Genomic DNA, 140,370 nt, shown 5'->3' with positions numbered 1-140,370 from the left:
CCCCGTCATCCATGCAGGTAGGATGCGAGAGGGTTAGAATCAGCCTGAAATCATCTAATCTTTATTCGACCTCACTTTCCTCTATTAAAACCAATGCCTGTGCCTTGCTCTCTAACTGCAAGCTCTAAAAATCAATGAATTACAAACTGAAATCCACTTATGTTTCTGACTGCAAAAGAAACACTGGTAGAAAGGTTTAACTCAAACGACGAACGTCTAATTGGGAACGAGAGCTACTGTTTTTCACAGCTGATCTCTGTGACATAATAAATCAAATCCAGCATGCATCTCATGTAATCTCCCCTCTTACTAGCAGCTAGTTTGGCTTCCTGTCAAAAACTGTGGAGCTGCAATTTATCTCCTTTAGCTGTGCTAAAGGGACATTTTAAACACGTAATCATGACACGGAGTTAAAAAAAACATGCAAACTTATTTTAAAAAATGTAGTAAACGTTTATTAACATATGCAAAATTGAGGTTAATAACAGTCAGGATACTGTGTTTGAATGGAAATGAATGGTTTTTAAGCACACGGTACTTTCAGAGTGGCTTGTGATGAATTAACATGGAAAATGCAGGGAAAGAGTTAAACTACTTTAGTGTCTCTCATGTTTGGATAATATTTAATTTTAAATATAAAACAAACTGGGCAAAAAACAAAAAATGAAATAAAGTACTTTAGCTTAAAAATATTTCAACAGATAATTCAGTAAGTATTTTTGATTTTTCTTTATCTTATACACATGTCAACACAATGCTCAGACTCAAGTAAAGTCAGTTTGCAAGAAATATTTATATTATGAATCCATATGCAATCCCTGTTTTAGTGAGGTAATGGAGGTTGATAGTGCCCAGTAGAGTCGCCAAGTCAGAACCTGCGAGGTAACTGGATAAAGTGGGTTGACAGAGCAATGATTTCAGCCTACAGCTTTGTTGAACCAGTCTGTCATACAGGTGTCAAGTCCTTTCTAACTGGGAAGATGTCCCACGTCAAGCCGTCACCATGTGGCGGATGTCCAGAGGGAAGCAGGATGCGTGTCACCCAGTGACTAAACACAAAAGACAAACATTACAACTCTGCTCAGAGATGCAGATGAAAACCTGGGCAGTAAGTCTGTACAGACAATGAAGACGCACCTTTTTTTCTCCACCCCAAAAAAGACTTTCCAGTTGTTCAGCTTGCCGTAGTTAAAATGGTTTCTGTAAACCTGACAAATCGATTAGAGAAAAATAGAAGCAATTAGAAAACAAAAAGGTAAATATTACTTTGGTCACTAATGCTTTGTATGCTTTGCCATCAGATAAATTCAAGCAGATTTCTAATAAAAAAATGTTTTAATGTGGACTAAGCCCACAATATTTGTGACAGCCTTTTAGTACTAATCCAGATTCAGGTCCAGACCAAGGGTGCAGTTCTGTGAAAAAGTATTTGGTCCTTTACAGATTTCTTCTGTTGTTGCTTTCTTTTATGGCATTTAAACATTTTAGGTCATCAAATACATTTCAATAAAAGACAGAGATAACCAAAGTAAATCAAATAAGCAGTTTTGAATGATTTCATTAATGAAGGGAACAAAGCTATCCAAACCAACCTGGCCCTTTATGCAAAAGCAAACAAATCTAATAACTGGTTGTGAAACATATGGCAGCAATAACTGCCATCAATATGCATAACTAGTAATGAGTCATTTAATTTCTTTAGATTGGGGCATGATATGTTGCTTTTTAAGATATTTTAGCCTACTTCATGTCGTCAAACAGGTCCTATTTAAGACCATGGTGTGGCTAGTGAAACTGAACTCAGGTTTCCCAAAAAGTGTAACCAATTTCCATTCATGATCTAAAGAATTGAAATGGGGGTAGAGGTGTTGTTGGAATATCTTTTTCCCCTTAATAAATGAAATCATCCTTTGAAAAACAGCCTTTTTATGTATTCAGGTTATCTTGTTTAAAATTAAGACGAGTTTGACGATCAGAAACATTTACACGTGACAAAAAAGATAAAACATAAGAAATTAAGAGGCAAAAACCATTTCACAGCAATGTATATCATTTAAAACTCCGTTTACTTCGATACCTTTCCCCATGCTGCTATTCTCTGTCTTTCTTTCTTGTTAATGTGCCTCTCAATGCTCGTCTCCCCTCTGGATATGAGAACTGCATGCCAAACAGTGAGAGCGCCCAGAGCCACGCCCACGGTGCTGTAAAACGGAAACACTTTAATTCATATATTACCAAAACAAACAAGGAACAACATTTAACAACAGTAAAACCACTGTCAGCTGTCAAACTCAAAGTGACGTATTCATAGAAAATGACAGAGGTGTTGTGTTACAAGACTGGAGTCCCTTAGAGCAAAAAAATACATTTTTCTTCCCTACGTCGAGAGTAAAGTATAATAACTAATAAAGTAACCCGTTGTTTTTACCTGGTGAGAACCCACATATAGATGATGCTCTTATGAATCATCCTCTCCTGAAAGGTGTATGGAGGAGCAGGTGTCTGGAAGTTGGTCTTACCAAAACAGAAAAACGTACACATTAATCACCCAACCAAATGAATAAAGAAAACACACCTTAGCTTAATCACATCATTGTATTTTTTTGTTGAGATGATACCTGGCCAGATGGGAGAAGCCCTATAAGAAGTCCTATCCCAGTTACAGGAACCCCCGGCTTTTCCAAATCGGAATGCTTAAACCGCTTAAGGAACAGCCCACAAACACAAACGTGAAAGACAGAAATAAGACAGCGGGAGAAAAAAAGTTAAACCCAGGGACAAAAACAAGTAAAACAAATGCAAGGATCACAAAGAAAAAGCCCCAAGCAGCCTCAGAGCCAAAAGCATGCCAGTTGCCTCACCTCAAGAGCGTGGTATGCGTCCAGGAACAGGTTTCTGCCACTGATGCTACAGTAGACACAGCCCAGGGTCATGAAAAGGCAGAAAGAGAAGAAGTACCGGTGGTTAAAATGACCCACACAGTTATTTAACCAGGCTAACAGGTTGGTATTAAGGAAAACAAATACAAAACACAACATAAATACACAGTCAGCCACTAAATACACATTCAGATAAAGTTTATAAAACCAGTAGAGATGAAGGTGACAAAAGGATACGGCAATGATGGTCCATTTTAAGAATGCACCTGTAAGAACAACAAATAAAGAGCATTTTAGGTACTTTTACTAACTACAATAAGTCCTATATTCTAAACTTGCCACAATTACAAGCCTGTGTCAACATGGCAGCCCTTCCACAAAGAAAATTTCACAAAGGGCTGAAGGACATTTAGGTCAGGGGTCTGCAACCTTCACAATCCAAAGAGCCATTTTCTCCCAGAATCCAGCAAAATAAACTCGTCTAGAGCCGCTAATATTACATGGCCTTTTTGAAAAAAGATAACTTATAATTTTGATAGATATCTACCGTAGGCAACTGTTGACTTCTTCAAAGAACCACCATTTTATTTATTTTTAGGTTTTAAAATAAAGGGGCGCGGCACTAGTGGTGTAGGGGTTAAGCATGTGACCATGTGCAGAGGCTATAGTCCTCGATGCGGTTGTCCAGAGTTCGAGTCCTGGACCCGGTGACCTTTGCCAATTGTCTCCCCCTCTCTTTGCCCTCGTTCCCGTTTACCTACTGTCAGAAAAATGAAAAAGTAAAGACCTCTAGTGCCGCAAAAAATATTAGTATTAAAAAATAAAGAAAAACACAAAACTTTCGCAAAAAGAAGATGGATACATTTTCTTCTGCAAGATGTTGATATTTGTAGAAAATGGTGTAAAAAGCTCATAGACCTCATGAAAAGATAATAGATCTATTAAAATATTACTGCTACTTTTAGTGTCATTGTGTTGAAATTAATTATTCCACGAAAACTGCTAAAACCTGCATTTGTTATTACATCTACATTAAAGACATAAATTGGTTCTTTACCATTTTTAGACAAAATTATGAAGAGTTATTGTTGAAGGTCCAAAGAGCCTCAGGTTGTACATCCCTGGCCTAGGAGCTCAGTTCTGGAAAAACTGTTTTACTTTTTTTTTTTTTTTGCATATAAGTTGGACAACCATTGTTGAACCAAATAAAAAAAACAATAAAATAAAAAATAAATAAAACAAAAAAAAATTATACAACTGAGGAATAAATTAAAAACAAGGAATACAAGGAATAAATTAAAAACAATTAAAAATAAATAAGTGAAATAAAAATAAATGAATATAACAAAATAAAATAAACATTTATGTAAAATATTAAATAAAAATAAAATAGGATTAGTTTTAATTAAACTAAAATAAAATTATCAAATGCACTGCAGCACCAGAGGTCAAATTAGTCTCACCAGAAGTGGAACAGCAGAACAAACATTTAGCAGTAATTATGCTTAACTGGTACAAAATATAAAAATACCAACCATTATACTCATTAAGAAAATAAGAGTGCCTCACCTGTTACAGATACCACAGTGATGTGTTCTTGCTGGTTTAGGCATGATGCACTTTTTACAGACCGACACAAATGGCCTGTCGTTTTTCTCCTACAACAAAGAGAACCAGTTTTGTATCTTTAAAGAGATCAAACTGGCAGCACAGCAAAACTGGTTCTTCAGCAGAGAAGCTGATTTGATATCTTACTGTGGGGGGATATCCAGGGGAAGTCTTGGCAGCTTTGTAGTAGTGAAAAGCGATCATGACGAGGTTCCAGTGTCCGTAACAAATGTGCCAAGCAATCCATGGGGGAGAGTAAGTGTTTAAGATCAGAGGAAGAAGCACTATGTAGGCTATCACCACAATGGAGCTGGTCAGAATCACCACCAGACAAACAAACACCTAAAACAAAGAAAGAGAAAAATGGGACAAACAATGAAATTATAATTATTTGAATCAGTAAAAATGTTATCCTGCTTAAAAAAAATGATTGTTTTTCATAAATAAAAACAATTCACCGCAGTGGCTAATAAATATGTAGTAAATGCATAATATTGCCTAAACATTTGATCATTTAGACCTCTACAAATGGCCTCCCAGGTTCCTGACTCTGAGTAATGTTTACAAAATACATGATAAGGTGGGCCACTGCAGGATATCCATAACAGCTTAATATTAAAATATGTACATTTTACAGCCTCACTCACCAAGCCAAACCAGCGCGTGACATAATCCACAGTCCAAAACACTGGCTCAAAGATGGAGTCAAAGACTACATCAGAGTCTGTGAGAGCACTGAAACAAAGCGACTGCACCACCAGCCTCATGTAAAGACATATTTTCCTGAGCCACAAGGGGAGTCGGTTCCTCCCTCGTCTGCTGCACAATCGCAGGCGCCCGCTGCGCACCAGGTTAAGCACGGAGCCGGGACTGCACCGCATCCTGCATTTGTAATGAGGAGATACCTGCAGAGATAAATTAGACACGTGTCACGTTTTTTTTTTTTGTTTTTACACTGAAATCAAAATGTTTAGCCACATTTTGTTAAGTATAATCAGGGTACAGCAAAAAACAGTTACAAAACCACTTAAATTGTCCATCATATTGGTTCTACGATTTAAAGTCCTTTTAATGTGAGGTCGGAGGAAGTGATGGAGTGACCAGAGTTTTCTACAACTCTGCGGCATATAACAATGCAGTGCTGCCCCTCCCTCACCTGTTGCTGTACACTACAGATCAACCAGCATAAGGAATGCTCCAAGACATTTGCCTAAAGAAAGATAAAATTGGCTGTTTTAAAATGTTCTGGGTCCAGTTATACCACCGGTGTTACTCAATAGTAACACTATAATAACCACAATAATCCCGATGGTTTCTCATTTCTAAAGCAGCAGGGACAAATGTTGCTTTGTTGTTTAAAATAAAAGCAGTTAGACAATATTAGGAATTTCAGTTTTACATTTTTGAGGCAATACTGTGATATTTTTCCTCAAGAGTGTCCCAGCATAAAAATCTGTTACTAGAACATACCTACGAGATCTGAATATCTGAATATATATGCACAGGAAAAAAAAGACAGGAGGCATGAAGCAGACAGCTGTCTGAGAAAAATTATGGATCTTTATATTTAAGTAGAGCTGCAAAACATAGTAAATTGCAGTAGCCATAGCAGAATCAGTGTATGTAATGTCACAAAGGAATGCTTGGATGCAATATTTGGTAGACTATTATATTTTAAGTGACATGCATTGAAACTGTGCTTGCCATTAATATTCTTAACCAGCAAGATTGACTCCCACAGCGCTCCTCGAATTGCACCAGCTGATTGACCACAGGTTGGAAATGGCCAATCTGCTATTCGTGACTCTGATCAAATACTGGGGAAAAAAAATGATTTTCATATTCATGAAACACCTCAAAACAACATGTTCAACCGGTAAAAGCATGATGTGTCTCTGCAGTTTAATAATACAAAAAATAATAATCAGACAGAGATGAGGATAATCTAATCGCTTCATTTTCTCTTGGATTTAACAGTAGTACCTCTATCAAATAACCTGAAGCACGCTTTTCCTGTTTAATTTGGTATACAGTCCTGAGATAAAAAATGAGAATATGGCTGATATATTAGATGGTGACAGATGAGTCGCTTTGGCGACCCCTGAAATGGGAAAGCCGAAAGAAAACGAAGAAAAGAAGAAGAGCATCTCTCTTGCAGGCTAAGTGTGGAGGAATATGTTCATGAAGGACAGGTAAATGATGGCATCTTGAAACAAAAATCATGTTTAGATTTGTTGCTTAAGGACTATGAGAATAGTATGAGAATGAATTTCAATGGGAGACCAAGTGACCCATAATCAGGCACATCCAACTTTTAAAGTTGCAGATGAGAAAGATACGTGATCATCAGGTCAATTAAGAATAAAATAAGTAATTATGAATAGAGAAAAAAAGCCAACATTTGTTTAAGATTTCCAAAAGCTGGAGAGGCAGTCTGGTTTGACTGCATTCTGAACAGGGTGGAGACTGGGTGGAGGTTCTTGTGTCTGGTTAAGGTGAATGGGAGAGTCAGTGGTCTGGAGGGCAGCAGATTTCTGTCACCAACAGATTCACTTTATCAGTCAATGGGAGAACATTCAACAATGACCTGCAAAGCGCTAATATTTGTTACCGTATCAAAACAGTCAGTTGTGTATAATTCACGCTGCCAGTTAACTGTCTTTCTGCAGCATTAAACACTCCTAAATCCCCTTTGTCTGGATGTCACAGACTGCTTTAGGATAGCAGACAGTGTGCTACGGGTCACAGTGACATTTAACGACACGTTAAATGGACATTTTTAACACTCACCTGGTTATGGAGCGGAGGAACTCGCTGAATTAACCTTAATGGTCAACATCGTTAAACTGAAGATAAAACGGGTTTGTTGCTACCTCATAGCAGGAGCGGGATCCGGGGATCTTTAGTTAACACAGCTGAATCCTGACCTGGCGCTACTGCGCGGGCGCCGCAGCGTTATTGCAATGCATCATGGATATCTGAGTCCGGAACATGATCATTACATTTATACATGCTTTTATTCTTTGTTACTAATTTTTATTTCTGTGTATTACGCTTCATTTTTGTATCTCTATAACCCGAATATAACTCAAAGACTGTACAATGAGTCTGTCGAGTCAATAGATCATTTAAAAAAAGGGTCGTTTACTTCTGGAATTGTGGGATTTGAAGTGTTCCTGGGAGGTCAACATGTGGAGTCGTCTAGTCTGAAACTAGCTAGCTGTTTCTCGTGGTTGATTTCAGTCATAATGTCATTTTGCTTTAACTTCGACATTTCAGCGCAAACAAACACCCCCGAAGACGTGGATGGAAATAAACTGCAAAGCGGAAAGAAAGCCAACGACGCTAAATATGTGAGTAATATTAGTTTATTACTCTTATGTTCTGATTTCTTACAGTCTATTTTTGTTGCCCAGAGGGAGTTGTTGTAGCCATGCTTTGAGTCCTTCTTTATCTAGATGAGGGAGGGATAATTTATAAGTAATTTTGTTTACTTCCATTGGTAATTTGGTATTGAACCGCTTAACAGATTAATTGATTTAAAAAAAAATATTTATTATATAAAAGAATAGATTATATTCTTTTCACAGTATTGTTATAGCATAATATTTTGCGGACTAACATCTTTTCCCATCTTAGTTATCTAAAATATGCTATTTAAATCAAAATCATCGATGTTAGTTATAGAAAATATACAACCAAAGCTTACAGTGCAGACATTTCAGAGGAGCTGCCGTTATTCTCCGTGCAATTAAAAACAGGAAGTGAATAAAGAAATGTTAGTTGTTTACCACTAGAGAGCGTTAGTTTGGCGTCTAATAATAAGAGGGTCACATAAAGAAAAGGTTAAAGAGAAAAAAAATCAATGTGTGTGTTTTTACTCACGGTGTGAATCATTATTGGCTTTCCTTTTTTTTTTTTTTTTTTTTTGTTACCAGAACTGTTCTGTGCCTGTGGGTGTGACCCACATGAGATTTGCAGATCATGTTTTTTGGTCACATTGAATCACAAGGTTGATTAGTAACAGTCTCATGTTCAAGTTTAGCAAGCAGTCAGCCAGCTCTGTCATCTTTACATTATTATCAGAAAGAAAGAAAACTGACATGAGAGAAAAAACTCAACCAATGAACACCTTAGCCCAAATTATTAATCCTGTAAAATAAACGAGTTGATGTATTAGATATGCTTTAAGCTTTATCTGTAAAGATTGGTTTTATGAAACACAGCTTACATAAATGTCCTCTTTAGTAATTAGGGTTGCCTGTTGTCAGAAGTGCAACACATTGTTATCATGAGGCTTTTCCTGGGAGAAACTGATTATCGTTTTTGTTTGACCCGTCCATTCTTATTTTGACCAATTCAAATTTTTTGTTCCAACAACTATAACAAAGAAGTAAATAGTGCTGCGGGTTCCTTAGTAGCAAAAGTAGGATTGAATTCAGAAGAATTGAAAATCAAAGTACAAGATTGAACAATTGCTGCATCTCCACTCTGTGCTTGTTTGTGTTGAGTTTTTAATCACCTAAGTGCAATTTTACCGAAAGCCATAAAGCGTTGGCTTTCTTAATTCTCTGTCATTAAGTGGTACCATGTTTTCACAGTAGCCTAGATCAGTGTTTCTTCACCCCGGTCTTCAGGGCCCACAGTCCTTCATGTTTGTGATGTGTCTCTGCTTCAACACACCTGATTAAGAGGTTTGGATTACTTCCTCAGCATGCTCCCAAGTGCCGCAGAAACCTGTTAATCACCCGTTCATTTAAGTCAGGTCTGTGGAAGCAGGGATACACCTACAGCATGCAGGACAGCAGGCCCTGAGGAGCAGGTTTAGGAAACTCTGGCCTAGATGGTACAAACGGGGCATAATCAAGCCTGTGAAAGGGGCTTTGGATAAAATGGAAAACACCCAGACCGTCACTCAAGTGAAAATCTCCAAATAAGTTTTTCTTTCACATTCTCTTTAGATTTTTTTTTATTTGAATTCCAAACCCACTGTCTCTGACTGAAACTCACAGTCACTTCTCCTTCATTTTCCTAATGCATGTTGCTTTCTGTTGCAGGCAGAAGTTGATGATAAAACATCAGCCAGTCCAGTAAAAGAGGCCAAAGAACACCTTCCTCCATCTGACCCCAGGTTCCTCCTTGCTGATGCTGTCTTTGAAACGGTTACCATTGGTACCCTTCCTCCTCTGCACTTCCTCAATGAGACCGTTTTCGAGAGGACGGCCTCGGAAAGAGAGGACAGGGAGAAAATCCTCTCTTGCAGGGAGGAGAACAACTCTGATCTCATCTCTGGTGTATATGAGGGAGGCCTGAAGGTGTGGGAGTGCACTTATGACCTTTTGGAGCAAATGGAGAAAGAGGGAGAAACATTCAGTGGAAAATCAGTGTTGGATTTGGGTTGTGGAGCGGGACTGTTGGGAATACTGGCCCTAAAGCGAGGAGCCAGACAGGTCCTCTTTCAAGATTATAACAGCACAGTCATCGAACAGCTCACAGTGCCAAATGTAATCCTAAACTGCCAAGAGGATGATGAGGTAGAGAGTGATAGTGAAAAAAAGGGGAAGGGGAAAAAACATGAAAAAGATTGTGTAGAGAAAGGGAAAGAGGATTCAAACGCTTGTAGCTCACCTCCTAAGAAAAGAGCAACAGATCTATCCAAGCACCCATTAATGAGCAGATGCCATTTTTACTCTGGGGACTGGAGGACGTTTCTTCCTTTGGTCCTAAAGAAGGAACCACAGCCCAAATTTGACATTATATTCACATCAGAGACTATCTACAACACTTGCTACTACCCTGCCCTGCATGAAGCGCTGCACCAACTGCTGGCACCCAGTGGTCTGGTATACCTGGCTACCAAATCACACTACTTTGGTGTTGGCGGTGGGCTACATCTGTTTGAGACATTTGTGGAGCAGAGGAGTGTCTTCTACCTGGATCACCTGTGGGACGGGGCTGAAGGCCTGCAGAGACATGTAGTGGTGCTGCGTTTTAAAAAGCAAAAGGACAATTGACCAAGAAACGGCAGCTGTTGTTAAAATTGTTAATGGTTGAACCCTTACATGAAAATGTTTGCGTGCTTTTTAGAAATGCACCAGCCGAAACTGATTTCTCTCTGCAAACTAAAAAATGGAAAAAAATATACTTTCCTTTAGATTTTTGAATAAATTGAAATCTTATTTATCTTTAGCAATGACATGTTGTATAATAATATTGCAAAACAATTACAATGTATTTTGTTTGTTTGTTTTTCAAAACCAGCCCAAATTTGAAAAGCTGTGTCTGCATCACAGCAAAACTAGTTATGGTGGAGATATTTTTATGCAAAGAAAACCTAAATAAAAAGAGTTAAAGCAAGTTTATTTTATAGCACAGATTATAACTTTCTAACTCAAACGTAGAAGTGTACCACACCCAAGATATTGAGCTTTCTTTATGTTACAACCTGGTAGAATGCTCTGGTTTCCGGTTAAGTGTGGTAAACCAAGGTAAAAAATGGGTACAGTTTGCAGAAATGTTCTATTAAACCTCTTAAGAGACGAATTATTTTAAAATAGGTTTTTAGTGATGCTTGTGTTTTATAGTACAGCTGTGGGGGGTACCATTTAAAAATAGTTTTTTGGAATGGATATTAGGATATTTTTAAACAAAATCTACACGTCATGCAGGACTCATAAGTTGAAGCAAATTGTGTGGATGGTCAGCATATAATGAGAAGGCTGAGAAAGTGGCAGAGTGACTGGATTTTTCTCTGGTTGTGTAAAGAACAGAGTTTCGCATTATTGCTTTTCCAGATGCTGTGCTCTACCAGTCAGCTGGCTGAAAGAAGGCTTCTGTGCTGTTCTTATACTTAAAGAAAAGACCAATTTGCCTATTTAGAAATGTTTCTGATACTATACACAGTCATGGCATTGATGCCTTACTATTCTGGTAACGCTGTTTTGAAAGTACTGTTGGTAAGATATTAGCTGGTTAGCAGTTCCTTTTAAATAAAACCCATCAGGTCATTGTAAGCATTTTGGTTTTAAAGTTTGTGTTAGATTGTGATACCTTGAAACTTAAAGCTGTCAAACCATGAGAAATTCACAGCAGCTCATGACTTGGTGTGAACAATCAATAATTATAGTTGGACCACAGGATATCACACAGTGTATTTAAGAGAGCAGTCAGTATAACACAGCTCAGTTAAAATGTGAAAACGCACCGGAGGTAATATTTCAAACTATCCTTAGCATCTTATTTTAGCATTCAGTATTGTTAGTGCAGATAGCATTAGTGACTGTAAACATTAGCGTGTATTCCCTGTAGAGTATGTAGACCCTTAACTAAAATATCCAAGTTTGCCAACTATTCCTAATCCAGCAAGTCCCCTGACAAACAGTTGACTTATTTTTAAAAGGGTTAATCATAGCAACTTTGCTGTAACACGTCAGCTTCCTGTTATTTATTGAAGTACCTCCCCATTGTTTCCGAAGAACCGACATACCTGTGTAAAAAATGGTTTCCTTTGCAGGAGCTTGTTAATCCTGTTGTGTTTTAAACACCATACCGATTTTGAAAAAAGCTGAATTTCCTTCCCTCCAACATCCACACTGAAGAGTGTTTTCAAAGCAACCTATTAGAGTTTAATTGTGGTTTGTTAACTGACAGTCACCAGCCGACTTCTCGGTGCACCTATTGTGCTTTATTTAAAACTAGAATTGTATACTGTTGAAATGAGAAAAAAAAAAGTAACAAAAATGCATTCTGGGGTTTCCCTTTTCCTTACTTTTTTACTTCCTACAAAGAAATTTGAATATGCCAGTAACTGAAGTGATCTTAAAAGGGGCTGTTCCAGGCCTTTAGATGCATAGGGAGGACAGAAAGGAAATGGGCTCAGTGACCTTTGCAAGTGTTTTCCCCAGTGTTCAAACACCAGCATGAAAGCTGGGCTTGTTTCGGCCATCCAGCACAAAATGTCAATTGCAACCTATCCTGCAGGCCTAGGGACGGAGTTTGAAAGTGGATGCTGGCGTCACTGCACATCAATAGTGAGGGGGACTTTTTGGGGGGTCTCTGTACCTCTTTTTTTCTGGATATATGATCCTAATGGGTCCGGCTCCAAAACAATGAGTCTTGACACATTTCAAGCACGTATATGTTAAGGAAATATGCATATACACTTAGCCAAGCATGAGGTAGGGAACTATGTGCTTTTTTCCCAATGCTAGGTGGAATCCCATTTTACACATAACAAGGAAATCCAGTGAATAAATCTAACAGGGATTTTTCTGAGGAAGAGCGCATCAAGTCCAGACTCGTTGATATTACTTGAGGTAGGCAGGTGAAGAGGATGAGGAAATCAGAGGGATTTTTTTCCACTGCTCTCTAAACAATACGACTCTATGAAGAAGCTGTCATATCTCCGTCATGTTTGACTTTCTATGAACAGCAAACAAAGTTACATAAGGCTATATTTTAATAGGGTTGGGTAGAAATCCACATGGGTATGTACATTCTTACATTCATCCTTGCATTGTTAATAAAGTATCTTTTGGAAACATTATGTCAGCAGGTCTAACATGACTGAACTGTTGAACACCCACGAGTTTATGAGCAGATTTTCCAGTTCCCTATTGTGTACATTGCAGCATTAAAAACATCGTTCAACTCAGACATTACACAGGGTCCTCCTTACACAGTTTCTGTTTGCAGAAACTGGCCAACAAACTTCCAGTGCGTCCGCTTCGTCATTGTCTCTCATCTCGACAGCTGTTCTGTGGCCTAGGGGGAAATTCCTGGTACCTCGAGTAGACAGCTTTCCCCCTGCTTACTTTATGGGAACAGGGGGCAGGGCAAGTCAGATGGTTTTCCTCAGAAACTATTATGTGTTGATTCATTGTGAGGGGGCGTGCTCTTCACACCCACTGCTTCCTTCTTACTGGGAAGTGACTGTCAGGCTTACCGTACGGAGGAGTGTATGAAAAACAGAAAGGAGGGAGGTTTGATGGGTGAAGTGGAAAGGTGCTATTTAAGCACATTTGCTGCGAATGTCAGGCACTGTGCCTCATTCTTCCCTGGGAGTTGGAGTTCATGGCAGAGACAGGTGAATCTTTGAAGGGATGTATGTGGGGGAAAAAAAGTTTCAAGGTTTCAACAAGGGCTGCTGAACTGTGTTTAAACTTGAAAAATCTTGGCTTTAATGAGGAGGTTCGTGTCTGATACAGCCAGGATCTGGACAAATATTCTTCAGGTATGTGGTAAAACATTTACCATGTTTTACATTTTTGAAGTGGATAGTGGTGTAAAGTTTCTAAAACCGAAACCAACTGCTACAGTTTTTGAACGGCATCAGGAACTATAACTGAGTAATTCCTGTTTAATTCTTAGTGAATTGATGTCTCTTGTTGAATGGCAGGCTCGCAGAACCTGTTGTTTCCCTGTTTACCTGCCAAAAAGGTTTGACTCCCAAAAGTGCTCAGGTGTGGTCTTTCTTAAAAAGCTTTCTGTACTCCACTGTACTCTGACAGAGCACAGGCTTTAATGCATAACCTAACATCAGTGAGGTAACATTGAAATAGTTTATCTCAACCGTCTCTATTAATCGTAACTCCAGGCCTTGGATGAGGTGTTTTACAGCTGAGCTTAGATGGGAATCTGTACCACAGAGCAGCCCAGTTAATATCAAACTTATTTGCTCATACTGTGTGTGTCTCTAAAGCACACTGACAAAATGCAGTTCCTTTCCTGGCAGCATAACTGATGAGTCATTTCATATCTTGACCAGAGCGCTGATGAGGGTCAGTTAGTACTTTCATCAACCCGGTGAACAAACTTTCGTTTTAGTGGAGCTTCCAGGAACACTTGAGTTTAGCAGAAGCTTGGGGCGTCCAAACTCCAGTATGAAATCCTTTCAATCATATTGTCACCTATATTTTTTATTAACACTTCAATTTTTACGCCTCACAGTGGTAAACGATCTCCTAGTCTGATGTTTTAAACTATAGCATGTTTATAATTGCTAAATATACTCCATGAACAGAGATTATCAGCTAGGGGAATCTAAGTGTAATTACCACAGTAATGGCCTCTTGCTCAATCTTACCATGGAAGAAGCTGAGCTGATGTTATCACTTCATTCTCACCCTCCTGTTCTTGAGGAGTGGGGATGGGCACCATGTCATTCTGCTCCCCAAGTAACAAGCAGTTCATTTGGACTCCATTCTTGCTTCACTTACTAGTTGTGTTGTGGTTATATGTACTCTGTAATGCTTTGCCCTCCATGACTTATAAAATGGTGATCTAAATGCACTGATACTGAGATGTGAGTTTCTTCAGACAGGTTTGCCGCTCGAGGACCGAGTTGCTCCTGAGGGCCACATGATGATAAGTGCTCTGCTGTGAGAACTGAATTCCATAGATGGTTGCATGTGAAGGTGTCATCTATGGGCTCAGTTCTTTTGGCTTGGTACTGCTTTGTCGAGCACATCGTACAAAGTCAGACAGCAGCCCTTGTGATCATTTAAATGCAATAAGACTGTATAAGTGTTGAATTCAGGTTATTTTTTATCAATTTGGATGTTTAAATGAAGTTTTTTTAAATGCTGAGTCACTTCCTTAAGGTATGTACAACGAGCAGTTAGTCAGTCAGTCAGCCATTTTCTACCGCTTCTTCCATAGTGGGTCGCGGGGGAGAAGGTGCCTATCTCCAGGAGTCTATGGGTGAGAGGCAGGGTACACCCTGAACAGGTCGCAGGGCATGAGCAGTTAGTATAACTGAATAAATTATTGTAAATCCTTCTTGTTTTTTGTTGAATTTAATAAAAGCGTGTGCCCTTCATGGTTTGTAATGTTTTTTATTTTTATTGGGTCATGCTCTGCAACGTATTGCCTGATGCACGCTGCCCTTGCTTTTTCCCCAGTATTTGGAACTGAATTCTGTAACAACTATGATCGTAATTAGCGACAAAGGGTAAAATCCTGCATGTGAGCAGACATTACAAGTCTGATCTGTGTTTTACAAAGTTAACAAGGTTTGTACAGGACTTTGGAAATGAAATGAGTTATGAAGCCTTCATAAATTGTATCTTTCTTGCCAGCTCTGTTTTTGTGGATGAAACAATATCCCCAAAAACAGCTTGAAAACAAAAGCAATAAGGAAAATTATGTAGTTTCTATGAAGCTGTAAAAATATCTGTTTTTAATTTGTAACCAAATACAATGAAGACTGAAACTGCAAATATCAATGTTATCCTCATAATATCCTCCTGACTCGAATCATCAGGAGTGCCACATCATAAGATCAAAGCTGAAACTTTCAGACTGAAACAATTTAATTGTAGTTTGATCCTATTATTCCCTTTAGCCCACACAGAAACAAGGTCTGCTCTTACGAAATGAGTAGTCTCAACAGTTTCAGCTGTCGCCATATACTACAGAGTACTTCTCTCAGGTCGTTTGAACTAAATAAATCGTGACCTTTTTTATTTAACCATGTGTACATCACTGTAAACCTAGAAAAGCACCTGCCAAAGTGATCAGAGTTCAAACAAAACACAGTTTATTTCACACAGACCGAGCTACACCACAGGAGGACGTCAGCCATGGGGGTTGTACAGAGCAGATGTGGTTTCTCTTGTACCCCTGTATGAATAATCATCGCATAATGGAAACACACCAAGTTCATCACAACCTGTAAAGGATTCATCTAATTAATCAAATATTTAAGTTTAATTTTAGCAATACCATAGCGAATTATACGGCAGCAACTGAACTCATTTTTATTGGTACAGCACTTTTGACACAAAATCCAACCCAAGTTTGATTGAAATTATTGTGAGATGAAAAAGAAATTCTATAAAACATGTACACCATAATTATCTTTCATGTTGATAATCCTATGCCTGTGTAACTTGACATTTTTTTAAATAAAATATTTAGGAAAAAAAACTATTGCCCAATTGTATTTTCTCATTCTGAATAAAATGAGCCCTTGTATGAATGTAAACATAGAAGTTCAATTCAATTCAATCCAATTTTATTTGTGTAGTACCAATTCACAACACATGTCTCAAGTCACTTTACAAAGTCCATTCAGTCAAATCATACAGATTTAATGTCAGGTACATACATTCTAATTAATCCTAACCATCCATCAGTGCAGTTGGATTCAGTTTATTATTCAAATTGGTTAAAAGGTTTTTTATCTAAGGAAACCCAGCAGATTGTTTTGAGTCAGTGACTTGCAGCATTCACTCCTCCTGGATGTGCATGTTGCAACAGTGGACAGTCACTTGCATTGACTTTGCAGCAATTCCTCATACTGAGCATGCATGTAGCGACAGGTAGAAACCTCCAGCAGAACCAGGCTCAGTCTTAGCGGCCATCTGCCATGACCGACTGAGGGTTTTAGAGATCAGTGCAGAGACACAAAAAGAACACAGAAGCACTGATCCAGTAGTACTCTCAATAAGAAAGAAAACTGAAACATTAATGGTTATAGCTCCTTTAGAGGCTTCATCTAGGAGAGAAAAAACAGCTAAGCAGATGAACTCTAAGCCAGTTTTCAAGTCTAGAGAATGAAAGAGAGCACATACAGTTAGTCACAGTAGAAGCTCGGCCAGTAGCTATGTCTAGGAGAGACAGGGTTAAACACTGAAAGAGAGAACCAATTGTATCATCTGTAGAAGGTGAGCATTAAGTTGTTGGCAGCAGCAGCTTGGCCGTTGTCAGGTGCTACAGCTAAACACAGAGCCAGGCCAGATTTAGCTTCTAGAAAGACAAAAAACAGAGAGAACATGGAGTTAGAAGCTGAAATAACAGCAAATAATACAAAGTTCATACATTTTTTATGTAGATGTGCACTCTCACAATAGATAGATCTGTCAGATATTCTAATCATTTTGGTTCTATTAACACTGAGAATATGACCCATATGTTTATTCAAGGTATCTATTTATTGTACATGTGTATGTTTAAGAATAATTACAAACAGCAATTTTATGTGGTGCCTCATATTCTGTGTGGTTTTCTAAAATGTGATTGCAGTTAGCTCTTTACTCATAAAGCATCTGCGGATGGTGAAGCATAAAGTAACATGCCAAACAAAGAGCGGTTTTGAGGTTCTCGATATTTCCTTTTTTATTTGAAAGTTCTGCTTCACAAAGTCACCTAAAAATAAACCATAGCAATTATGCCAGATTCATAATTTAATATTTTTTGATATATAATAATAATAATAAAAAATTATTCTAATAATTACATCACTAGTTACATCACTTAAAAGTTTGGGTATTTATACACACATGCATATTATATATATATATATATATACAAACATATATATATATATATATATATATATATATATAAATATATATAAAAGGTTATTTTCAAAAGGTAAAAATAACCTTTAAACAGGCAATGAACATACACTTCACTAAGCCCACGTTTCTGTACTAAAATGTTGTTTTTTGGTCTGACGTCATTTTCTAATCTTAAATGTATTTTTATTAGCTGTAAGCAGAAAAATTATCATGATTAACGGAAATAAAGTCTTGAAACGAAAAGAGGTCCATGTGTAATTAATCTATTTAATGTGCTTCACTTAGAGAATTGAGTTAATGAAATAATATTCTAACTTAATGAATATGACTGCGGCTAATGTATTTTCGGTCATATAATATCCATTAAAAACACGTTTAATTGGTTGTGACGTTGAAACTCCTGAAGTTTTCATTATTTTCATTATTAAGTTGGTATTTATAGCTATAACTATTTACTGTTATTATTCTGTTTTATGAAAGCTGTTGACATCAGCTCGGCCACCTCGGATAATTACACACAGTTTCCAGAGAAACTACATTTTCATTGCCCAACCGACTATCCCAGCTCTGATACTGGATACGCCCACTGACAGCGGATCAGTCAATCCTAATCACCCACTAATCCTATGCTCCTTGTTTATTGGTCAGCATGACCTGTCAATTGTATGACGTACACCTCATTGTCCAACCAATTGCTGAAGCTTTCTTTTTTTTTTGTAGAAGGAGCAACAAGAGTTTAGCAAAAGTGATCGGACTACAGGCTTGTACATCCTATTGTTTGTGGGATATTTATGGTGTAGTTCAGTCTACTTTTGTTCATCGGGGAGAACCGATACAAACTCCATACACTTTGGTTTTACTTTTATAGAACAACCCGGTTTGTTCGAGGCCGTAGTATGGATGAAATACGGCCTAACAGTGGTACGCAAGCCCACGGGCTGGTGCCGCTGTTTCCTCCGGGGCTACAGGCTATTTACGGGGAATGTCGGCGACTTTATCCCGATCAGGCCAACCCGCTGCAAGTGACTGCTATTGTTAAATATTGGTAGGTAACACGTTGTGCTGTAGCTGGTCTGATTTATATTTATAAATAGATACTCTAGCAAATACTTTGCATTAAAAGTTTGTTTATTTCAGGCTAAGAAATGGCCTTATGGTAGCTTAGCGCACAATGCTAACGTTAACAGTTAAGTTAATCAACAACCAGGGATACAATACAATGCGACACAAACCTGGTTCAAACACTACATATAAAAGCAGTAAGCAATATTTAAACCTAGTTATAGTTTCATATTGTGGCTTTACTGATTTTTGAGAGAAGAAACCCGCTTCTAGAGGAAGCTCAGCCCACTGACAAGAAAAAGAAAATCTTACATGGTCAGTGGTTTTCCTTTTCCAGGCTTGGTGGACCAGACCCACTAGACTACATCAGCATGTACAGGAACATGGGCTGTCCAGCTCAGGACGTGCAGGAACACTGGCACTATGTAAGCTTTGGACTCAGTGACCTGTATGGAGATAACCGGGTTCATGAGTAAGTGAATGTATCTGTGCAGTTTTTACTAAATCCGTCCAGTTGATCTACATTGATTTATAGAATTGATTTCCTAATGTGGGCTGCACGGTGGCGCAGTTGGTAGCACTGTTGCCTTGCAGCAAGAAGGTCCTGGGTTCGATTCCCGGCCAGGGGTCTTTCTGCATGAAGTTTGCATGTTCTCCTCGTGCATGCGTGGGTTCTCACCGGGTACTCCAGCTTCCTCCCACAGTCCGAAGACATGCCTGTTAGGTTAATTGGTCTCTCTAAATTGCCCTTAGGTGTATGAATGAGTGTGTGCCTGGTTGTTTGTGTGTGTTGCCCTGCGATGGACTGGCGACCTGTCCAGGGTGAACCCCGCCTCTCGCCTGTAGACTGCTGGAGATAGGCACCAGCTTCCCCGCGACCCACTATGGAATAAGCGGTAGAAAATGACTGACTGACTGATTTCCTAATGTATTTTATGTGGAGAAAAAGGGAATTTAAACAGAACCTTGTAAATCCTATCCAGAGGTTAATACTAAACTTAATGAACCTCAACAGTTATTGTTGATTTTGACATGCATTGTGACTTTAATCCCTGTGCACCTACGATTAAGCAAACGTACAGTTACTCTTGGTTTTCTTTGCCCATTTTTTTTTTTTTAGATTTACAGGGGTGGATGGACCCAGCGGATTTGGGTTTGAGCTCACCTTCAGGCTCAAGAGAGAGGAGGGAGAGACAGCACCTCCAACCTGGCCAGCAGAACTCATGCAAGGCTTGGCTCGCTATGTCTTTCAGTCAGGTAAGATTATAAAGAAATGAGCTTAAAAAATGGCTCTAATTTAAAAATAATTTATATATATATAATTAAATTAATATATAATTAAAGCAGCTTGTTTTGCAGTTTTAGCATAACTGAAGATGTTTGCAGGACGTTTCTTTGCCTCTTATCAGTAATTAGTCCAATTTAATTTTTAATTTTTATTTTAAAACCGCCACTGAACCATCACCATGCTTTTTTTTCCATCTATTTTTGACATTGATGTATTTTAATTTATTTACAGTATGTTGTTAAACCAGTACATTTCAATATTTCTGAATGGAAGAGTGTGCTGTAGCCTTCAGTTTTCGTTTAGTACAAATTTGGGTGTGATCAAGCATCTCTCATTGCCAGGAAGTTTTGTTTCCTGTGTGTCTCACCATTTGCTTTCTTTAGGAGTCAGTTTGCTTGTGGATGGGCTTTTTAGTTAAATGCATGCGTGTTAGCCTTCTTCTTCCTTGGTTTCCTTTTCACCCTACACAGGGTGTTTATTACCTTCACAGTAAATAGATTCAGCCAGATGGAAATTCATTTTAATGCATCTCATCCCACATCTCAACCCCTTTTTTCACTTTTTTGATACTTTGTCTCATTTTTTTCTGTTATTTTTGCTCTTTTGCTGCACCTTTTATAAAGTTAATCATATTTATGAGCGTAACTTTTATTTTGTGAAACACACGTGCTGTCCCCCCCCCCCCCCCCCGTCCCATTTTTTTCTGCAGAAAACACATTTTGTAGCGGTGACCACGTGTCATGGCACAGTCCACTGGACAACAGTGAGTCTCGCATTCAGCACATGTTGCTTACTGAAGACCCACAGATGCACCCAATCCAGACACCGTTTGGTACTCTGAGCTTTCTCCAGGTGAGTTTAAAACGTCATATGAATAAATTACGTCATTATATGTACAGTGTTAATATTGACAAGGGGCTGGAAAGTAGGAATTAAATACGATTTGGGTAAATTGCTTTCAGTGCTTTTAAACAGCTGCCGTTCCCTTTATCCAACAGAGGAACAACAGAGCTTAGTTTGAGAAGCAAAAGATTCCCAAATCCAGACAAAGTTGAGTTTCAGCAGATTAAACCTCTAACTTTAATAACACAAAAAGTATTTAAAAAAAAAAAAAGCTAAATTGTGTTTTGACATGATATTTGCAGTGTAGACGCAGTATGGCTATAAACAGATCAGTATCAGCACTATAAACACACATTTTTCATGCTCGAGGAGTTCCTGCAACACTTTCTGAAGCTTTGCACTCTCTGTAGATTGTGGGCGTGTGTGCAGAAGAGCTGCAGGCGGCCCAGCAGTGGAACGGACAGGGCATCCTGGAGCTGATGCGTGGAATCAGAATGTGAGTAAAACTCTGTTCCAGAAAAAATAAATCTTCTGCATTTGAGGATTTATGGCACAGTTTTTTTATCTGGTTCAGAGGATCTGATGCAGTTTGCAGTTGTTTACCTTAAATTAGACCAGATTATTGAAAAAATTAATAACTAACAGATTCCAATGTTTGTGATGCATCAACATTTTAAGTTTCTCAACATAAGACTTCTCTGAATTATAATTATTTTTGAAGCCAACGTTTAAAATAATTAACATATTCAGAAGGTTTAACTTTGTGAAATCTTTTCAGTGGTCTTAAAATGAGGGTCTTGGTGAACAGTTTTAAGTTTTTGAGATGTTTCTCAGCTTTTAAAATGCCATAAATGATATCCGCTCAATAAGCCATAACCTGGTCTGTTTGCATGATAATTTGTCTTATCATGGAATTGCAAAAGCACTCTGTCTAGCTGTTGAAAGAAGATTGAAGGTGGACATTTGGCAGCAGATATTTAAGTCTTGTTGGGTGGAGTGTTTCTGGACTCGACCTGCTTCCTGCAGATTACATGCGACCTCAGTAAATTGGAATATCTCGGAGTTCTGCAGACACGCTTAATGGAAATCTGGACTCCTTGTTGAGCTTTTCCTAAGCGGCGTTTTGGACATTGGTTGTTGGGGTGATTGGTCTGCAAAAATGTTTACACTGGAGGCTTTGAAAGTAATATGAAAATATAGGATGCAGATTCTATCCTGCAGAATTTAGGAAATGTTCCCTAAGAGTTCCCAGAAGAGCATAATCCCATGAAAACATAAAATCAACCTGACTGCAGCTGGACTTGATCTTGGTATGCCTAAATAAATCCCTTTTGTTGCTGTTTTAGGTTCCAATCATAATACATTTGACCTTTTTAAATATTTAATCTGATCTTAAACATTTACGCTGAGAGGTCAGAGGTGCTCAGGTGAACCCGATGATGATGGGAGCAACCGTGTGGGCGTTAATTTGTCTCATGGCCGTTCAGAAGAATCTGACACATGATTATGGCAGATAAATTGAGGGTAATAACAGTTTAAAATAACTATGGTGTTGCTAATGAGTTAAACAATGATCTAAAGCTTTGTCCATGTTGTGACTCGTAACTAAAAAGGTTGAAATGAAGAGATGTTCTTTCAGTAAAGTGGGTGTTGGTTAGTCAAAACGAAGCAGAGTCTTGGTGATGAACCTTTTGAAGATAATCTGGTGGGGGTGCAGAGGTAGAGCACGCGACCCAAATACGGAGGCCTCAGTCCTAGACGCAGCCGTCCGGGATTGGACTCCTGACCACGGAGGGTGGTCTTCTCCCTCTACTGTCTCCTGTCTGCCTACTTTGGAAAAATCATAAAAATAAAGGCTACTAGTGCCACTAAAAAATCTTTTAAAAATCATCTGGCTTTGCAGAAATGTAATTGAACAGCTGTACAAATTTACAGTTCTGAGTAAAACATAGTTGTTTTTTTTTAGGTTTTCTTTTATTGAAAATAATGCTTTGCTTGCCTGCTGTTTTGGTAGCAGCGGTTAAACTACTTTAGCTTGGAAAACAATCTATATCATTTACAACTTGAGTCTGTTGTGAGCTTGGAGGGCAAACTTTGGTTATTTGTTGACTTATAAGGTTTTGTGTTTTAACTTAAAACTAATGTTGCTTTGTTTGGTCTGCAGAGCTGGTGGCCCCTGGCTTATCACTGATATGAGGAGAGGGGAGACCATTTTTGAAATTGATCCACACCTACAAGTAAGCTTTCCTTAAATTCTGCACACAGGCAGTTGCTCCTGAATTATAGCTTCTAGTAGATGGTTAAAAGAAGCTGAGCGCAAAATGATTGCGAGTAGATTAAGAAATTAAGGATATGTACAGGCTTGTCTTGATAAATATCAAAAATTGAGCTTATTTCAGTCATTAAATTCCAAAAGTGAAAGTCATACATTCATTACACATAGAGGGATATACGTAAGTCACCAGGAAGTTGCATTTATTTCCGTTAATCTTTAGGATGGAAGCTTATAGCTATTTTGAAAAAACACTTAAAAAACAATAAAAATATTTAATTAAGAAAACTTCCACAATCATGGTACAGACTGCTGACTCGACAGTTGTCCAGCAATCAGTCACTGACACCCACCATAAGGAGGGTAAGTTGCATAATCTCTTTGTTAAGGAAGCTGCCTCTTCAGTGCTGTATGCAAGCATATTATTGGAAAATTAAGTGGAAGGAAAAGTGGTAGTGAAAGGTGCCTAAGCAATAGGGACAACTGCAGCCTTGAGAGGATTGTGAAGCAAAGTCCTCAGAGGAGTTTGGCGGAGATTTACAAGGCATGTACTCGGAGCTTCAAGAGCCACCACACCAGGTTTAAATAGGGCATGAGATAAAGCTAACGCATTTCATGTGTGTAAGCCACTCCTCAAATAGAGACTTCAGAAGCATCTTTCCTTGGTTAAGGAGAAAAAGAACCGAACTGCTCCTCAGTGTCCTAGGTCCCCTTTTCAGATAAAGTTTGTATTTCATTTGGTAATTAAGGACCCAGAGTCTGGAGGCATGGATAATCCAGGTTGCTCTTAGTCCACTGTGAACTTTCCACAGTTAGTGGAAATTTGGGTCGCCATGTCAGTGTACCCCCAACACTTAAAGGAGACATAGTTTTGATGTGTTTCTGCTTCAATCACTTTCTACGTATTCAACAGCTTTCCTATAAAAACATTATCATTATTGTTACTAATGATAATCCCTTATTTATTCTTCATGTATGTTTATCTGTGTATTTATATCTATCTTTCTTTCAGCACCTTTCTACTCTTATCTGCCTGTTTCTGTCCACCTCTCTACCTTAATCAGTTGTATATGTATTTACATTCCTACTTACCAGATCAGTCTTGTACAGCTGGGGGGAATATTTCCCCTCTGACCGCCAAGCCAGTTGGACATGCAGTAGGAGAGTTATGGCTGCTACTCGCAGGAGAGCGAGTGCTGCTGTCCTCACAACTCTGGGGGTGTTTTTAAAAACGAGGATATTTTAGCTTGTTTTGCAGGTGGTTGCAACATCGTTTCTGGCGCGCTCTGTGTCTGCTGGTCGGAGAGTATGTTCATCTGTGCATACGCACGTGTGTGCCTGCACATTGGGGCGGGACTCCACCCGAGTGACACAGCTTGAAATATACCAATCTGTGTGCAATGAACCCACATAATGAGTCCTACTTTCACTGAATTGAATGAATGGAACAATTTGATATTGTTATTGAGATGCGGCTCTAAAAGTTCAGCCCTGTATGGGTTTTGTCCGAGCTAGTGTTGATGATTGCGTATGTCTGTTGCACATCCAAGCAGGAGAGAGTGGATCAGGGTATTGAAACCGAGGGCTCTAACCTAAGCGGAGTCAGCGCCAAGTGTGTGTGGGATGATCTGAGCCGACCCCCAGACGATGAGGAGGACAGCCGATCTATCTGCATCGGATCACAGCCTCGCAGGCTCTCAAACAAGGGTACGGCATCTCCTAAATACTACAGGAGTAAATCTACTGAGCAAATGTAAAATATTTTATTTTATTTTATATTAGTTCATAGCTTCTATTTTCTTGGTACATTGTTATTAAACAGACACAGAACAGATCAGAGAGACCCTGAGGAAAGGGCTGGAGTTTAACAGCAAGACGGCCTTACCACCCATCAGCGGCCAGAAACAGAACCACGACAGAGCTCAGTGAGTTTTCCTCCCACACATGAGCACACTAATACGGGCTCTGTTCAGCTCAACGGTTACAGAGAGAAACCTCCTTCATGTGCGGTGACTCAGAGCCCTGCTGACATCTGAGCTGATACCACCATTGTTTCCAAGATACCAGCATATCACGTTGGTTTGTCACTATTCGTTTCCTCCTCTCTGTAGAATTAGGTTTCTCCTGCAGAGGGTTGCATGACAGGAGTTGGGAAACAATCCGTCTATGTTCCTGTGTGCTGACAAAGCCCTGCCGCCTACTACACTACATTTTTTACACAGTTTCATCAGAAATTTTGGCTCTTAAAGGATCCTCGCTCACATTTCCTCTTCTTTCTTTTTTTTTTTTAGAAGTCGAAAGGACAGTTTGGACAGTGAAAGTTCAGCAGCCATCGTTCCTCATGAGTTGGTTCGAACTCGCCAGCTAGAGAGTGTCCATCTGAAATTCAACCAGGAGTCCGGCACGCTGCTGCCCCTCTGTCTGCGGTACTGCCAGTACACGACGACTCAAACACACAATTCACTGATTTTATAACATATAAATAAATGGATCTAAGATACTGGAATGGGTGTGGCACAACGATATAGCAATACTGTGGTCAAATCAGATATCGTCAGCTTGTTAGAAATTAAGAAGAAACGTTATAAAGTCTGCACCCAACCCCCAGTGTTCCCACCATAACCCAGCCGCAGTAAAGAAGCTGAATACCAGTATAAGCTTTAAAAGAAATAAAGGTGCACATGTGCCTCCAGTTTGTTTTTGGCTAAAGTTTTTAAAAATCTTTTTATTTAATTTTTTTGTTGACTGTTCCCTGTGGATATGTTGGGAAACAAGTGTTCAGAGAGTCTTGTTTTCCCTGTGTTGGACTCTTTCTTAACACTACAGGAGAATTAAATTTACTCCTCAAATACTGTGTTGTTTCATAATTATGAGCAAAAAATGTAGAATTACAAGTTGCAATAATATCCCTGTATTTAATGAGGTATTTCTGTGTATTTGAAATAGTTCTACTTAGAGGTTATGACAAAAGAATATACTGTATATCTTCATATACAGTATAAGAAGAAGTAGATAACTGTCTCTGCATAGTTTTAGAGAAAATAACCAGTCTGAGTGGTGACAAGACAGAAGGAACCCTGTACCTTTTTAAAACGGCTTGTTAGAGGACCATTTTTGGGAAAACCAAGATTCCTTCTTTTTTCATGTCACAAATAAAGTTTCCACAAATCACAAACTTGAATTCTAAAGTATCTGTAATCATTTTCCAACAATCTTGTCCAAATCTGACCCGCCTCAGTGTTTTAGATTTGAAACCAGAGAATCATATGCAGTCTAGATTCCTTAAAAACTAGGAAGTAGCCCTTTAATATCGCTGCTCGAGAGGAAGCTGCAAAGCAGATAGCAACTTTAACATTGTGCAGTGTATTTTCCAGCTTTTGCACATATTTTAAATGCAAACAACCTTTAAAACGTGTTTAAACAGCTGCTCTTTCTGCTAAATATGTTACTAATAATTAATCCAAAGAGCTGGTGACTTCAGGTTTCAAAGTTTTAAGGCATTTTGAGGCGTATAATTAGTATAATGAGCTTTGGAAATGGATGTTAGCACATTCCTTTGGCTCCATACCAGCTGACTTACTGTGCTTTTAATGCACCACATGAAAATAAACTGTAGAAAAGAAATGTTTGAACTTTTGGGCAGCACAAAAAAGATGGCCGGCGTGTTTCATGCAGGACTAGGAACTAGTAGTTTTTAAATGTTTCAGAATTCTCAACTTTTACATAACTCAGTCGCCGTTGCTCATTATTGAACCTAAACTAGCTTCATTTAGACCTGTTAATAATAGGGTTATGGTTAAGAATCCTTAGAAGTTGAAATATATTCCTGAACAAAATCTTAGGAGCTCCTGCTGATCGGAAGTTTGTGACAACAGCTTAAAAAGTCCAAATCGGAGTGTAATTCCTGTCATTTTCTGTCAGGAATTCATGATACCCACCTGACTGCAAAGGTAAAAGGGCTTCCCGTCTTTGAGCCCAGCAGGATTGCTGAGCTGCACAAGCAACTTTCACAGTGTGACATCTTTGCAGAGTTTGGACCCAGTGAGACCAGTTATTTTAAATGTTTTAAAAGATTCTAAGGAACAAAGAAAGTCATGTCTTGGCTGTTCCAATGAGCAGCTGATGAATAGCCGGCCCATCTTTAAAAGTAGCTTTCAATAATTTGCAGACTGTTTTTTTTTTTGTCTCGTTTCTTTTTTTGCATTTTGAGGCACAACTAACAACCCGGTTCTGATTGAGCAGCACAAAATACTTATATATTGTGGAGTTCTGCTTAAAAAAAATTAGGTAAAAAAAAAGGCTACACTCTGGAAAAATGAGAATTTGACTCTTAACAGTGAAATGTTTGCAGTCTTGAGTCATCGCAGCTGCCCCCTCAGCTTTGTGACCGCACGTTTAACACCTGAAATCACACGTCAGCGCTCCTCTTCTGCTGACGTGATGCTGCTCTCCGATCTTCAGCATCTTGCTCTCCACATTCAGTGGTGACTCTACATTCAGGTTCAAACTGAGGACTATCGGAGGTTTTCTAGAACCTAATATCTCTAGTTGTTTCTCCCAGTTGAGTCTAAAAAAGCTCCTAAATTTAATCACCTCAATAAACTCAATTTTTTTGGCTTTAAAGGCCATAAATACATTAATATCTACCAGGCTTTGCATGAAATAACATTTGAGTTATGCCTTTAATTTGTGCTCTGGATGTTTGCTTTTCTAGTTGTTTTGGGAAACAAAAGCAAAACATTTATTTCTTCCATATGTTTTTCTTTAATAGGATTTGGCTTGAAATCAGATTTCAGAAGTAATGACTAAAACCCGTCATCAGTGACAGTTTATATACTGTCAAAAGGGGTTAAAGTTCAGTACTGGAGTCGGGTGTTTGGATCAGGGGAGAGAGGAAAATAATGTTGCTTGGGTAGCTTAAATATATAAAGACAATAATAAATTAACTTGCTTTTGGGATTTGTTGTTATTGTTGAAGATCTGAAATTTAAATAGTAATGATACTAAAAGGGTGAGTCGTCAAACCCTTCTGCTTGTCTGGGTTAGATGAAGACACCGTTCATGAAGCTACTGGATGTATAACTAAAGCATTCATACCTTTTTATTTGCGCGCAGGGGCAGGTTACTCCATGGGAGGCACTTCACTTATAAAAGCATCAACGGAGACACGGCTATCACGTTTGTGTCCATGGGGGTCGAAGGAGCTTTCGCTACTGAAGAGCATCCCTACGCAGCGCATGGCCCCTGGCTTCAGGTATGCACATACGCAGGCTGAGTTGTGTGCGCTGTGTTTATACTCGAAGCATTTATTCCGCGTTATCCTCTACCCACATAGATATTGCTGACTGAGGAATTTGTTGAGCAGATGCTGGGGGATTTACATGAGCTTGGCTCACAAGATGAGGTAAATAAAACCCCCTGCGCTTTAGGATTTACTTTGTTTCCGTACCTGCCTCACCTCCACCATCTTTTCCTTCCATTCAGGCAAAATTACCCAAGGAATACAGCTGGCCAGAGAAGAAGCTGAAGATTTCCATCCTGCCAGACTCTGTGTTTGACAATCCGTTGCAATGAGACAGAGAAAATAACATGCAAAGCATTTTTAAAAGGCGTCACCGTGAACAGCAGAGCTCCCGGAGCGTGCCAAGAATCGAGCAGTAAAAAGGGGGTACAGATATGTTATCCACAGAAGCCTGCTTCACTCCAATGGACAGTCCCCGGGGATTAGCTACACATATCTGACTGTTACTGTGTTCTCAGACCAGATCTGCTATTTACGATCTTTCTCTGAGGCTCCAATACCTTTTTTTAAGATTATCAACCCAGCTTCAAACCAGCTGGTTCAGATGGTTGTTCTGTGAGATCTTTGCTGTGAGGCAAACAGGATGCTTGTAATGCTCCAAATAAAACCCTAAAGCATACATCACCAATGCAGCAGAGCATGCGTTCTCGATCATCAGATACTGGGTCTGAAGCAACAACTGGGTTACACTACTATTTATTCCAGTGGCCTTAGAAAAGGGACTAAAAGTGACAAACCAGTTATCAGTGTTGTTTCCAGTTACTCCTTGTTTTTATAGTATTTACAAATGCTGGACATTTTTCTTTTATGTGTTTGTGTTCACACCAAAGTTTTTGACTGCCTGTACTGTCTGTGTCTCAGATCCTTCGAATCTCCCTGGCAAAGACTACCTTAGCAAAGCCGCAAGCTTTGGTTTCTCATGCTGCTGTTGTATCTGCCTTCACTTCCCTGTGCCAAGAACCTAACCTACACAGGGTGACGTTATAGCATTTATTTTTCTCATGCAACCAGGTGTGTTTTAAAAGTTGAAATGCATTTTTTATTTTTTAAGAAATGTAAAGTTTTCTGTCACATGATATGGGATCTTCTCAGTGCCTTGAGCTATTTTTCGTTTTGCATACAGCTCCTGATTGTTTAAAAGCACGTCTCTCTTAATAAAAACGCCTGGTTCAGCATTCCTCCTCAACACTAAATCATAAAATCCACATATCTTGGTGTCGTCTTACTGATAAGTAATCTTAAGCAACATACGATGGTGTATTTATGTGTGTCTTTTTTTATTCAGAATGAAATAAAAGTTTAGATGTGTAATTTTTTGTATTTTTATGAGTGAACTGGCTGGCTGTAATCCTAAGTGCATTAAAGAGTGTAGCCATTACACCAATAAATCAGGATCACTGATTGCAAAGTGTTGTGGACCTCGTTTCTTGTGAGTGGTTTGATGTGTATGAATAACAATCCTACATATGCAAAGGAAATTAAAAATACTTCAGCAAAAGTTTGTTGGGAGTAATTTAATTATGAGGGAAGATGTTGAGAATATTGAGTACAAATTAGTTTGCACTTTCTATAAAGCTCTGCTGTCTGAACTTGTACATTTAGTTTTAATTAGATTTTAGGTCCAGACTGACTGCAGGGGATTTCCAGACTTTAGGTGAAAAAAGAAACTTGTTTCTGTAAATGTTTGAATATTTTGGAGTTACTTTGATCTCATTTATGTCAATTTTTACTCTGTTTTAAAGAAAACTTAAAGACAGAAAAACTCCTACAACTCCTTGCAAAAGCTGATTTCAGACTTTGTCACAACCACTGATCTCAATGTATTTTATTAGGATTTCTTATGATGAAACAACACAAAGTATTGCATGATTATGGCGTGAAATTAAAATGGTCTTTAAAGTTGCTTTTTTTTACAGGGAACTTGGGAAAAAGAGTTGTCCATTTGTATTCAAGCTCCCTGATAATCCAAAATAAAAAAACTGGTGCAACCAACTGCCTTAAAAACTCATCTAACTAGTAAATAAGACACACCCTGTATGTACAGTATAAATCCAGCTGTTCTGTGAAGGCCTCAGAGGTTTGTTAGAGAACATTAGTGAATAAACAGAATCATGAAGACCAAGAAACACAGCAGGCAGGTCAGGGAGAACGTTGTGGAGAAATTTAAAGCAGGGTTAGATTTTAAAACAATATCCCAACCTCGAACATCTCATTGAACACTGTTGAATCCATTATCTTAAATTGAAAGAGTATGGCACGTCTGCAAGCCTGCCAAGGAAGAGCCGTCCACCTGAACCTACAGGCTGAGCAAGGAGAGCATTAATCGGAGAAGCAGCCAAGATTAGACAAAATTAAACTTTTTTTCCACACTGTGGCCATCACCCTGAACACAGCATCCACACATGGTGCTGTGGAAGGGCTTTTCTTCAACAGGGACAGGGACGCTGGTCAGAGTTGATGGGAAGATGGGTGGAGCTAAAAACAGAAACCTGGAAGAAAACCTGTTGGAGGCTGCAAGAGACTCAAGACTATGGCTGGAGGCTCCCCTTCCAGGAAGATAAAGGCTCTAAACATACACACAGAGCTACAATCGAACAGATTGGATCAATGCATATTTGTGTGAAAGAATGGCCCAGTCAAAGTCCAAACATAAATTCAACAAATAAAAAAAATAACATGCAATGTTTGTGCCCTATTTGTTTTCATATAAAATACAAAAAAGCTACCCATAAAGGGCTGCAGAAAAGTACTTGTGTCCTCACAGATTTCTGATGTTTTTGCTGGCAAACATGCCAAACATTGGACTTAAATGAAAACAAAAGGTTATCAGTCAGTCGCTGAACAAATTTCCTGTCTATCCAAGGCAGGTCACCCCCTGCGTAGTGCACAGAGTTAGCACTGTATAAGGATATTGTTGTACATTGAAGCGGTCTGATGAACCTGAAAGTAGCATTTGATTATCTCTAGTTCAAAGTCAAAAATATGTCGACTAGTCAAACCACAAATTGATTGTTCTCCACTGAACATATTGAAAATGTATTTTGTTTATATAAGTAATAATATCAGTGAATTAATTACAGGCAGGGCTAAATTTATTCACACCTCAGTCAGATTTAGGTTTTAAAATATTTTCATTTAACCAAGAAGTTTGTGTCTGAAAGACAGACCTCTCTAAAAAGATGATGAAACTATCTTAAAGTTGAATCAGTTAAGAAAAAACTTTTTTTTTTTTTACATTTGGATAAAAAGAGGCATATTAGTGAATTAAAATTATTGATACCCTACTCAGTAATCAGTGGAAAAATCTTTATTAGCATATAATTGCAGACCAGCTTTTTGCATGCGTCCGCTGGTATTGTAAAGATACATTTTTTGCGATGAGCTCCAAGCATTTAAACTGGATATCCCATCGCCCTAATCTTGAGCTCCCTCCACAGATAATCTACCACATTCAAGCTGTGACTCCAGCAAAGCAGCTCAAAAACGTCCCAGCGGAAAGAAACTACTTTAAACCGAAATCTAACAGGGGAATGAATCATTTTGGGCCTTATTGACAATCAAGCAAAATACGTTAAAAAACAGAGTTTGCTTTGGTGATTGTAAGTTTGGGGTGGTCAGAAGTAGATGGGGTGGTGCGGACTGCCCACGGCGATTTTCATGCAAGAACCGCTACTGGACCTAGGAACCTAACATTGTTCTAAGCCGTAAATGTATTTATGAACACTATAGTTTATTGTAAAAATGTGACTGGAACACGTTGACTACACAGAAAAGCCGTGTTTTCTCAGTGTTTTCCACATTTCCTCCCTGTTAACTGACCCTCACATGGGCCCCTGAGAGCCCCGGCCGTGCCCTCTCCTGGTTCGGATGTAAAGCATGTTCCCGGGCGGGTCACACCGGTCTTCTGCAGTGTATCCGATAGAGCTTGCTGTGTCCGCTCCTTTGCTTGCCTCCCCTGCTCTTCTCTTCCCTTCCTCCCCTCGGCTCCTCCCCGTCTGTGTGTCAACTCTGTGACGGGTCACGGTGTGTTGGAGCTGGGGGTTGGAGTCGGTGTGAAAGCACCGTGCTCTCTTCCGACCAGTCACCGTCTGCCTCTGCTTACAGTAAAACCTTACGCAGAGTTGACGGGAAATCGAAACAGTCGACAGAAGCAGCTGGGAACGTCCTAAAAGCCCGGCGTCGGGGCGCTGCGTCGGACACACGGCTGTAATCTTTACCGGACGAGCTGGGTTTCATCGCGGGCTGGATGACAAGCTCCTCGGCTTTATTCTAGGAACAGCGGAGTCTGCCGACGACATGAACAATAAATAGTTGGTAACGTCGTGCTTTTCCGTAGAAATACAGTCAGTATATGTTGGCTTTTTTAGCTCGCTTAAGGTCAAAAATAACAGCATGTAATTAAAATGTCAGCGTAGCTTAGTGTAACAACAGAGAGGAAATTCTCAGCAGCAAGTTATCACTCGCTTTTAAACGCCACGGCGTCTGTGGCCCTGCTGCTGAAATGCTCAGACCATTCACTTCAAGATTTATGAAGTTCACTCTAAAATAAGTCACTTCTTACTCTTCCGCCGCTTCAGAGCATGAGATCTGTGTACCTGTGTCCCAATGGTGTTTCCAGGGGCGCCTCCAGAAAGTTTTCAATAGGGGTGGCCAGACCGGGGCCACTAAGAATCTTGGGGTGGTCCACCAAAACCGAAAAAAAGAACATAGTTTCAGGAGTTTTATTATGCTTTTGTCGTATGCAGGTTTGCATCTTAATAAAATTGAATATATTTAACAAGATCATTTATTCTAGTAATTCTGTGAGCAAAGCAAAAAAAAAAAAAAAAGCGAACCTCTGACCTAGCAATACATTTTCTGGAGGTTGTTTCTGCTAACATAGATGATTATGGCTTACAGTGAATGGCAAATTATCAGATTCTTAGAAAGTTAAAAATTTTTATAAGAGCCAATAAAAAATTAATTTTAGTCCAGAAATTTCAGCCTACTGAAAAGAATGTCCACATACTGTACAGAGTCTGCACTCGTTACTTGGTTAGGGTTTCTTTTTGCATGAATTACTGCAGCAATGCAGCATGGCACAGAGGCGACCAGCCCGGGGCTCTGTTAAAGTTTTAAGGAAGTGCGGGTTGCTTTGATAGCGGGTTTTAGGTCAGCTGCATTGTTCAATCTGGTATCTCTCACCTTCCCCCTGACAATACATAGATCCCTATGAATATTTAGTTCAGGCGAGTTTGCTGGCCAGTCAAGAATATTGATACCATGGTTCTTAAAGCAGGTCTTGATAGTTTTGGCTGTATGGGCAGGTGCCAAGTCCAACTGGAAAATGAAACAGGCATTTCCAAAAGGTTTTTTAGCAGATGGAAGCATGATATGCTTTAAAATTTCCTTGAAGATGGCTGTGCAGTCCATACTGTGTAAATATCCCCTAATTTCTTGAATGGGCTCTGCTTACAATCCACTCAAGACTAGGGCTATTAGTGTGGCTTGTGTTAATTAATCTACTATAGTTTTTTCTTCCACTGAACCTTCCACTGTTATGCTTGAAAACAGCGCTCTCTGTGAACTGCAGAGCTGGAAATGGGTTGGAGATAATTCCAAGTGGCACGCTGTAACGGACACTAAAAATCATGTAAGAAAGAAATAGAAACGTTATTGTCTGTCCCAGTTGGTGACAGAACATTTGCTTTGACATGTGTAAAAGCACAGTTCTTATTTTAAAGTGTTTAAGGTGGATATTGCAAACGGAATAAAGGACTTTTTGTAAATGGCTCTCTGGGCCAGAGGGACTTTAAACCTTTTGCCTAACTGGAGCAGGTGGAAGGAGTGATGGAGTGGATGAGAGGGATCTGTGATCAGGCTGGTCTTCCTGATCACAGAGAGCGATTGTGCAGTTCGGAGAGGGAGATTTGATGTGAACCGATCATTTTGCTGGCCTGGTTTGTGATCCGGGGACGTTTGGTTTTTGTGTTTCACAGTGAGGAAGTTGTACCAGGATAATATGCTAAAAGTGATGTAACCAGTGTTAAAGCGTCCTCCTTGATATTAAAAGGCCACAGTTTTCTCAGCAGGTCGTGACGTTGTGCTTTTAAAAAAAAAAAAAGGAGTGTATGTGCTCTTTGAAAGAATGCTCTACCAGTTGGCCCTGGATGCTAATAATCAAACGAAAGTTTCAACACACCGAATCATGCTCTCTTATCTTAGTTGTATAATAATAAAAAATTATAAAAAAACAATGCCTATAAGTCTATCTAGCTGGTGGGGGGAAGGGTGGCCTTACTCCCCCTCGGTGTTATCGCTGTTTATGTCCTGTGTTTAAATAGCTTATTTTATTATTGTAATACGGGTCTAGCAAGATGTTACCTGTTAATAACTTGTTGTTACCGTTCTGTGTGATGTTTTGGAAATTAAATCCCACTTTTGCTCTTTTTTTATTTTTAGCTGTGAACCATCCATTTGAATCTCCACCGAAGTCATGGATGCAAGCTGGAAAAACTGCTTCGAGGAGGAGCTTCTCTGCCCCATTTGTCTGAATGTCTTTGATGAGCCCATCCAGCTGCCGTGCAAGCACAACTTCTGCAAAGGCTGCATCTCCGAGGCCTGGGCCAAGGACGGCGCGGCCGTCCGCTGCCCCGAGTGCAACCACGACTACGACCAGAAGCCCGCGCTGGAGAAGAACTTCAAGCTGGCCAACATAGTTAAGCGGTTCAACGCCCTGAACGCAGAGAAAGCCCCCACTGTGCTGCACTGCGTACTCTGCAGACGAGGCCCCCCGCTGCCTGTGAGGAAAGTGTGCCTGCGCTGCAAGGAGCCTTGCTGCCAGACTCACATCCAGACGCACCTCCAGCAGCCATGCGTGGCGCCAGGACACCTGCTAGTAGACATTGAGGAGCTGAGCGCCTGGACCTGCCCCACTCATGAGGAATACAGGCTGCTTCACTGTGAGGAAGAGCAGGTGGCTCTGTGCCCCTTCTGCTGCATCTCCCACTGCACGAACCAAAGACACACAGTGTGTGATGTGGACACACAACGTGTACAAATGCAGGTAGAAATCACACCACCACACAGCAGTTTACGCTAACAAAGATAAACATTTTAAAGCAGGAAGTACTTTTAGTTCAGGCCGTTAGGCCGAAAATTTATTTTTTCATTATGTCCTCTTTTAATCTGATCTGAAGTAAAAGAAAGCTGTTCCTCTAAGCAGATAAAAGTACTCACACACGCATGCATACACACAGCTTTTAACCTTGATCAAACCGCCCACCGACGAGGTCCACGCCTTTGCATTAGCAGCGCTGTACCCTCGGGTAAGTGAAACGACTTAGTCTGCACTCACCGGAAGTGACGACCCCTGTGCAGCGGGGGCAGATCCAAGTGTTAGTTGATTTAAAGTGGTTTATTGTGATTATTATGTTTCCCATAAATTAGCATTTCATCTGCTCTTATGTAAGCTGAATCTAGGCGAGATGTTTTGGAGGGAGAAACAGAAAAGTGGGAAACAGATGCTGTAGAAAGCGTTCATCTGGCAACCAACTGTCTACAAATGAGTTATTATTTTTCCTGGCAGGGTTGACCTCATGCTATGTGATAAACAAACACAAAAGAGTGCAGAATTATGAAGTGGAAGTAAAAGGATACATGGTTTTCAACACTTTTTTACAAGTAAAATCTGTAAAGTGCTGCATGTTTTCGCATTCAGCCAGCTTTACTCTGAGACCCCAAAATAAAATCCTCCTAAATGCTTTTAAAAGTAAGCTAATTAGTAAATAGAGTCTGCCTGTATGTAATTTAATCTTATTCCACAAATCTTACTTTTATGGAACAGTGGCAAGAAGAAAACCATAAGAGGTCCGATTTACAGGCCATGCACGGGACACTGCACAGATGTAGATTCAATTCTCTGGCCTACATGATGATTATGATTATGTGCTACTTTGTGATGGTCTAGCAAATAAAATCCAGTAAAACACGTGAAAATGTTCAAGAAGTCCTACAGTCTTGCTTGCTCTGCTTTCACAAGTCTGGTGTAAGTTGAAAGGTGTCAAAAACAACCTCCCACGTACGCATTTGGATCCTGATCCTCCCTATCAGTGAAGGAAAGACAGTGAGAGGCAAATTCATTTTTCCATCCGCGGTGTTGCTTTCTCATTGATGCTTTTAGTAACTGAAATATTTCCAAATGGGAAAGATTCAAGGAACATTTTCTCCAAAGTAAATCAAGAAGTCCCAAATTATTCCCTGGTCCCTGGTGCAAACTGTTTCCCTGGTTCCAAGCTATTATTGGGACAAAAGCTGTCTGTTCAGCCCTTTCCACAGCTGCTCTTTCTCTCTGCCTCTCTCTCTGCACACTTGCATGCACATCCCCACCCATCTTTTTTTTGTTCTGTCACAACTGTATATCCCCAGGGAGAAAAAGACATCCTGGCTTCTCTCAGATGAACACCGTCCATGCTTGGACCCTCACACCCAGAGTGCGCTTTGATTTCTTCAGCAGCCAAAACATTCGGCTTCTTCTGCGCTGTGTCATTTGTTAAGTAATTTGAGGCCCAGAGTGGCTTCTCATCAGTATTTACTGAGAGGTCTGTCTTCTTGACAGAGCTGTGGTCTATATTGGTGAAAGCACTTTAAATTCCCCTGGGAGCACTCTTGTTGCTTTTTGGACAAACTGAGGAGGGAAAAACCAAAGTAGTAACAGTATGTTCATATCTTTGGTTATCTTTGTTTTTCCAAGGAGATTTTTCTTTAAACGGTAACTTTCCACACGCTCGCTGGTAATTTGGAGATGAGAAAAGAAGAAGAATATAATAGCAATGTCGTCCCCGGGGGCAAACAGAGAAGGACTCCTCCTATGCGTCTTCACCTAGGTTTCTCTCAGGCACCTAAGCAGGAAACCATCGCTCATGGAGGCTCTGCTGTTCGCATTTTCGTCTATCTTGGCTGTTCCCGAGTCAGTTCGAGTCAGTTCCCCAGAATTCTGATGGTAGTGCATTGACATCAGAAGTGGGAAATATTTGTCTGTTGATTGTGAAAGAGGCTCTCTGTTCATTGAGCCCAAGGCTCCTTATTTAAACATGAGCTTCCTGGCAACCCGCTGATGCCGAGATGCCTAAATAGGACAGCATGGAAAGATTAGCGTTGATAAAGGTAGATAAAGATAAAGGGCTGTGTAGGCCTTGTCTGCATGTTTCATTTCACACATAGGAAACTGAAATGGGAATAGGACGGAAAATGACAAAGCTTGGGAAATATGACTGATGGTCAAAAAAAGAAATAAACAGCTAACGTGATTTGAACCAGTCATTTGTGACAACCTTTTCCTGCTGTTCTGTAAATACAACATATACACTGAGCCACTGATGCATTATTTCTAGAAGGTGTAACTTAAACACTGCACAAGACGGCGTGGCGTAGCGGTAGAGCGCACAGCCTCAGTCATGGACGCAGCTGTCCCGGGTTCGAGTTCCGACCCCGGAGACCGGTGCTGCATGTCTTCCCCCCTCTGTCCACCTCAATATCTGTTTGCCTACTTTAGAAAAATAACAAAAATAAAGGCCATTAGTGCTGGAAAAAAAATAAAAATAAAACTGAATGAGATGAGGTACCATGTGAGCTTACATAGTTAAGTATGGGCCAGTATGAGTCTCTGTCAGGTTACTGTTAAGTTAACTGGTCCCTCTGAATCATCCTTAGGTATGTATGTGTGTGTGTGTGTGTGTGTGCATGGTTGTTCAGAATCAGAATCAGAAAAGCTTTATTGCCAAGTACGTTTTTGGACATACAAGGAATTTGTTTTGGCGTAGTCGGTGCAATACAGTACAAATTAAACAGTATAAACATATCTACAATATAATATAAATATATGTGCACAGTTTTAAGTGAGTGAGAGTATGTTTGATGTGTTTCTGTGTGACTCGACAAGAAGAAGCAGGTATGGATGATAGATGGATGATGTATTTAGTAGTTTTGAGTAAACATACTTATATTAGAAGATTTTGCCATGCGGCTCCTTACACTGGCAGGTTAATTAGTTAGGGCATTTTCTCCGGCTGCTAGCCTGCAGTCAGCTGCTTAACAGACACACCCCTGAAAAAGCTTAACTGCAATAAGAGCGATGAGTGGTGCTTCTTTTTTAACACAATGACTGTCTACGTTCGTTGCTACCAGGGATATTTCCAAACAGGACAAGGCAAGTACAATTTTATAGCAACATTCATACACAAGGCAATCCAAAGAGCTCTACAGGAACTCAAAACAATACATAAAAATGGCAAAAAATATTAAAACGTTGCTTATAAAGGAGAGCTCAATATGGCGAACACTGAAAGCTTTGCATATAAAGATTCAAATGGTATATGGTAATTTAAAAATGATTGCTTGAAGAAGAAGCATATTGAACTTGCATATTTCAGGTTTACAGGGAGTTAGTTCCAGAGCTGAGGAGCATATGAACTAAATGCTGTTTTACCCTTATTTAATTCTGGTCCTGGAACCACTGAGTGAGCTGGTCTCTGACGACCTGAGGGGTCTACATGGTTCATAATTGACAAGTAGCTGAGAAGTATATATCAGCCCAAGATCACTGTTAACCACCAGCATAACTGTACAATTTGTCATTTTACAAATAGTTACATTTGTCTTACTGGTTAAGAAGAAAATCCTGGAAGCACCAATTTAACTATTTGTCTGACTGCAACAAGTGGGGGAGGGGCAATATTGTGTTGCCCTATGTTCTATACAGTTGGAGAAACCTCTCAGCACCAGTACTTTCTCTGGCATCTGATTAAAATAATTTACACTGTAGGGATGTGACAGAATATGTGTTGATTTTGAGACCATAGCTTTTTAAATCGTTGGTATTCCTTGATATCTGGAACTGGGCTGAGAATTGTGCAGAAAAATTCAATATGTTTGGTTACAGGTGGCTAAATAACACTATATCTCATCAGTAGTTAGGAGAAAATTTGGTCCAGTTCTTTACAAGGCATATACAAACCAACTAACTGTGATGTTGAGCTGTAAAGCATAAATGATGCACAGCGATAGCAAAGTAAAAGGCTCATCTAGAGATAGACCCATTAGGTTTCTACTGGCAACAGTGTTGCAAAGAACATATTGTTTATTACAGACCAGAAAGCTGAAAGTTTAATTTGCAATTCTAATTAATTTGATGAACAGATTCAAAACCTTATTTTTCAGTATTTGACCTACAGATTAAGGGAAAATTGTCTGATTTTGATCGCTAATTTTGACTTTTAATCACATATAGCCTTTCATGCAACCCAAAGTAATTCACAGATGTACTGGCCGATTGGTTGGTGCATCACTAATAAGAAATGCTCAGTTATAAACCAAAGTGCTGTTGTCTTTACAATAATTCTTTTATTGTACTTGTGTTGTAAATACTAAGGTTTTCAGGGTATGCTAAGCCAACTAAATCTCTACTGAGGGTCATTTTCCGAACTTAAGAGGCTCATTGCTCCATCACTGTATATCTTATTCGGTTTTTATAGGGCAGCTTCCACTGCTCATCTTCATCACCATCGTTTTAAATAATCTTGTGTTCATCTGTCCCTGCGTGCGAGATCATTTTCTATTCCTGTTGTGGTATCAGTTTCAAAAAGTGGTCACAACTTGATTGGTTGCTACTTGAACAAAGCATTTGAAAACAAACCTATGCCGGTCAATATTTTGCTTTAAAAATAGCTGCAAAGATTGACTGAATGTAATGTAAGAGTGGTCATTAATAAGAGTTTCTATTGAATAAATAAAGATTTTTAGCATCATTTAGTTATGTGACCAGTGAATATGAAATAGTTTAGTTAAACAAAATCTGTTACTGCATATATGTGAGTATTTACATTCAAAGAGAACGATGTGAGGTTTTTTTGTACGTTTTACAGAAGATGGGAACATTTTACAACAGAATATGGTGATCCTAAAGAGCATGAACAGTCTTAACAAGAAATGCAGCCTGAAGGTTTGCTGATTTCTAGCATTTTCCATATCTGACCACCAATGACGATCTGGAGAAGCACATTTTAGATGGTCTGATAATCAAACAAGAAACCTTACAGAGGAAGAAAGAATTGGATGGAATTCGAATCTAATCTGGGCTTAAATTGAAAAGAAATGTGTCTTTGGCAACAGCCAAAAGCATTTAACTGCAAGCAGGCCAAATGTAGCTGATCTGAAAGGAGCAACAAGATTATATCAAACTGGAGAAGAGCGACTCCAGATGAATGCTAGTTTGAGTCTGCCTTTGCTAGATTTTAGTGTTTTTGTTTAGTCTGTCATCAAAACGATATAAAAAGCATTTGTCTTTTGAACAGTTATTTTAGTAAATATGTAAATATTGCTGGATTAATACATATATGTGTTTTTTTTAACACGTTTTTTTTAAATAGCTAGTTTGAAACTAGTGAAGACTGTTGGCTCTGCTCTGGGTAATGTGGTGTGAAGATATCAACTGCTGCTTTCAGTGTGAGCGTTGTCAGCAGCTGAAGAGTCCTGTTGCTCAGATACCTTAATGTAACAACCATGAAACTCCCTCAAGAGGTCAAAGGAATGTCCTCATTCTCCTTTTCTTTCTTTGCTCGCTTTCACTCTGTTATGCACATCTTTCTCAATGTTAAATTTTTCATTCTGCATGTGCTCTTTCGCACCCTATCTTTAGTTGAACCCTGACATACACACACTCACAAACACAGACACACAGATAGGCCAGTGTGAATTATAGACTAATGCATATAAGGCAACGCAAGAAAAAAACTTACAGGCAGTGCTTCCTATGGTCGCTTACGTAAAACGTATCTCTGACATATCAATACATAGGCAAGGCTTTGTTGCCTTGACAGCGAGGGTTTCATGTTGCCTTTCCCGTGCAGGAACAGTTCATTAAAAAGCATACCTGCCCTTCCCTGCTCATACTCGGCTGTCAGTCTGTGACTGCAGATTGATTTCTATCTCCTGCTGTAAATAGAGGAGGATTATGTTTACTAGCTTTCTCACTGGCGTTTGGCTCTTGTTGCCCTCATGATTTTGCCCTGGAGAGAAACCAGGTCGACTGATCCCTACAATGGGTTACATTTGGGTCCTTCACAAACCTTGGAGGAATCAGAAATAGATTTGGGGAGTTGTTTTTGCCTTCGCTGCTTCCCTCCTAATGGGTAATTGAACGTGCTAGCAGCTGTTTCCCCTGACTAATCTGGGTTATGGAGGAAGTCATGGTTATCTGAGGTTTGCTGAGGTCAGAGCAACAGTCTCTTTATATCATTGTCTTTGTGTTTTTAGTGCATCCTGTGGTGCTTCAACTCTCTGATCCATGTCTTCCCTTTCACAGGCCATGCTAATGAGGCAGCAAGACAGACTGGATTGTCGTGTTCAGAACATCGATGAGCAGCTCACCAAGCTGGAGTCAGATAAGACCCTTCTGAAGGTGAAGTAGAGCCCGTACCGTGCAGAACCTAGACCAGGTTATAAACGGATCAGTGTATTTGGGGTAAAACTTTGTGTGCTGTATAAAAATTGCTTTACCTTTTTTATCTGTTACAAAATAAAGGAAAACATGAGGGATCTATCATTTACATTAAATGACATTAATGTCCACAACTCAAACAGCTTCAGATGTTATTAAACATCAGATCAGTCTGATAGTCTATTGTTAAAATTATTTTCATCTGAAGCATGAAATACATCTAACCACTGAGTTAATGATTGAATTTCTTAAAGAAGAGTAGATTTTTATTAATTTTAATGATCATTGAAAGAATAAGCATAGAAAATGTAACAGTCCAGTAAAGATTGAAGAGTTATTTAATACTCGTCAACACCTATTCACTATTAATGAACTAAAATACAGAAATCAAGACATAATTACTTTCTACAAGACACATAATTCTAGTTCTCAAACTATTTATGGAGGAATAGTTGATCGAAAGGCAAAAACTCATTTTTATAAGAACTGAATGTGGTTAAAGGTCTAAAAGTATTTTTGACTCTCAGATAATAGGATGAAGAATATTTACTTAATGCCAAAATAATGAGTGAGAAAATGTTAGAGATTTTTTATACATTTTCTTCAAATTCAAAAGTTTTCATACATCTCCTTAGTATTTAGTAAAATTGAAGATTTAGTCGTTAAGCCGCTTTGTAACTAATCAGGCGGTACGCCAGGGTCATTGTCTATTTGAAAGACTTATATGGGGCTCAACCTTTAACTTCCTTCAGTATTTCCACATAATGTTATTTCTTTATACCATCTTTTTGTGAAGTGCACCAGTTTCTCCCAAAGACTGGCCAGGTCCTTGGGACGGAGTTGGGTCGGGTTTCTTGTAGGGAACAGAGCTTTATTCTGAGTTTTAGTCTCAGACTCACAACCAAACTTTCTCATGTAAAACATACCCAAATATGAGAGGGCAGCCAATCAGGAGTGGATTTGTAGACAACAGAGTGATGTAATGTGATGCAGCTACAAAAACTAAAGGGAGCCTAGAGTTCTTCTTCTATGATTTCAGATAAATTCACAGATGTGTGACTTTTAGCCATAAACATTTCATCTTAACTAAAACTGATTTTTAGACATATAACCATTTCACTGGATAAAAAAGGGTTCTCACGTTATGAACATTCATTATCCGACCTTATGATGACTTTTAGACTGTTTTTAATAATAGGTAAATAAACTTCATGATTGAGTGTCGAGATTTCTTTCAGGGCCAAAAATATTCATTATTTTGAGAAACTAGCATTTTGCTTTTAGAAAGATACTTAATTTTGTCTAAACTAAGAGTTCATTTTAAGTAATAAAATCTAGCTGGTGGGTTGAGGTGGGCAGGAGAGCAAAAAGTGTTTAATGTTAAAAGATAAAAAATAAAATATATGCACATCTATAACAGCTTCTGCATGAAGAAAGTGTATCTACCTAATGTATGAGTTTATCTGGTAAAATGCCCACCCAGTAGGTCTGTACTGTTCTTTGTTAGCGTGCACGCTTGTTTACATGTGCCTTTTCCTACAGGAGGCTGTGTGCGAGCTGAAGGAGCGTGCCAGAGCTCAGTATCAGAGAATGCACGCGCAGCTTGAGGCAAACCAAGCGGAGACCATGCAGATGCTGGAGAGCACTTACACCATGTATGCGAGGAAGAACTCCCAGCAAGTCCTGCAGCTCAACGAGAAGCGGCAGGAGTCAGAGAAGCTCCTGAGCTCAGTGCAATCATTCTTCCAAAGAGCAGAGAGTTTAAACTTCATGAAGGTGCAAATCAAAACGTCTCCTTTCACTTTCTCAGATGGTAGATGTTGTGAGATGTGTGTTGGGTCTTAATAACCGTTGGATCTTTTCTTTTTTTTTTCAGAACACCAAACCTTACCAGCTGCTAATAGAGAAGTAAGTGTGCATTTAGAGAACAAATTTTTATTTGCCTGCTTAAATGTCAAATTAGAGGACTTCCAACGTAAAATTTTAACCATGCTTTTAAATGTCTTGCTAATCTAATTTGAGCAGTTTGGAGGTCAGTGGTGGTCGTGTAGATGGTTGATGGGGTTTTGATCCTGAGTCATGCCACATGTCAAAGTGCTTTTGGACAAGACAATGTTTCCTAATGAAAATATATAGATGGTAAACTCGGACTGTACATTACATCAGATTTAATGTTGTCGAATTATCAATGTATGCAATATTAATATTGCAAAGAACTGCTTGGAATGCAATAAATATCTAATTATATAATTATATCCATGATTGGAATTAGAATTATTGATAGTCTACTCACTATCTGGGGTCCCTGTTTGCAATGAACCTAAAGCAGAAATATATGATTTATCAGAAGTCATATCGTCAATCAACATCATCACATATTACAGTTCTAGGGAAAATAGGAAAAATTTTAAACAACCTTGTGAACCATAGATAGTGCTAAAAAAAAAGTTATTAGTAGTATATTTACCATCTTATTGTTTGAAATATCCTGACCAAGTATGGAGCTTCTTTAGACATTTCCATTGCAGAGCTCACCAAGTTGATCTCATAAGATCCCTGCTTGGAACAAAGAGAACATTTCTTATTGCATATCCTTTAACACATAAGAAAATGTTTGTATCTTGGTAACTGAAATCTATTGTAACTAGGAGTCTTTGGCAGTTACACGTGATTAATTGAGTAATCAAAAGAAGCACTATATTCAGGATGTTACTTCGGCTGAGCCAACTATTGACTTTCTTCTTTGATGAGGGACCTTTGGATATAAAAACCTGGATCAAATTTCAGGGGTCTAAATACAGAGAAAGGTCTGCAACAGTAGAATGGTGTTTATAAAAGTTAACTACCATTCATTGAAAATATAAGTCAAATGTAGTACTGTTTTTAATGATGGTAAACTTGTAATTAAACAGTTATTTTTTTATATGAAAGTGATGAAAACCTGATGCTGTGTTGTTCCTCTTCTTGATAATGCTGCAGCAGTGCTGCAAAGCAGACTTCAGCTCATTCTGGATGCAGAAAGCATTAAAAGTAGTTACAAGGTCCCAGTATGTAAACTCATCCTTAGCATTACTTAAAAAGGCATTTATCATCAATCTTGCAACTTTTGGTGTGCTCAGGCTTATAGCTCACAATGGTTATAGTAATATCCATGTCCAAAATCGAGAAATATAAGAGTGTGAGAGAAACAGAGCCAAAAGCTGAAAGCTGAAAACTGACAATGTTGCATATAAAACACCCATGACCTCCCATGGCTAAATTGGTGAGAGCAAAACCTCCAGCTTTAGGTCATGAAGTGAAACTTCAAATGACGATTTGTACACAGACAAGGAGGAAGTTAGACAATAATGTTTGAAAGTAGTTGCTTGGTCGTGTAAAAAATACCAACACCCCACCCAGATATTTAAAAAATATACCACAGCAAGCCCAGGATACCTCTCAATAGTGGCAAATCACTATATGTGACAAACATTGGTAAATGTTTGTCATTGTTGCGCCAATTCTACCTGCATTGCTACTCTGACACACAGCCGCAGCACTTCCAATTCTTCTGCTGTGACCCCAGATTAGCATAATTATTATTAGTGAACTTTAAAATGTGTGAATGGAAGCCGCTTAAAGTCTCACTTTCTTTTTTTCTTGATATAAGATATTTTTTTTGGCACTAGAGGCCCTTATTTTTCTTTTTTTTTCTTTTTTGGACAGTAGGCAGACAGAAAAGAGAGGCAGACACTGGGCAAAGAACCCATGTCTGGGACTCGAACTTGGGACGGCCACATCGAGGACTATAGCCTCTATATGAGCTTGCGCACTTAACTCCTACACCACCAGCGTTTCACTTTCTTTTTAACACACAATCAGATTGTGTGTTTTTTTTAGGATTTCATTGCACGGCACTGATGTAGGTGTCAAAATGCTATTCCAAGCACACAGTTATTTACACCATTTGAAGTCCATAAATCAGTCTTTGTTACTTTTCAGATTAAATGTCATTTTACCCCAAAAGGACCTTCAAGTCAATGCTACACATGTGGTGGTTGGGAAGTAAAAAAAAACTGGTCTCCAATCTGTCGTTCAATTGACTTGGACAAAAAAAAGAGTTGCTAGTGCAGCTAACTGGTATTGGTGTTATCATTGGTAAAAACCATGTAGGACGAAAAATTGGAGAGGTTATTGATTAAAACTAATAGAACAAGCCGTAGATGTCTGCAGATGTTCTGTACAGGCAGACAACGTATAAAAAATAAAAATAATTTTTTTTTTTCCCAGAGAAACTTTATGCTCACAAACACCTGTTGTCACCTTGATAGTCTAGGACCTGACCCTGTTAGAGTAATCTGTGGCTTGACCTTTGTTATATCCTCGTCCCTCAGCTTCGGATCGTTTCTTTCATTTAAGTCATCTTTGGGCTAAAGATTGTTTCAAATACAGACTATTTGGAGTGTAAGGAGAGGTTCGGCCTTTCTACTTTCACTCCCATTTAATTTGCCAGTGCCGCAGGATGTTTGGACAAAGTTAAGAGTACTCCATCATAAGTACTCCATACTTTTCTGTGTTGCCAATAAGTGGCCACACATCCATTCGACATATTCCAATTAGAAAGGCCGTTTTTGTAAACAAAATGAGCGGTTCTCTGTTTAAAACATTTGTCAGTCACATCCTGCGGTTCCAGACGGAGTTCCATATATAGTGGTGCAGGTGCGTTTGATATTTACTTTTGATTGTGAATCATTTATGTTAGTACTGTCCAGATTTGTAGGTTTTGTCGTGCTAAAATATGATAATGTGTTCTTTATATAGACGTCTATAAATAGATAACATCTGGAGCAGTGTTCTGAGTATGTGAAGGACTCAAACTCTTATCTTGATCTGGATAAACAAGTGTTGTATTGAATTAAAAACTGAGAAATCAGATTATCATGACTGGAATAAAAATGTTTCCTGTATGTATGATGAATTTCTGTCTCATTACGGAAGTGTTTACTTGTTAGCTCATCCTTATTCAGATCAGTTACAAATATGGTTCCTGCATGATCTGAACTTCTTTCAGTATCTTGGGGCCTTGGTAAGAGTTCAAAAATTCAATTCAAAAATACTTTATTAATCCCAAAGGGAAATTAAATGTTGTTGTAGCTCATATTATGAGGGTTTCTTCAAAGAGCCGTTGTAGATACTGATGGCTGTGGGCAGGAAGGATCTCCTGTAGCGCTCCGTCTTACAGCAGATCTGAAGAAGCCTCTGACTGAAGACACTCTGTTGTTGTAGGACAGTCTCATGAAGAGGATGCTCAGGGTTCTCCATAATGTTCTTCATTTTATGAAGAATCCGTCTTACCACAATGATCTCCAGAGGTTCCAGAGGAGTCCCCAGAACAGAGCCAGCCTTCTTTATTAGCTTGTTGAGCTTTTTTGAGTCCCGGGCTCTGATGCTGCTACCTCAGCAGATGATGGCAGAAGAGATCACACTTTCCACAACAGACTTATAGAAGATATGCAGCATCTTGCTGCAAACACCAAAGGACCTAAGCTTCCTCAAGAAGTACAGTCTGCTCTGTCCCTTCTTGTAGATAGTTTCACAGTTGCATCTCCATTCTAGTCTGCTATCCAGGTGAACACCAAGGTATTTATACTCCTCCACCACCTCCACTTCTTCTCCCATGATAGAAATAGTTTTTGACTTATTCCTGTTTCTCTTAAAATCTACAATCATCTTCTTTGTTTTAGTCACGTTCAAAATGAGATGATTGTTTCCACACCATGCCACAAAGCGGTCCACCACCTTCCTGTACTCAGCTTCTTGTCCATCTCTGATCCACCCCACGACTGCAGAATCATCCGAGTATTTCTGCAGATGACAAGAGTCTGTCTTGTACTGGAAGTCTGAGGTGTACAGAGTGAAAAGGAATGGTGAGAGTACAGTCCCCTGTGGTACTCCTGTGCTGCTGACTACCTGGTTAGACTCACAACCCTTCAGTCTCACAAACTGTGGTCTGTTTGCCAGGTAGTCTTTGAGGTTTCAGGTTTCAGACAAAGCAAATCAGGTTGGATTGTATTAAATGCACTGGAGAAATCAAAGAACATGATCCTCACAGTGCTACTGGCTTTGTCCAGATGACAGTGGGTTTGTTGAAGCAGGTGTATGATGGCATCTTCAACTCCAACTCCACAGCGATAAGCAAACTGAAGGGGGTCTTGATGGTCCCACCTGAGTTTGCTTACTCAGGTGGGCCAACAGGAGTCTCTCTAGGACCTTCATGATGTGGGATGTCAGGGCAACAGGTCTATAGTCATTGAGGACTGATGGGTGAGTTTTCTTTGGTACCGGAACAAGACAGGAGGTCTTCCACAACACCAGAACCTTCTTCTGGGCCAGGCTAAGGTTGAAGAGGTGCTGCAGAATCCCACAGAGCTGCTCTGCACAGGCCTTCAGGACTCTAGGGCTGACATAATCTGGACCTGCAGCCTTATTCCGACTCAGTCTCTCCAGTTTCATCTTCACTTGACTTCTTGAGACACACAGGTGGAAGGGGGAAGCAAAGGAAGCATCAGCATCTTCTGAAATGGTTGAAGGCAAACATGTAGAAGCAAAAGGGTCTAGGGCTGAGGTGGAAGATAAAAAATGTGAGGTGTTGCTGGACAACTGTGGTTCCTGTGGGTCAAAGGAGGGTGGGATGTCTGTTAGGCTGTGAGCAGGATGTGAAGCTTGTTTCTGAACTGAACCTATTGAAGAATGTGTTCAGTTCATTGGCTCTGTCCAGACCTCCATCGGTCTGATCATCCTTCTGCTTGAAGCCTGTGATCTTCTTCATCCCTGTCCACACATCTCTGATATTGTTTTGCTGGAGCTTGCTCTCCAGCTTCTTCTTGTACATCTCCTTGCTGTCTCTTATCTTGACTTTAAGTTGCTTTTATAAACTCCTCAATAATTCTCTATCTCCCTCTCTGAAGGCTCTTTTTTTCTTGTTAAGCAGGTCCTTCAGGTCACTGGTGATCCAAGGTTTGTTATTGGGGAAGCATGTCACGGTTCTGGTGGGAATGATGTTATCCACACAGAAGTTTATATAGTCGGTTACACACTCAGTCATGGCATTGATGTCCTCTCCATGTGGCTGGCACAGTGCGTCCCAGTCTATAACCTCAAAGCAACCTTGCAGAGCTTCTTCAGCTTCCTGTGACCATTTTCTCACAGTCCTCTTTATTACAGGTTGCCTCTGAACAAGAGGCTTATATTTCGAGCAGAGAAAAACAAGATTGTGATCTGATTTGCCTAGAGGAGGTCTTGCTGTAGAGATGTATGAGTCCTTGACATTTGCATAAAACAAATCCAATGTTTTGTTTTCTCTGGTAGAGCAGCTGACAAACTGTTGAAACGTTGGAAGTGTAGCAGAGAGTGAAGCATGGTTAAAATCACCAGAAATTGCCACAAAAGCATTGGGGTTTTGTGTCTGTAGCTTGGCAACAACTGAGCTGATGGCATCACATGCAGTGTCGGCAACAGCGGAAGGTGGAACGTAAACTGTTGCCAAAATAACACTGGTGAACTCTCTGGGTAAATAATATGGACGAAAACTTACTGCCAACAGTTCAATATCTGGACTGCAGAGATGACTCTTCACAGTTACATGTCCTGGATTACACCATCTGTTGTTCACAAGTACTGCCAGTCCACCTCCTTTACATTTGTCGCTCCTCTTTAAATCTCTGTCTGCTCGTATGGTTAGAAAGCCCGGCAGAGAGACACTGGAGTCGGGGATATGATCCTGCAGCCATGTCTCAGTAAAACACATAATACTGCATGCCCGGTACTCTGGCTGGGTCCTTTGTTGTAGGGCTTGGAGTTCATCCAACTTGTTTCCCAATGTTCTCACATTGCCCATCATAATCGACGAAAGAGATGGTTTGAACTTCCTTCTCTCTCTTCTCTTTGCTCCTGCTCTGCATCCACGGTGTCTCCTTTTCAACTCATCAGGGATTTGGGGTTGTAGTTGAAGTATTATTTGAGATTTTGAGATATTAATCAGCTGCTCCCGGTTGTAAGAAACAACCCCGTTGCCATGGCAATGCATCATAACAAATGTCCAAAAATAGAAAGTATTAGGAAAAATCCTCCAAGCTGCACAGCATCCGACACCGGAGAAGACAGTTGTCCAAAAAAAAAAAAAAAATCAGCTGTATCCACCAAAAGAGGAAAAGTTCCCAAAAAAGAATAAATCAGAATCAAAATTAACAGAGCTACTCCAACCTGCTGACACCTTGAGCGGCGCAATTCTAGAAAAAATCATTCATTTCAGACCCTAGATGAACATTTTAATATTTACCCGACTGTGTAGACCAGCTGTTTTTTTTCTCTTTTCATTAATTGTGATTAATGTGCATGACTGTGTTTTGTTTATCATGTCCTGTATGGTACTCGGTACTGCTAATGTTAGTCTGAATGGGTAAAGGTACAGAGTGTTAATGAATCACATCACCTTTAATCCTGCAAAGTTAACCATTAATTTATTTAATCCTTAAATATCCCAAATGGAACACTTTTGTAAGTAGGTAATACTTAATGTTAGTCCCAACCAGGAATGCATACAGCTTTAATCACATTGTTGAAGGTTGTGGTTTTTATTTGGGTCTTTCTTTTTTCAGGTTAAACTCACATCTAAGTGGGGCCATCCCTCCACTCAGACTGGGCCAACTCAACTCTCATCATTTTCTGTCCAACCTCTTGACGAGAGAGAAGAACCTGCGAAAAATGCTAGAAGGTAGGAAAGTGAAGCATCAGTGTATGTAACCTGTTAGGGGTTTACTTGTTAATTTGGTGTAATGTGGTTTGTTTCTTACATTTTTCTGCTTCCCCACTTCCCCCATGCAACATCACATTTTCAGAACCGTTCAATGGAGCATCCATTCTTGAGATTGTGCAGTCGCACAGCAGCCATGCTAGTTCTCCACTGGGAATGAGTTCAGGCCTGCAGAAGAGGAAATTCAGTGTGGCTTTCCTGGAGAGTACCACAGAAAGCTCCTCCTCCCAGGATCCTCCGCATTTAATCTACAGCAGCAAGAACACCTTCCTGACTGACCAGAGCCACCGTTCCTCGTCTGTGTATTCCTCCGAGATCCTCCCTCAGACTTCCCATACCTCTGGTCGCCTTCTTGACCCTGCAGCCCATCACATGGTAGGTCTGGGGTCCAGCTCTAGCCAACACTCAGGAAACCTTTTCCCATCCTCCCACTTCCACAGTGGAGGACCCTCGCAGCAACCCATGTACAAGAGCAGGAAGGTGCTGATGTGCACCCTAAATAACTGCTGCTGCTCCAGAGCTCCAGCTGCTCACGCCCAGCCTCCGTACCCGGGGGCGGACACCTTCCCCTCTCAGGAGTTCCCCCCGCACGCCCCGCTTCCTGCGAGTCAGCCCCTGCACCATTTTCCCATCAGGGGCCTGATGGACGCATCGCAAACTGCCAGGCACCCTGATTTCTATGGCCTGTACGGCCAGTCTTCAACCAAGCATTATGGGACCAAATAAACCCCAGTCAGTGTTTGTTCTTTTGTTGTATCAAACTCCTTCAGGATTTGATTTTAATATTTGTTCAACAACACTTCTGGAATCCGTTGTAGCCCTGTTTTATCACAGTAACACTAGTAACTCCTAAACCCATTATAAGGTTGCAGTTAGTTTCTTTTTTAACTTCACTGGAAGTGCTGATGTGAATATTTTAGTCTTAAAATGCATCCAAGCAGCAAATGAGTAAGTGACATATCCTTCATCACGAGTCCTGCCGTTGGACTCCAGTGCCTAAAGAGACTGTTAACACCACTCTTACTGTACTTGCAACTCCTTAGCTCTTGAGTATTTCCTGCTGGCGGCTGAAAATGAGCATACAGTCAGAAGTCAGTGTGACTTGGGAAAAAGAAAAAGAAAACACTGGACTCCAAATGCTTGTCAGTTTTTTCATGTATTTTTTATAGAAAAATATGAATACACCAAAGTATGTGAAAGATGTCAAATAAATAAGCAGATTGAAAACAGTCTTATGGTTTATTTCTTGAATATTTCTATCTTAAACTTTGTGTCCTGTTATAGTTTACCGCTGGGATATATAGTGCTGGAAAAAAATATCTGCCTCCTGTCTTCTACGTCACATCTAAATATTTCAGATCATCAAATAAATGTTATCAGGCAATGATAATTTGTAAACAGTAAAAACAGTTAAAACAGTTTTTAAATTTTGATTTCATTCATTAAGGAAATAATATATTTAAAGCAACTTAGTTCTATGTGAAAAATTAACTTCCCATGAATTATGAATTATCTGTTATTTTTCCAGATTTTTTGGTTCAGTCTTACTAGTCAGCCCTAGGTCAGTTTACTGCCAAACCAGTAGAACCAAAAAATTACCTAAATAGAGCCTTTTTGTCAGCAAGAGGTAGGCTAAAAGATTTAAAAAAGCAACCCTTTATGACCCTGATCTTAAGAGACTCAGTACAGCTGAGAAAGAAATTCATTGACAAATTCATTCAAATTCATCAGAAAGGATTTCAAAGCCATTTCTAAGAGTTTGGGACTCAAGTAAACCACAGTGAGAACTATTTTCCAAAAATTGAGAAATTTGTCAAAAAGGGGTGAACTTTCTAAGGAATGGCCAGCCTACCAAAATTTCCTCCCAAGTGCATCAACAACTCATCCGGGAGGTCTGGAAAGAACCCAGAGCAACATCGTAAATATTGCATGCCTCATTTTCCTAGTTAAGGTTGGTGTTTCTGATTCAACAAAAAGAAAGACTGGAAAAAACTGGAATCCATTGGAGGCAAAATCTGCTTCTGAACAAAAAAGCCCATTTCACATTTGTCAAAAACAGTGTTGATCCCAAGACTTTCTGAAAAATATTCTGTGAACTGACATTATAAAAGTAGACGTTTTGGATAGACGTGCAGCTACTTACATGTGTGAAATTAACGTAGCGTTTCAGAAAAAAGATCATCATACCCCCAGTCATGCATGGTGGTGGTGTGACGGTCTGGGGGCTGCTTTGTTGCTTTTGGACCTTGATGATTTTCTGAAATTGATGGAACCATGAGATCAGAACAATGATACATACCTGCAAGTCCATTTCTGTCTAAAAAAAAACGGTTTTGGAGTAGCAGATTCAAAGTCTTGACCTAAATTTGATTGAGATGCTGTGGGAAGAACTTAAACGTGCTGTTCAAGCTTGAACACCTTGCTGCGTCTGAATGAAAATCTGCAAAGGGTTTTTTCCTAGTTATCACAAACATTTGATAACAGTTTTAGCCACCAAGGTAGTTGAAACTGCTAGTTGATTTAAGGGGGAATCACTTTTTCACATAGAGCAATCTTCAGTTGGACGCTATTTTTGCGAAAAGAAGAATTAGCAGGTACACTTCTTCCATTAAAAAACTGATTGTAGAAATGTACTGGGATGTTCTTGATAAAAATCTGAAGGTGAAACAAGGGTGGATTTTTCAGCAAGAAAATCATTCCAAACACATATGAGAAAACACTTAACTGGTTTCAGAGAAAGGAATATAACCTCCTAGAATAGCTGTCTATGAAAGGAACTGAAGCTCAGAGAGCATAGAAAACTCACCTAGAATCCTCAAGATTTGAAGACATTTTGTATGGAATAATGGGTCAAAATCTGACTAATGCACAGGGCAAGTTTCGACATACAAAAGATTTCCCCAAGCCTAATGTAGGAATGTTTTTCAGATTAAGAGAGTTTCATTTATAAGAAAAAAAGAGCCATGATAGCAGATCATCCAGCTGAAACAGAGCCATGTTACAGACCTACTGTGTGTGGAAAACACGGTGGAGGAGGTTTGTACAATGATTTGTTACAGCGTGGCCCTCAGCAGGCCCATTATCTGCCAATTTAGGACAGTTCACTTCCTCGTCAACATCCTGGTTTCTGGCAAAATCTCTGTCTCATCCCTCTTTGTCTCATTATGGGAGCTGCTTGTCAGGTTAGGTCAGAGAACAGGAATAACTGATGAGCAGCACCTCCTTCTCCACTCCTCTGCCGGGGTATGATTTGCAGAGGTTGGATCATGGATAAAGAAGAGAAGGAGGGTCTGAGCTGCACATGATATAAGTACAGGGTTTTAATGAGAGCCTGGATGGAATATCATCATCTTCTATTTATCTGTCACTCATGCTCGTTTTTTACGGTGCACCTCCCCCACAGTGAGATAATAAGAGAGCTTGGGGGCGAAGTCAGGGTTGAGAGAAAAAGGAAGAGAAAGGGAAGAGGTTGTGAGGGATGAAGGTGAGGGGGGGGGGGGGGGGGGGGGGGGCATCGCGAGTGAAGCTTATCACTTATTTATTGGCTGTAAAATGTTCCCTCTGTTTTGTTTTCTGGTTTTACTGGCCAAGTCTGATTTTCCGCAAAATATTTTTAGATTTTTCCAGGGGAGGGGAGGTTTAATTACAGAACTACAGTTTGATCCATGATTGGAGCCCAAATAGCCTCGTCATTATTCACTGCTCCTCCTTATCAGTGTATGTGTGCTACTGTACAGGTGATATTCTAAAAGAGGTGATATTTAATCCATATAAATTATTATACAGCTAGTTTCATATAAACATTACCATTTTTGAGACAAAAAGGACTACAGACAATATCTGCCGTTAGTGCCAACCTAAACCTGGCAGTTATTACAATTGTGTTTACAGTTAGGTGTATGCTCAGGTGTCGGAGCAAAGTCACAGTGTTTATTCTGTATTTAGGGTAAATAGGTTATGCGCTGGCAGCTGTGCTCCGTTGCAGCAGGTGTGTTTGAGCTGAACTATATATGCAGGAATACAACACAGCCCGTCCAGCAGTGCCTATGTGTGGGGATCTGTGCAGCTGTTCTTTATATGCTTTTTGTCAGTTGGCCAGGATGTGATAGAGTTGGTTACCGGTAATCTTTACTACTCTGTCACATGCTCCTTTAAAAAAAAAAAACGCACGTAAAGCCGTTGAGCAGTGGTATATAGCTTCAAGCAGCTCATGCTCACTGTTGAGCATGGTGGAGGATGTACGATGCTTTGGGCGTACTTCTCTTTTAAAGATCCATGGGACTTTGCTAGAGTGCATGACTTTAAAAACCATTAAAAGAGGGCTTTATTAAAAAATATGGTAGCCTTTACCAGAAAACTAGAAATTTATCATCATTGGTTCTATAAGCAGGATGATAATCAAAGCATATAGCTAAAACAACACACAAATGGTTTGTCAGACAAAAAATCAACCTTCTAGTTTGTCCACCTCAGTCGGTAGACCTAAATCTTATTTTAAATCCTGTCCAGTGAGAGGACCCAGGATCCTAAGATCCTTCTCTAGGTTGATAAGCTTCAAAAAGATTGCAGAGAATATATGCATTTCCCATTTACACATTAACATGCCTGATGTAAAGTTCACAAAGTTCATTTTTATCGCTATCCATCCATTTTCTATACCTGCTTTTTCCATACTGGGTCGCAAGGGAGCTGGCGCATATCTCCAGCAGTCAGCAGTTTTTGGGAGGAAGCTGGAGTACCCATAGCATGCATGGGGAGAACATTGAAACTCCATGCAGAAAAACCCCAGGCCAGGAATTGAACCAGGACCTTCTTGCTACAAGGCAACAGTGCTACAAAATGTGCCACTGTGCAGCCTTATTTATCGCTAATCATTTGAAATAAATCTAATCTGAACAAAATTGTTTTTTTCTACATCAAACACAGATTCACACAGGTGTTTCAGGTCTATTTAAAAGCTTCCTCTCTTCGAAAGAGGGAACTGTAAATTCTGGTGTCTCAGAATTTAGAGGTGCCCTGGAAACACAAGTCTGATTTTCTTTTTCCAGGATTGTCTATTCATTTTCCTTTTGCTTTGGATTTTAACTATACATGTACTGACATAAATGCACACCAATTAATGTTGGGATTTTTCTAACTTTTCAGTGTAAGATTAGGGCACGGCAAAAATCTAATTGTATTCTAAGGCATTTTACACATCTTTAAGGGGTGCCAGGAGATGTGTCCATATCTCAATAGCAAAGCAAGTTTCAGTTCATATAAAAACTTTTAAAAATAGCAAATATAAATAAATGCTTACACGAGCCAGGTAGAAAAGAAAAATTAAGGGCATAGCAGGCTCCAAGTAGGCAATTTCTTCAAATTGTCTTTTAATGACTAATAGACTATAGCATGGACCATACCAGTGGGAGGTTACTCATCTGAGGCATGATGAAGTATGGAGGGAGGGGGGGCTCTAGATAAATGTGAAGGCCCTCTGATTTTGCTCATACGGGAGACCTTATGATTAACACAGGAAAAACAATGAGTTAATGAGGAGGAAAGGATGGATTGACAGATATGACAAAGAATGAGTGGGATTAGTGTGAGTTAAGTGGGAAAGGCGATAGTTGAGGGAGAGGGAGGATGACTGAGGGGGAGGTTGGGAGGTGGTTCAGGGAATGAGACAAACAGTGTTGGGTGGATGAACACTTCTTTGAAGAGTCCTATAGTTCCAGTATTTGTCACCTTTCACCTGGGATCACTCAAAGCTTTTTTTTACCTTGCTCTGCTCTTCATACTGTAAGACACTGTGGACTGTGGGGCCCTATGTACATGGTGTTGCCTTTGTATTTTCTCAGTTTGCCACAGGTAAACTCTACTCTAAACTGCCAGTAGATCTCACAGAGAATGAAAGAAAACATGATGCACATAACCATTGAACCCTGATGTCATGCTACAACCACAATGTTCACTGTATTTCACTGGGTTTTAAAAACATAGCTGTAAATTGGAAGGAAAAGGATGCATAGTTCTGAAAATGTTTTACAAATAAAAATCTGAAAAATGTGGTGTGCATTTATATTCAGCCCTCCTGACTCAATACTTTGCACAACCACCTTGTCAAGTTCAGACAGACTGGATATAGAGTGTCTGTGAACATAAATGTTCAAGTCTTGCCACATATTCTTGATTGGATTTAAGTCTGGACTTTGACTATGCCATTCTAACACATGAATCTGCATTGATCTAAACTGGTGTTTCTCAACTCTGGTTCTCAGGCCCACAGTCCTTCATGTTTTAGACGTGTCTCTGCTCTGGGACACAATCCATTCAAATGATTGCAATACCTTTTCAGCATGGCATCATTTCCAGAAGAACTCTATTGATTATCCATTCATTGAAATTAGATGTGTAGCAACAGGGAAACACCTAAAACATGCAGGACAGTGGGCCCTGAGGAGTAGGCTTGAGAACCACTGATCTAAACTATTCTATTGTAGCTCTGACTGTATATTTAAGGTCCTTGTCGTGCTGGATGATGAACCTCTGCTCCAGTCTCCAGTCTTTCACAGCGTCTAACAGGTTTTCTTCCAGTTTTGCTTCAGTGATTTTCTTCTCACATCACGTCTTGCATGCCGGCCAAAACGTTTCATTTTGGTAAAAAATGGTATAAATGCTTTTACAAGACAAAAGTGAATTTTATGTCACATGTTAAGTTTTTCTCTTGTGATGTTGAAGATTTCAGGCTAACGTACTTAATGCATCCCTCTACAGTACTGCAGTAGACAACAGAGGAAGCTGGGGTGGACTGTATGAGGGCCACATGTAAGGCAAATGAATCTAAATTCTGCTAATATGGAGGGGGGTTTTACAATGAAGCGGGTGTTAGTGGTATTGGTCTGGACACAGTAACACTGACAGGAACTTGGACTCAAACAGCATCATGCATACAGAGCGACCATTCATCAACCATTTAGGATTCTAACCCTCATCTGCTTTGAAATCTGTGCCAAAACTCCAAGAGATGACCACAGAGCGAGCCCACATCAAACACAAAGATCCATAGCTAGAATGTATTGATCCTAAGGTCTATCTTTGCTGATGGAAATCATTGGTAACATGAACCAGCCCTATGTCCTGTATTTTAAATTTCAGCTTGGGAGAAACGGGCAACCGTTGCTTAAAATGAGCCAGTGGAAATGTGTTCATATCGTGTGAATTATGAGTATAGAAGACACTTTGGAGATATCTTGTGCTCAATGGCTGTATATCTTTTTGATACAGAGCACGAAGCGGTGTTAGTTGTTGCCATAGTAACTTCGGGATGCACGAAAGTGAACCACTAGGGCGTCGGAAGTAGAAGCTAAAAAGTATTTCTTTAAACTTTTTGTGAGACTTCTGCAGTTTGTTAACAGCATCTGCTAGGAATGTGTGTGTAGCTTGTTGAAACATGTAATTTTTAGTATCAAAAGAACCACGTTTTGTACAGTACGCATAGTGTTTATGGAAAAAACATATTTCTATTTCTAAGTATGCAAAAAGGCACAAACAGTGAAGTGAAAAAGTATTTGACCCCTTACGGATTTCTTCTGTTTTTGCTGATCAGACAAGACGTTGGCAGGTGAATGGTGGAGGCAAGATTTAATTCAGGGTAAATTAAGGAACTGACATAGTGTTAACACTAAAAACCAGGACACAGAAGCAGGTTGAGAGCAACACAAGAACCCAACCATGAACAAGAACAAGCAGAGAGTTCAAATACTGTGGTGGTGGAAACCAGGTGAGTACAATCAGTAGAATGAATCAAATTGAATATTTGTAGAATGACAACCACACTTCTTAATCACTTGTTTCTCTTTCCGTGGCAACAGTCCTTTCTTTCGCTTTTCCAAATGGTTTAAAACCAAACGAATGAAATGATGAGCCATATGCAGTGAATCATATTTATGCAGAATTTATATTTTAGGAATTAAAAAAGCAACTTCTGGCAGAAAGGAAGTTTTAATTCCTGTGTTATTCCCAATAGGCTTTGTGGGACTTTCCAGTCTTTGGTTAAAAAAAAACACTTGGAAGAAAAATAAATGACTCAGGGTGCCGTGTGACTCCCCTAAATATCTCTGTCAGTGGTTTTACCAACAATGTCGTAACACAGGTGATGGATGGATAGTATCTTCTTAGTTTGACGCTTTTATAATAGATGCGACACTACAATTTGCCAAAATAATCAATAGAGAGTGACAGTTTTTTAGGTTCTCTGTATCACAGATACCAAAAGTACTGCTCTGGACATAAATATAACCTCCACATGAAGGTGAGGGCACGTCGCTGGACTGCAAAACCCTCATACCCAAAAAAAATGGTTCAAATGTTCCCAAAACACTCCCTCAGCCTGCTGTGTGCCAGCCAGATGTGGTTTATGAGTCAGAAAATAAGACGCAGTAGGACCTGCTCTCTGTGAAGGTGACATTAACTGGAAGATTGTAATACACTGATTCCCTACTTGTCACATGACATTGGTGCACTGTGATTGGCTGACAGGAAGGATGGCAGCGTTGTTTGCAGACAGTTGTCATTAAGGGCATCACCCACCATGACAGCACCACAGGACTGAGTGAGGACAAATTTCCCCACTGCTGCATTCTGATTCTCAATATGCACAAATAAACTCTGGATAGTCAGGTGCATTAAAATACCTTTAAAAAGTAAAAGTTCAGTATTTCAAGTCAGAAAATGAAACTTATGTTCAAGTGTTTATTTCAGTTAATTTCGATGATTGGCTTACAGCTGATGAATACCCAAAATTCAGTTTCTCAGAAATCGAAAAAATTAAACAAGACCAATAAAATAGTGATTTTTAATATAGATATAAAAGATTGCCCAGCAAAAAGCATGTGCACTTACACTCTCTACAGTTGTTCAGGGCTCCTTTAGCATCACTGCATCGATGCAGTGTAGCATGAGGTGATCAGCCTATGAAGCTGCTGAGGTATTCAGGAAGCCCACATTGCTTTACTAGGGGCCTTCAGGTCCCCTTCTGTGGGATCTGGTGTCTCTTATCTTCCTATTGAGCATATCTCATAGATTATCTGGAAGGTTTAGGTCAGGTGAGTTTGCTTGCCATTCCAGCAGTGATACTGTGGTCATTCAAGCAGATACTGGTAATTTTGTGTGGGCAGCTACCAAGTCCTGCTGGAAAATGAAATACAAAATCTCCGAAAGGCTAGTCAGCAGATGGAAGCAGGAAGCACAGGGCTTGCTCTCCTGCAAGGTTGTTTGTACCGCTGAGACTATGAATGTAGATGATTCACTGTAATTGGATAAAACACAATCTGCCTTCATAAAGATTTAACGCATGCGTCTTCTGATTTATTCATTGTTGTCGGTGGAACTATCATCAGGATTTAGCAATCGCAGTGACCCAAATGAGGCTCATCTGAGAATACATTAATCTGAATGAACTGATGAGATTAATGTAAAACAGTGAAAGCACCTGATGGCAAAGGCTATTTAAACTCAAATACTTTGGTCCCAATGATTCAATTTAGTTCTTTTGTAAGGAGGGCATCAAGTAAACTTTTCCAGTAAACAAATAGAAACAAAAGTAATGAAATGAAAACTCAACCTGATGCACACTGCTTATTATTCTCTAGAAATTTCTAAACCAATATGAGAAATATTAGAAACCCAGTCCCAGCTGCCTTGTTTGGATTTCCTGGCATTTGTTTATGTGCCTCTTTTAAAGAAAGCAAAGTTAGAGGACGATTACAGAGAATCAAAGGGATCTCATTGTACAAACTAATCATCTAAAACTGGTTAAACTCTATCCTGCTAGAAAACACCCAAAAAACATGAAGGCTCCACCTCTGCACTTCACAGTTGAGATGGTGTCATTTAGCTTGCAAACATCTTTTTTCCTCTAAATTTAACAAATGTCATTATGGCCAATTTTAGTTTTTTAGTTTTAGTTTTATCAGAGCAAACATTATGGTCTTTGTCCTTAAGGGCATTTTCAAGCTATATTGTGGCTTTTTATGTTGCATTTGAATAAATGGCTTTTTTATTTCTGAATGACTTTTCCAGCCCATGTTGGTACTGGGCTCATTTCACTGTAAATAATGACTCCGTTAGCAGCTTCAGCCAGCATCTTCATAAGGTCTTTTGCTTTTCTTCTGGGGTTGAAGCACACATTTTGCACCAAAACACTTTGCTCTCTGGCACACAAAACCCTGACTTCCTCCTGAAAAGTTTGATGGCTGGACATGTCCATGCTGTTTATACCCACATATACATTTCTTTGACCGGATGAACGTGAAGCCTTCAGGTATCTGGATATTGCATCCAAGGATGAACCAGAACTCTGTAGGTTAAAAATTCTCTTTCTGATATTTTTGCTGATTCTTTAGTCCCTAAAATAGGAAACATTTAGTCTAATTTAGTTAGATCGTGAGGGAAAAACTGTGTACTCATATTCGATAAATCAGAATGTGTTCCAATGAGGCACGTTTGTCAGATTAAAAGCGCCGTTTGAAAATATCTACTGTTAAGCGGGTATTACACATAATTGTCATTAAACCCACATATGTCTTAAACATGTTTTTATTGGTCTAACAATCTAATTTTAAATGTCATGTTTTAATTAGCTGTAAGTGGAAACGCAGAAAAGTAATAAAGGCTTCAAAACAGTCTAAGTAATCTATACCACACTCAGTGAATTGTTAATGAAATATAGTTTTTAATAATATGCTAATTTGAGACATACGCGTATATTGTTTCAACCAAGTAGGAAATAAAAACAATCTACAGCTAAATTTTACATGGTGAAATTCATTGAAGCTGAAGGTTTTGACATCCATTCCTATGATGAGTAAATCAGAACGTATTTATAATAATCAACCTTATTTTCAACATCATCCAACTACAAACTGAAGATTTCGTCAAACAAACATTTATTGAACTGCATATAAATCTGAATGTTTTATTCAGTTTGAATCAGAATGTGTGTCCTTTCCTGAACAGGTGTTATTAACCCAAAACGACTATTAGCGTCGAGTGGTAGTAATAGACGTTTTTTTTAACCTGCGACGGTGCTGTAAAATTATAACAGTGGGAATGTTAATATATACAGTAAAAAAAAAAGTGGATACATTTTGATATCAAAATCACTTCTTATACAAATGTCTTATCCACAAAGACGGTGATGAGGTCAAAATATGGGGGTTTCGTTGTGGCTCCTTTAATGGCGAGTTTAGCTGCTGCCGCACTGTGCTTTGTCGTAGCTGTGAGGAAGAGGGTGTAAAATCTGTCCGTCTGGTACAAAAAATACCCGATCATTTCTCACAGCTCTATCAGAGTGTCCTCTCTGTCTACTGATTCTTCTTCTTCTTTGCTGGTTTGACAGAAGGCAGCTCTTCTTCCTCTGCTTCATCGTCATCTTCCTCCTCTTCTTCTTCAGATAGATCGGAGTCTTCAGCCTGTGAGGCTGAGCAAGGAAAGCAATGAAAGGATCAGTTTATTAACGTATAAACCAGTATTATTGCATTCCAGGTCACTACTTTAGATGTATTCATATCTGTTGAACTTGACTGTGTCACTTTACTGACAATTACTTATTTGTATTTTACTGGGAGCTTTACGTGACAGACCAACACAAAGTAGTGCATCATTGTGAAGGGGAAGTGAATGTGTGTGTTTTTTTTTATCTTTTAGAAACAAAAATCTGGAAAGTGTGACCATACCAATAAGGTGCAGGCCACTGACAGAAACTGGTCCCGTTCCAGCTTTGAGTCGTATAGTCACTGGGGCTTTAAGCTCAAACTCTCCCAGGCTCACCTAATAAAAATAATTTTAAAAAATCACAAGGAGTTAAACTTTAGGACAACTTCATCTTTATCTGTGTAGACAATCGTTCGCTGTTTGATTAACTTACCATAGGCAGACACTTGACGTGAAGGTTGGCTATGGGCACTGAGGTGGTCTTTCCCAGGTGGTTCATGGCTGTAACCTCCACCACGTTACTCTCCTCCTTGGCTCCCTCACCGAGGCAAACCTGAGCAAAGAACAATTATTATCTGCACTGATGGAACACAAATCCGAGTAAAAACCTGCTGATAGGGTTGTAAAATCGCAACATCGCGACAGTACAAGATCCCAATTAAAACTGAACATACTGTTCTAAGTTCAAGGAAGTGCTCCAGGTCCTCTTCTTCATCTCCTTGGAATATGTAGAAAGGGACTTTAGAGGACAACTCGCAGGCTGAAAATAGAACAAAACCATCAAATTTATGTAGAGCAACACTACAAGAAAAGAAAAAAGAAAAAAAAAAGAAATGTCACATCTCCCAGAAACCCACGTGTGCGCCGCTAGGAGAGCATTTGAAACGGAGTGAACTGGCCTTACTGAACAAGAAGCTCTCCAACTTTGTGTTTCCGGTCGGGGGAAACTCCGAGGATTCATCGTGACTAAAAGACATTTTGTAGAAGCGTCAAAAGTTATTTTAGATGTCAATGTTTTCAGATAAACCGTCGCTCTGCAACACGGAGAGCTGCGCAGAATAAGGGCGAAAGAGACACGTCATTTTTACGCGACAGCAGTTCTGATTTGTTTTGGTCATCTCGACGAATCACAATCGAGGAAATAAATTACTCGCTCCTGCTTTTTATTGTTAATTTATATTTATCCTACCTGTCTTTCCGATATGTAAAAAGATATGTTTTTCTTTTTGAAAGTGAATTATCTTTGTTGCATATCACTGGATTTAAAAACACCCAACCCTATTTGGAAAACAAAAAAATGAAACTTTCGTGGGTATAAATATTGTAAACTATGATTTAATTGTTAAGAAAAGTACTGAGTCTTATAAAACCATAGAAATAATTTTTGTTGCGTCTTTTATGAAATTCCAAAACATATGTTAAGCAAGTTGGTGCCAAACGCTATTTTATTACAATTCAGAAGATAAACAATACATTCAAACAGCAGTTCCTTCAGTCTTTGAAAATAACATAAAAACTAAACTAACTTTTGAGGGTATAATGAAATGTACACTCGAAATAGACACTACAATCAATAATAATAACCTCGAATTACCTATTAAAATTAAATCACTGTAATCCTTAAGGACGGAAAACTAAGCTTCTGGTCGTTGAGGAAACGAAGGAATTTAAACCCATAAAACAAAATTTGGTTGTCACGTTTCAGAAATTAGAACTTTATCAGATTATTCATCAGAATTCAAATAAAAACCATAAAACATTGATAACCTTTGAAAAATAGAAATGGTATATAGTATTATAAAGAACCTCCTACAAATAATCTTTATTGAAGAAAACTTTTTTTTTGCCAGTGGTGGCCTTTACTGACAGGTACCAGACAGGAAATGGGCAGAAAGAAAAGAGGGGGAGATCTCAACAGAATCCAGGACAGCTGAGTTCAGGACTATAGCCTTGGTATCTGAAGAAACCCTTTTACCCATAAAATTTAATTTCGTTGCTTTTAAACCACAGAGTGACAACAAAAAACATGACAAAATGTTGCTCTAAATATATTTAAAACCAAATATCTGTGATCATCCATTCAGTTTGGTTGCGATAAAGACAGATTAATAAAAAGATATAATAGTAAAACAAAGAAGACACAAACCAGTAAGTTTATATGATTAGTTTAATGTTACTTATCTTACACAGAAATTTTACAGAAATAAACTGTCACTTTAATGACCCCCATCCCAAACTTAAACTGTACAGTCTGAGGGATTTCTCCCAGTTATTTAGTCAAATGCAGAAAACAAAAATCACAAGCAGCAAAATTATGAAATATCTTTTTGGAAGAAGTTAGAAACTAAACACCAACTTCATTTGCTGAAGAGCAGATCTGCTGGCGAGTTTCATTCCTTGTTAACAAGTGGGATGGCTCTGGCTAGCAAGGGGTTAACATTCTGCTTTCGTTCCACTAAAACAGAACGGAAGCGATTTTCTAAAATAATATACAAAACCTTTTAATACTTCATGAATGACAATATTTACAAACCATCTAAGCACAACACTTTTATGCATGTAGTAAATAAAAGTAGTTTAAGTGGCATGCTTCTTCCTTTACGTAACATCGGAGGTGAGACTTGAACCGATGTCAGCCACAGATGATCCAACACACCTCATGCACAATATAAATGTACAGTTTGGAAACATCACATTGACCGGCAGCTACTGGAGAGCAACTGCTGATCTTCATCTAACTAACAGAACACTCCTGTAATTAAACAGAGTGTCACTAAAAAGAAACAAAACAACTACTGTTTTGCAGAAACAAATGGAAATGAGTCAGAGTAGGAAACATTCAACATACAGATAGAAAAAGGCCAATAATAGCTCCAGAGTTTTAAAGCTGCAGCTGAACAACATGGAACTATCATCAGGATTTAGCAATCGCAGTGACCCAAATGAGGCTCATCTGAGAATACATTAATCTGAATGAACTGATGAGATTAATGTAAAACAGTGAAAGCACCTGATGGCAAAGGCTATTTAAACTCAAATATTTTGGTCCCAATGATTCAATTTAGTTCTTTTGTAAGGAGGGCATCAAGTAAACTTTTCCAGTAAACAAATAGAAACAAAAGTAATGAAATGAAAACTCAACCTGATGCACACTGCTTATTATTCTCTAGAAATTTCTAAACCAATATGAGAAATATTAGAAACCCAGTCCCAAAAGATGCTGGGGTCTTCAAAAATGTAAAATGAACAATCAACTGCAAACATCCAAAAGGCAGCAGCTGGAGGGGAATGAAGCAAAGACTAAAACAATGAGTAGCAAACTGTAAAGGTGTAGGAGCTTTTCCATTGCTTAGCAAATGTTTGCAGCTACTTCAATTAAAATTCAGGACCATTTGGCTAACTTTCATCAACACTTTCTGCCATATTCAGGCCTTTCATCTGTGGAGCAAAGAAAGAAAGAAAACACAAAACCTTCTTTTAGCACCTCTTTTCGGGTTTGACATCCAGTTCATGTCAACATCTTTGTTGTGTTATTACAACAGGGGCTGAAAGCAGAAGAGGAAGGTTGTACGACGAAGTTAGGAGCCACCTGCTTCTCATAGCTGCTGCCGTTTCAGATCCACTCTCTTTTTCTGTAGGAGGATAAATGGATCCATGTAGTGGCAAGTCATGGGGTCCTAAAAACTAAATCTATGCTAGGGGGGCACTTGATGTTACTGCCTGGAGTGGCTAGAGACTTGATCTACAAAATCAACTGAACTACGCCTTTTAAGGGTGGAACATGGTTTCTGAGTGACTCTTGTGCTTGTTTACACAAATGCAACGCCCCACCAAAAAACAACACCAGGACATCCTGGCCCAGATTTAACGGCAGTATAAAAATGACGAAAAGGTTTTCCACACGAAGGTACCAAAAAGACTTGTTGACTCGAGTTTGCTCTGTCTGTTGCTGTGTTAACACGCGTCTTCAAAGGCTGCGTCCCATAATGATGACGTCTTTGGGAAAGCCATCCATTTTGGCCACTTCAAAACATCCCAGCTTACCGTAGAACTCCAACATTCGTTTATCAGTCTGACGGACTTTACAGAAAGCCCCATGAGAACCTGAGAGCGAGAAAAACAACTGGTTATCATGTGGCTATCACTCATTTTAAAGCAATTTGTTGAAATTTTATTTAATAGACCAACACTATGTATAACTGAAGTTGAAAGAAATAATGGTTTTCAATAATATTTCACGAATAAAAATCTGAAAAGTGTGGCATGCATTTGTATTCAGCCCCTCTTAGTATTTTGCAGAACCGCCTTTGGCTGCAAGTGTTTTAGAGTTCGTCTCTACCTGCTTTGCACATCTGGAGAATACATTTTTGTCCAAAGAATCTACCAAATCTTTCAAGCTGAGACGGATTGGGTGAGTTCTGACTAAGCTTGAGCTATTTGGGCCAAAATGGACGTTCTATAATGAATGAGACAACTCAACACACACATGTTGCTTGTTTTGATCCTGTGAATTTTTACATTGCATCTAAATGAGGTAGGATATCTGCAGACTGCTCATACGTACCATTGGCCTTAAGAGAAGATAACAGACATCCCATCATGCTTTTGGCCACACTGGGGTCAGTGACTTTGGCGTGAATGTCCACCTTAATGAGAGAAGGAAAATTGGACAGGAAAGAATCTGGTAGACCTTCCTCCTCCTCATGAAAGCTCAGTATCATCTTCTGCAGAAATGAAAAGTCAATCATGGATTAAGGTCAATCACAGGAGAAACAACCATGCATGATGCCTACACAGATGTACTGAGATCCTACTTCAGCCTCATTGAGATCCTTTTCACAGTCCGGTTTGTTGTATTTCTCCTGCATGAAGGGAATCCAGCTCAACTTGCACGTCTTGATAAAAGGTTGTACATCTGCAGTGCCAAGAGCGTAACCGCAGATCCCCTTGTCATCCTCCAGCACGAAGCCATAGTCTGAACTCACCGTCAGGAGTCCTCCAACCAACCTGTAACCGGGTTTTAGGTCAGTCATAAACATCAACGGGCTTTAATCAAAGCTAGCTGACAACAAATTCATTCAGGTTGTACCTGTCCCCTATCAGGTCAGGTTCCCCATCAGCAAATGGCTCGTCTTCCATTCCTTCACAGTACATTTCTTTACAGATTTTATAAACTGCAGCCTGAAACAGAAGCAGCTGTTACTGAACAGTGCGATATTAAGTGGAGTAATTGTTACATATTTAATATGCCATAAAAACTCAACCAGCGTAAAGTCAGAGGACGATAATTATCCATTAACATTAAACAGGGCAGAGAAATCCTACACATTAAAAGTAAAACATTTCTGATTTTCTAGACTCATATTCCCTGCATTCTCAGTTCTTTACGGTCATTTTAAAATGTAAGATATATCATGCAATGTAAATTTATGGCAGATATTTCCATTGAGGCCAGGCAGCTGGAAAAACTGGATGGGTGGGGAACAAGGAAATAAGGATAGAAGATGGTAGGTACAACAAGGAAGGAAGGGAGCACAATGAAGGTAAGAATGAAGTCAGAAAGAAGGAATAACAGAAGTAGTACACAAGGAGAAAAGCAAAGATAGGTGGAGAGTTAGGGCACAAGCAAGAGGAAGAAAAAAACAAAAAAAAAAAAACAAAGACGGGTGAGGAAATGGCAAAGGAAGGACTAGGAAGAAAAGTAGGACATCAGGGAGGGAAAAAGAACAAAAGGAAAAAAGTAATGAAGGATAACAAAAGATTTAGACAATAAGATAAGGATTAAAATAGGAAAATACAAAACATTTTTCAAATGAATTTCCCTTTTGTAATTCCAAATATGGAACAGACATCAAATTATATAATTTTCCAGATTGTTTAGGAGCCATGAAAATGATCAATTCATTAGGGCTGACAAATCTTTTATATTTCACGAGTATGTGTGAATAAACAAAGAAGAATAAAGAACAACAACAACACCATCAATAAGAGTACAGTAGCTTAGAGATTGCTGAACAAGCTGCTTAAATTCCTACAGAAACGTTTTGCACAAACGTAAGCGACATTACCTCATCTTTTGGATAGTATGGCCTTATGGTATAGATTTTGGAGGTTGGCAAAGAAGGTGGAGGCTGGTAGAAAAGATCGTTTGCCCCTTCTATTGGCAACAATCTCTGTGGGTATCAAAACAAAGAGGATCAGTCTCACAGAGAACAAGCAGTTTGGTGCTTTGGCTGACTTCTTCTAAGTTGTGCCACTGTCAACCCAAAACAAACCGGAGAAGTAAAGACAATAAAGTGGTTTGAACGTTAACTTTTAACAATTAACTGGAGTTCCTTGTTGGTCTGACAGTGGACAACACGAGCAACCTTCACATCTTTCTAACTGTTGCCATGGAGCAGAGAACAACACAAGTCTTTGAAACAAAATGAAGTGAGGGGTTCATTTTGGTCTGACTAAGGCGTTACTGGCTGAAGGAGATGCTCCTTTCCCTTTGGTAAGGCATCGCAATATTACGCTTGCGCAGGACCCTCCTGTTGAGAAAAATAATGATGCTGGCGCAGAAATATGGAGAACTCCAGAAAAAAAAAACCAGAGGGGGAAATCAAATACGAGGCCATTTGCTCAGTTGTACACCGACCAGGTGGAAACGGTGTTTTAGGGGGAGACTGGTGTGTTTAATCTTGGAGTTCTCTCTTTGCACAAAACGCTTGCGTTCTCGCTTGCGCTGCGATGCTTGCGCTGCGATGCTTTCGCATGCAATGCTTGCGCGTACGCTCGCAGAGTTTGCCTGGGGTCTGTTTTATTTCTATTTTTTTGCGCTGTGCTTTCCTGCAAAGAAACGAGATGTCATGAAAATAAAACCCTAGCCATGCTCGCTTGCGCCGCTTGCGCCAGGGAAAAACAGCATCTCCTTTGGCAGCTGCTGAAAGAAACTAGAACACGTCAATCAGAAAACGCCACGCCAAAAACCGGCTTTAGGCTCTTTTATTATACAGGTGGGGGGCAGGGTTGCCATTCCATCCGCTGAGTCCGACAAAACTCCAAAATTAACATTCATGTTATAAGATTAGATTATTGCAATCAGCTCGCCTTTGACAGACCAAACCTCATCATACCTGCGCACATTTACCATCGTCTTCCACAGCAGTTTTTTTTTTCCATTTTATTGCCATTATTTCGGTGCATTAGATACCTGGAACTCTCCCGCTAGACCTCCCCTAAAGGCCCAGGCCTCTTGCTCTCCTTTAGGAAATTGTGCTGAGGACTGACTACGACACCCTGTTAGGAGCAGAGCCAAGCGGACATTGTTACCACAGGATGGGGCTCTGATACAGATGAAGGGAGTGGGGAATGAAGGGGGCAATATGTAATATAAAGTATTTTTAATCAATAAAACATAAAATGGAATATATCAGTTTTACTTGAAAATATTTCAACGATGTGATGGGGTTCAGGCATCTAAATCTCATGTTTGTGGAACAACTCAAATGCAAGATTTTCTTTTAGCTACATTAGCCATGCACCTCAGTAAAGAATCTTTGCTAAAAACAACAAAATTAAGCAGCTTTAAAGCATAACCTGCAGGTTATCTACTTATTTTCTGCAGTTCTTCCATCCTTTGTATGTAAAGAAGGTAAAATCTCCTGTTAGTACAGACTAACAGGGGGATAATCCAACCTGTCTGTGGATCACAACAGAAAGCTTTAGCTGCCATCCCCCCACTGACCTTAGCACCCCGTGTGAAGTCACATTCTCATTTTATCTGTCTTGTCACATGACGGGGGGGAGCACAAGTCACTAAAAACCAGGAAGAGCAAACGACAAGATGCCAGCACACTCTCTGAGTTAAATGGTCTCCCAGTTTAAAATGAAAAATCAACAGTCAAAACTAATCAAAAGGTGAAAAACTATGAGGTCAAAACACAGGAGAGAAAAAAATAAATAAATCTGAAGCACGCACCGCTCTGTAGCACTTTGAACACAACCGGATGGCTGCTAACAAAGTCTGAACCTGGCTGTCAACAAGCCCTGTCATGTGACCAGCCAAATGCAGCACGCATGCAGGACGCCTAACCCTGCTTTACACATGAACCTCACACTGATCAAAACAATATCCTGTGAAGAGCTGACAGCACAGCATGCAGATGCACCCACATGGAGGAACCCTGAACCGAACACAGATAAATGACTTAAAAATCTGAACTGACAAAAGTAGGATCTCTGTGGATTTACCCCCACAACAAACCTCTGGATAATCTTAATAAAATCACTAACAAAGGAAGCAGGAGTGATTTTTTTTTTTTTATCCAGCTACTGGGAACATGAAATTCTCTTCTCCAGCTAGAAACTAAAAATTACAAATCCAAAAAGTTCCTCTGGGCAGGTGCATCAGGCTGGTCTGAACGTTTTTTAAGGCCTAATGACAGAAACAAAAAAAAACAGTTAGGAAGATGTCGCTAAAGAGAGAAATCTTTGGAGTTAACAACTGGAATTCAAATTTAAATCGCTGCGCAAGATGTGACTTCATCCGGAGGGTTGTTTCCTTTCCTCCAATTCAATCTTTTTACGTGAACAAATTTGGTTTGAAATTTTTTTTTTTTTTTAACATAGATCAAATTCAGACATGAACAAAAGGAAAGAGACAACGCCTGCATTGTGCATACATCGGCCACTGTCGATCCAACAGCAGTAGAAACTTGTACTGTTTATTCTTCCATCTGTACATAGTGAAGGGAGAAAACAATAGAAAATGGTTATTAGTAGGTGTTCTTAGTACAACAATTACAGAGATTGTGACTAAGTGCCGGCTGCAAAGCTTCTATCAAGGGAGATCCATGTGAACTGATGAGACAACTCATGTCTGGCAAGAAACAAAGCCAGCATTCAGAAACTGTGCAACACTGCAGTGGATAAAAATGACAACTATGTATGGGCACTGATTTTCTCAGTGACTGGCTTGTAGAAGAATATCTCCTTTCACTTTAAGCCAGACGTGTAAAAATGTGCAGGTTTTGCTGCCCTGCTGTGTCCTACTGTCAGCTTTATAATATAGCAGAACAGGACAGAAACCTGTGAATGAAACTGGGTTACAGGAAGTAACCTACAGGCCATGCTGGTGCTTCAGGGTAATCAATGCAACTCACCGAAAAAATGAGACATGCCATTCAAACTGTATCCAGTGTTTAACCTCACACAAGCATGAAGGGGAGAAACCTGCTGGCAACCTCCTTTCTTAGAGGGTGGATGAAAAAGATCAGCAATGAGCCGGTTATCAGCATTAAGACAAATCAACGTTGTGATTGTGGTGGCCCACCTGTTGGTGAGCGCTAACTACCAGCTGGCTGTAAGAAGACTACAACACATCTCCGTCACAAGAAAAACAAAATGGGCTATTTGGATTTATTTCTAATTGTGAAAAATGTGGACAGTAGCTGTGTTTTACTAAAGGAGCACAGTTGGCAAGATACAAGCAGCATTTCTTCTCTATCCAAGCAGATGGCCTAACTAACTATACAGCTCATTTGTTTTGTTGTACCTGTGTTGCTCTATACATAACAGAAAGTCAAAGAATAATAATATCCATCAAATAGGTTTAACAAATAACATTATTAAACCTGTTTTACCAATAAGCTATTTTTGTAGTAGGAAAAATTACTGCTCTTCTGTTTTAAATAAAAGCAATATGAACTTGTAGCAATATATTAAGTACTTTCAGCTGAAACACTGCAAATATGTTTACTTTTTTTTTTTTTGTTGTCTATGCACCAGAATGGCCTTCAACAATAAGTCAGTCAATTTGCTCTCCAAGCTCGCGTGCGCGCTAGGGCATGGATGAGGCGGGATAGGGATTTCCCTACGCCCGTCCCCACAGACAGAAATGGAGGCAAGTGTGTCTGAGTGGGAATGTAGCAGCGATGTCACCGGACACACAGCAAGCAGCAGTAACCCCGTAGTGGCACTATCTATACTGGACATCATAAATATGGACACGGAGGGCGTTAGCAGTGCAAGCGGCATTCAGTCTGATGCAAAAAACAAACTTCTGAATGAGTATCTTACAGATATCAGTCCACATGTGGTACTTAAGAGTAATTAATTTGCTGCATTCTGTTTGATGTGTGCAAAACTGATCTATACTGGCATACAACTAAATAACCGCAGATCTTTGTCATGCACTCAAATGATGTCCATAACTTACAGGAGAAATACTATATTAAATCATAAATATTCTAAAATATTTTGTAAAGATATAAAAATTTGAAAAGCAGCATAATCCTCACTTATTACTAAACCTGTGCACATAATCAATAACTAATTGTCTGTCCACTAAATCTAATTGTATGAAAACTTATTTTAGTAATTTTAACAAATGTGTGTTTGAGTATAAATACTGCTATATGCAATAAGCAACGGTTTGTTTGCCAAGACAAAGAGGCCCTAAAGTTCCTCAATACGTACCAAGCCACAGGACAAAAGACTTGACCATAGCCAAGATGCTCTTGATGTCCCAGATGTAGGGGTAGAGGTCAAACAGGATGGTGCGGTTGGCCGTGTTGGACAGCCGTGTGAACATGTGGATAACTGAGCAGCACATGTCTTGGAACTTGTCTGCCCGCATCTGCCATTCTGCCACCTGAATGTAAAGGTGCATGGAAAAAAATACTAGTTGGCTTGCTAAGAATAAGGAACAGCTGTAGGGTGAATGATTCAATGCCAATGGAATTGCAGCTAAATGACTGAAATCAACTGTACTGAATTCAATTCAAATACAAATTACAGCATAAACCAATAAGATCTGTTGTTTAATGTAAAAAAGTCAAATTTTGTTAACCTCAAATGCAGCTTAAATCAATAAAGGGTTTATATAAAATCTTTCAATTGTTTACATCAGTGTTTTTCCACTGTCACATGCTAAAAATCACATTACACATGAGAAACGAAATAACAAAATGACTTATTATAGGGGAAGCTGCATGGCTTTTCACTGTGCAAACATCCAGTTTGTGATCATACCGACGCCTCCCGATGGACATTGAGGGTAATACACATCCACCATTTTGTTTTCAACTCCATTACCAGCTAGTTTAGTTAATAATGAATTTTATCTCTCTCATACAGCTCAGAGAATAACCTCACCTTTTCACTTTCCTTCCTTTTACAGTTGACACTCACGACGCTGCTGTTGGCTCTTAACCAGTTGAACTCCTTTAACATTTGTGTGGCCTTGGGTCCATGTTCGTAAGGCAGATAGAAGAGTTCAGCGAGCAGACACAGGTCCTCGAGTGTGGGAGGCTCAGGTGTGAACAGAGGCTTCTCGTCGGGGCCGGGAACATATGTATCCTGATGGCACAAAAACACAATATCTGGACTTAGAGGTTTAGTCTACAATGATTTTGCCCTAAAGCACAAATATAAAGAATTATGTTACCTGTTTGAGCTGATCGTCCGTCTGCATAGGAGCTATATCACTCCCAGAGTCCTCCTGGATTGACTCCTCGGGGGATTTGGACTCCGCCAGACTCTCTTTGTCCGTATCCATAGGCTTTAGGTCCTCGGCCAAGATAGGAGCAACATCTTTCTCGTCTGGATCATCTTCTGCCTCGGTGTCATCCACCTTCTCCACCACCATCTCCATTGGCTCTTCATCTGAATCCTTCTTTTCCACATCTACCTGTATAAACACATTGAGTTAAAGTTTTTCCTGAAGAGAAACTGAGAACAGCAGCTTAACTCTAAGACAGATAGCGTTGGCGTGAACTGATACGGTATAATTTCATGATATCAACACAAATGATTTCCACAAAACATGAATTGTTACATTTATCTACCACTTTGTGATGGTAAAGCTCACCTCTTCTACCTCTTCAGACGTTTTTGCCATGGGGAGTGGGAGGGGGTCCAGAAGGAGAGGGGGCATTGCAGGAGACATTATGGGCTGCTGGAACACAGTTGTGACTGCTGTGGAGGAGCAAAGGGACGGAGCTGTCATGGAAGACACATCAATGGCCGTGCTTTTGGTACCACTCTGAGGCACCTGTCGGCCTAAAGGAGCAGAGGGTCAATCTATGGGGTTTTCGGTTAAAATATATGCCTTAAACATTTATTTAGATTGCTCTTACTGTTATATTGGTGAGGCACACTGAATTCTGTAAGCCATTCTGTCAGAGCCAGCTTTAAAGCAAGCTGTGGACTGTAGAGCATGTCTGACTCCAGCTCCTCATCGCTGCCTTCATTCTCAAGCTTGATCTGGATGGACACAGTGCTGTCCTCACCATCAGCTGGTTGAGGGAAAGACAAAATAATGCTAATTATTAAATTACATGCATAAAAGCAAAATGTCACTCCGTATCTTAAAGAATGAACCTTTTCAAGACTAAGAAAAAACAATGTCTGAAGCTAATAAATGTGGATGGTTGGGAGACATATTTGATTGGGTAAAACTAAACCAAATTCAGATTCTTTAAATCAAAATATTTTCTTTGTAAAAATACTTATAACCCAAGTAGAAATGCTTTTTATTATTTAAGCATGTTTAATCACAAATGGTACCACCTCAATGTGCCAAGATGTGGAAATAAACATCATCACAGCATTTTAATCCTTTGGATTGAGTATACATTTCAGACGATCATCTAAAACTATTTTGCTAAGTTTAAGTTTTGTGTTTTTAGATAATGTAACAAGGAATGAGACATAGGAACCTGCTGCAGTGAAATGTTTCTCTTGCAGGGATTGCTGCCTAGGCGCATACTTACTCATGACCACATCCTTGCGAACCCCGTTCATGTTAGACTTGTACCAGGTGGCCAAAGTGTGGATTGCAACAAAGTTTGTTTCAAACTCGCAGTTGGGATTGGTGAGGACTCCCTTCAGCCTGGGAATGAGCTCAGTGGAGCGACCCTTGTAGGGACCTAAGAAAAGCCTCTTCTGGTCATAATCATTGGCATGAAAGTTGTCCCAAATTACAGGGGCTCTTCTCAGGATCTTTGACACCTCCTCAATGGACTCCACTGGGATTTCTTTAGAAACCACTTTGGGACCTGCGGACAGAACAGCGTCAATTTTATTTGATGATTACAACCGCCATGAGATTCAGCCGAACAAGTAAAATGGTGCTCATTTGAAAAGACACTTTTAAACCCACCTGTCCACAGCACATCAATGCTAGGCAGGAGTTTTTCTCCAACTGTGCGGAGGTAGGGGGATTGCGAGACACTTGGGTAGCAGAAAGTTCCACAGTACTCTATATTTCAATGAAAAAAAAAAAGGAAATTATAGGCATTGAGAACTATGTAAGACTGGTAAAAAAAAATGGTTTTGGCAAAGGGTTAAAGTACCCGTGGGGCAAAAAACGAAGGTTTCAGGCTCTCCCAGGTACTGGTAGATTTCATTGGTTATAGAAACCTGAGCATGAGCAAAAGAGCTGAATACTTCTTTGTCAGCAGGGCACATGTTGTGGTCAATATCATCAAAAAGTAAGGCAAAGGACTTGCAGCCAAAATGAGTAACCTGAGGGTGGAAAAGGGAAGACAGGCATTAAAAACAAGTAAGTCAATTTAAAACACCTAAGAGATGTGTACCCCAGGCTTAAGATAATCTTTATTCTGCTGTTAAAATATTTCAATACCTGATCAAGTTTTCTTTTAAGTGCAGAAACCTCTTTCTGATTAGAGAAGGTTATGTCCAATCCAGGGGAAATGGCATATATAAACTCTATTCCATGCTCCTTGGCAGCACTAACCAAAGTCATGAGTTGTTCTACAAAACAAATGAGAAAAAAACAAGTTAACAATGTGAGTCGGGTTTGTTTAACCACAACATCTCATGGTAAAATTTATCCAAAATATACACCTGCTTCTTCCACTGAATACAGCTCTCTCCAGAACATTCTGTGCTTGTAGTCGTCTTTGGGTGCATAAAGATATGCGTTCAGTCCCCACTTCTGTTGCCTGTGTAATTCAGATATGTGCAAAATCAGCAACATAATCCAAAAAGACCTGCTCATTATCTTGCTGACACCATTATTTACAAGAATGCACATTACCTTCTGAACAGCTCTTTCCTCTGCTCCATAGTCCAGGGGCGCCCATAAAAGCCTACATAAAAAAGCAAAGAACTTACAATGAGTTTGTATGTTTGTAGCTTTATTGGCAGCATATCTTGCCCACCACAACCTACCTTGCCGTATGAATTATAGCAGGAATAGCCATTAAAGTTGCATGCATACACACTGATGTTGGCTTTCCATTCAATAGTGTGGCACCAGAGTATTTTACAGTCCATTCTAAATTTACAATACCTAGAAATTATCAATCTGAAAATGATTGTCTACATTATGTTTATAGAAGGAAAAGGGTCCAGTGCAAAATCATGATTTAAAGTGGTCTAGAGGGCAAAAAAACTGGATACAATTAGTGTGGTCTATGAGCTTTCTGGGGCCAAATCAAAGACAAAGGACTAAACCTGACTTACAACACTATGCATGTGTCATTATTTTTATCTTTAAGATGATAAAAGGCTAAAGTATGCATTTTCTTTTTAAATAAACGATTAATTAAAATTCCACACTTGTCCAGACTGCGCCGGAGCCCTGTATGGTGAGCATGCAGCAAAATCACGCAACACGGTTATGTTGATGAATGCATACGTATACCCATAATAGTTCAGATACATTCTACAAACAGTGTCATTAAAATGTACCGTAATCCACCTGCCATACAGGCACACATTGTTCTAATGAACCACGAATAAGGTGGCATCACTGCAGCATTTCTATTTTTAATCTCTCACTATACATAGATAAAAACAGTTAAATGTAGAGTAAATATGACTATTTAGCCAACATTACCTTCAACTACCCCACTAATGAATTTTCTGTGGCCCGTCGTTTCCACTCCGATGCTGGATTCCACCAGTGGGCCCGGGGCCTCCGCACAAGCCTCTCCAGAGACTGGGCTGGGGCTCGGTTCAACATCTAACGGAGGAGTGTCTAAAGTCTTGTCTTTTTGCACCATCGTACAAGAGTTTCCTCGACACAAGCAGAAAATTCAGCCGAAAATAGGAAACAAACCAATTGTAGTTTTTTTTTTTTTTTTTTAGCACCAGCAGGGACACCAAAGGAAATAAACCGCGTCACTCTCTTGTGTAACGTCGGTAAATCTCGCAGTGTTATGGAATAAAATTCACAACAGGCTTTTGCGAAATATTTGTAGAATTACCAGACAGCAAATAACACTGCACGTGTGGACAAATTTATACCGCATGAAAACCGCTCGCCCGTCAGTATCCAAACATCCTCTTCGCTTTATGGCAAATTTAACCTACTTCTTCTTGTTTACACCAAGTGCGCATGCTCACCAGACTAGCTCAAACCAGTCAAAACCGGATCTGGCCGACAAAACAGAGCAAAGCCTTTAGGTAGGCAAGAGACAGATAACGCCTCCACGTCACACACGCTGTTGTCAATGAAGACTTTAACAATGCTTTTAACAAATTAGTACTTATTTTAGTTGTATTTTTAAAGGGACATTGTAGTTACTAGAATAACAGTTAGTTTTGAAGGTTACGTTTTTGTTTGACAGTAAATAACTTACATGTTAATGGAAAAAATAACACTATAAAAAACTAAAACCAAGTTGAATGAAAAAGAAGTTATGGTCATCCGGAAGTTATGCTGATACCAAAATTGTGCCAAAAACGTAAGTGAATGAGAGAGACATCAGCATTTGGGACCTCTGCAAGCATTATTACTTCCATTGCGGCTTTTGTATTTCGTTGAACCGTCTGGGCCATCATACGTGCTAGTGTATAAGATAAGCATTTAACAGCAATTCATCACCCCTTCAAATGAATTTTTCTAAGGACTTAATTGGGTTGCTAGTACTTTTTGTACAGTGGCATTCAGACACTGAGCTAAAATAGCATTACAGAATCAGAAAAAAAACTTTATTGCCAAGTAGTGCTTTGGTGGTGAGGTGCTACACATAGACAAACATACAGCTCACATAAATACACTTGGAAATATGTAGTTAAAAACAAGTTGTGTAGGAATGTTATGAGAAAAAAAGAGCAACGTGGCAAATATAAAAAATATACAATAACAACAATATTAATAATGAATAACAAAATTAAATTGTATTTACATGTGCTGAGATATTTGTAATATTTACAGGGCCTTGTTAATTCGTCTAGTTGCAGATGGGAAGAGGCTGTTTTTGTGGCGAGAGGTTTTGGTCCAGATGGACCGCAGCGTCCTGTCAGAGAGGATCTTAAACAGTTTGTGTCCAGGATGGAAGGGGTCAGCTGTAATCGTTCCTAACCCTACGAGTCCTGCAGTATCTGAAGGGAAGGAAGGTTGCAGCCAATTGCCTTCTCTGCAGAGTGAATGATACGCTGCAGCCTGCCCATGTCCCTGATGATGGCAGCAGCGTACTAGATGGTGATGGAGGCGGTGAGGATGGACTCAATGATGGAGTAGAAGTGCACCATCATTGTCTTTGGCAGGCTGAACTTCTTCAGCTGCTGCAGGAAGTACATTCTTTGCTGAGCCTTTGTGGTGAGGGAGGTGATGTTCAGCTCCCCCCTGAGATCCTGAGCCATGATGGTGCCCAGGAAACGAAAGCCACACAGGATGATGGGGGTGGGTGGGGCAGTGCTCTTTCTTAAGTCCATGATCATCTCCACCTTTTTCAGAGCGTTGAGCTCCAGAATGTTCTGGCTGCGCCAATCTCCCTCTTGTAGACAGACTCATACCCCCCCAGAGATGAGCCCAATGAGGGTGGTGTCATCTACAAACTTCAGGAGCTTGATGGACTGGTGACTGGAGGTGCAGCTGTTGGTGTACAGAGAGAAGAGCAGAGGGGAAAGAAGCCTTGAGGGGAACAGGTGCTGTTGGTCCTGGGATCAAAGACAGGCTTTTTCCTCTCTGTCAGGAAGTTCGTGATCCACCTGCAGGTGAAGTCAGGCACGCTCAGCTGGGAGAGCTTGTCCTGCAGCAGGGCCTGGATGATGGTGTTGAAAGCAGAGCCGAAGTACTGAAACAGGATCCTGGCGTAGGTTCCTAGGGAGTCCAGGTGCTGCAAGATGTAGTGAAGGATGTACCTGATCAAATGTTACTTGAGGAGACCATTGGATTACACTGAACTGTCATGTTCAAGAAACCAGGGTTTAGAGTAGTTGAGCTTTTTCTTGCTGGAGATGGCCATCAGAAGATTGAAACACTGGTCAAGAAGGGATGGACATGCTCTGCAGAAATACCCAAGAAGGCTTCGGTATTTTAAATATGCTCACTTGAAGCCAGGGGCCAAAAGAAAATGTCCCCCACACCATTACAGTACCATCACCAGCCTTTCCATTGTTTCACGAAGATACCTTAGCTTAAATGGAGACCCAGTGACCGAGGAGTTTCCAAATGTGTTGAACCCATATGAATTATAGCCTCAATTTCTTTGTTCTTAGTTGACAGGTCTGGCTTCAAGATACAGTGCATTTTGTGTTTAAAAATTATATTCTGCATACACCGCATTGCCAAAAGTATTGGGTATCACCACCAAATCACTTAATTCCATTGTTACAATCACTACTAGGGCTGCCAATGTATACAGGTCCTTCTCAAAATATTAGCATATTGTGATAAAGTTAATTATTTTCCATAATGCCATGATGAAAATTTAACATTCATATATTTTAGATTCATTGCACACTAACTGAAATATTTCAGGTCTTTTATTGTCTTAATACAGATGATTTTGGCATACAGCTCATGAAAACCCAAAATTCCTATCTCACAAAATTAGCATATCATTAAAAGGGTCTCTAAACGAGCTATGAACCTAATCATCTGAATCAACGAGTTAACTCTAAACACCTGCAAAAGATTCCTGAGGCCTTTAAAACTCCCAGCCTGGTTCATCACTCAAAACCCCAATCATGGGTAAGACTGCCGACCTGACTGCTGTCCAGAAGGCCACTATTGACACCCTCAAGCGAGAGGGTAAGACACAGAAAGAAGTTTCTGAACGAATAGGCTGTTCCCAGAGTGCTGTATCAAGGCACCTCAGTGGGAAGTCTGTGGGAAGGAAAAAGTGTGGCAGAAAACGCTGCACAACGAGAAGAGGTGACCGGACCCTGAGGAAGATTGTGGAGAAGGGCCGATTCCAGACCTTTGGGGACCTGCGGAAGCAGTGGACTGAGTCTGGAGTAGAAACATCCAGAGCCACCGTGCACAGGCGTGTGCAGGAAATGGGCTACAGGTGCTGCATTCCCCAGGTCAAGCCACTTTTGAACCAGAAACAGCGGCAGAAGCGCCGGACCTGGGCTACAGAGAAGCGGCACTGGACTGTTGCTCAGTGGTCCAAAGTACTTTTTTCAGATGAAAGCAAATTCTGCATGTCATTCGGAAATCAAGGTGCCAGAGTCTGGAGGAAGACTGGGGAGAAGGAAATGCCAGAAGTCCAGTGTCAAGTACCCACAGTCAGTGATGGTCTGGGGTGCCGTGTCAGCTGCTGGTGTTGGTCCACTGTGTTTTATCAAGGGCAGGGTCAATGCAGGTAGCTATCAGGACATTTTGGAGCACTTCATGCTTCCATCTGCTTAAAAGCTTTATGGAGATGAAGATTTCATTTTTCAGCACGACCTGGCACCTGCTCACAGTGCCAAAACCACTGGTAAATGGTTTACTGACCATGGTATCACTGTGCTCAATTGGCCTGCCAACTCTCCTGACCTGAACCCCATAGAGAATCTGTGGGATATTGTGAAGAGAACGTTGAGAGACTCAAGACCCAACACTCTGGATGAGCTAAAGGCCGCTATCGAAGCATCCTGGGCCTCCATAAGACCTCAGCAGTGCCACAGGCTGATTGCCTCCATGCCACGCCGCATTGAAGCAGTCATTTCTGCAAAAGGATTCCCGACCAAGTATTGAGTGCATAACTGTACATGATTATTTGAAGGTTGACGTTTTTTGTATTAAAAACACTTTTCTTTTATTGATCGGATGAAATATGCTAATTTTGTGAGATAGGAATTTTGGGTTTTCATGAGCTGTATGCCAAAATCATCCATATTAAGACAATAAAAGACCTGAAATATTTCAGTTAGTGTGCAATGAATCTAAAAATAATTTTCATCATGACATTATGGAAAATAATGAGCTTTATCACAATATGCTAATATTTTGAGAAGGACCTGTAAAGTTTGGTTTGGAGAAACTTGACTGGCCTGCACAGTCCTGACCTCAACCTTCACAAACACCTTTGGGATGAATTAGAGCAGAAGCTGAATTCTGGTTTTCAAACTATGCACACACCCTTAAACCTTGTGGCAGATGTTTTCAGAATGGTTAAAGTTGCTATGGCTGGCAACAGTGTCTATCAACAAATTGGACCTTATAGAATAAGATGTTATAAGTTCATGTACATGTAAGAGCAGGCAAATCTTTTGGCAATATAGTGTACTTTTAATAGAACATGTGGACATTAAAGCTACTATTGCCTTGATCACCTTGAACCAGTCTGCCCATTCTTCTCGGACACCAACGGGGCATTTTCTTCCCACACAACTCCCACTTACCGGATATTTCCTTCGTTTTCCATTCGTGTCGCATGTGGTATTGACGTCAACATCAAAATTAGACAAGTCCTCTTTGTTCCCTATTCAGATGCTTGGTTTGGACTTTTGGAAGTCGTCTTCGCCACATCTAGATGGCGACACCGATTGAGCTGCTACCATGTGATTGGCCGATTCACCGTTTGTGTTAAGTGTACTTAATAAGGTCACTAGTGAGCGTAGTAAAACAAGATGATCTTACAGCCTAAAACTACACCAGCTAATGTAAAATCAAAATAAATTGAGACCAAAACACTTGTTTTAATTTTTTATTTTAAGCTTGTAGTACATTTAAATACATTACATGCTCTCCCAAAAATAAGGATGTTCAACTCCTATTTTACTTTTAAAATTATTCCCTGCATACAATTAAAATGTAATAATACATTTAAATAAACTTAAGAAATCAATTTATTTATTTTTTTTACTTCTTTTAAAGTTTCATTATAAATTCTCACTTCAATAGGTGTTAGCTTGGTGAAACAAAGCAAAAATACTCATGATGCAGCAACCAAACTGTAAAAACATTGTTGCAGGTGCAGAGACACCAGTCGACTGAGGTATATGTCAGCGGCTTCCTGGTGCAGACCTTCTGTTACCTCTTCAGATTCTGCTGAGCCTGCTTCAGTAAAGTGTCGAAGTCTAGTGCATGATAATTGCCTTTTGTAGACAATGGGTCATACTCTCTACTTGAATCTAGAGAGGAACAAGGGAAATCTATTAGAAGACGGCAACACCAACATTTCAAAAGATGGGTATCATTCTCAAAATACCAATAGAAGCTGGGAATTCAAACAAATTGAGCCCAAATGTTTTAGGTCCAAATCATTGTCAAAATTTGTTATTTTTAAAGGTGCCATTTTAAGTTGCCCAGCGATCTCAAGGAGCATCCTAATAAATTAAGATATCTAGATATTTCAAAACCTGAAACTCCTTCCGATTCATTACACAGACTGATGACACTGAAGTGCTCATTTATGGTAATTTAGATGATTATAGCTTACAACCATTGTAAAATCAAAATGAAGCTACTAAGAAAATCTAAATATTGTGTACGACCAGAGCAAGTTACGAAAGGTCCTTGTGGAAGAAGTTGTCTGTTCAGAGGGCTGTATTCAAGCATATTAATGGAAAGTTGAGTGGAAACAAAAAGTGTGGCAGAAAGTAAAACTTATTCAAGAGATTAAGTGCGATTCGCAAGGTTTTGATTGTGGCTACAGACACTGCTTCAAGAGCCACCAGAAAGAGGACCTTTTTACATGACAACGATCCACTGAAAATCTCCAGACATCTACATGACGTTTTAATTACAACTTCTGTTCACGCTGCAACAGTAGAGAAAACGTTGCAGTCGTGTAAAAGAACAGTAGAAATGCAATAAAATTTTTCCATTTTCACTAGAAAACGTGTCATCTTCTGGTGTCCTAAGTCAGCAATCATCTACCAGGATACTACAGAACACTTTGTGCTTCCCTCTGCTGATAATCTTTATGGAGATGCTGATTTCATGTTCCAGTAGGACTTGGTACCCATCTACGTGACAAAATTGCCAATACCTGCTTTAATGACCATGGTATCTCTGTGACCGACTCCAGGGAGATTATATACTGTACATAAACATACTTTTCAGTGCATTGACATTTCTGTACTAAAAATCCAGTTTTATTTAACTTATGTAATGTTCGGATTGCATAAAAAACTTTTTCGAGTTTCACTTCATGAATTCAATTACTGAAATAAACCATCTTTTCCATAATATTCTAATTTACTGTGAAGCTCCAACTGCAATTACACTAAACCATACAGATCATGCTCAACATTATGCAAAGCATGACGGAAACACCCATGTAAACGTGTGGGAACAGCAGGACCCTCGTAGCATGCTTACCCAAGTCAGCATAGCTGGACTGACAGAACTGTCTCCTTCCACCAAAACAGAGATCAAAAGGAAGCTCATCAGGTTTGCGCAGCTTACTGCCATTTTCAATGGCTGTAAACGCATCATTGGTGTTGTAGTAAGTCACAAACCCATAATTATCCCTGTGAGAGACAACAACATTTCAGCAATTGATTTTCAGTTTTAACAAAGTGTCTACAACAAGTAGTAGAAGGCCTTTGTCACTGAATGTAGCTTGCATTTAAAAAGGCGACCTGGGGATATTGCCAGGAGGCCCCAGTTATAAACAAGCTTACATTTGCTGTAGCACTGTAGCTTGGCCAAGGAGGTCACAAACAAGACCCACCAGGTTCAAAGACAGTGCGATATAATCGTATTATCACGTCATTACGGAAGCAAATAATATTTACCAGCCTGGGATGTACTCACCCATGTTCTCTAAAGTGCAGGGTACATTCCTCAATTTCACCAAATAACGAGAAGCGATCCCTGAGCTCTCTTTGGGTCATGCTTCCTCGAATCTTGCCAACATAAACAACCCGCCTCTCCTCCTAAGAAAAGAACAAAACTGACCCAATCAGACTAGTATCAAGTAAAACATTTTAATTTGGATGAGAATTCATTTTACTCTAAACTTACAATGGCTTTCTCCTTGTGCCTCTTTGTCTCTTCCACATCTATTTTTGTGCCATGACAATATCTAGGCCTGTATGAGGGACTGAAAGAGAAGGTAGTGATTCTAACGTTACCACAATGCTCCATTAAAAAGGGTTAAGGTCCACATAATGGCTAGCATCCAGAAAAGCAAGACTCAAGTACCTGTGCAACGCCCTGCTTCTACTCCACTGAGCTTGTCTTTCAGGGGAGAGAGACCGCGACCTAGAACGGCTCCAGGACCCAGAGCGAGAAGAGGAATAGGAGTACCTCCTCCTCCTTGGAGGCGAGAGGGACAAAGAAGGAGACGAGCGAGAAGAGGATCGGGATGAAGAGCTTAGACTACTGTCTGAGTTGCGGTGTCGATACCTAGAGAACAAAAAGCAAGACTGGGTGTGAGAAAAATTAAAAACCTGTTGAAAACAATGATGCGCCACCAAACCAAAGAACAAACCTTTTCTTTGCTGGAGAGTTGGACCTAGACCGAGATCTAGAGGAATAGCTGTCTGAGCAGCTTGAAGTTGGGCTGGGAGAGCAGTAAAATCTTTTTCTTGATCGCCCACGAGTTCTTTCTTTGGGACTACATAGGGGACTAGGTGTCCGAGAAGCAGTGTATCGACGGTAGGACCTCCCTGATGGGCCTCTTCTGGGGCTTGTGACACATTCCTGCTGGGATGGAGAAGCATCAGGCATCTCCTTAACGGACCATCCTTCTGACTCATCTTCTGTCTTCTTCTCGGCCTGCACGGTTCGTGGACAATCTTGGGTTTTGGATGAAATCACAGAATTTGTAGCAGACTGGGGAGATGGAGCTGGGCTTGAAGGGTGTTGCTTGAGGGGCTTAATGGTGAAGACAGATTGCGTTTTAACATTCCAGCGCTTGCCTGGCTCATCAGGGGACAAGCTTTTATTGGAGAAGCAATAGTCATGATCCATGCATGCCAGATCCGGGGAAACGGAGGCAGCAGCAGGAGTGGCTTTACTACGGAACCTGATGGAGGGCAGAGGCTGGGGTTCTATCTGGATCACCTTGGAGGCACTGGGTTTGGAAGCTTCAGAAGTATTCGCCTTTCCCAGTAGAATCAAAGGGACCAGAGGTTTCCACATCTGGTTGGGAGGAGCTGTCTTAGAAGCCAAAGCTAAAGAAAAAAAAAGGGGAAAGGAAGCGTACCTAACATTTACTTTACATTTACTTTAGATGGGCTACTAAATCTGAAAGAAACCATTTGGCACAAATAACTGAAGAAAACAAATAACATACTTTTATTTAAGGGTCTAATTACACCTGCCATGTTTTGTCCACTTTAAACGGACCAGGCTTTGTTTCCCCCCCTTGGACCAAACAACTAGATTGAAATCCTACAGACTTAGACTCTGGTGCGGTTCGCTTCTGGTGTGAATACCAACAGGCCTTGATCAAACTCAACTACAGGAAACATACCTTTTTGGACTTAAGCTACCGTAGCAAATGCACCGAGGTCATACCTGATCTGCTGTTTTTTGCTCATCAACGCTACCAGAATGCTGTGAGTCAGGGCACGCAAAGCCCCTACCCATCTCCTTCAGCCTACAGCAGGCATTTGGTGAAACCTGCGCTGAATGATCTGCTCTAGACAATACATTTGCAGTTGCAATAACTGCACAAATATGCAGAACAGAAATGCAGCAAGCATTACTTCCATGATAGTTTTCCTCCATTTCCAGGTCTGTGGTCTGTCCTGCCCTAGTCATTTCTGTTCAATGGGAGCAACGATCAGCACACGTGTGGCTTTGTTTACAAGTTATCGTTTACTTCCAAAAAGTACGACGTCCTGGTGTGAGTACACCTATAAACAAACCCTGAACCAAGAGTTCATTGCATTTTAACTAAAGTACCTGCAGCAGGTGAGCGCTCATTAGGTCTCATCGAGTCCAACACAGCTCTCGCTGGAACCAATGCAGCTCTGCAAAGCAAACAGAGTGCATTAGCACTTCGGTTAATGGCGCTCAGATGAGGACTGACAACATGGGAGTTTTTGCGGTAGGTCTTGGCAAAAGGTGAATTCGGGTCACCTCCACACACTAGAACTCAGTCAGTAATCTAGAGCAGCATAAAGGGCTGTAGGGTAACTCACCTCGAGTTTCCTACAGCTGCTGCTCTACCAGAGACCTCCGGCACACATTTCTCCTCTTTTGCTAAAGGAAGAGGGAACAGGGATATGAATGTGTCAGCACAGGGACCAACAGCACAGACACAAACAATACTGGAAAAAACCCAGAAAGACAAAGCAACATCATGCAGTTAAAACAGCACAAAGTGGCATGGATTTAGATCATTTAGTTTCTTTGATGCATTTTAGTGGTATTTAATAAAAAGTTATAAAACTCTATATTATTGTTCAATTTTCACAGGTACTGACTAGGTATGTCCTAGGTAACAATCATCCAGGTATACTAAAAATTTTAAGTTATGGTTTAAAAACCACTGAAATGTTGCATCATCTGTGTTAAATACAAGAAGCTACGTTGGTTGAGGAGGCCGGCTGCATCAGTCTGCCTCATCGTTTGATTTAGAGTCCGCTGGGATGATTTCCAAACACTTAGACCTGGAAAGCAGAGGAGCTTAAAATCTTTGATGCCGTTCCACAGCTAATATTCTGACCCAAAACTTTACTTGGGTCGCAGCTGATGCAGCCAGCAACTTCAACCTATGTAACCCTACATATACCACTATGACAATAACCTCAACATGAACTACGTCCATTGATAGGAACATTTGAGTTTTTTTTTTTAAGTTATTTTTATTCCTAAAAAACAGCTCAATATCTAATTTACTTTAATTAGATAACTTCATAAAACCTTATTTAAAAACACAGGAACTATACACTAGAAAAAACTCATTGTTGTAGATATTACAACAACTGTACTAATCAATTTGAAAAAAAAAAAAAAAAAAGTTAGTAACATGAATAATAATTTTTCTGGTTTAAAAACTGATTCTATCATGTTATACACTGGACATCTGGTATTATTACAGTGATTTTTATTTCAGATTTCCATATGATGAGAATCTCATCTCATCCCAGCCCTGCCTTGCTCTGACTGGACTGCCTGCACCTACCGTGTAACCTAACCGGTTGTTTCTAATTTGCTGCCCCTTGTGCATCTGCCCAAACAAAGACAGGAGGGTGAGAGTTAAATGGATCTGCAGACAAGGCAGAATTCCTGCAGCAGAGAATACAGGAGCCCCCCTGCAGAAACCAGGATATAGCTTTACTTCAGTAAAGCTATATCCTGTCACAACCACCAAGAATCTCAATCATTTACACTACAAAATCGTCAGAACAATCAGATATAATATCGGCTCTTTTTAATTACATTTGTTTGACTTATCCAATTGCCTTCTGTTGGTCAAAATACAAGTAAACATCTGTTTTTGCTGTTCAACTACTGCCAACCAAAGACTGTGCTGCAATGTTGTGATCTTACTCGTCACAATTACAAAACTGAAAAATGATCCTCTGGCTGCTTTTAGCTTGGTACTGACGTAAAACTATGCCACCCACTGTGGTACTGCCCATTACAACCACCTAACAGCAGATTTAATGTATGGGAAGAAGTACTTTGAAAAGGTGAAATAAAGGAAAGAAAAGAGTGGATGAAAAAAACGGTAAATCAGGAGAGATTACCTTGAGTCTCCTCAAATTGCTCTAGTAAGCTGGTCAGATCAGCAGCTTCAATACCTTTAGAGACACAAAAGTTATACTCATAACTAGTGTACCCAAGGAAGCGTGACTGAGCTCTTCAACATGCCTGCATGGTTTGTGGTAACATAGTGAACAATGAAGTCTAGAGATGCACCAAGAAACTGGCTGCAGAGTGGAATAGGCCGATTTTCAGCAGACCGACTAACCCTGTGGAAGCGCTACCAGGTCACCTCAGCCTGTTAGGGAACATGCTGGAAGTGTTGGCAGCTTTTAGACATTCTCATACAAGGATCTTCCCAGGTTCTGCGCCAATTGGTTTTAAAAAGATAACAGTTTTAAATGTCAATTCTAATCACTTTTTGCATCTGTTCTTAGTATAGATAAAATCATTACGAAAGGCAGGAAGGATAGAAAAAAAAAACTGTTCAAAAGCTGTTCTTAGATTATTGATTTTCTGTGTTAAAGATAAATCCCAATCAGCCAGTATCACTGTGGGCAAGTCAAATCTTGGCTACAAAATGCTGATCGGTGCATCTCTAGTAGAATATTCTGAAATGTACACTATGAGGCATCCAAACTCACCTATTTCACTAGTGAATGATTCAATCAGCTCCTGTGTGTCACTCTTTGTTCTTTGGGGATTCATGGCTGTAGTAGATCTCTCTTTAGATTCAATCACAGCAGGATGGTTTGTACGATTACGGGAATCTAAAGAGATGGCGGCACAGGGTTGGCTACTTTGTTCTGTGGTTGTGGGTTTGGGAGACTTTCTATTGGATGTGAGCGGGTTACCTAATGAGGTAGAAACAGTGACCCCAGACATCTTCTGTGAAACAACATTGACACTGGGCACTGATCCAGAAGCAGCAGTGGGTTTGTGTATATTTGTAGTGGTTTTTGGGCAGACTTTAGTGTCCTGTACAGACTTTGGCTTTATGAACTCAGCTTCACCTTTTCTTCCTGAATCTGGAAGGGTACATTCTCTATTTGCTGAAGACACGACTTGGACTGAAGGCATTAAAGACGTTGGAGGCACACATGGTTCTGCAGGCTTGGCAGTGGTATGTGTGTGTGTGGCTGAAGTATTTGCTGAATCAGGTGGAGTAGTTGGGGGCTTTTGGAGCAACCTGGAAGCATCTTGTGTTTGCTGGGGCCTAGAAACAGGAATAGCAGCTGAAGCTTTACTGGATGAAGAAATCATATAGGCTGGTGGCTGCAACAGAGCATCAGGGGTGGGGGGTGCACACGGTCCCCTCGGCTGCCAGGCAGGTTTGACCTCCTCCACTTCTTTCTTTGCTGCCTGGGGGTTGGCACGTCTGGGTTCCTTGGGGTTGGGGTCAGGCAGGTGGGGTATAGGGGGAAGCTCTTTGGGGAGCTCTTGAATGCTGGGCCACTTGGTGACGCTCTTGTCTTGTTTTTCCACCGGAGCCGGCTTTTTCTGCTGCCGGAGTCGTCTGTACTCTTCAAGACTGAGCAACTTGGGTTTGGGCTCTGGGGCTGCAGGGGTAATGCTGCCTGCTGGGGTAATCTGGGGAATTGCTAGAGCTACAGGGCTCTCTGAAGATAATGGGAGGGAAACAGAGTGAGCAGTTGATGAGCTTTCAGTCTTTTCCTCTGGGGCTGAGGCTGGCTGATATGGTGTTTTACTAGGCTGCTGGGAGCTTACAGCTGTGGCTGAACATATGAGCGGACTCTCACCGGCAACAGGGGTTGAGCTCTGTTTGGGCAACTGCAGTGTGACAACTTTATCATTTCTTTCAGGAACCCAAGCTGCAGTGGTGTTTTCCTTCTTAGTTTTGAATTGTTTTACTTCTTCAGGTTTTAGAAGCGACCGAGGTGGAGCTGAGGTAGAAGGAGGCTTTTGGCTCTTATTCACCTTTTCTTTAACAGACCCTTTCATATGCTTTTTGTGGGAATCCGTTGCCACTCTTCTTACAGTACCACCCCTGAGGACCCTTCCTTCTACAGGCTCAGGCTGCTGCTTCTCATTGGATTTCTTTTTTCTTCTTGAAGGTCTTGTTGTTTTTCTATTCTTTTTACTCAGAACAACAACTTTTTCTTTTGCATCTAAATGTGCAACTGGTTTAACAGCAGCAGGAATTTCACTATTTTTTGTGATGGGACAATCATCTTCATCGTCGACTACTATATGTTCTGAACTGTCAGCTAGCTCGTCTTCTGCTCCTTCTTTTTCCTCATTTTTTGAGGGCGGCTGATGAAGAGGATAAGAGAGATCCATATTCGGGATGGCAAGGATAGGTTCTCCGTTTTCCCCCTGGTCCACAATCTCGAGCACTATGCCCCCTTCAGGCAACATCTGCTCCCCCTCTTCGTTCTCCACAGATATGGCCATACAGTATGGGTGCATGTGCCTGACCAAATCTCCAAGGCAAACTGAAAGGCCATCTTCACCTTTGTGCTCCAACATGATAGGGAGGGGCAATTGCAGACCTTCCCAGCCAGGAGACGACTCAAGCCTGTCTGGGCTCTGAGTGATTGAGCTGTCCTCCTCTTCCTCGCCATCACTTCGCTGGACAGAGTCCCCTTGCATCCTGGACAGGTTCTGGGTACCAAGAAGTAAAACATCCAATCAAATATTTCATCCATCAGGTGTAGTAGCTTGTAAAGGGTTTGTATGAATGAACAGTTTACCTTTCCAGTTGATAACGGTCTGGTACTATATAGTGAGTCTTTCTGAGGTGAACGAGACAGGCAGAGCATTCTCCTGAGCTGGAGACAGAGCATAACGATAAACATTTGGACTCATAAGGTGTGTTCCCATTACAAGAACATTTTCCATGAACCAGGGTAGTTGTCTGGGTTCATTCTTTCATTCATCATGTCTACAGCAGCAACTAGGATCAAATTAGACCACTACAGTGGGACTCTACCATAGAAAGAAGCCCTGGACCTTTGGTGTCTACCCTGAAACATGAAATGAGATTTGTAGTAGGAGGCTGTTCAAAACAAAACAGCCACAACATTTTTTTGTTTCCATTCTTGTTTATGATCTCCCAGTTTAAATTTCAGATAACTTTAAATCATACGACAAGAGTTTTTTTGTCTTTTTATTTGAGAACATTTAAACCGCATCACTTATGTTTAATATCAGTGTTTTACTATGCTTATGATCAAGTAGTTTTAAAAATCAGCCAACAATGGAAGTAGAAGAGAAATGAATTAAACAACATAGACCTCAGGTTTTAACAGTCTGTGGATGAAAGGAAAGGCCCTCACCGAACCCATTAATGCAAATCTATTTAACGATATAAAACAATGTTTAAATGTTGTAGGCTTCTGTTCCAAGATACACATTTTAATATGTCTCACACCCTTTCATTTGAACAAATCTGCAAATATTGCAAACTTCCTCCAACTTTGGAGTGATTTCAATTCTGTTTCAGCATGTAACCGCCATGAAATATTGAAAAGATGTTTATGGAAGACCAGGCTTCTTACTTTAAAGCATGTTCACACAGAGGACAGCGCTAGCAATGTACCCTAGCTTCTTACAGTTATACCTTTTCATGGCGTTTTGAGTTAATGTACATAGGTTATAATGTGAAATCTGTGTAACAAAATCAGTGGGTTTAGCTTTATAGCTGAAAATTATTCATTTTTATTTTCATGACTGGGGTTACTATCAATTACAGTAACACATTTCCACAATGTCTAAAGTGGCTTTGCTTAGGTGTTCGAACTACAACTACCATAAAGCAATTAATCTCCAATTTGGTCAGATTTTTATTTCAGACTGGACTTATTGCTCTGGGCAGTGATTCCTCTCTGCATAATAAGTACTGACTAAGTTTGAATGTTGTTTACATGCAACACCGAGCATTCCTGCTGTACAAATGTAATTAATTATCAAGCCATAGAAGACTTTTTCCATCTCCTAGTTTTGTTATATTTACAAACAGCAAAACTACAGCAGTACGTAGCAGATATAATTTACATGAACGTTTTAGACCGAACAGTGAAAACACACCCAACTGTTAACCAGGATAAAAGAGAGGTCTTACGGACAACTATACTCTAAAGAAGAAAAACTAATGTTTCAGGCTGCATGGCTGTATCCTGCCTTTAAGGATAGTGAGGTACGTTTACAATCTTAATAGGCTTTTTTTATTCTGTGTTTCATGTTAAAAGAAAAGAGTGAAGTATGTGAGCACTCACCGGAGAGTGTTCCCTGCCCTTAGACAGCAGGTCTGAGTCAGGCAGCATGTCAAACGGCGACAGGTTATCATCACCTACATTGTCAAGTATCTCTGTCAAAGCTGTCAGCAGTGTGGCATCGCTCTCTTCATTCTGAACAGACACATCAAAAGCAGCATGTTTAAGCTCCAGCTTAAACAACAAATGCCTTCAAAGTTTCTAGGATATGAAAGGTGAAATCGGTCTTGCCTCTAATGTTGGCATGTCCTCGAATATGGATAGGATGGAGGGGTCTAGGCCTTGGAGAACTTCCCCAGAGTTGAGCACAGCACCCTGTTCGGAGACAGAGAAGAAATGCTCCAGTCTTTACAGCGGCAAACAAAAAACTACAAATAGGAGCAAGTAAATTCAATTCAAAAATACTTTATTAATCCCAAAGGGAAATTAAATGTTGTTATGGCTCATATGTAGGTTTCTTCAAAGAGCCGTTGTAGATGCTGATGGCAGGAAGGATCTTCTGTAGCGCTCCGTCTTACAGCAGATCTGATGAAGCCTCTGACTTAAGACACTCTGTTGCTGTAGGACAGTCTCATGAAGAGGATGCTCAGGGTTTTCCATAATGTTCCTCATTTTATAAAAATTCCTTCTTTCCACAATGATCTCCAGAGGAGTCCCCAGAACAGAGGCTGCCGTTTTTATCAGCTTGTTGAGCTTTTTTAAGTCCCTGGCTCTGATGCTGCTTCCCCAGCAGATGATGGTAGAAGAGATCACACTCTCCACAACAGACTTATAGAAGATATACAGCATCTTGCTGCAAACACCAAATGACCTAAGCTTCCTCAAGAAGTACAGTCTGCTCTGTCCCTTCTTGTAGATCATCTCCTTTGTTACGCTTCAGGTTATCGATAACAAGATTTTAAGGATTATGGTTTCAAAACCAATACTCTCAACTATATGAAGGATTCTAATTGAGATACCAGAAAAAGTCCTGAAGTGACCAGAATTTCTACCAGCTCTTTGGAGCACATAATGCCTGTCGAGTTTTCTCTCCCCCACCTGTTGCTGCATAATGCTAGTGAAAAAAAACATTGCTGTTTTTTCCCAGAAAATATTAATTCAACTGCGATGGAAACATGAACAGTCATGGCTAGGAAATTAAAGGAGCCCCACCCATGACTCTCCTTATATCCTTAAGATAAATCTGTTGGGATTTATCCAAGTTAGGATGTCATCTGCAGGCTCCAAAACAACTAGTAAACCAGTTAAGATCGCTTCTTGTACCCAACACTCTCCACATAACAAAATGGCAAGATGGTACAGGTCTTTGTAACTTATTAGGGCCGAAATCTGAATATTTTTTGCTTTTCTGTTTTAGATAAAAGGCAATTACATCATGTGGCACAGCAAACAGATACTTGCTGCAACAAAAGAATCTTACACCAAAATGCAAAAATGCTTCTCATTGCTTCAAAAAATATATATATTATCAGCAAACAGGTAAACAATTTTTAATTTGCCATAGCAGCAAGTTCATCATGACCATACTAACAAATGTAAAAAAAAAAAATCACAACAAGACCATTGATCATTTTATATTATAAATCCAAAAGACAACCTATTTTCATTTTAATCTATTCGCCTCCTACACTGACCCACGTGTCTCCGTCTATGGCGCAGACATGTTTGAGCCTTCCCACGTCCCGTCCGCCGGGAGGCTACACAACCCCACGTGTTGCACTACAACAAACCATAGCTGGGCCCTCCATCTCTCCGTTATTATCCTTTTAAATCTTCAAAATGAAGCGTGTCATTTTAATACCTTATTTTTAGAAGTACCACAACACAACATGTTATTACACTTAATCTGTAATAGCGTAGAGAATGCGAAGAGCAGACTCCCTCCTGCACATGCGTGAATTAAGACATGTGGCTTACATGCACTCAGAGGTATGTTTGAATGAAAACTGCTTTGGCGGAAGCAGTCCCAGTGGTGGCCATCGTGTGACAGTACCGGGTACAGTAAACGTGTAAAAAATTGCGATGCTGTCAAAGTAACTGAAGATAGCACTGGGCTCCACCACACAGATAAAATTTATGTTCACTTTCACGCTTCCATTATGATAAAAGACAAACTGAGCTGGGTTGTCTAATTTATGTCACCACACGTGCATCGGTTTGAACACAGACAAAAGTCATTCAATGAGCTTCATGATAAACATCTGACAGTAACTAATCCGCGTATAGTCATCCCAAACGAGCATTTAACAGGAACACACGACTGTCACTATATATGATTTCGATGCTGTTTCAAGTTATGAAGTAGACGCCTGCTATCACTAGCAGAGTAGCCGAGTAACGCTTTCTCGTTCAGAACGCAATCAGAACAGCAAAAAACACATTGTAGTCAAGTTTTGCATATAAAATACAACATTTTGGTGTCGCGCTGTCATTAAATCAGAACTATAAATATTGTTCGATGTAGTAATACTACACCTAGATCCACGTGTCACGTTTTCACGCCAGCTTGTACAGCCAACGCAACAAGCTTCTACAAATACACACAAAACTCCTATCTGATATCAGACGCTGGGAAACAACGTGTGCAAGTTGTTCTTCACCTCGCCTAGTGTTTCCAGGGGGAAAAAATCCAAATTGCACGCTGTTAAAGTCTCCTCGCCTGCTCCCCACCGCGCCGCCATCTTGCATGCCCACTCCCTGCCGGAGCCTCGCTTCGCTTCAGAATGAAAAACTAGTGAATCAGAGGAGGAACACGCTGCAAGCCGGTAGGAGACACGTGGTCCAGCATTCCCGGCAAAATGACGCAGAATGACGCGGAGGGTCAAGTGTCGCGTGATGACGTTTCTTTGTACTTTTTTCTTCCCTGGTTCAGAATCAGAATCAGAATCAGCTTTATTGCCAAGTTCGTACATGCAAACAAGGAGTTGCCTCCGGTACACTTTGCTCTTTTGTTCTGTTTTTGCATTACAGAATATACATATTTACAATGTACAATATACACATATCTAATAAAAAAGGTGCATTTGCAACATCTGTATGCTGTTGTTTTGTACTCTATTGAATGTTCATCAGAGAAACAACCTGGGGGAAGAAACTGTCTTTGTGGCGGCTGGTTTTAGTGAACAGTGCTCTGTAGCGGCGGCCTGAAGCTAAAACTCTATAAACAGTTTATGTGCAGGTTGTGTGGGGTCTGCAGAGATTTTAGCAGCTCTTTTCCTGACCCTAGACCTGTATAAGTCCTGGATGGAGTGAAGGTCAGCCCTGATTATTCTCTCTGCAGTCCTGATTATTCGTTGCAGTCTGGACCTGTCAGATAACACTGAGATGGATGAAGACAGGACAGACTGAATGATGGCAGTGTAGAAGATGACCAACAGCTCCTGTGGAAGGTTGAACGTCTTGAGTTGCCTCAGGAAGTACAGTCTCTGCTGGGCCTTCTTTCAAACAGTGTCTATGTGTGAAGACCATCTCAGGTCCTCAGAGATGGTGGTTCCTAAGAACCTGAAGTGGTCTACGGTCGATACAGTGTTGTTGAGGATGGTGAGGGGGGTGTATGGGGGTGGTGTTCTCCGAAAGTCCACCACCATTTCCACAGTCTTGAGTGGGTTCAGTTCAAGGTAGTTCTGACCGCACCAGTGTACCAGCCGATCCACCTGCTGTCTGTACGCAGACTCATCACAGTCCTGGATCAGTCCAATGACAGTGGTGTCGTCTGCAAACTTAAGGAGTTTCACGGACGAGTTCGATGAGGTGCGGTCATTTGTGTACAGAGAGAAGAGGAGTGGGGATAGAACCCAGTCCTGGGTTCTATCTGCAACCAGGACTGGGTTGCAGTGAGACTGCAACCAACAGCAGTCTCACCTGCTGTTGGTTGCTTTATGGGAGAAATTTGTTCCTGAATGGGATGTGGAGGAGATGATTTGAGGTGTGAATGGTTTCTTGTCATGTCTGCAGTAGAAACCATTCAGACAGTTGGCCAGGAGATGACTCTGTTCAGGATGGGTGGAGGGGCTCTTGTTGGCAGTCAGGTTTCTCAGACCAGTCCATACAGCTGACGTGTCACCAGTAGAAAGGCTGTTCTTAAGCTTCTCACTGTAGCTTCTCTTAGCTGCTTTGATCTCTTTTGTTAGTTTGTTCCTGGCCTGCCTGTACCACGCCCATTCTCCACTGCTGTGGTTCGCATACAAATTTTGATTTGTCTACTTCTTAAGCGTAGAGTTCCAAATACAGCCATGAAAACCTTTTTCAAACCGCTAAAATAAGTAATTGGCTATAATTTGCTCTGCCGCTGGGCACTGGGGAGTCATAGGATATGAAATTGCTAATGGGCTTACCAATAATCAAGCCCGAATGAAAAAAAAAAAAACATTATAATACAATTTAGAGTAAGAATGACAGAGCAATGGGAAACAACAAAAGATACAGTAAAAACAGAAATTATGTTGTAGTCATAAGATAAAGATTTTTCTCAATGTGGTTTAAATGTTTACTTCAAAATAGCAAGAAAACAAACTACAAGACTTTGGGATTGTGGTTTTTCATAGACCGTCCTGGACATTTAAATTAAATACCAATTATATCATAGAGAAACAATTTACTTTTTCACAAGATTGTCGATTTTAGCAATATTTGTTTTTTCTGTCGATTTTGTACATGGTTTTCATGAAAATTGCAAAAACAGTGATTCAGTTTATGTCCCATTAAACCTGTGTTCAAAAATATGAAGTTAAGACAAAATCCTGTGGAGGGCAGTAATCACCTACAGTTAGGCCCCAAATTCATCTGGGAGACTTAGATTGAAAATTATTTTCATTCAACCACAAAGTTTGATTCTGATAGAATGTGTTTGAAGTATCACTCAGATGATAAAGCAATGTACAGGTGTATCAGTTTTGGGTAGAACATATGTTTTCTATCATTTTAACAAACAATGGCATGTTAAAAATTAATTATACCTTTATCAATAATCAATTGAAAATTATTTTTGGCACCACATCAATCAAAGCACTTTTATGATGGGTAACCAGTTTTTTGCATGTCAGTCAGTCAGTCAGTCATTGATTTTCTACCGCTTCTTCCATAGTGGGTCGCGGGGAAGCTGGTGCCTATCTCCAGCAGTCTATGGGCGGGAGGCGGGGTACACCCTGGACAGGTCCCCAGTCCATCGCAGGGCAACACACAAACAACCATGCACACACTCATTCATACACCTAAGGACAATTTAGCGAAACCAATTTACCTAATAGGCATGTCTTTGGACTGTGGGAGGAACCTGGAGTACCCGGTAAGAACCCACGCATGCACGCGAGTCGAAACCAAGATCCTTCTTGCTGCAAGGCAACAGTGCTACCAACTATTATTTGAAAGATTTATCATTGGTGATGACCTCGTGTCTTTGAGGCTGAAAGACCTCCTTGCCATCACCCTAATCTTTAGTTCCCTTCACAAATCCTTTACCAGATTTTAGTCCAAAGAAATATGTTAGTTAAACCTAAAACATTACTTTAACCCTTCCAGGGTTATGAATAATTTTGCTCTTAACTATATTTGTCCCCACACTACCAGACATCAAGAACAATTATCTACAACCTGATATAAAAATACTGTATATTAAAAAAAAACACTCAGAATGAACCATTTCTTGGACTGACATTTTTATCTATAGAGATTCTCTGCTCTGCTACCCAAGTCAAATGACCTGCTAAGTTTTAGTTTTTAGTCTGAAAAAAACAAAAACAAAATAAAACACCTTTCAAAGTATTAATCTATCAAAGTAGTGAAAAGGTTTTCTGAAATTTCGTGTTGATGTTGTATATATTTTTTCATATATATAAACCCACCTGCAGCTGTTTTGGATTTTGAGTTTGAACCTTTTGGGCATGATTCTGAAAAGTATGCCTTGGCCTAAAAACAACACTGTGCATAAACACACCATACCTACAGTAAAACATGTTGGTGGCTGCATTATCCTGTGGAATTAGTTTTCTTCAAAAGGAACTGTATTTTTTGGGGGGTTTGTTTGTTTATCATGGTGGAGGAAACTATGAACAGATCCAAATACCAGTCAGCTTCGACCCAAAACATAAGTATGTATTAGAGAATGGTTTCACCAGAAATTAAGTCCTGGAATGATTTAACGGCAGTCTAGACTTAAATCTTGGAGAAAATTAGAAAGTTAGAAATGACAAGCATTTTTACGTCATAATATGGGATGCCAGTAGAGTCAAATTAAAGAAGGCTGACTGCTGTAACAGGATGAAGGATTAGTTTAAGGCCACTCAAACCTATGTACCCAGTTTATTGGATCTTTATTGTTTTATGTTTTTTTTACACTTTTCCTCAAACAGTTTTTTTCTCTTTTCTTCAAGATTTAAGGTGGATTTTCTTTTATTATTTATCATGATCTCAGTTTTCTACATCACAAAGAAGTGCCATTGGGTGTTTAACCTATATGAGACCCGAATAATTATAACAAAAACCCAATATCAGGTAAAATGTGTAATAGTCCTTTGTCAGTTGAATTTAATTGAACTGAATTCAATTCCCCTCAAAATAGCGAGAATTTACAACAAATGTCGTCTAAGGCACTGAAAAAAAGCATCCAATTTATACAGATACATCCATCAATTATTAATATTCCATATTCATGAAGAGACTCTGCATCTTTGCAGGAAACATCAAAATCAGATTATGAATTCTTTCTTTTAAATTTTCCTTTTTAAGATATCTGTGCTCTATTAATACACCATACAATAAGCCTCATATTAAATGAAATTGGCACAAAGGATTACCACAATGAGAGCACCCCTCACTGATGATTCAGTAAACATCAAACTGATAAAACAAATCTGTTCCTCTCAGAGCAGCTTAGGGTGATCAAATAAAGATCACTGGTGGTATTTTTCCATTATGCCACAAAAAATAAAAAGTGCCATGAGAAAACTGTCAATATTGAGAAGAAGAGATTAAACAGCGTAAAATACAAAAGTGGGGGAGATGGATTTCTCATTATGACTCGTACTGCATGTCTTAGAAAAGCTACTGGCAAATCCCTGAGTCCCACAGATAAAAATGGATTACATGCAAACCAAACCATACAGCATCCTCAAGCACACATGCACAAGCTTTGTGGTCTCAGTGCGGTTTACCGCTTCGTCTATCAGTGGGTTCTTCAAACCTCAGAATCTCTGCTGAGAGGAACAGCTAGCACAACGCCTCTTGCAGTGTTCAAGAACTCTTTCCAATTTCTCCAACAGCATTCACATCATTTGGTCCAAGGTACACATGAAGTTTCAAGGTGTCCTCAAACAGAGCTATGGAAAAACAGGAGATGCATTGTCATTTTGGCAGCTAGTTAGGCTTAACCCCACTTCAAACATTTCAAAAAAATAGGGTGTCCCAGTTGTTTTTGTGGAATAGCGCAAAGGTAAAGCTTTTGTTGCTCAAAAAATAGATTCTAGCAGCACTTTTGGGCCAAAGGGCTAATAAATGTTACATAGATATTTTCTCAGTTAACATGGCTTTAATGGCACAATAAACACGGTAATGTCTAGTTAGAAGTGTTTCAGTATATCATATTCACTGTTAATTATTTAATCCCAAGTGTTATAATCTGTGGTTTGATGGATGTCAGTGTGTTTTGTTCGATTTTATTTTCAGTTATTCTGCAAAAGCCCAAAAGAAAAACCAGTCTATTATTCCTGTTGTAAAATATGTTGTCATAGGACGATAAATACAAAAACACTATAACTTTATCTGAATAGATTCAGTGTTGACATTCTTAAACAGGCTTGCATTCAGACTGGTCACCGTCATTCTTCAGATATGTGTGAAGATTAGTGTACTTATTTTGAAACAACTACATAAAACATCAAGGGGTTTTAAATGTATATTAAATACATGATTGTGTTGTCTCTGAGAACCATTTCTTACTTGTGATACATGCAATAATCATTTTCTAACACTAATTAATGGCACTTTTCTTTTTTTTTTAACAAATGTTTATTATCAGGTAAATAAAGATTATAGAGCATTATTATCAAGGGCCAAATGCTTACAGCTGGAAAATACACACATTCGATAAATAAAGAAAGAAGTATTTCAGCAATTTATAATATGCATAATTAAACAATAAAAGGAAGAAATTATTATGAAAGGATACATTTATTATGTTCTGAAAGCATATACTGCATCATTATCTCACTATTTATTCAATTATTTCATAATTCCTTGTTGCAGAGTGTTGTGAATTTATTTTATCTGTGAGGATAACCCGCCATCACTCAACAAGCCTAATGCTGTTATGCGCAAGGTGGTGTACAATTAAACTGCCGTGCAGCTTAACCAGTTTGAATTGTTTCATGATGGACTGTATCGCAGAAATTATGACATAATTTAATAATCTTATTATTTTAAAATACATTTATACAAATATAGATATTTTTAATGAAGTTTTTGATGCAGGGCTGCAAGGTGGCACAGTTGGTAGCCTTGCAGCAAGAAGGTCCTGGGTTCGTCCTGGCTGGGGGTCTTTCTGCGTGGAGTTTGCATGTTCTCCCCGTGCATGCGTGGGTTCTCTCCGGGTACTCCAGCTTCCTTCCACAGTCCAAAAACATGACTGTTAGGTTAGTTGGTCTCTCTACATTGCCCTTGAATGAGTGTGTGTGTGTGTGTGGTTGTTTGTCCTGTGTGTGTCTGTGTTGCCCTGCATTGGATTGGCGACTTGTCCCAGGTGTACCCTGCCTCCCGCCCATTGACTGCTGGAGACAGGACCAAGCTTCCCTGCGACACACTATGGAAGAAGCGGTAGAAAATCAATGACTGACTCTTTTGATGCATCAGATGACAGAGACTATCTTCACAGTCTGGCATTACATCAGACTAATCAATTCATTTGTATTTAGGGTCAATTATCTTTTTTTACTTTCTTTAAACAAAGAGATTTACATATATTTTAGTATTAATTGGAATTTTCATTTAAAATGTCTCTTTAATATTTGTGTAGTCTTCCACATTCTTCTTGTATGCTTAAGGTTATTGTCCACGTGGTTAATCCATCAGGAACAAAACTCAATCATCTTGCTGGTTTCTTGAGATGTTGATCCAGCATTTCCACATAATATTTTGATGCCCATCAGTCATTTGGGCAGCAAAACACCCACAAAACATGAAGCCTGTTTGCAAGGTTCCCTTTTTTATCTGCAAATGCAATCAGACCACCGGACAGGTCTCCAAATTTAGGGGCTTTGTCCCTGAGTGCATTTGCAAGCTGCAAATCTGGCTTTTTACCTTAGTATGCCCTTAAAGGACTAATTTCACTGTCGATGGTAATACTCTTTTACCAGCTTCAATTAGTAGCTTCACAAGGTATTTGCTTTTGCTCTAGAACTGATGTGCACATTTCACATTAAAACAAATTCATCTTACTAACCAAATATGTCTCCTCCCTAAAAACTATGATGGTTAGACATTCTCATGCTGTTTATATTTGCACATAATTGTTTGAACTAATTAACGTGGCACTTTCGGGCATCTGGAAATTGTACCCAATGTTTAACCGCACGTGTGGAGTTCCATTATTCTCTCTCTGATTTCTGATTGGTATCTGCCTGATTCTTTTGATTTTCCCATGGTGTCACACGAAGAAATTGTTTTAGAGCTGTTACTTTAAAATATATTCATGGGTACCCTAGTGTTGTGAATGAACCTTGAAGCTATGGCATCATCATCCGTGTTTTCTCAAATTGTTTACAGGAATACTAAGCTCTTTGTATGTGTATGAACTTCCAAATTTTAAGTAAGTACTAAAAAATCTCTGAACAGATTCTTTCTTTTTCTCGCATTTAGCATTTAGGAAAAGTTTAGTTTGATTTTTAATGTCAGGCCGAAAGAGAAAAAAAAACGTTTGGTGTCTTTTTGTACATTGTATTTAAATATAAAGTTTCAACTGTATAATATATATATTTGACTAATTCTTTATTTTTTGGATTGTGGTACTTTTGGCCCTCAATATACTGTAGCAATAATAATCAATATGTTCTATTATTTTAGCGACAGTGGTAGGAATGATTGTTGGTTGTCCTGTTTTTAATAAATGCTTTTAAAATAGATTAAACATTTACATTTAAATGTTTGTGTAAATCTGTTGATATTTCATCATGCTCTGATAATAACTTACTGGCTCATGCTTTCACCAAAGCTTCTTCTTCTCCATTATATTTTCTGCCAGCTGTTGCTTCTGTTGCTGTTTTTGGATTTACAGTATAACACATGCGTGCTCGCTTCCAGCATTCGCTCCAACTTTCCGCCGTCGTAACAAGCCCAGATATCCTGCCTCGGATATCAGCCATGTCCTGATGAATCCATGTTGCTCATGCTTGTTTATCTGAGTGCTGTGAGACCTGTGAGCTTGTCTGTCTGTCTGTCTGTAAGCGAGACAAAGAAAGAAAGAAAGAAAGAAAGAAAGAAAGAAAGAAAGAAAGAGGAGCGCTGATGTTCCCCAGCATTCTCCCAAGCTGCTACCTACCTACCGGTGCTCTGTGTTGTCATGGCTACAAGCCTCCCCTCCCACCTCACGGTCGTCTTTCTCGCTGGGTACGGAGAGATGAGAGGAGAGGAGAAGTGGATCTGGCTGCTGCCTCTGCGTCATATTCATACCAGTGCAGCTGAAAGCCCCCCCCCATACACACATATATTTACCTCCTCTTTCTTCCTTGCCTTCTTCCTTTCCTTCTCATCATCCAGTTTGCACACTGCCAGATCCCCCTCCATCACCAACACCACCATCTCTCCATTTGTGTTTCCTATCTGCAACTGCTTATCACAGTACTCTTTCTCTCTCGATCGGACCTGCTGGATCTTCTCTGCGTTGCTGACCTGAGAGGACCTTTATCCAGCAAGTGAGGGAGAGGAGAGGAAAGAGGAAGACAAAGGTAAGCACCGACAGGAAAAATATTTAAGTATGTTTGTGTCTGAAAGAGAGAGCGTGGGAGGTAGGAAGAAAGAGAGCACAGAGGTGTAGGAATTGTAAAACAAAAGCTTGAGGAGAACCCATCTGTGGCGGAGATATCAACAACCACAAGGAGTGTTTAGGGGATTTTGGAGAGATTTATTAAGAAAATTAGACTGTCTGTGCACAAAAACAAGTGTTTGCTTTAAAACAACATGCTGGGAACACATGTGCGCTTCAGTCAGTGAGCCTGTGTGCAAGCACTTTGCTTTGCTGTGTGTCACATATTGTTATTGAGCTGCTGCTATTATGTGTTCCCACAGTAGAGAGAGGGAGCCAAATGCAAGTGGGGGGGGGGGCTTATTATTTTTTGTGAGAGCTTTCTGAGCAATGTGTGGACGTGTTAAAAGAGTGGCAATCTCTGCACTTTCAAGAGAGGTTTGAAGGAGTGTGTCTAATTGTGAAGTTTAGCCCTCACCTCAAAGCCTAAACCTCTTGAAACAGTAATACCCCTTTACCATCTTTTCCCACACACTTCATCTTTTATTTCTTTACCAGGTGACAATAGAAATGTTCCCCCCTCTCTCCTTACCTTTTATTTATTTTGTGGTTCAGAGTTTATAGTAGTGAGATCTGATCATGTTAAACTACAAACGTAACACCTTTACAGGCAGCACAGGAAAACAAAGCATCTAAGAGAGATGAGCGTACGCACAGAGCGAGAAGAACCAAAGGGACAACAAGATCTCTGTCTGTGAAGGGGAAATAAACACAGAGGAGAAAAAGAAGGGCCCGCAGGGTTGTTCATTGTATGTTGGTCCTGACAGCAGTTTCTGACATGGTGTATGACATTTAACTGTGATGCCTCCGTCAGTGCAACGCTGTGTGGGGAATGTGCCTGTCAGCTTTAATTTTGACAGAGACCCATTTATTTGTCTTCTGTAAGTGAATTAGATGTGAGTGGCAGAAAACAAGCATCTGAAGTTTGTTAAACTGAGCTTCATCTGTGGGCAGGGGGGATGCTGTTCCTGTTGTTCAGTATATCAGTCGTTGCGATCCTTTTATTCTGAATACAGATAAAAACAGTTATCTGAAAAATGTAGCATGCAATCTGATACCCATAAATAAAGTCAGAGGTCACAAAATAAGTAACTAGAGTCCATCTGTGTGTAATTTATACCCAGTTTAAATATAGATGGAGCTTTTCTTTAAAGCCTCAGAGATTAGTTAGAGAACATTAGTGATTAGCATCGTTAAGATTATAGAAAGCACCAAATAAGACCATCCAAATAAAGATATGGCACACTTACCTACCTTAAAAAGGCTGCCACCAAGCTAAAAGGTCATGCACTGAAAATAATAACCCAGAAAAGCACATGACAGAGGCCCATGATTACTTTGGATGAGCTGCAGAGATCCACAGCTCAGGTGGGAGAATCTGTGGACAGGACAATTGTTAATTGTGCACTCCACACATCTGGCCTTTATGGAAGAGTAAATGGTAAATAGACAGAACCAAAACTTCTCTAGTCATACTAACCATCCACAGCACTTTACACTGGAGCCACATTTACCCAGTCACACTCACTAACACGCACATGATCTTACACTAATGCACAGACTGGTAGGCAACTTGTGGTTGAGGGCATTTCCTTGGGCCACATCAACATGTGGGAGGTGAGGAAGCTGGTATCTAACCCACAACTTTGCAAACTACTGCCATCACTGTTGAGCTGAAGTCACGCCTGAGGAGTGTCAAGAAGAAAGCAATAAGATTCTAAAGTTTGCATGTAGGGAACATGGCAAATCTTTGGAAAAAGGTGTTCTGGTCAGATGAGATTAAAATAAAATGTTTTGTCCGATCTGCAAAATTGTGGTCGAAAATCAACACTGCCCATCTCCACAGTGAAACATGGTGGTGGAAGCATGATGTTGTGGGAATGCTTTCCTTAAGCAGAGACAGGGATGCTGGTGACAACTGAATGGAAGAAGGATTGAGCTAAACCCAGAACAGTCCTGGAGAAAACTGGAAGAAATCCTATTGGCTGCAAAAGACCCAAAACTGTGGCAGAGGTTCTACTTCCAGCAGGACAACTACCCTAACTATACAACCTGGACTACAATGGAAGGGTTTAAATCACAGCATATTCAGTTGTTAGTATGGCCTGGCTATAGCCCAAACCCAGTCCAATTGAGAACTGATGGCAAGACTTTGTTTTTGCCTATTTCTTAAAATCCCCAAGAATTACTCAGAGATTTGTGGTTATAAAGTGGCAAAAAGTGAAAAATTTCAACAGGTATGAATAGTTCTTGAAGACACTGTAGTCTTACACAATAATGTGTTTAATTTATTTAATTTGGTTATAAAATAGATTATGTGGATCACATAAAGAGGTGTTACTTAGAATGCATAAACTTTATGTGATTATACCTAAAAATCCTTAAGATTTTTCTTTGTACAAACTCTATTCGTGTATTGTTACAAGAATATTTTTTTCAACTAATAGCACAATTAAATCTATTGCAGCAGAGGTTATTATGTCATCCATTGTCCACCAGAGCAGCTCTGACTCCATTGTTTATGTTTACTGATGGTATAGTGTATTGCACAACTACACACAGCAATGTGTGCATCAGAATTGGTGAAGAGACATTTAGCTATCGAGTGTTCTTCATTATTTCTGAGCTTAAAAGCTCTGTTGTATCTGTTTAGAGCTGTCATTTCTTGCATCCGTTTTTATTTGCTCTCATTTGTCATACGGAAAAAGTAAAGAGCAACTGACTTTAAGCATTGCCTCAACCCAGTTTTTTTATGTTTCTGTTTTTATTTATGTGGCACTTGTGATTTTTATTTCGTACGTTCACCGACAGGAAATGGGGTGGAGAGAGAAAGAGAGAGAGAGAGGAAGAAAGGTCAACGGGCCGGGACTTGAACCTGTGATGGCTTCGTCGAGGAGTGCTTTACCTCTGTGCCATCGTCGCGTCTTTAACAACCCAGTGTTTTGCTAAAACATTAAGACTGAGTGTGTCGTTTGAGTGGGTAAATAAAAAACTGCTCAAAAATCGCTGGAGGATAAAACAAAAATAATCAAACTGGTTGACTCTCCAATTTGAGTCTCATCCAGTGGAAAAATTTGGACATTTGAAGATCTTTAATCTAAGTCTTTAAGGTTTCTTACCCTACAACCAACCTACAGGATCAAGAAGGTCCTTTTATTGTCCAAGCAGAGGTGTTTAGCTACTTGTCAGTGCTTAACATTAAGTTGGAGGTTTTTTTAAACTTGATTCTGTTAAAACATATATTTAATATTTATTCATTTATTACCTTTTTGCTTTCCCATTGCCTTTCTGTGCCAATGTAATTGAAGAAGGAAACCCCTAAAATAGGCCTTTAGTGCCTTGCAAAAGTATTGAAATCTCTTAAACCTTTTCACATTTCGTCCTGACTACAATAACAAACGTCAGTCTATTTTTTGGGGGAATCTCATGTAGCAGACAAGTATAATTTATTACATGACTTGACAAGTAAAAGGAAAATGATACAGTTTTACAAAACATCTGAAAAATGTGGCATTCAGGTTATGTGTCTTGGAAAACTAACATTGCACATCACTTTGAGCAAACCATTCCCATGATGACACATGGTGGTGGCATGCTGTGGTGATGCTTTTCTTCAGAAGGAGCAGGGAATTTGTTGAAAGTTATTTTGATTATAGAGATAAATGGAGAACAATGCAGGAAAAAAAGATGTTCCAGGCAGCAAAAAATCAAGGTGGAGATCCACTTCCATTACAATTCTAAACACAGCCACATCTATGATGAAATGTTTTAGAGCACATTCATGTGTTATAAGTCAAAGTCCAGATCTACATGCAACTGAAAATTCAGGGCATGACTTGGATATTTTCTTTCACTCCACCCAATCTAAATGAGCTTTAGCTGTTTTGCAAAGAGTGGTCCATAATCTTAATCTGTAGTGTGCCAAGCTGGCCCGGACATATTCCAAAAGACTTAGAGCTGTAATTGCTACAAGAGGTGGATTTACCAAATATTGACTTAGGAGGGTTGAATGCAAATCTATGTCACACTTGTCAGACTTTTGCAAGTCACAGTTAGGTTCTACTTTGTGTTGGTCAAAGACATAAATACACTGAAGTGTGTGATTGTATTGTGAGAAAATGGAAAAGAATTCCAGGTGTTTTTAAGGTTATATTGTGACAGGTTAGAGTTTGAAATTGTCTGTGTTCATCTGACAAGATCACAAAAACGACAAATACATTAAACTTCTGGGAGTCAGTTGGGTGCTTGTGTTTGTGTAGTAACATGTGAGATAACGAAAATATTTGCTTTGTGAACAGAATTTATGGAGCGAACAGGAGTGAAACCTGAGGGGTGGACAAGGCCACAGAAATAAAGTCTGCAGAGGTTAAACAGCAAAGTAGAGAGATTTAACTAACAAAGAGCAGTAAAAGTACAAGAACAGTAATTGAAAGAAGAAACAGAAATAACTGTGCTCACATTTAAAGCCAAGCCAGACTGGGTACCTGCAGCTTTATTGGGCCTGCACATGTGCATGCTGCATGTACACGTCCTCCACGCCTACCATGGGTCTCCAGTGTCCCTGCGCTCCAGGAGGCCTTTGCATTTTTAATCAATGCTGTCTGTAGTGATTAACACCAGTGTTCTCTCTGCAGCAAAAAAACAAAAAGATAGAGCAGGAGTCAGAAAGAGAGATGAGAATCTGTCATACATGAGGGATAGTGTGTGTGTGTGTTCATGTGTGTGTGTGTGTGTGTTTGGCAGTAATGACCCTCTGCCTCTGGGCTCCTACTGAGTATGTTTATCTCCCACAGCAGCACAGGGTAAAAATAGACGATGCATCACTGCCGCACATGCACCCCCGTCTTTTGCATTTTCCCCTTTTTTTTTCTCTTTTGCCCTAATTGCCTCCCTCCTGCATTCTCTATTTTAAATATGCATTCACCCTCACTCTTATCCACATTCCCTGCTCTAGTCTGACAAACCACTGAGGATCTTTCTTCCTATTTCACTGCTCTCTCGTTTTCCCTCCCACTCGTGTTGCAATATGTCTATTAATGATGCAGCTACAGCACCGCTGCCAACTTCCTGCCTCTGACAGAGAGAGGAGTGTAGTTGTGTTGTACATGGCCTGCTTTTTTACCACTCCCTCTTATCTCTCCTCCCCTCTCTGTCTGTGCTGTTTTCCTCAGAGTTAGCCCTTGCAAGCGGCGTGTGGACTGAGTGCAGCTGTTTCTTTCAGAGAGGAGCACAACATGTGAGAAGATGTCTGTTGGAGGCTGTGCTTGTCCCGGTGAGTTCTCACTCTTTCCTCCTCCGTGTCTCTGCGCTCAGTGATGCTCTCAGAAAGAAATGACTTATGAAAAAAGTGCTGCAAAGCCCCCTCGAGCCAACATCAAGCTTTGTGACTTCTGGTTGTTTGTGTGTGTCGGTGAAACCAATGCCACACTTTTTAACACAAGGTTGAAGACTGAAGCTGCCACAGTGTGGGATTGAGTTGTTCAGCAGAGCCTCTCAGTCACGCTGGCTTGCTGTGCAGCAGATCGATGGCTCAGAGTTTTACCACAGACAGAGAAACTGAAATATCGATAGGTACTTCATTTGCTTGCAGTTTTTACTGCTTTTTGCAGCTCTATCTTTCCAGTGCAGGTCTGTTTCTTGATTATTTGTAAGTCTTAGCTGCTGAACAGCCAATGTAAGCAACTGTTTGTCATTATTATCAATGTTATAATTATTGCTCTCTATAACATTTGTTTATTGTTATTTTGATTTGATTGAATAAGCACTTAGCTCTTCGTGCTTTGCGCTCTTTATAGAATAACACTGGGAATCTTACAGTGGATTTAGCAGGTAAATCAGTCATACTATCTGCTCAGGCAGCTAGCCTGCAGTCTGCTGCTTTACAGACAAGCCACTCGCGTTTTCATAAGAGCGAGAGGAGAAATACATTATCAGCTAATGGCAAATTAGAATTAAGAAATCCCACTGGTGTTTTGACTTGCAATTAGTTTATGCTGAACTCGAGTGTCCTTTCAAGATCCAATCTCTAATTTGCAAGACGCATTGAATGCAGCACAATTACATAGTTTTATAAAAGTAACTCTTGCATTCTGTCCAAACAATGTGAAAAATATCTCTTAAAATGAAATGTGAAAATCCATCAACATAAGGATGTCTATCTACGTCTAATTCTGGTTAAATGCTGATTAGGGTGTATGAAATTAACCAACCAAGGCTAACATTTAATGTCTTTATTTTGGCTAAAATTGGATGTGACCTAAGGAGCCTAAGAAGTCCAGTTTTAAATGTATTTTTCATGGCTAAATAAAGACAAGAACTGGTCAACTTTCAATAGTTATAATAAAGATGTCCATGATGCACCTTCTCCAGCATCTCATTAAAAAGGACTTTAATCCATATGGACAGTATGACATAAAGTCTTTGCAAGTTTGAAATTGTATCCTTTAAAAAGCTTGATACCGGTAACCGGCGCCATGCTTGGTTACATCTGAATGAGACTCAAATAATTCACAGGCTGTAAAATACCTTAAAGCTGCTCTCCCTTGGAGAGTTTTAACAATTAATGAGGGTCCTTAAGATTAAAAAAGAGCTGAATTTGCTTGAAGCTAAGCTACTTATTTTTAAGTGTGCATTTGCACTTTACTTTCCGGTATGTTTAATGTTTTTCTGCAGTAATTAAAGTTGGCTTCTGAAATTAAAAATTGATCATTGCAAAAACATTGGTTTAAATCTTGCTTAGATGGAGTGCCGACACTAGGCTTTGCATCATATAATGAAGGAAACTTTATAATATGTATCCATCTGCACATGTTTCTATTTGGCAAGCAAATAGTTTTGGCATATTTTACTAAGCAAATGGCATAGTGTGCTTGAATACGAAGTTTTCTATCATTTCTTTTCTTTTTTTCTGTATCAATTTGTCTACTGAGAGAGATCACTGCTTTGTTTGTGGAAAAATTGGAAGCAGGGGACAGACTCTGTGTGGCATGAGAGAGTAAGTATTAGACAGAAATTAAATTGTAGCATCTGCTCTGGGGGATATCAGAGAATGAAGATTGAATTAGAGCTTCAGAATAATTTGAATGAGGCTGCTTTGATTCATTAACAATTGCCCATCAGACAGAATATTAGGTCTTTGCTTGATCTGCTTGTCTTGTTCCGTTTCCTCCCTCCAATCCAGTTTCCTCACTGCCTCCTGTAGTTTTCCTAGTATCTCTGCCTTCTTCAGCTGCCTGACTTAACTGTGGGGCAGCAACTTTTAATCACATCCATGTGTTTTTGAGGGACGTATATAAAGAATAAAGTCCAGCAGAAAGATCTGCCATCATTCAAAGACTTGCAAGCTTACAAATGTTTCCATGCAAATAAGCATGTGCCTGCACAGCACACACACACACACATGTACTTTTGTGAGCAGCCTGCTAGGACAAGTTTAGGCTGGTAGAGCTCATAGATAAGCTCAGATGCTTCAGTTTCCTTCTTCCTTCTTGTGCATGAGCTGCAAATCATCATGTTTGCATACTTTACATTTTCATGGGATAACAGATAGAAAAGAATTTTTATGTTACAAAAAAAAATTCTAATTTAAAACTTAACTTCCTATTACATGTAGTCGTCCTTCTTTATTTATTGGGTGAGAACATCATGTGATGCAACAGAGGGGGTTTTGCATGTGTCTTGATAAATAACAGGCTGTTCCTGTCTGTCTTGTTCTTCTGCAGCCCTGTGACATTCTGCTGTTCTGTTGTTGTTGGGATTTAGCTGTGAATCAGCCCCTTTCAGGCTTTTCTCCATGCATGAAGGAGATATGTCCTACCACAGAGGAGCCAATCACATCCTTTGTTCTGGCTAAACGGTAAAAATAGATTGCCTATGAGCAGCAGATACCCCCCACCTCACAACAGCCTAACTCAAACATTCGCTCCCCTTTGCTCACCACTCTCTCTTTCCCTCTCTGACCCCCCCTCCCTCATCTCTTCGTCTGTGACTCTTGCTTCCCATGTTGCCTTTCTGCAGGGACAGCAGCATTACCTCATGCAGAAAGTCACAGCGTCCTCAATTGGAGAAAAGTGACTTAAAGCAAGATGGCAGTAAAAAAGCAAGGGGTTTTATTACTGCTGTTACACAACAACAACACCACAGCCTCAGTTTGATCTTTGCTGAACAAAAATGCTTGTCTCTTTGTCGTTTCCTCTACTATTCTCACTTTTGCCCGTTCCTTCCGCGGCCTTCTTCCCTAACCCACAGATTTTGTTTGCTAGATCAAAATGGCTGTGTGTGCAGAGGCAGAGAGAAAGAAGGAATGCGTGGGAGAAAGAGATGCTGGGGAAAAAGAGAGGGGGGGTTGCAGAGTGGCGCCGAGCTGTGGTGATGTCACATCTGCTTTGGGCTGACAGGATGGCAAAAGAAAGCTGCCATGGGCCTCACAGCTGAGAGGAAGGGGAGAAAAATAAATGCTTGGAAAGGACAAATTTGGATCAAAGTGTATTCTGTTTAGAGAGCTGCAGAGTGGTGAAAACATGACTGCAGGTTTAGGACCAGACTATTCAATTCAATTCAATTCAATTCAAAAATACTTTATTAATCCCAAAGGGAAATTAAATGTTGTTATAGCTCATATTATGAAGGTTTCCTCAAAGAGCCGTTGTAGATGCTGATGGCTGTGAGAATGCCATCATATAGAGCATGATGCTGTGCCGAGACTAATAACAAAAAGAGACACTTGTGTCTCAGTGGTTGCAAGAGTGTGGGCTCCAAAAAAAAGTACACAATGCATTAACCAGCCACAAATATCTAAAATAAACCATGCTCATAGCAAGTGAAATTCTGTACACTTGATAAAATGTTACTTTGAAATAGTTAATAATAGGTTTACATGAAACTTGTTGCTCATGAAGTAAAATCAGAGGATGATCTTCTAAAAAGAAATGGATTAAATCTAAATTATGTATACATTAAATTATCCAGTATTATTATTTATACATTGGGGACCATCTCCATATGGATCCACATGATATAGTCATTATAATCAGCTCAGTTTAAAAGTAGCAATTAAGATGCAAGAAAATGCAAGTTTTCAACATTTCTGCACAGATAGGTACACTAGAATACATTAGAATATCATTGAAAAGTTCAATTATTACAATAATTCAGTTCTATATGACTCTATATGTGGTCATTACACACAGAGCAATGTAATTCAAGCATTTATGTCTTTTAATTTTTGATGATTAATACTTAAAGTTAATGAAAATCCCATATTATTTTTTTTTAGAAAATTAAAAGATTATTTTAGACCAATAAATAATATATTCTTAATGCAAAATGTTTTTTTTTACTGCATCAAAGCAGTGCAGTATGGAGGCAATCAGCCCATGGATCTGCTGAGGTGTTAAGGAAGCCCAGGTTGCTTTAGTTGCAGCCTTCAGCTTTTGAGCTTTATTGGCTCTGGCGTCCCCATCTCCTTCTTGACTATAACCATATCTTCTCTATGGGGTTTTGATCCGGCCATTTTGCAGGTCAATTCAGTAGTGACACAATGGCCGATAAAGCAGGTATTGGTGCTGTTGGCAGTGTGGGAAGGTGCCAGCTTCTACTAAACAATAAAATCTGCATCTCCATAAAGCTCGTCAGCTGAGGAAAATGGCCTAAAATTTCCTGGCGCACTGCTGATAGACTTGATGAACACAGTGGACCAGCACCACCAGATGACATGGCTCCTCACAAATCACTGACTGAATACTTCACACCAGACCTCGAGCACCTTGGGATTATGTATTACTCCGCTATTCCTCCAGACTCAGACTGACCTTGGTTTACAAATTAAATGTAAAATCGTCTTCCATCTGTAAAGAGGACTTAGGACCACTAAGCAACAGCCTACGCTTTGTGAATATCCTCCAAATTATTAAATGGACGTTGCTTCACAATCCTCTCTAGGCTGCAGCTATCTATGTTGTTTGTGCACCATTTTTACCATTATTTTTCCTTTCTGTTCATCTTTCTATTAATGGAAACTAATGGACCGTGTGCTGGACAACTGTGAAATCAGCAGCAATCTCCATCAGTGAACCCACTGTGGACAGTGATTGTGTAGGCCATCACATAACATTTCTGTATTGATCAATGTAATTTTTCATTGGTCAAATGTAATGTTCTATTTTTCTAAGAACCTAAATTGTTTCATTAGCTGTAAACAAGAATGATCAAACAGACATACATGAGTTTCACCTTTTAAAAAATGGCCAATTAAAATTTATTGACCTACCCTTTTGTAACACCTGATATCCAGTATTTACACAAACATCCACATTTCAAATTCATTTATATTTTCATTTATCATGCTTTGATATTTGCCAGTTACAGCTTCTTTTTGCCAACCCACAGTTGCATCCTCAGAGCACAGTACTGCATTAGTACTACCTTGTTGCTATCACTACCAGCCAGTTGTCACAACAGTTTCCCTGACAGGTTAGTGCCTACGCTGTGGCGTCTCCACCAGCAGCAAGAGGAAAATGAACATTCTGCTCAGCACAAAACCTCTCAGTATTGCTTTGGTCTCCCTGTCATAAATTTGCAAAGGGAAGGATTTGTGCTTTGAGGATTTTGGTTTTTAAAGCATGTTTACAAAAGGGTAGTGTATAAGATAGGTGTGTTAATCCAGATCAGTATCTTCTAGTGCAACAGTTCTCAAACTGGGTTAGAATTTCACTGATAAACATAATTTATAAATGATATCTGTTATATATTATTATCATTTAAGGCAGTGTTATTGTTCTGTATGAGAGACACATTGCAGTAATACAACTTAGCTCTACATAAAATTATCTGCCCATGTTTTTTTTGGGGGGGGTGTCCATATTCTATAAATACAAGAGGGTACATAAGACCTTGTGTGGTACCAGACTAGTTTTGCAAAGACTGAAATAGGCAGTCATCTGTTTTTCCCAGACCTAGTCTTACCAGGGGCTCTATGTATATACTAAATGTGACTCTGACTGTTTTCAGATTAATTTAGAGTTTATTTCAAACATCCTGTTGGGACCTAAAATTCCTTATTCTGTGTTACTACTTATTTAACTTCTTCAGTTGGTCTACCTTTGGTACTTTTAAAAATGTTCGCTTCCTATATATTTCAGGAGGTGAGGACTTATTTCACATGTAACTATCTAAACCCGCAGCTAAAGTGTGAGACCAAAGATAAGGAAATGTAATATAAGAAAACACAAGGAACTGCTGACTGCAAACTGCAGTTTCTGCTCTGAAGCCACAGTGAAACATGCTCAGCACTTGCCAGCAGAGGGAGCTGCTGCACTTTCACAGCTTCACACAAAAACCAAATAGTTAAACATTAGAAAATTTATTATCCATCCACCCATTTATCCATTTTCTATACCTGCTTAATCCATGCAGGATCGCAGGGGGCGAGCGCCAATCTCCAGCAGTCATTGGGTGAGAGGCCACTGACCCTGGACATATCACCCATCCTAAAAAATGTGTTATATTCAAAAATCTTTCCAGTTGGAGCCTAGCTAAATGCACTTTATATTCACGAGTGATTAATATGTGACTGTTACACATTCAACTTTAGCCAAATAAAAAAACCAAAACAGTTGCATTTTATGTTGAGGGCAGTGCAGATTAATGCCTGATTTAATACATGTAGTGTAGGTAGCTGTTATGAAGCCAGTGGTTCACATCAGATGATTCATGTCATTTTTCATTAACTTGAACAATAATGCAGCAAATATAGTGTGTTTGTAGACAATTTATTGCTCCTCTTAAAAATTATATATATTGTTTTTGTTTATTTAATTATTATTATTGTCCTTTTGAAGTCCACTGTACCCAATGGGTCTAAAATGCCAAATAATGATAATAATGGTGTATGAACACAGATTGTTGCCTTTTTTTTATCATGTTGTGTTTCAGGACCAACATTAACTTTTACACTGACATCATGGTGTGACTGGTTCTTTGGGATTTTTACAGTTTTTTGCTTTAGTAAGCACATGATGTGGATGCAAGGAAATGCTTAGGAGTATTATATCAGTGGTACTAGTAGAGTTCTTCAGCAGGCCAGGGAATCAAACACTCATCATTGAGTATCATTTTAGTATACTATTACTGAAACATTTTAAATTATAAGTTGGTTCGTACACTTTTACATTGCAAGTATGCACAGCTTTACCCTTTTTTTAAATGTCTTTTACTGAAAATCTTTGTAACAGGCAAAGTTGGCGACCTTTCACGGCATGGGGTGTGTCTCTAATGGTTTTGTGAATCTAGAAACTAATATTTCTGTCCATTGTTTATATCTTTTCTTTATTTAACCTTAATTTTTCCAGGAAGGAAATGCATTGAGATTAGTAATCGCTTTTATAAGGAATGTCCGGGCCAGGATAAAAAGCAGCACAATACAAAGTGTAAACAAGCCATAATATTTACAAAGTAACACTACCAGTATTAATAAATTATTTACAATAACAACACTGTACAGGATGTGACTACAACCTCTGACATATCATTCCAACACTATGGGCCAGAATAGGACAGACCAGTCTTTCCTGACTGTGCTCACCAAGGGCACCTTAAACCCCAACCAACTACTGTCTCTGAGACTGTGTGTGTTCTGGAGTAGTTATATGATGGCAGTTTACCTAAAGGATTTTGTATATAAAAATCTACCAATGCTTCATTCTGTGAGTGCTGAATGAGGTAAATCCAGCAAGGTTAGATAAAATGCAATGGTGAGTCCTAAACGATGAGCCTGTTATGTACCTTAGAGCAGCATGGTAAATGGGGTCCAGTTTAGCTAAAGTAGTGGGACAGACAAATCTGTAAATGCTGTCACCATAGTTCAGCTGTGACAAAACAAGCTGGTTACAAGCTGCTTACGGGAAGAACTGGATAAGCATGGCTTTAATCTATACAAAATGTACAGTTAATTTAAGCTTTTTTGTAATGTAAGTATCTAATGCGATGTTTAAAATTAAGATCTTTATCAAGCCAAATACCAAGACATTTATTTGTGTCTGCAACAATATTACCATACAAAGTTTTAATATGAGGAATGGTTGAAGCAGACTTCTGGGAAAATCACTTTAGTTTTGCTTATATTTAGGACTTTTTAGTCAAGGAGAGCATTTTGTAAGTTCATGAAATCGGTCTGAAGATTTAACTATTATAAAATGCTCAAACTCACCTGGACAGGATAGACAGTTACAGTGAACAACAGTTTGGAAGTCTTGCAACAAGTTGTAAATAGGATTTAGGTCGTGACTCAGACTATGGCGTTGAACTACAGCTTGAACATGCTTTCATTTAAACCACTCCATCGCAGCTCTGACTGTTTAGAGTCGTCCTTCTGGAAGGTGAACCATGATTCCAGTCTCAAGTCTTTTTTAGCCTGTAACTGGTTTTCTTCCAGGATTTTCATCATGTTACTTCCATCTATCTTCCCATCAACCAAGCAACCTACCTGTCCCTGCAGGAGAAAAATGACCCCACAGCATGTGTTCAGGGCAAGGTCCCGAGTTAGTTTCCTTCACATACAGCATTTTCGATGTAGGCCAAAAAGGTTTAGTAAAAATAAAAATCACACTTTTCATAGTTTTGCTACAATTTCTGTCATACATAATTTTGCTTCCAAAATAAATTGCACAATACTTTGTGTTGTTATTTTTCCCAAAATCCCAATAAAAAAAACTGAGGCTTGCAGTTGTAACAGGACATGATGTGAAATATTTCAAAGGGTGAGAATACTTTGGTAAGGCACAAAATAAATATTTTTTAAGATGTTTTTTTGTGGCACTAGTGGCTTCTATTTTTATTATTTTCTATAGTAGGCACACAGGAAATGGGGTAGAGAGAGAGGGGGAAGACGTGCAGCACAGTCTCTGGGGTCTGGACTTGAACCTGGTACAGCTGTGTTGAGGAATGAAGCCTCCATATATGGGTCGCGTGCTCTACCGAAACGCCACGCGCCGCACCCCTAAGGCACAAAACATGTGGTTTTCTGTTGAACAGAACATTTAATATGCATGGATGCTGCAATTTTATTTGTCTTCTATGCCCCATGTGAGATTTATACAGTGAGAATAGATGTAGGTCAAATTCACTGCATTCCAGGCTGATTGAGTTCCACAAACTGAGTGGCAGCTAAAGTGAAAACCTCAACAAATGAGCTTTAAATGCACCCTGATACCACATAAGGTCCTCTATCCAACAGAAATATTGCTTGTAAACCTTAGGGTGGATATTGACTGAAAGTGAGGCTGCAGATCACATAACTTTAAGGCGATGACGGACTTGAGCTGCACTCCAAAGAATGAGGCATTTGGAAGGTTATCTGGAATTAAGATTTCCTGAACTGAAAATTTTAATCAACCTCAGGAACTTTGAGAGAGATTTTGAAACTATGAAAGATCTTTTTCACTCAGTAAGAAGTTTTGATAAGAGATGGACTTTTTCATTAGCAAAATATTCCAGCAAAATCCTCAATTATTTATCCATGGCTGAATTAAAAAACATGGCAATTTGAAAAAAAAAAAAAAAGCATATGTATATATATATATATAGATAATGTATATGGAATATGTGCATCTTTGAGATCCTTTTATTCTGAGTTCACACAGGTTAAGGTTAAATTAAAAAGATTAAAATTTTATAGAAAATATTTAAGGCATTTGCTCATGTGGTTTTTTTTTGCCTGCAAATATTTTTATTTTAAATTAGGTAAAGCTGTAGATATACTTAAAAGGGTAAAAAAAAGTGTTATTTTCCTTTGAGTTAAAATATGACTTAAATAATTGTCCTGTCAGTTCATTTCTCTAAAACAGGTTTTTTTTATTATCTTTAAAACCTTTTTGTTTTCTCTTGTATAAGATTACCACAGGGGTCAATCTTGGGGCCTGTCCCATTTTCTCATTAGATGCTCACATTTTAAAACTTCATTTTAAATACTATTTAATAATAATAATAATATTTCTTTTCATTTATTACTTTTGGGTCACATTATATTGGTCGCACCCTTGTCAACACTTTATTTATTCTAGATTAAAATCTCAATTTAGCCAAACATACCAGCACAGTTAGTGAAACAGTAAAACTTCAATCTTTCTTAACATTCCACCATATTTTCATTACATCACCGTTCGACTACTACAACTCTGTGTACTAAGTCTTCTTCAGTCTGAACTATTACACCTGCATCGTGTTCAAACTGCTGCTCTAAGCCTGCTGACTTGACATTAGAAAACAAATTCACATTACCCCAGCCAGTCCTATCTATTTTAGAATTTATTTTAATCTGTTGATTGCATTTTAGGTCCTGAATAGGCGAGCTCCTTCATACGTTACGTTACCTGAACTAGTTAATTTTCATCTAACCCTGACAACTTTCAGATGAACAAGTAAAATTTCCTAAATGTCCCTCGATCGTATTTCAACCAAAAAGGAGGTACAGCCCTTTCAGTTCTTGCTCCTCATCTATAAACCAGCTGATCTTTGATATCCAATATGCTACTCCTAACCCTGTCGGGACTGTTAACCAAAGCTAAAACCTTACTTCTGGCATTTTCACCCAGCTAATTACCATTTATTTGCTTTTTTGTGCAGATTTTAATGCTATTTTTAATTTTTCATATTGTTTTATTTATTTGTAAAATTAATTTGATGCAATGTACAGCAATTTGAGCAGGAAGAAGTACATATAAGTTTGCTAAATAAATAAAATCTACTTACCTGCTTACTATATAATATCTCAAACTTACAGTGGTTTTTAAATGTGTACACAACCCTGTTAAAATGCAAGATTCTGTGATGTAAAACAAATGAAATATAAACTTTTTACACCTTTAATGGGACATAGATCATACACAATTATCTGAAAAACAAACAAATTCATTACAGGAGAAAATCTTTAAAATTAAAACAAGCCAAACTCATTGCATACATGCTCACAACCTCAAATTAATACTTTGCTGAAGCATCTTTTGGTATAGTTTCGGCACTCTGTCCACTTGAATTCCCGACTTCCGTGAATTATAGCAAATCTGAATAACCATGAATAAAGCGTATCTGTCTAAGGAGGATTAGGCTGACATTAACTCGTTTTTATCCTTTAGGTAAAGCCACAGTTTGCAGAAATGTTCCAATGGGTCAAAAGGATCTCATTGTTTAAAGGTATCGATAATTATAAGGATACAAAAGATTCGACAGAATAACATACAGGTCCTTCTCAAAAAATTAGCATATTGTGATAAAGTTCATTATTTTCCATAATGTAATGATGAAAATTTAACATTCATATATTTTAGATTCATTGCACACTAACTGAAATATTTCAGGTCTTTTATTGTCTTAATACGGATGATTTTGGCATACAGCTCATGAAAACCCAAAATTCCTATCTCACAAAATTAGCATATCATTAAAAGGGTCTCTAAACGAGCTATGAACCTAATCATCTGAATCAACAAGTTAACTCTAAACACCTGCAAAAGATTCCTGAGCCCTTTAAAACTCCCAGCCTGGTTCATCACTCAAAACCCCAATCATGGGTAAGACTGCCGACCTGACTGCTGTCCAGAAGGCCACTATTGACACCCTCAAGCAAGAGGGTAAGACACAGAAAGAAATTTCTGAACGAATAGGCTGTTCCCAGAGTGCTGTATCAAGGCACCTCAGTGGGAAGTCTGTGGGAAGGAAAAAGTGTGGCAGAAAACGCTGCACAACGAGAAGAGGTGACCGGACCCTGAGGAAGATTGTGGAGAAGGGCTGATTCCAGACCCTGCTGGTCAGCAACACTGAATGAGCTGCAGCACTTTTCAAGAAGTGCTCTTTGTGTTCTACATCTGACAACAATCTCTTGTATTGTCAAACTTTTGGAACTAAAGAATATTGTTTAAAACTCCACAATTCCAAATGGTATTTTTGGAACTAAAAACAACACAAAAAGAACACAACGCCAATAGTGAAACATGGTGGCGGCAGCATGATGATCTGGGGTTCCTTTCCTGTAGATGGGAACTTGATTTTTTGTTGAAGTGGATTAAAGTCTGAACAGTTAAAAATACCATTTTGTTTTGATTCAAATCCATTTGGTGTCTGCTAGAGAGCTGGAGATCAGTCTGAAACAGATTTTATTATCAAGGTAACTGTTACAAGGACAATGACTTGTTTTGTAATTGTGTGGAAAACAACAAAGACATTTAAAGAAGAGGAATTAAATTTTTCTGGTATCACAGTGAGTCAAATAATACATCCAAATCAAAAAATAATAACTTCAGGATTGCAAAATGAAAGTTTCGAAGAGTCCAAAACTAAATTTGACAGAAAATCTGACAGATAAAGATGTCTGAAGATAAGAGATGTCCACACAATAGATTCGGAGAACTTTTGCGAGGTAGACTGCACAAATATTGACATGTGTGTGTAGTCTTTCTGTAGCATACAGAAAGACTCATACCCAAGAAGAGTGAATGCTAAAACTGAATGAAAAAAGTTCTTGAACAAACTATCAATGTGAAGATCTGTACACGTATGATCCCAGCTTATTGCAGCTTTTTAAAAATTTCTGTTGACTTGTACTAGATGAATGTCACATTACATATGGAAGAAAATGTAGATGACTCATCGTGGTATCGGCTGTATGTGCTGCATCAGAGTGAATTCTCTTGACATTTTCCTTCCTCTTTAAAAAGAGATAAATTGTGTTTTGGGAGAAAGGTTGCTTCTCTCAATGGGAACCCACCTTGCTCCATGCTGGGGGCCATTGGTGCTCTGATGAGTTCCAGACAAAACAAATTGGGGGGCCCCAGCGGAGAGGGAGGGAGGCTTGTTTTTGTCCGGCTCTGCGAGTCGGGATGGGCGGAGGAGCCTTGAGGGGGCGGGGCCTTTGTTCGAGTCTCGGCTGCAGGAACAAAGGGGTCCTGTAGTAATACAGGCATAGGTAATACGGTCCTCCTAGCAAATGTCTGTTAAAACGTAGACATTGTATTGTTGCAGGTCGGTTGAACCCGGTGGAAATTGCGGGGGGCTTTTTTCCCCCGTCATATGGCCGCCGTCTTTTGGACATTGAGAGTGAATTAGCAACGGTAAACGCTGGAGCTTTCCCCATCCAGCCGCTCCGGCTAGCAGCGAGGCTAGCTGGCAAGAAAACACCGAGCCGAGGTGTTGAGCGACCCCGACGTTTACTGAACCTTTCTCTGCAGGTAACAAAAAAAAAAAAAAAAAAAAAAACTTTTCCCCTTATCTATTCAGCCGCAAAGATGTGTGACAATAAAACACCGAACCAGGTCTCTGGTTGGCAGCAAGAACTTAACTGCACAAGGCGGTTATGGTGGTCATTTAGCTAGTAGGTAGCTTAGCAATGGCATCCGTGTTCTGTAAACGATTACCGTTAATGAGGACGGCCCAGCAGTTAGTTGACACCTGGTCCGGACAGGTAACCTGGATGCTCCCACGCTGTTAAATGCACACAGTGTATTATTGCTCACAGGGATGAAACATGACTCCGCTGACCTGCTGTGGAAGTATGCTGAGGAGTGTTTGCACATTGATGTTTTATTGGCAGAGGGCCACCCTCTGGATGCAGCTCTATTGTTTGCAGTGAAGGAGTTTGGGCGGACTAAATTACACCAAGGTCTTTTTATGTGGAGTTCACCTCTCAGAGAGCTGGAGCGCCTCAGTAGCTCTAATAGGATGTTTGAAGGCTGGAGTTCTGTGTTTATTTATAAAAGTACTTTATCACAAACACGTACTGTATTGTCTTTATGGTTTTTTTTTTTATTATTGGTGACTGTGTAAGAGATACGGTTTGTGGTTCTTTTTTTTTTTTTTATATTGTGTTGATTTTCTGAAAGGTTTTGTCTTTTACGATTATAAATAGTAGGTAGCTCTGTTTCTACACTGAACACAGACGTTAAATATAGGAATGGAGGCACTCTGATATTAATGACTGTAATTGATGTGTAGGTCAGATGTAAAGACATTATTTACAGTAAAGATGGTATGGCTTTACAGCTCCCACAGGATGGGGGAGCTGTAAAAGGCTGGAGTTATTTGCCTTTATTTTTTTTATTACTACAACATTAGCTGGTTATGTGAACATGCCTTTTTATTAGGGAATATTTGTGGTTTTGGCTATTATTTTAATGTTACTGTTACTACTTTTAAGTTTAGTAAAGTGATTTTTTTTTTTGTAGACAGCAAAATCCCAAGTTTAAAAGAGATCCAGCAATCCGGCCTTTCTTGGCTAATGCCGAGCGCTGACCTGCCGGTTCCTGTTCAGATAAGTTTCATGTTTTTGTAACAGAATGGAAAACTAATGTGCTGCAGGTTATTTGATTGAGGAAGTTTGAATCCAACGGCTGAGGGGTACAAGGTCATTGTGATTTATGTATCAAAGCATATGCTCATAACCATCTATGCATGTCATGTTTACTTTCAAAATTGAACAAATGTCACTTCTTTTTACTAACTGCTGTGTTGTTTTGATGTACGTAAATTTATTATACGTCAAATGTGATTATTTTCAGCATGTTTTTGTGTTTTATGATGTGTTAGGTATAGTTGTGATAAGTGTTGCAACAGACTGAGCGAAGAGTTTAAATGTAGGACTGAATGCAGTCTGGGACTGATGGGGGGATGGGGTGGGTGAAAAGGTTGGATGTAAAGCATATAATGCCATTGTTGAGGTTCAGGTTATCATAGTTGGGAGTGGAAAATGACCTGCCCTGACTCTCTCTGGTTTGCTGAAGAAAGGTAGAAACGGTTAAAAGTAAATGGAGAATTGCTATTTGTTCAAGGGACTGGCTTCACCTTTTTTCCCAAGTTAATGTGCCTACTGCAATCACCATTTAGCAGAGTAGTCTCCCCACAGTGTCCTTCATCAGTTCACCAAAAACCAAAACTGATGAGAAAATATCAAAATGAAATCCCTGTAAGATTAGGTTCCTTCTTTGGAGTTGTTCATGGCTAGTGTTTCTCCCCCTGCTGGTTTTAATTAGGTATGATCCCTTTCCTCTGCCAAGCTGACAGTGACAGACTGTTGTGTGCAGATAATGAATTACATGAACATTGTGCTGCCCTCGGGTGTCTCGTTTGAGAAAATGTGATCCGAAAAGCGTAGCATGTGTAAACATTTTACCAGAGAAAATGCATGATAACCAATCTTTTGACAGTGTTACATTCATGAATCTGCAAAGAACCAGCAGCGCATACACGAAATTCAACATGCATTAGAAATATATTTTTTGTTTTTGTATTTGAAAGAAAAACAGCAGAAAAATGGCAGCGTCCACAGCAATCTGGGTCAGATTTCCAGGGTTTATACTGCTTTGCTTTTTCAGTTTAGCTCTGCCTGATTATGTACAAAATATTCTTGTTTGTACACGGTTACACAAAGTTTTGGATCATGCTGGTTGTGCATATTTACGTAAAGCGGAGCTACATAATAGGATTTTTTAACATTGTTTGAACATGGCTGCGCTGTCTGGGAAAAAAGGGGTTAACAACAGCCAGTGTATGAAGTAGGGGGATGGGTAAAAGAAGTAACTTGAGGGGGGAGTCACAAACACACACATACACAAAGAGTAAAGGATTGTTTTTTGGAATCACACATCCAATGCAGAGGGCTGCATGTATTGGTACAAGAGGTACGGAAATGACAACAAACCAGACCATCTTGACTTGCATCTGCCTGCTCAACTGATTGTTTGTTTTCCTCAGATGTGTGATGGCTATTAAATACGCTCATGATGATTTTTCTTGTCCATTTAGTAGATTGAAGACGCATTAGATAATGAATGCGGCAGGAAATTGGTTTTGCAGCATACTTTCATCTGAGCAAATCGCAACCAAATCATCCAACATTAGATTACTTAGTTGATGCTGTGATTTGAATGCAGTAAATCCAAAGTAATCTAAATCTCCTTTTTAATGCTCTGCTCTTTTTTTCTCCCCCTTCTCTTCTGTTTTTCTCTTTCTGGACAGGCTGTTCGTCAAAATCATTCAAACTGTACTCTCCTAAGGAACCCCCGAACGGTGGCAGCTTTCCCCCCTTCCACCCAGGCGCTATGCTGGACAGAGATGTGGGGTAGGTCTCGGTTACAGCGTTAGAAGAAATGGGAGAGATGTCTAAAACTCGAGCACCCCTCAACAATACACAACTTTTTTTGAACGCTTATTTAAAATTGTGATTTACTAATTGGCTATTTTGACCTAGATAAGTTTTGTCCTGCTTATCCACTAATTCAATATAATAAAAATATATAACATACAAATAGATATATAATAATTTTTGTTATTGCATCTCAAAGATTCAAATATGATTAACTGCATTTACAATAAAGTGTTAAAGACTCTTGTGTTTGTGATGACCTATATTTGTAAGAAAATGTGTTATTATTTTTTACATTTCTAGGCCTACACCCATGTACCCACCGTCATACATGGAGCCTGGAATGGGGTGAGTATGCCCAGCTTGGAACATGTAGTTGTAGGCGGCTGTTGGTCTTAAGTTGCATTTTAATTATGCGACCGGGAATGTTTTTCTGTCAAAACCTGATACTCCTGAACCTTTAATTTCCTGGGGTTCCCTTGAAGTCTTAAATTATGCCAGGACATGTGTGGTTTTTAATAATGGGTCTGTTTTAGGCATCAAACACGGCACTGAAACAATCAAACAATTCAGACTGTTCTGTATTAAAGTCTGCATTTAGTAAAGGAAAATTCAGTAGAGGTTTGACAAATCTGGGTATTTGGTGCCCTTTACAACACGACCGTATTGGAGGCAGGCTGAGCATCGTGTTTTTTCCTGATCTTTAGAAAAACACGGATGACTTAAAAACCCAACTTGTGAATTCCTTTTGTACTCAAATGTCCAACAGATCTTTGCAATTTGTGTCTGAAGAAGTGTGTAGGTAACCTGGTTTCCACTGTGAGGTCCAAAACTGGGTTGTTTACATAAATTAAGTATGCTGACGCCAGAGCTGCACAAGATATTAAATTGTAAACTTTATCCCTATATTTTCTGTGCAGTATGGCAGTCGTAAGGGTACATTTATCATAGTTTGTCATAGTTATTGCAATAATGATGATAAGCTTTTCAAATCAACTTTGATACTTCAGTACACCAAACAAATTAAATTGCATGTAATAATATTTTGTAATGTGTTAGTATTTTTTTACCGTCATGGAACCAAGCGTCAAAAAATGAGCAAAAGTAACAATTTTAACCATGCCATTTATTATTAACCCCCGCTGCGTTTCCAATGCATTTAGCCACTGGAAGTTCAAATGGCACCAATTTATACCTGTAGTTCCTCAGTAAGGCATGGAAAGTTGGATTATTTCTTCCCAACCTTAAAATCCAGTCATATCAGTTTAAAATAATCTAAAGCTCCTAATTTGAGGTAGCTTTAACCGTAATGGATTTAAAATCATCGACATCCGTTTACAGTCGCCTGTGGTGAAAGAAGGAGCAACTTCGTCATTTAAAGTCATGTTTTATGGTTTTAAACAGTTTCTGTTCTGAGGAACAAATTATTGATGATAATAAACGACTTTATTTCATTTAATTTAGACTTTGTATTTTGTTTCAGGAGACCCACACCGTATGGGAACCAGACGGATTACCGGATATATGAGCTCAACAAAAGATTACAGAATTGGACAGAGGTGAGTGCAGTTTCTAGCAATAAAGAAAGAAGATTCTGACTGAAATTGACTTTTTAAACCATAGTTTAATATTTTTGCCAAACCTAAACTGCTTTAAACTGAATAAAGTCCCACACAACCAGATAATGCAACTAGTGGTAAAATATAGCTGGATGTCCACATTTTCTGCAACTATATGGTGGTTACAGATTTTTTTGAGGTTGCAGTGCCTTTAAACCTTCAGTCTGCATGACACAACAAGCACATCTAAGCTGACCACTGGATTGTTGGGATTTTAACCACAGTTTTATGCCCATTAGTGTCTACTGTATTTCTGCGTGCCTTATTTCTGCTTTTGGTGGGTATTGCACATCAAACGCACATTGTAAGAAGCAAGCTAAGAAGAAGAGTTGACTGGTTATTGAAGTAAATTTGAGTAAACAACTATTTCAAGTTCTCTCTAAGGGTTTGGTGTATTTAATGAGTTTTAAGCACGTTTTTTTACGATATATTTTTTCCCTTCTTCAACAACATCTGACAGTTTGGTTAATATTTCTTCCTCTGCCTTCAGGACTGTGACAATCTCTGGTGGGATGCCTTCACCACAGAGTTTTTTGAGGATGACGCGATGCTCACAGTCACTTTCTGTCTGGAAGATGGTCCCAAGCGATACAGTGAGAAATACTTTACTGCTGCTTATGTGGACTTTTAGTTTCTTTGACAACCTGTTGCCTTTTTTGCTTCTCCACTCTGTTTCCTTTGGCAAATTATTCAAAAAAAACATTTTCTGAATTTGTTTGCAGCTATCGGCAGGACGCTGATTCCTAGATACTTCAGAAGTATTTTTGAAGGAGGAGCAACAGAGCTGTTCTACGTTTTGAAGCATCCAAAAGAGTCTTTCCACAGTAACTTTGTGTCACTTGACTGCGACCAATGTACTATGGTGACCCAAAATGGCAAACCCATGTTCACACAGGTAAGCTTTCTTCTATGAATGTCCTACTGAATTAAAAAATGCTCCTTCTCTCCTGTTCTTTTGACCATCTCTCCTGTGGATTAGGTGTGTGTTGAGGGCCGTCTGTATCTAGAATTTATGTTCGATGACATGATGAGGATCAAGACGTGGCATTTCAGCATCAGGCAACACAGAGAGGTCTTACCACGAAGCATTTTGGCTATGCATGTAAGTGATACAGTGAAACCACACTGAGGCAAATTAGCACTCATTAACTACTCCTGTTCACCAACTTTTTAAATCTTAATCCTCAAGGATCCCCAGATGCTCGATCAGCTGGCTAAGAACATCACCAGGTGTGGGCTGTCCAACTCAACGCTCAACTACCTCCGTGTAAGAGTCTTTCTTTATAGCTTTTATTCTTTTTATTTTTCACTCAACTAATTATTGCTATATTGGTATAGTTTTGACATATTTTGCCTTTTTGTTTGTCTGAAGTTATGTGTGATATTGGAGCCGATGCAGGAGTTGATGTCCAGGCACAAGACGTACAGCTTGAGTCCAAGAGACTGTCTGAAAACCTGCCTTTTCCAAAAGTGGCAAAGGATGGTGGCACCTCCAGGTAAAAAAACCAACACAATGAGTTGTTCTTGTTTTGCAGTCTGGGGGGCTGCTAATGACCCGCACTTTGAACACCCCTGTTTAGACCAAACCATATTTCTGGGTTAGAATGGCCCAGTCAAAGTCCAGACCTAAATTTAATTTAGAATCTGTAGAAACACTTGAAAGTTGCAGGTTGAGATGTCCTCCATCCAGTAAAACGGTTCCTTTCAGTTCAGTCATGTACTGCTTCATTTTTATCTGTCACATGAAATCCCAATAAACCTAACTGAGGTTTGTGGTTGTAGCATAAAGATGTGATAAAAGATCAAAGGCTACGAATACTTTAGCAGAGTACTAATGTACAGATTAACTGGAAACTACCAGTAGAAACTGTTCCTTACTAACTATACCCTCTCTAATCTCTGCATGTAGCTGAGCCAGCAAGACAAGCTCCAAACAAGCGGCGAAAAAGGAAAGTGTCTGGCGGAAGCAACGTGAGCTCCGGCGGAGGCGGCAATAACAACAGCAACAGCAAAAAGAAGAGTCCGGCCAACAGCTTCTCACTCTCTAGCCAGGTACCAGTAAGCATTGTTTCCTCTTGACTGATCTGCAGCTGATTATGATTAAGGAAAATCAAGCTGTGAGGTTTATAAAGTCATTTGAGGTGAAGTAGGTGGGGTTGGGGGCTGTATTAAGGAGTAAACCAAACTAAATTTGGTTTAGACTCAGATGGGCATAAGTTTACATTTCCTAAATCTAAACATAAGTGACATAGTGGACTTCTCATTTGTACCAGTAATGGGCAGTCCCTGGTCCTCTGGTGCCACAGAGTTTATGCAGAGGATGTGCACGGGAACTCTCTTTTTCATCAGAGCAGAATGTACTTCTGGGTTATGTGGTAAAATGACCTTGCTGCGATTTTTCATTGGGACAGTTGGGTTTGGTGTTACCAATCAGAGCACCTAATTCAATACCAAACCGCTGTCTTTGCTCACATGGTTGCTTGATCGAGGTAATGAGACCCGAGGTGGAATGAACCCCCCGCCCCGTGATGCAGCACTCAAGGATCAGGGATGCCCAGCTGTGGCCAGAAGGGAGGGCCCTCAACCCTGGTTCTTGGAATAGTTGGGGCTGTCAGGGTATATGCCCTACCAAAACCTTGTCCTGCTAAGTTTAATGGTTTATAATGGGTGAATCCCTCAATATGTTGTTGATTTATTCCCTAATACTTGGCTTGTGTAGCGTATATTGCATTTCATTCAGTATGAACTCAGTTGGTTTGCACCTAGACCATAAGGGAGAAAAATACTACACAGGTCGTCATGCAGCCATACATTGCGCGCGCAGCCCCCTGTATTATGGGGATAATGTGTACCGGCCCTTGCTGTCCCCTTTAGGATGTGATGATGGTGGGAGAGCCCACACTGATGGGAGGGGAGTTTGGTGACGAAGACGAGCGTCTGATTACACGGCTGGAGAACACGCAGTACGATGGGGCGAATGGCCTGGAGGATGAGGACAGTTTCAACAGCTCGCCTGCACTGGGGGCTCACTCACCCTGGAACAACAAAGCCCCCTCCAGTCAGGAGGGCAAGAATGGCAACTCCCAGTCGTCCCAGTAGAGTGCTACGGTCTAAGCCAGATGTAAAATTTAAGGTTAAAAACTACTGGGATCTTGCCTCAGCCATGGCACTAGCAGGATGTATCAGGGAGGGCTGCATCGAGCACTTCTGTTGATTTAACGTACAAACACCGTACCATCTCTGTTTAAAGCTGAGTCAGTGAGAGACATTAAAGCTGATGGACCGACAGGGCTCATCGCTGTCACTTGAAGCAAAGCTCAGCAGACTCTCCTGCACATTGTTGCACATAATTAGTGGTGCTCAGCCTCACCCCTTCGTTGCTTTGGCTCTTGCCGGTCCTCTTAAAGGAGTGGTAACGGTGGTGCTCGCCTGCCATAGATCACCAATTTGAGCCAATGTTGAAGTATCCCATCAGTGTGCTCACCATTGCGGCCATGTCAGTGGGTTTTTGTTCCAACCTCGGGTCTCAACTGTGCGTTTTTGTTTTTTTTTCCTTGACGACGCACCTCATTGTTTCTGTTGGTCTCACTGTCACTGAAAGAGAAATGCTTAACTTTACCTTTTTGCAGGCTGTAAACACCAAACTTTGTGCACTTAAAAAGTGTCAAAATTCAACGTTCAGTTTTTAAAAACTCAATTATTTGTTTTTGTAGGACCTGGTTGGAACAAAAACCTGTACAGTGCCGGAGCTTGAGGACCGGAGTTGAGAACCACTACGCAAAATCTCTTACCGCACACTCACCAGCCACAACGCACGCACACACACACACACACACACACACACACACACACACACACACACAGACCAGTCCACGCACCAATACTGTCGCCTACATCTGTGGCCCCAAACAGTGAGGTACTGGAGAGAGGTGGTACGCAGCATGTCTGGACCAGAGCACCAGACGCCACAAAGTTGTGTTTTTATGTCCTATATTTTAGACTTAATTTTTTTTAATGTAAAGTATTTGGAAAAAAGGCAAGCAAACAATAACACCCCAGGATTTTCTTTGCACTGTTTTCCACTATTAACGGCAGTCTATTTTTCTTACGTGTATTTTTTTTTTTCTATTACTGCTTATGTAAGAAATGTGAAACATTTGAGACCTTCAGTATATTAATGTATAAGTATTGCTGTTAGATCATTCTTAATGTGACGGTAATAATTCTGTAAGCTTTTGTCGTCATCTGGCAGAGGTGTGGACTTCAGTCAAACATTTAACTATTTTAGACACAAAATGGTAGAAACTCAACTTGGACTTCCAACACCAGTCACTCTTGACTTCACTTGGATTTTAGCCTTTTAACTTGAAAATGCTTGATATTTTACCCCAAAACAAAAAGTATGGTTCTAAAAAACAGTTTTCCCCTGTTACTAATATAAATATTTGATCAGCTTTGGTAATTTAAGAATGGAAATTCTAAGTTTAGGATTTTAGATCTGACCTAAAATTTGAATGTCTTCGGTGTAGACAAAGACTTGGTCCCACCTCTGCTATGTGGCCTCAGTAATAAACAGGTTATTGTTTTTTAGTACTGTGCTACATCTAATCTGATGCCAGTCCAAAGCAGAACTCCAGGTATCTGTTTCCCCACTAAATCTGTTGTCCCATCCTTGCAGAAGTGTCTATTTTGTTCTTAAATCTCTTATTCTCCGGGGGGTTCTTCAGAAAAATATAGTAACAGAAAACTTCTTGAATTTGCTACGCAGAATATTTTAAAAATCAAGTTTTAACTGGATTGTAAAATAGGAAAACTTTTGTATTAACTTAAGCTTCCCAGCAATGTTTTTAAATTACAATAAAGAAAGCTGCAGACCAAGGAGCTCCATGTAAAGACTCTTACACACTGCGGTTGTTTTTTTAAATTTTTTGTTGGCTTTTCTCATGTTTGTGTCTGTGCTTGTATATTTTTAGGTAGTACTTTCTGTAAAAGTTTTATGTATTCGTTTGGAACTATGAGAAACTCAATCTAATGTAAAGAAATAAGAAAAAAAAAAACCGGTAAGTTGTTTTAAAAACATGACTTTTAATGGTACAATCACTGATAAAATAACTTTACCTTCATTTTAGCAAACTATTTATTTTTCTATGTACTGATGTTCTGTTTAGGTTTAACCCACCTGTACAATACTCATGATTATATCTGGAGGAATTTGTGCTGTTGCTGCTGAGTCCTGATGTTAATCCCAGTGATTCTATGTTGGTTTGAAATGAATCTTTTTAAACACTTTTTATCCACGTTGATAATCTTCATCGGATAAATTCACCTATGTAGTAGTTAAATTGCTGCATTTTTTTTAAACTGCTGTCGGTGTGCAGGTACACACACGGTGAAAATGAAGAGTCAGGGCCTCAGCAGCGATGGCCAGTGCTTAGTAGTTTGCTGGTTCTTCCACCAGGTGTCCCTCAAAGCACCAGACTGAGCAGCTGGACAGAAATTCCTCCAAAACCGTGTACAAATCCACAACGAGCTGTCGTGTTTTACACCCTTTTTCATTGTCTCCCGGTGCCTCCTAGGCTACTTTTATTTGTGGTGTACCAGTTCAGCAGGCGGACATGGACTCAAATCCAGGGTCAACTTACCAGCACCCTGTGCTTTTTATAGGTTGACATAATATGGGAAATATAAGCGTGTGTGAGGCAGAGAAATGGCAATGCACCTGTAGCTGGCTCTGTAGCACCTCATCGCAGGGGTGGTTTTATATATTTCTTTGCCAGGTTTCTGTCAGTAATAATTATTGTATGTTATCAATAAAGATGGATTTTCACTGAATATATGTTGTCCTCATGGGGAAACGGCCGAAAAAATATTTTGTGTATGGATGTTTTTCAGTTGTATTGTTTATAGCTATATAATAGCAGAATATAACAGTTCTTGCTTCTAGTTAAAACCTTAGTCTGGGTATAGCACACATGTAGAAGATGAAAGAAGGGTAGCGTTTTAAATTAGTTATTTATGTGACTGCAGCATGTACAGTTTTGTGAGTAGAACAATCTTCTCACATACTCTACTCCTAAGCCATATCAGCGCTCAGAGGAGGCATAGGAGGAAGTGCAGGGGTCAGACAAGGACCAAAATGAAATGCTCTGTTGCATCAACTCAACCCACCATGTTTGGAATTGAGCGAGTTGCTGAGTACAGCTCATTTCACATTTTGTCACTACAAATACAAAGTTCAGTGTATTTTATTGGACTATTACATGATGGAGCAACACAAAGTTGTGCATTGGAAGGAATTTATGCATGCATACACTACCAGTCAAAAGTTTGTACACACCTTTATCATCTAATGGCTTTTTCTTATTACTTTCCACATTGTAGATGCATATTGACATCATAACTCTGAAGTATACAGAATCATGTAGCAAAAAAGAAGTAAAATAACTTAAAACATCTTTTATATTTTAGATTCAATGTAGTCCCCTTTGCACACTATGTGCTCTCTCGAGCTTCATGAGGTAGTCATCTGAGATGGTTTTCCAACAGCACTGAAGGAGGCAGTAGTAAAATGCAGAAAAACCATTGAGTCAGAAGGGGTGGGCACACCTTTCACTGGTAGTGTGTGTATTTAGCCCCCTTGTCTAGCTTACGTGCTGTAGAAGGCATCCTCAGAGCATGATGCTGCCACCACCATGTTTGACAGTGGGGATGTTTGGCTGTAGGGCAATGGTTTGCAGCTTTCTACTCTGCATACAGTTCTGCATGTCAGTCAGTTATGCACTACCTTGTGCACTTCTGTCTCATAAAATACATTGAAGTTTGTGGTTGTAATGTTGCGAAAGTAGGAACTTAAACAGGTATGACATTTTTTCCAGAGCACTGTAAATGGAGTGGACGTTGTCGAAGCCGTCTCTGCTTCCCCGGGTCCGTTGATTTGGGCACAGGTTTCAAAAGAGTGAAATAAACCCAAAGTACAATCTGCGCAGAGTGAGAGATAGACCCCAGCCAAACACCTGCGAGCCCAACTCTGCTCTCTCTCTGCTTCCAGCTCGTTTTATTAAGTCTCAAGGGTGTGTTCAACATATACATATATCATGTCACTTATGTATAACATAACAGTTCCTTAGGTCCAAATAAGGAGTGCTTCTGGTTATTTTCTTCTAGCAAGCTTGTCCTCCCCTATCTCCGGCCTTCCCTGTCCTCCACCCAACTCTCTCTATCCTCTACTCCCTTGTCATTCACCAATTTATGACCTTGCACTCTCTATGTTTCACTCCCTATGCTTTTAATCCCCTCTCCTCTATCTGCACATTCCAGTTACACACATAGTTTATATTCTACAACGTGGTGCATTTTTTGATCGCCTGCTAATTCTGCATCTTTGCTCACCAACAAATGCACATCTTCTAACTTCTCTGAAAGTTTTGTTTTAATGTAAAGAGACAGAATATATGCCAAAAATCCAGACAAAATGCATTTAATAAAAGTTAAGAAATCAATGAGTGAAATAAGTGATTGATCTACCAGCAAAACATGACTCAAAACTTGGTGGAGAAAAGCAAGCGATGCCAAACACAGGAAGCAATGTGTAAGGCATAGTAAGGCTTTTCCTGTTGGTAAACAGGTTTTCACATGTCTCAGGAGGGATTTTGGCCCAGTCTCCCTTAATGAACCTCTAAATTTTCCTCTCTATGGCCTTCTGATTCCTTTGTTACCTTGATGGTATATTTAGAGTCACTGTTATGCTTAAAGACCCATCTATGTGTTCTGGCTGAGGGACGAAGGACAAGGTTTTATGGTACACAGTCCTGTCGTCTGGCCCCCTAGAGAGATCAAGTTACGCTGTGTCCTGAGCGTACCACCAAAGTCTAATGCTTTGACCTCTGTGCTTAACTGTGGGAATGTGTTCCTTGGCTGACAAAGTACCTTGCAGAAGCATTCGCACACCTTAACCTTTTTCTCATTTTGTCACATTGGAACCACAAACTTCAACATGTTTTATTGGGATTGTATGTGCTAGATTAACATGCATAGTAAGAGAAAAAGGATACACTGATGTTTTTGGATTTTATTTTTTTTATTTTACAAATAAAAGTCTGAAAACTGTGGGATCCGCAACTCAGGTGGCAGAATTTGTCTGTTAATTGTGTACAACTCAAAGCTGGTCTTGCATGCATGCAAAAAATCTGCTTTATTCGACAGGTTTGTGCACAAAACCAAGGCATTTGACTTCGGTTCCACTTTGCTCTAAATGAAGACGTTTTTATGGCCATGTGAGTTGGAAAACTAACACTGCACATCACCCTGAACACACCATCATCATGGTCAAAATTAGCAGGGGGCATACTAAATATATTTTTTGAATGGAAAATTACTCTGTTTTTCCGTTCCAGGTCTGATAAATTTGTCATAAAAGCAAAAAGGGAAAGTTTGTCCTGATTAATCTTCATCTCAGCCCCCCCCCTTGACTGTGAGCAGAGAATTTAGCTTCTTTCAGATAATTGGTTAAGAAGTGAAAGCAAAAAACATTGCTGCAACTGCTACCTTTCGGTTGCAAAAGCAGCTGTAGTTCCTCTTTATAGTTTGCAAAGTTAAAACTGAAATGTTGTAACCAAAACTTCAGATTGACCCAGATCAATATGAAATGATGGTTACAGCATTTACTGAACATTTTTCTTACATTAAACTGAGCTCTGTGGGAGAAGTTGAAAGAAAGACACAGTTGGAGAAGATATTCCACCACAAAAGCACAGCTGATGTTTGTCAAAGTTTCTCTGTAATATCTTGTCAGATAAAAGCAAATAAAACTTGAAGAGACAATTTAGCACCTATGATGACAAGATGACGCTCCGGGGCTACAGTTAAACAAAAGAAAGGTTAAGGCTGTTTTGTTTTGCCTGGATCGAGAGCAACTGATTCTATGAAAGGTGCAATGAAAGCTGGGGATTTCAAAGGAATTATCTGAAAAAACAGTTATCTCTTCTTAGGCAACGCTGCTGCAGGGAAGCAAACATTAAATAGAAGAAGGATGGTTGTAAATTGGCCAGCAGTGAGTCCTGAGTTAAATCCAACTGAAATCTGTCATTGCAAGAAAACGGATCTGCCAGCCTTTGACGAGTGGAAGTTACCAGAACACAAGTCCCAGAAGACACTTTTATTAATTAGGCTGTCAGTGTTGGTGAAGGATTTTACATCAAATGTACGATAAAGAATGACCTCAGTTTTTATACAGACATGGACAACTGCAGTAGCACCATCTCACAGTGAATATTTTAGAAAAAACAGCCCTTAATTTGAGCAAATATATTAGCAGTGGTGAAAAAATCCCATTAAAAAAATCATCACCATCATAACAATTTTGATAATTTCATGATAATAAATATAATAATACAATGTAATATTTATAGTCTAAATTTAAACAGACTCTCCATTTTCCAATTAGTAATCCAGTACATCATGTTTCACAAATCAAAAACTTAACACAAAATATAACCAAAGGCCTAAACAAAAATTATTAATGGGTCAGAAGAGTTTTAAGGAATTACCTCATCCCCAGGGAGAAACGTTTGATTTTATTGTGAAAAATATATGGATCAAGAAACACCAAGTGCATCAATGAATGGGTAAAAGATTTTAATTGTTCTGCAATGGGTTTGTTTACTATTTTACAAAACGTTAAGTAATTTCAGTCTGTAGTCCAACTTTCCTTTCATGCCACTGCCATGTATCTTTTAATGTTTTTTGTCATCATGTGAACTATATTTTATAAAAATATGTCATTACTGCAGAACAATTTTGTCCAGGTTTTGACCTACGTGGTGTATTTATTTAAAAGGATCCCGTCCTAAGATACTTTCAAACCAAAAAAGGCCCTAAAGTCACACAAAATGTTGGTTCTCTCATCTGAAACCGTTATATTTGCTTTGTATATTCTGTCATCAGTGTAAAACAAGTCTGCCTAGGTGGTGTAGTTTTAAATGTTTTAACCCTGTCGTGGTCTCAGCCCCAAGACAATATAAAATCGCAATTTTTTAAGTTTTTACAGATTGAATAAACTATTTTGTATGATCTATCATGTATTTCATGTTCAAATTTTCTAGGTGGCGTAGTTTTTAAGAAGGACCCCATATAATGTGGCGAATAACCAAGAAAGGTTAAAAATAATGTTTCTTTTCGCGTAAAATGAAATAATCGCAAATCTCACAGTTATTAACGAATGTTTACAGAGTACAAAACAGCAAGATCCGACTCAGAAGCTGAGAAGCGGATGTTAACTTGAAGGTCCTTAGTGAGGATGAGAAGCAGGAAGAATAGAAAAATAAATCCTAAAAGCCACCGGGTTTCCAAGACAACCGTTAGACTGTATTTACAAACCAAATGTTTGTTTAGGACGCCAAGAAAAGGCATTTTCTGTCCTACCATCACAATGGTAAACAGCTAAACACAACTCAACTTTATTGGGGCTTTAAGTGGAACCGTGTTATTCGGTCAGATATGACTAAGACTGAGCTTTTCCACAACCAACATTAAAGGTAGGTTTGCTGTGAAATAAACGTATGTGGAAAAAAAAAACAACTCATGACCACTGAGCAGTTTTACAAGTTCAGAAAACAACGTTCTAGTTTAAATTAGCTAGTTTTTGGACGACTACAATCTAGGTGTAGACGGTTGGTAGGTCCATAAAACTTAGATGTTTATTGGAAATCCAAACGTTGACTTATGTTAGCCGTGACTCACTAGCATAAAAAACAATCGAAGACGCTGGGCTCGAACCCAGGACCTCTGGCTTCCTGACAGCTACATCATGAGCTATGTGTTAGCATAGCCTCCCACACAACGTGGTAAAGTATAGTAGTCTAGTAATGTCCGTGTGTATCAGTTATGTTTTTATTTTGGTGTTGCTATTATAAACTCCATTCCTCATGTGCCTAATTTAGCGCTGCGTCGTCTCTGCATTATTAGCAACACGGCCAGAGAGACTCGGGTTTTCTGAGAACTTTCTAACCAACAAAAATCAAAATGCAAAAATATCCAGCTGAATTTATGGCAGATATTTCTGTGATTGATAGGCTTTCATTATAGGTCCTTCAAAAATAACAAGGCTGACAGACATAAAGGGAGGACTCAAGAAAAGATGGAACAAAGAATACAAGGAGAAAAGGAAGGAAGGAAGGAAAGCAACAAGAAAGGAAGGAGAACATAAAGACCGAAAGGAGTCAGGGGGAAAGAGAAGGAAAGAAAGAAGGACACAAGATAAAAGGAATAGGGAAGGATACAAGGAATGGTGGAAGGAAGGATGCAACAGGATAGGAAGTGAGGAAGGAAAGATGTAACTAGACAGAAAATGAGAGAGGAAGGAACCAAGGAAGGAAGGACATAATGAAGTGATGAAAAAAGGAGGGAAAGAAAATTAGATAACGTGAGGAAAGGAGGGTAAATCAAGTAATTAACTCTGTTTTCCCCACTTAATGTACTTACATTAAATGTAAGATTTTTCCCAATTTTTCAGTGAGATAACAGTAAGATGAATTTTCAAACATATTCTGATGGTGTGCGAACAAGGTTTGTTGTGACTGTAAGAGTGAAATGTGCATGACATTGAGGTGCTGTTTCAGAAAACAGATTCATTTAATGCCCTGTAAGGTTGTGGTGGTGATCACGTGCCAAAGCTTTAGATTAACAGATTAAAGGATCAACTTGTAATTGATGACACTGGGCGGAGGTTAAGCATTTATGGATGATTAGTCAGTGTGCACCCGATCAAAGGAAACAGAAGAACAAACATAGTCACTCCACTGTTTTCCTAGCAGCCCATGTTAGAAGATGTCTTCACATTTATACAGGTATTTAACTCAAGCTTTGGTTGCCCCTGTAACAAAAGAGTTTTCCATTTTCCTGTAAATTGCAGGCTCAAAACCGCCCCTACAGCAGCGATTATTAAAAGAAGGGTTAATCATTGGGAAGGTATGTCTCTACAGGTTTTATCACATCGCAGTTCCTCTCCTGAAGCTGTTGGAGTCTGAAGAGATGTTCAGACAGAGAGGCATCTTTTTTCTTGTTTTTACATGTTCCTCTGCAGAGTGGTGCTGAAAAGCTTTCTTTCTTTTGGTACTTCATCACATTTCTCAGCTGTTTCCAATAATCCACAAGTATGTGGTGAACAATTCTGGCAGGACTCCTTGACATGCTTTAGATATTTTGTATCCACCCCAGCTATCCTCCTCCTCTGCACAGATAAAGCTGGATGCAGTATTATTCGGCCATTTGTAGATTTGACTCACTTTGCATGATCATGTGATTATAGCAGGGTAATTTTTGCCAGGATACAAATAGGTGCCCTTGCTTTAAATCAGGTGTGGTCAGTGTTTGTGTCCGCTTTTCTTTTTTTTCTGTCAGGGTTAGTAAATCATTTAAAGAGACCTTTTACAAACTTGGTTAATCCAGGATCCAGGAAACCATTTAGGGAAGTTTATTAGTAATGTTCTTTGTCTCCCACATGTTCCTTCTTCCTTCGTCCCTGCCTCTATCTGTTTAGTTTTTAGGACCCTCCCTTTTTCTCTCTCTCTTCTCCAATCTCTTTTCTCTTCCCCTCCCTCCATCCCTCCTCATTGCCAGTGCTTTGGACTCCAGCGCACAGACTACTTCCCTAAAGAGGCAGACCATATCAGATTGCCTCTAAGGCACTGAAATACTCTGACACCCCCCACCGAATGACTCCGGATCAGGTGGACATTAGTAGAACTTTGCTGTTCGGCTTAGAAAGGTGAGTTGGCTGAAAGGAAATGAGAAACTTTAACTTTAACTACTACTGCTTCTCACAGTGTGTATTTATTTTCTTTTCAAATCTTCCCTTTGATCTTATTTTTTCACGTTTTTTTCTCCTAGTGCCCATACCTTATGGACATGCTCAGACAGCTTGTATCCAGAGGCCAGGTGAGAAAATTCAGTTCTGCTGTTTTCACTGTGTTTGTTAATTCATTTTTTCCACAGTCGGATTATTCAGTTAACCCTAAATGTATCATTTTTGATACGTGTTTTTCAGTGACCACTAACTCATTAACAAAGTTAGTACTGTCTTAAAATCATTTTTGTTTTTTGTTTTTTAGGTGTGTTCAAATAAAAAAAAAAGACATTTCTGAGTATTATTTCCTGTGTCAGGGAGTTAAATGAGCACATATAAAGACATAACATTCCAGTCTATGGAGCTGTGGAGAACAAACATGGTTTGGGATAAACATGGTGATACAGGTAACTGCAGTTTATGCGCCTGTTTACACTCTGAACACAGGTCTGTCAGGTTACAGTCATTTTCTTGACTTTTCTTGTAACCTCCGAAAGCCGGAAGTTACTTCATGGAAAAGCACATCTGTTTTAGACATTCAATAGACCATTGTTAAACATCTATGACTTCCCTTTTATCTAAAATGTCATTGTCATAGTTTGAGGGACAAAACATTTATTCCCACTGTCTCACTGTAGGGAACACTTTTATTATCTCTTTGTGTTTGTGTGAGTCACTCTGTGGGTTTCTTTGAGAGTCCTCTCTAATCATTGGGGTTTCTTTCTTCTCTGAGTGCAGCATTGTATTCAGTCTGCTTTTTGTTTCCAGGTGTATTCAGACAGAGCGAACACTATGAGTTAATCATCTGAAACCGTGCCTTCTTCTTCTGATAAACATTTTCAACCCACTTTAACCTGTGAACATGCGCCTACGTGGGTATATGTGGAGATGGCCCTACCGTCCTGCGGAAGGAGTGATGCTGCTGCTGGGGCTCAGCTTGGCCCGGTCCGTTTCTGCGCAGCTCACCTGTCAAGCAGCCGAAGCCGCTCAGAACCTCACCCAGCCTCAGTACAACAACACTCCCAACAAGAACACCAATGCGGATTTTCTGATGCCATTCGTCCAGTCCTTTCTTTACACGGTCCAGCCTCACCCATTTCCTGAAGGTAAGTGAACCTGCTGCTGTGTTCTGGTTCTGCCGTTTAAGATTTTGCTTAAGGACATGTATGGATGTCCTGCTGTCAGTTCACGGACCAACCACAGTAAAATAATGTGGTTTCCACATTACCTTTGGGGTGAAGAACTGGTGCAACATACAAGTCTTCACCGCAGCACATAAACATCACAGAAGTGGTCAACCAGTCAGGAAATGAAATTTCTCAGTAATTTGCATAGGTCATCATTAACATTTATGTTCTTTCCTGCCTTTAGGTCAATTGTTTTCAGGGTTGAACCACACCCGCGGACCTTTTTATGCTCATGTGATTTGTTGAAGTTGGTTTATAAAGCAGTCTTTGTT

The 140,370-nt window shown here is 39.6% G+C and overlaps 9 protein-coding genes, 1 long non-coding RNA gene and 1 other non-coding gene across 24 annotated transcripts in view; 5 read left to right on the top strand and 6 right to left on the bottom strand.

Annotated features, from left to right (window-relative positions):
- Nucleotides 1-429: 429 nt before the first annotated feature.
- Nucleotides 430-8,221, bottom strand: zdhhc16a (zinc finger DHHC-type palmitoyltransferase 16a). Of its 3 annotated transcripts, none has more exons than XM_047352207.1 (11): nucleotides 8,197-8,221; nucleotides 5,135-5,392; nucleotides 4,635-4,829; nucleotides 4,449-4,537; nucleotides 3,117-3,145; nucleotides 2,862-2,995; nucleotides 2,619-2,702; nucleotides 2,429-2,514; nucleotides 2,078-2,201; nucleotides 1,138-1,208; nucleotides 430-1,049 (listed from the first exon to the last, which is right to left on the bottom strand). In XM_047352207.1, exons 2-11 carry the CDS (start codon nucleotides 5,366-5,368, stop codon nucleotides 947-949), a joined length of 1,149 nt encoding a protein of 382 aa, XP_047208163.1. In that variant the 5' UTR covers nucleotides 5,369-5,392; nucleotides 8,197-8,221; the 3' UTR covers nucleotides 430-946. The 3 variants fall into 3 exon arrangements, with proteins under 3 accessions (XP_047208163.1, XP_047208162.1, XP_047208164.1); XM_047352206.1 differs by lacking the exon at nucleotides 8,197-8,221 and adding an exon at nucleotides 7,278-7,426; XM_047352208.1 differs by lacking the exons at nucleotides 3,117-3,145; nucleotides 8,197-8,221 and adding an exon at nucleotides 7,278-7,427 and having other exon boundaries at nucleotides 2,862-2,907.
- mettl18 (methyltransferase like 18) lies at nucleotides 7,578-11,503 on the top strand. Its single transcript, XM_047352205.1, has 2 exons — nucleotides 7,578-7,840; nucleotides 9,545-11,503. The coding sequence occupies exons 1-2, from the start codon at nucleotides 7,736-7,738 to the stop codon at nucleotides 10,499-10,501; spliced, it is 1,062 nt and encodes a 353-aa protein (XP_047208161.1). The 5' UTR covers nucleotides 7,578-7,735; the 3' UTR covers nucleotides 10,502-11,503.
- A 2,078-nt stretch (nucleotides 11,504-13,581) lies between these two features.
- sufu (suppressor of fused homolog (Drosophila)) lies at nucleotides 13,582-29,966 on the top strand. 4 transcript variants are annotated; one of them, XM_047352074.1, is made up of 12 exons: nucleotides 13,582-13,719; nucleotides 19,191-19,325; nucleotides 19,974-20,110; nucleotides 20,851-20,993; nucleotides 21,395-21,480; nucleotides 23,149-23,221; nucleotides 24,807-24,963; nucleotides 25,079-25,181; nucleotides 25,548-25,682; nucleotides 28,372-28,510; nucleotides 28,592-28,660; nucleotides 28,741-29,966. In XM_047352074.1, exons 2-12 carry the CDS (start codon nucleotides 19,225-19,227, stop codon nucleotides 28,828-28,830), a joined length of 1,233 nt encoding a protein of 410 aa, XP_047208030.1. In that variant the 5' UTR covers nucleotides 13,582-13,719; nucleotides 19,191-19,224; the 3' UTR covers nucleotides 28,831-29,966. The 4 variants fall into 4 exon arrangements, with proteins under 4 accessions (XP_047208030.1, XP_047208029.1, XP_047208027.1 ...); XM_047352073.1 differs by lacking the exon at nucleotides 13,582-13,719 and adding an exon at nucleotides 18,494-18,836 and having other exon boundaries at nucleotides 24,810-24,963; XM_047352071.1 differs by lacking the exon at nucleotides 13,582-13,719 and adding an exon at nucleotides 18,494-18,836.
- A 2,563-nt stretch (nucleotides 29,967-32,529) lies between these two features.
- LOC124859684 (E3 ubiquitin-protein ligase TRIM8-like) lies at nucleotides 32,530-52,053 on the top strand. 3 transcript variants are annotated; one of them, XM_047352593.1, is made up of 7 exons: nucleotides 32,530-32,901; nucleotides 35,000-35,603; nucleotides 41,898-41,993; nucleotides 43,575-43,808; nucleotides 43,909-43,940; nucleotides 50,669-50,784; nucleotides 50,909-52,053. In XM_047352593.1, the coding sequence occupies exons 2-7, from the start codon at nucleotides 35,034-35,036 to the stop codon at nucleotides 51,547-51,549; spliced, it is 1,689 nt and encodes a 562-aa protein (XP_047208549.1). In that variant the 5' UTR covers nucleotides 32,530-32,901; nucleotides 35,000-35,033; the 3' UTR covers nucleotides 51,550-52,053. The 3 variants fall into 3 exon arrangements, with proteins under 3 accessions (XP_047208549.1, XP_047208548.1, XP_047208547.1); XM_047352592.1 differs by having other exon boundaries at nucleotides 32,532-32,868; XM_047352591.1 differs by having other exon boundaries at nucleotides 32,532-32,872.
- A 9,464-nt stretch (nucleotides 52,054-61,517) lies between these two features.
- npm3 (nucleophosmin/nucleoplasmin, 3) lies at nucleotides 61,518-63,378 on the bottom strand. Its single transcript, XM_047352577.1, has 5 exons — nucleotides 63,203-63,378; nucleotides 62,973-63,058; nucleotides 62,732-62,851; nucleotides 62,541-62,634; nucleotides 61,518-62,284 (listed from the first exon to the last, which is right to left on the bottom strand). The coding sequence occupies exons 1-5, from the start codon at nucleotides 63,273-63,275 to the stop codon at nucleotides 62,169-62,171; spliced, it is 489 nt and encodes a 162-aa protein (XP_047208533.1). The 5' UTR covers nucleotides 63,276-63,378; the 3' UTR covers nucleotides 61,518-62,168.
- A 1,069-nt stretch (nucleotides 63,379-64,447) lies between these two features.
- On the bottom strand, nucleotides 64,448-77,644 carry oga (O-GlcNAcase). 2 transcript variants are annotated; one of them, XM_047352575.1, is made up of 18 exons: nucleotides 77,150-77,644; nucleotides 76,346-76,397; nucleotides 76,153-76,250; nucleotides 75,929-76,059; nucleotides 75,639-75,810; nucleotides 75,446-75,544; nucleotides 75,057-75,341; nucleotides 74,421-74,579; nucleotides 74,153-74,343; nucleotides 73,730-73,972; nucleotides 73,438-73,641; nucleotides 72,760-72,934; nucleotides 69,494-69,579; nucleotides 68,367-68,471; nucleotides 67,388-67,479; nucleotides 67,113-67,305; nucleotides 66,863-67,022; nucleotides 64,448-66,402 (listed from the first exon to the last, which is right to left on the bottom strand). In XM_047352575.1, the coding sequence occupies exons 1-18, from the start codon at nucleotides 77,313-77,315 to the stop codon at nucleotides 66,266-66,268; spliced, it is 2,748 nt and encodes a 915-aa protein (XP_047208531.1). In that variant the 5' UTR covers nucleotides 77,316-77,644; the 3' UTR covers nucleotides 64,448-66,265. The 2 variants fall into 2 exon arrangements, with proteins under 2 accessions (XP_047208531.1, XP_047208532.1); XM_047352576.1 differs by having other exon boundaries at nucleotides 74,153-74,259.
- Nucleotides 77,645-82,164: 4,520 nt separating this feature from the next.
- Nucleotides 82,165-95,117, bottom strand: pprc1 (PPARG related coactivator 1). Of its 2 annotated transcripts, XM_047350621.1 has the most exons (15): nucleotides 94,920-95,117; nucleotides 92,551-92,634; nucleotides 92,323-92,454; nucleotides 90,799-90,876; nucleotides 88,939-90,709; nucleotides 88,729-88,854; nucleotides 88,129-88,182; nucleotides 86,575-86,635; nucleotides 86,336-86,403; nucleotides 84,915-85,599; nucleotides 84,626-84,829; nucleotides 84,446-84,524; nucleotides 84,236-84,357; nucleotides 83,798-83,949; nucleotides 82,165-82,605 (listed from the first exon to the last, which is right to left on the bottom strand). In XM_047350621.1, the coding sequence occupies exons 1-15, from the start codon at nucleotides 94,998-95,000 to the stop codon at nucleotides 82,505-82,507; spliced, it is 3,798 nt and encodes a 1,265-aa protein (XP_047206577.1). In that variant the 5' UTR covers nucleotides 95,001-95,117; the 3' UTR covers nucleotides 82,165-82,504. The 2 variants fall into 2 exon arrangements, with proteins under 2 accessions (XP_047206577.1, XP_047206576.1); XM_047350620.1 differs by having other exon boundaries at nucleotides 88,729-90,709.
- Nucleotides 84,033-84,172, bottom strand: LOC124859687. The gene has a single exon (XR_007036174.1). It is a non-coding gene; the product is annotated as a small nucleolar RNA SNORA50 (small nucleolar RNA).
- A 3,493-nt stretch (nucleotides 95,118-98,610) lies between the features above and the next one.
- Nucleotides 98,611-108,407, bottom strand: LOC124858573. 2 transcript variants are annotated; one of them, XR_007035874.1, is made up of 5 exons: nucleotides 108,078-108,407; nucleotides 107,786-107,955; nucleotides 103,018-103,204; nucleotides 102,497-102,908; nucleotides 98,611-101,110 (listed from the first exon to the last, which is right to left on the bottom strand). It is a non-coding gene; the product is annotated as an uncharacterized LOC124858573 (long non-coding RNA). The 2 variants fall into 2 exon arrangements; XR_007035873.1 differs by having other exon boundaries at nucleotides 107,812-107,955.
- On the top strand, nucleotides 103,114-131,902 carry ldb1a (LIM domain binding 1a). Of its 3 annotated transcripts, none has more exons than XM_047350624.1 (12): nucleotides 103,114-103,250; nucleotides 108,499-108,599; nucleotides 124,325-124,427; nucleotides 124,755-124,799; nucleotides 125,935-126,010; nucleotides 126,561-126,663; nucleotides 126,793-126,965; nucleotides 127,050-127,172; nucleotides 127,260-127,337; nucleotides 127,443-127,566; nucleotides 127,980-128,122; nucleotides 129,784-131,902. In XM_047350624.1, exons 2-12 carry the CDS (start codon nucleotides 108,572-108,574, stop codon nucleotides 129,835-129,837), a joined length of 1,050 nt encoding a protein of 349 aa, XP_047206580.1. In that variant the 5' UTR covers nucleotides 103,114-103,250; nucleotides 108,499-108,571; the 3' UTR covers nucleotides 129,838-131,902. The 3 variants fall into 3 exon arrangements, with proteins under 3 accessions (XP_047206580.1, XP_047206578.1, XP_047206579.1); XM_047350622.1 differs by lacking the exon at nucleotides 129,784-131,902 and adding an exon at nucleotides 128,945-129,770; XM_047350623.1 differs by lacking the exons at nucleotides 103,114-103,250; nucleotides 108,499-108,599; nucleotides 129,784-131,902 and adding exons at nucleotides 120,741-121,542; nucleotides 128,945-129,770.
- Nucleotides 131,903-136,407: 4,505 nt separating this feature from the next.
- prom2 (prominin 2) overlaps nucleotides 136,408-140,370 on the top strand; it is a 19,438-nt gene continuing 15,475 nt past the window's right edge. Inside the window, exons 1-5 of one of the 2 annotated variants that reach the window (XM_047352145.1) lie at nucleotides 136,408-136,602; nucleotides 138,606-138,833; nucleotides 138,956-139,003; nucleotides 139,177-139,318; nucleotides 139,680-140,017. In XM_047352145.1, the coding sequence (XP_047208101.1) occupies nucleotides 139,774-140,017 (244 nt within the window). In that variant the 5' untranslated portion in view covers nucleotides 136,408-136,602; nucleotides 138,606-138,833; nucleotides 138,956-139,003; nucleotides 139,177-139,318; nucleotides 139,680-139,773. The remainder of the gene's footprint in view (nucleotides 136,603-138,605; nucleotides 138,834-138,955; nucleotides 139,004-139,176; nucleotides 139,319-139,679; nucleotides 140,018-140,370) is intronic. The other variant, XM_047352146.1, reaches the window with a different exon arrangement.

This window comes from Girardinichthys multiradiatus, chromosome 22, assembly GCF_021462225.1.
Source record: "Girardinichthys multiradiatus isolate DD_20200921_A chromosome 22, DD_fGirMul_XY1, whole genome shotgun sequence".
In the NCBI taxonomy this organism is placed as follows: domain Eukaryota; kingdom Metazoa; phylum Chordata; class Actinopteri; order Cyprinodontiformes; family Goodeidae; genus Girardinichthys; species Girardinichthys multiradiatus.
This window is presented reverse-complemented; position numbering and strand designations above follow the sequence as displayed.

Bases quoted from the DNA above. Each gene is read 5' to 3' on its own strand.
- zdhhc16a (XM_047352207.1), bottom strand. From the start codon at position 5,368: ATGCGGTGCAGTCCCGGCTCCGTGCTTAACCTGGTGCGCAGCGGGCGC. The intron at 3,146-4,448 runs GTGAGGCACTCT...TTGTTCTTACAG, and splicing joins CACTGTGGTATCTGTAACAG to GTGCATTCTTAAAATGGACC. The intron at 2,202-2,428 runs GTAAAAACAACG...TCCGTTTTACAG, and splicing joins TATATGTGGGTTCTCACCAG to CACCGTGGGCGTGGCTCTGG.
- mettl18 (XM_047352205.1), top strand. From the start codon at position 7,736: ATGTCATTTTGCTTTAACTTCGACATTTCAGCGCAAACAAACACCCCC. The intron at 7,841-9,544 runs GTGAGTAATATT...TTTCTGTTGCAG, and splicing joins AAGCCAACGACGCTAAATAT to GCAGAAGTTGATGATAAAAC.
- pprc1 (XM_047350620.1), bottom strand. From the start codon at position 95,000: ATGGCGGCGCGGTGGGGAGCAGGCGAGGAGACTTTAACAGCGTGCAAT. The intron at 92,635-94,919 runs GTGAAGAACAAC...GTCTCCGAACAG, and splicing joins CCCTGGAAACACTAGGCGAG to GGTGCTGTGCTCAACTCTGG. The intron at 82,606-83,797 runs GTAAGCATGCTA...GTTCCTCTCTAG, and splicing joins GTCCAGCTATGCTGACTTGG to ATTCAAGTAGAGAGTATGAC.
- LOC124859684 (XM_047352593.1), top strand. From the start codon at position 35,034: ATGGATGCAAGCTGGAAAAACTGCTTCGAGGAGGAGCTTCTCTGCCCC. The intron at 35,604-41,897 runs GTAGAAATCACA...TCCCTTTCACAG, and splicing joins CACAACGTGTACAAATGCAG to GCCATGCTAATGAGGCAGCA. The intron at 41,994-43,574 runs GTGAAGTAGAGC...CTTTTCCTACAG, and splicing joins CAGATAAGACCCTTCTGAAG to GAGGCTGTGTGCGAGCTGAA.
- sufu (XM_047352071.1), top strand. From the start codon at position 18,688: ATGGATGAAATACGGCCTAACAGTGGTACGCAAGCCCACGGGCTGGTG. The intron at 21,481-23,148 runs GTGAGTAAAACT...TTTGGTCTGCAG, and splicing joins CTGATGCGTGGAATCAGAAT to AGCTGGTGGCCCCTGGCTTA. The intron at 24,964-25,078 runs GTACGGCATCTC...GTTATTAAACAG, and splicing joins TCGCAGGCTCTCAAACAAGG to ACACAGAACAGATCAGAGAG.
- npm3 (XM_047352577.1), bottom strand. From the start codon at position 63,275: ATGTCTTTTAGTCACGATGAATCCTCGGAGTTTCCCCCGACCGGAAAC. The intron at 63,059-63,202 runs GTAAGGCCAGTT...TTCTATTTTCAG, and splicing joins GTTGGAGAGCTTCTTGTTCA to CCTGCGAGTTGTCCTCTAAA. The intron at 62,635-62,731 runs GTAAGTTAATCA...TATTTTTATTAG, and splicing joins ACGTCAAGTGTCTGCCTATG to GTGAGCCTGGGAGAGTTTGA.
- oga (XM_047352575.1), bottom strand. From the start codon at position 77,315: ATGGTGCAAAAAGACAAGACTTTAGACACTCCTCCGTTAGATGTTGAA. The intron at 74,580-75,056 runs GTAAGTATGCGC...TCCCTCAACCAG, and splicing joins TCGCAAGGATGTGGTCATGA to CTGATGGTGAGGACAGCACT. The intron at 74,344-74,420 runs GTAAGAGCAATC...CTGCTCCTTTAG, and splicing joins TGTGCCTCACCAATATAACA to GCCGACAGGTGCCTCAGAGT.
- ldb1a (XM_047350622.1), top strand. From the start codon at position 108,572: ATGTCTGTTGGAGGCTGTGCTTGTCCCG. The intron at 126,664-126,792 runs GTGAGAAATACT...ATTTGTTTGCAG, and splicing joins AGATGGTCCCAAGCGATACA to CTATCGGCAGGACGCTGATT. The intron at 128,123-128,944 runs GTACCAGTAAGC...TGTCCCCTTTAG, and splicing joins GCTTCTCACTCTCTAGCCAG to GATGTGATGATGGTGGGAGA.